General features: G+C 38.2%; 1 protein-coding gene across 1 annotated transcript; it reads left to right on the top strand.

The window, feature by feature from the left end:
- Positions 1-64,233: 64,233 nt before the first annotated feature.
- On the top strand, positions 64,234-131,055 carry LOC145979417 (mitochondrial potassium channel ATP-binding subunit-like). The gene is made up of 15 exons (XM_083112302.1): positions 64,234-64,395; positions 72,814-72,902; positions 90,135-90,486; positions 94,948-95,103; positions 97,150-97,295; positions 98,376-98,451; positions 100,182-100,322; positions 101,694-101,852; positions 104,079-104,282; positions 107,235-107,354; positions 107,792-107,895; positions 111,009-111,183; positions 115,441-115,619; positions 121,737-121,884; positions 129,599-131,055. The coding sequence occupies exons 2-15, from the start codon at positions 72,844-72,846 to the stop codon at positions 129,704-129,706; spliced, it is 2,127 nt and encodes a 708-aa protein (XP_082968428.1). The 5' UTR covers positions 64,234-64,395; positions 72,814-72,843; the 3' UTR covers positions 129,707-131,055.
- Positions 131,056-144,179: the final 13,124 nt, after the last annotated feature.

Raw genomic sequence — 144,179 nt, 5'->3', positions numbered from 1 at the left:
TTGGAGCAGGGCTATATCTGCCTGAGAGGGTGTTGATTGCTGTAAAATTTCAAGTTTTGTTTGGATATCATCTATCAAGTGATGAAAATGAGATAGTTCAGATTCAGTGTTGAGGTTTTCAAGCTTTGTGATTTGTTGCTGGACACTGACAAGAGTATCTACAATCCCAGGCAATCTGGATTCAAGTACATTTGCCAAATCACTTTGCACTGCTGCTATTGTACCCTCAAGATGGGTTATGGAACTTTGAATTTTTCCAAAATCTTCATATGTTTCAAGTTGCAGCTTAATATTTGCTACACTCCGAGTTATTGCATTCAAAGCATCAGAAGATGGCAAGTTGTTCATAAAATTTTCAAGTGTCTCAATTTTTTCTTTAACCTCGGCTATGGCATTGTTCAGAGGGTCCAGATTAGGTATTTGGAGTGACTGAATCTGTTCTTTTAGAGTGGAAATCATTAGATCAAAATCTTCTTGTGATTTTATGCTTTTGACAATTGTTTGGAGCTGTGTCTGGACATTATTTATCTGCTCTTCCAATTGTTGTTTCAATTGCTCAGAGTTGTTAGCTTGGGTCTTAAATTTGGCTTGAAGAGCTGCAACAGCTTCTTCTAAACTTTGAAAATTATCCAATGTCGCCAGGTCAGTATATTTCTGAAGCAATAATTTGAGTTCAGAATCAATTTTAAGAAGAGGGTCCATGCATTGTGATTGTAAATTTGTAATTTCTAATTGAAGACTGGCATTGAGTGTAGTTTGTAAAGCTTGTAAATCACTTCTTAATTTCTTGACTCTGACATCAAGCATCAGAATCTCATCACTGTGATCTTCATGTCTTGTATGGCCAAAAATATCATTAGGCATTTTGTTTAGTAGTTATTTATTATTGAGTATCTGATTCTTAATTCTATAAAAAAGGGTATAAGCTTGTCATAGGATCCAGGGACCTCAATATATAAGCAGTCACCAGCAGAAACAGTATAAACAGTGCCAGGAACCATGTTTGAGTGCTTAATTCTGTAAATATTTCTCCCTACTGAAATTTTAACATCACCCTCAGGAGTTGTAATAAATTGCAATTGCCCACCTACAGGTAATTGGTAATAATTTAAATTATTGTTAAATATGTACAATGTTTTACCTGTTTCATCATCAATATCTGTAAGTATGCTGTTCAGATGAATAATTAACAAGCCACTCAGTTTAGACAGCATATCAGGAGAGGGTTGTGGTGTTGGCAGGTCCATAACAGTCCGTTTTTTGAACCCAAATAAGTTCATAGGCATGTTTATTTATTTCAAATCATGCTCTGTAATTGGGCATTGATTCCCATTTTTCAAATCACAATGACCCCATGGTAAAGTATGTATGCCACATGATAAAATGCATCTCTTATCATCATGTGGGTCCAGAGCCACTTTTCTTACAACATTTGAAGTCAATAAGTGATCCACACTCTGGATTCTGGATTCTGATGTTTTGATTAAACTCTGGGATTTGATGCAATTTTTATAATCTTCAAATTGGAGCTCTTTTTCCACAGTTACTCTGCCAATGCCCTTGGCCTTTTTGACAACAGCACTACATGTTTTAAAACTGTACATCTTGGCACTTAACCCAGCAAATTCCACAATAACATCACCAAGTGTCTCATCTTTTAACTTGCCGGGCACTTTTTTGTTGTGGTGGTGTTGAATCTCTTTATGTTCACTGGTATCAAAGTATTGAAACAATTCAGGCTGGGAAATATCTTGATAAACATCTTCTGTTTTAATATCAAGAATAAAACTATCCGTGTCCATGTACATCAATTTTACATTATCACCATAAAAAGGTTTCAGCACATCATAATACAATGTTAACATATGTAATTTGGACAATTCCAATATCGCAGCCCCTACATAAATAGGTTTATCAAACTTAATTTTTGTTTTTTTCATGTTGAAAAGTGCCATATGCTCATCATAAATTCTTCTGTAATTGAAGTTGGGCTTTGCAACCAATTTTTTGCTCAGGCTGGGGTCAGTAATTATTTTAACATCGGTATGTTTTCTGACATTTTCAATTGTTTTGCCATATACAGAATTTACCATCAATTTAAACAAGGTCTTATCAAATTCGCTCTTTGCAGATGTTCGAAGCTCCGTGTTTGTATTAATGTATGGTTTCAACCATTCTGAGTGCCTGAACCTCAAAACTTTTCTAAGTTTGGTCACTTGAACACCATGTTTCATCAGGAACTGGAGGTTCTTGTAATATATGACATAACCCTGTTTTGGATCCAGTGTCATCATGAGCTTCTTCTGTTTAGAGCCAGGTGAGCACTGAACCTCAGGAATTGGGGGCAGATCAGAAAATTTATTGTGCAAATCATCAGGAATTGTCAAATCAACCTCTAAGAATAAGCCATAATTACTGTCATCAAAGTCCTGAAGATCCTCAATATTAAAATCTTCGACCCATTCAAGCCCTGCATATGGCAATTTTTGCATCATTGCGTGACCATAGAGGCTGTTTGCATCCACATACAATATATAATTTGATGGCCGTGCTGGATCATAACCAGGAATATATTTGTTATTTGCTCTGGCATATCTCTGAGAGCATTGCACCATCCCCCCCTCTTATACCTTGCTCCATAAACAGATACATGTCTTGATCTTGGATCAGATCCAATTGCTTTTTGGTGTTTAAAAACATTGCAGCCCATGCTAGGCCCGGGGCACTGTAAAAATACACTGGGTCCAGTCCATAATTTTGCATGGAAGATTTTCTGAATGCTTGAAGTATATCAGCTAAGAGGGTCACATCAAGTTTCAAATATGCCATGTGATAATCACCAAATGTCCGGCATTTTAAATTGTTCCACATCAATTGGGCATGGTGATAATCTTCATCTGTGATTCCAGAACCTCTGATTTTGCTGTAAAACTCATGTTGTGGAGGCAGGGAACATTCATCAAATTTAGAAAAATCTGTAACATAGTCATATGGATATACCCCCTTCCGCCTAATTAATTTCAGATCCAGATTTGGAAACAATGCACGTGTGATTTTGAATCGATCATCAGGTAATTGAGAGGTCAGTGTAGCCAGGCTAGCAGATAAAAATCTGTAAGAATCAAGAAATCTCATGTGAATAGGAACATCATTAACTTTAATTGTTTTGCTAATAGATATATATTTTTCATCATTTTCAGCTAAAATATTTAAATTCTGCTTCTCAAACCCCTCGTACCTGATCAAATGATGGAAATCATAATTGGATGCTCCATGGCAAAATATGGGGACAAATCTTGGACTCTTGATCTTAATATTACAGCTATTACACAGGGCTATTAAGAATTTACCATCTGTATGAGAATGGTGTTTCACCTTGATTTTTGTATCTGAAAATTCAGAACTACATACCGGGCATTTTTCTGCATTGTTGAAATCTTCAATCTGTTTCTCTGTTAAAGGCAACATGGGTTTTGATTTTAATAAGATGTTGGATGCTATGTCACGGCACTCATTTTCTATTCTATGTGCAAATATTTTGATGGCATCTGGCCCCAAGTATGAATCTATTTTGGTAACAACACCATCCTGTATAACCACATAACAAAAGCTGGAAGGTTCATGTAGCTGGTATGGTGTAATAGAAGATTCTTCAGGATCTGGGCTACAAAATACAAGAGATTTGAGATTCGATTCAAAATCACAGACAATATATGTTGGGTGTTCCAACAAGGCTTCAAACTTTTTGAATTTGCAATTTTCACTTGGATTGGGCATCACCATATGAACGGGTTTATGCTTCCCACAGTATTTCAGATGCTCAATTAACTTGTTTTTGGCAATTTCTGCATTCTCTTCCCGAACCCCCTTCACCGTTTTTCTACCATCAAATACAGTTAAACATCTTCTGCACAACTTGAATATTGTATTAGTTTTGTCTAGTTGTGTTCTGACTAAAGCTTCAAGACTGTGTATCAGAGTGTAATGGTGTGTATCATCCCCTTCAATTAAGAGCAAATTAATTGGAACAGCAAAATCATCATCAATTGTACTGATTCTGAGAGGTTCTATCAAGCAATTGCCACGGCCAGTAGAACAAATATATACATTAATAGATAATTGTTCACCATTGATATCTCGGGCCTTTTTTTCAAATTTATCAATATTCTGAACAGACATTGGATATTCCAAACCCTCCATTGCATCGTCAAAATCATGTTCATGTTGTTTGTAATAACTTATTCTCTGAGAATTTCTTGAAACTGGATACAAAGCAGCTAAAATACACCACAAAAAGCATTTCTCATCATTATTTTCAATATTAACCACGGCTTGTTTGTTTTTAATATTGGCAGGTAATGGCAGATATGTAGATCCTTGTAATGGGCTGAATTCAGAAATATTAACATATAACTTGTGTGGAGAGCCGCATAGGCTCCATCCAGACTCTTTTGCAGCAAATTCAGAGTGTTTAATGTTTAATTGTTCTATTAAACTGCTTATTATTGTGTCTGAATTTGCATTTGAATATACAGGTACAGTTTCTGTCATGTGGGGCTGTGTAAATTTTGTGCCGTTTGGTTTCTTATATTGAGTATACAATTTGAGGGAGAGCTTATAAGAGCCATTTTGTGCATTTAGAATTGCCTAGACATCAGGATTTATATTGTTCAAAAAATTCTCAATACCACATCTTGGCTCTGATACAAACCGATAATCCCTAAGTTGGGCATTAAAACTGCTATGGATAGGTGCAAAGCATGGCTGTTTTGCTACTCTGGCATTAAGAGGTACTTCATGCTTCCTTTTCAGACCAGATGTGGATGGTTGTAGGGGCAATGTTGATGACTGTGCGGAACAAGTATCTTTATGTGTATATGTGAAGTATTGCATGCTGTATTTTCTATGGCATTTGGGGCATATTTTTGTGGGGGTTCTGTATTTGTCTGGGTCACAAATCTTTTGGTGCTTGGCCCAATTGGGGCTGGATATATTCTTATTGCATTGATTACAATATTTTTGATTCGGCATTTTTCTTATTGTTTATTATATACAATTTCCTGGGATTCAAATCAAAAATCTATACTGGATAAAAATATCAGTTGGGTTCAGCACTGTGTTTTATATACCTAGTGTGTATACCTAGTGCATGTGTGTGTGTATGGCTATGGAATTTTTGTTGTTGTTTATTATATACAATTTCTTGGGATTCAATTCAAAACTCTATACTGGATCAGTTGGGTTCAGCACTGTGCTGTGTGTGTGTGTGTGTGTGTGTGTGTGTGTGTGTGTGTGTGTGTGTGTGTGTGTGTGTGTGTGTGTGTGTGTGTGTGTGTGTGTGTGTGTGTGTTAATATTTTTGGCTTTGGTATTTATATAAAATTTCTTGGGGTTCAAATCAAATCTCTATACTGGATCAGTTGGGTTCAGCAGTATGATTTGTAATTCAATTTATACAAATCTGCAATTAAAAAATATAAGCAGGACTGGAACAATACAACCTTACTCTTCAACAGCTCTTACAATACTGGCTGATATGCAATGCAAAATCTCTTTATATACCCTAAGCACGGACCGCATTGAAACAATAAGCCAATCAGAATATAACACATCATCACATTACGTCATAAGCAACCAATCAGAAAACGACACATCTGAAACAATAAGCCAATCAGAATATAACACATAATCACATTACGTCATAAGCAACCAATCAGAAAACAACACGTATCTAATAATTTATTGGATGTTGCACAGCATGATGCAATACAGAAATAGGCCACAAGTAGACCAGAAGTAAATATGTGTGGGTTGGTGTGGGTGTGTGTGGGTGTGTATGTAGGTGGGTGTGGTCAAGGTCAAGGTCAGGGTCAAGGTCAAGGTCAAGGTCAAGGTCAGGGTCAAGGTCAAGGTCAAGGTCAAGGTCAGGGTCAAGGTCAAGGTCAAGGTCGGGGTCAAGGTCAATGCGGGTGGGTGTGGGTGTGTGTGTATGTGAGTGTGTGTGTATGTGGGTGGGTGTGGGTGGGTGTGGGTGGGTGTGGGTGGGTGTGGGTGTGTATGTGTGTCGTGGCCTAGTTTTAAGTGTGGGCAAAAAAAATATCAAGAGGGGCATATTTTTAACAGGATTATGGACAACAATCTCACAGAAGTGCCTTTTGTAAGTATAGGCACATCAATCTGAGGGGGGTCATACTTTCTGATGGAGTCCATAAGGGCTTTTTTACAAAAATCTTGGATTAGAGGGGGTTCCACACTTGAGCAATAAGCTCGTATGGGCATGTTGAGCTTGTTTTAAGTGTAAGCAAATCTGCTGGAGGGGGGTTCATACTTTCCTGAGCTGGTAATACCACAAATACAACTACTAACGTGGATGTGAGGTTGACATTTGGATGTACTACGTGGAAGGTCACCCCTTACACCCCATATATACCTATAGCAATCACCGGGGAGACGAGGTTCGTGGGTAGTTATAAAAAAGGACTTCAACCATTGGCGATCTGACCAACCATTGGCGAAGTGAACAGACGTTACATTAACGTCTATACATAGTTTTACACACTATCTGTATTGAGAAAGAAATTATTCGTAACTGAATTAGACTCTTGTTTCATTATTGTTATTTAGCGTCGTTTTCTGCCATTCTTAATCGTGACGATGAGGATGAGTGATGATATGATGAAATTGATGGGACGCTCATACACAAAGAACACCAATGCCCAGTCCGGGATTCGAATCCAGGACCCCTGGAGTCGTAACGCGCTGTACTAACTACTCCGCCGTCACTGATTCTTGTTACTCCGCCGTCACTGATTCTTGTTACTTGCAAAGTTATTATATATATATATATATATATATATATATATGTGTGTGTGTGTGTGTGTGTGTGTGTGTGTGTGTGTGTGTGAGTGTACGTTGTTTTTATTTTTCTACGTGTTCATAGGAAAGTACATTGGACTAAAATGTAGTCTGCATCATGATCTAAAATACATGTTTTAATTAGAAAGTTACCATAAAAATTCCTGAAAGTGTGGCAAAGTTGTCTGGTAACTTCCCTTTTGCATTTCTTTCCACCTGTTAAGTTAGGAAACGATATGGTTAACTGCTAACATTCCACTTCTTCCACCGCTCATAGTAGTGCAGGTGCCCGGGTTCACGGACATCAAGTGAGGATCAAAAAAACCTCAAAAACTCACTTTCTCTCCACGTTCCGCGCCTCATTTATTGCGCTGACGATGTTTCACAGCGAAGAAAACAGCACCAAAACCTCAAAAACTCACTTTACTCATTTGAGGATCCCCAAAACCTCAAAAAAAAAAACTCACCTTCTCTCCACGTTCCGTGCCTCATTTATTGTGCTGACGATGTTTCACAGCGTAGAAAACAGCACCAAAAAACCTCAAAAACTCACTTTCTCTCCATGTTCCGCGCCTCATTTATTGCGCTGACACAGCGTGATGAGTAAATGCACTCTCTCATCCTTGAAGGATGAATGCACCTTATCGTAATTTTCCAACTCCGGCAATGTTTATATATCGTGACCTTTGTAAACCTCTCTCGGAACGATGTGTCACACACACATATGCGCGCGCCTATATTGTGACGCAAGCAAACAAACAAATATTTTTTTTTTATTTTTTTAAGATTCCTGGCCCCTAACCCCGCCAGGGTGCGTGGTGCCCAACCCAAAAAGGTTCTAACGGCCATGGCTATCAAAGCTATGCCTCTGTAGAATTTCACGTGTTTTTTTTTTCTCAAACTTTCATGAAACTCTACAGAGGACCTCCGTAATGCATGCAACGTGTACTAACGACTCTAGTGTTATTTTGATGTTGTAATTTTTTGGATATAGAGTTTTATTGTGAGATAGATAAAAAATTATGTTTATTATAATATTTTCTTGATGAAGATGGAGAATGTGTGTGTTATAAAAACTAAAGTTGCATGCTTTTTTTCCTAGTGTGTGTGTGTGTGTGCTTGATGTTCGACAGCACCTGAAATGAGAAAGCAAAAAAAATTCATTGTAACTGATTGTCTCATGCTATAGTGATGAAAAACAACAACATTGTAACTGATAGTGCAAAAAAAAAAAACAAAAAAAAACTGGTGAAATTGATATTGTAACTGATAACTGGTGAAATTGACATTGTAACTGATCTGAACTAGTGAAATTCGTATTATTATTATGCTAGCACAAAATTCTTATTGTAACTGATTGTGCAAGAAAAAATGTTAAACCTGTTAAAACTGCTCCGTGACCCTCTCGTTCTTCACGTCGTGGACGAAAGACTTCTCTGCGACCAGGATGACGCTGCATAGAGTATCCTCGGGCAAGGCATCGTGGAACTCGCACACGATCTTGATGTTGGTTCGATCGTTGACCACCACCTGCTTCCTCTTCGTCGTGTTGATGACGAACATCGGTCTGCGGATTTTGAATTCGCTGGGCGTGTAGTACATGTCCACGCTTCCCTCGGTCACGCGTTTGTAAGAGGTGTAAGCTTCGTAAAGTTTGAGGTAATCGTCTTTGGTCATGTCGAGGTTGAAATTTTCGCGCGGGAACACTTCGTTCCTACCGTTCTTGAGATAAACGTTCTTGATCTTGCAGTCGTCGAATTTGCTGGAATCTTTTTCCTGATTGTTATCGCGCCCGGTCTGAAAGAGCACTACGACGAAATCTGGCATGTCGAACTGTATGTTGTTGAACTGAGTCGTCACGTCGAATTCCATGTGACTTCCCGACGCCAACTTCTGCACGCACTGGTAACCGTGAAAGTGAATCGGCATCTGCGGACTTTTCAAGATCTCTGCTTTGTACTTGAGGGCGTAGTTTGTTTCGTATTCCACGATCGGCATTCTCAACTCCATGCTCCGGATGACGCACTTGGCTGCTTCGGGTAATGTGTTGGCTATCGGCGTGCCGTCTGCGTTCAAGTTGGTGTATCGCATCAGTGCGTCGTTGTCGTTGGCCGCTCTTCGAAACGTGATTCTCAGTCCTCCCTTCCACATGATCTCCTTGTAGTCCGAGAAGAATCCCGGCAGCAGACGCATGGGAAAGAGTACCGTGTGACTTCTCGTCGATATTTTGGTCCCCGCTTCGAATCCTCCCGCTTGATAGTATGCCGCGTCCGTTTTGGATAATTTCAATGTTCCCACTGCCGTGGACGTGATGCCTGAATAATCGATTCTATCGATGACGGTGTTGTGTTTCCTCACCTCCACCTGCGAGAACAGGTGAGGCACGAAGTTGTCCACGAGTTTCAAATTGGCATTGGGCGGGAACGCTTCTCCGCTTTCTTTCTTCACCACGTCGAATTGAAGGTAGAGGTCCGCTCTGTGAGGATGAACGAACCCGTCCCCTACGTCCACGTCGTATTCGATCTCCCGGTTCGCTTCGTTCAGATTGGCGAACGTGCGACGGTTGGGAGGGAAAGATTGCAATTCGTAACTTTCGATTTGTTCCATTTTCACTATGTGTTATTTATTATACGTTGATCTCCACGACGGCAGTGGTCGTTGCACCTGCGAAATCCACCACCTCTCCTTTCTCGTTCGTCACCACCAACTCTATGTCGTCTATGCGGTTGCGACATACTGGAAAATAGATCGGCGAAGAGGGTGTGTAGATGATCGGTTCCATGAATTCGGAACTGGGTTTGAACGTGGCTATGATTCCCGATTGCTTGTGACTTCCCAGCAACCCCCCGTCCGAGGATTTCGTGATCATGCCTTCCGCTACGTTGCAGTGTACGTTCAAAGTTTCGATGGCCAAGAATTTAGGAATGTTGGTTGCTACGTGCGTGATGCCAGCTTCGAGTTTTGTGTTGTTCTCGAAACCTAAAAGTTCTCCTATGGTGCCCAGGTCCACCGTCTCCGACGCCGACACGATTTCCAATCTGTGCGTGACCGAATTTTGAGAAAGGTACGTGCCTTTGGGTAACTGAGCTTGCAAAGTAGAAAGATTGTATTGGCCTGGCGTGACGACGATATGTTCGCTTCCGACGCTAATTTTGTTGTTGTGCTGCGTGACGTTAGGTATGAGGTACATGCTGTAGAATGCACGCAGAGCTACGGATTTAGGATAGACGATGTCGTCGTGCAGCGTGAGTTTCAAGATCGAAGATTCGCTCGTGAGATGGAACACGCCCATTGTGATGCTGTTTCAGGTTCCACAATGCTTTCTGGAAATCTTTGATCGTAGGGTTATTTATTTTAGAGAGAAACGCGAGCACGGAGAGGCAGAGATGACCGCAGTTCACGTCTCCGAAATTTTGAATGCGTTCGTCGTTGTAGTATATAGAGGTTTTGTTCGTTTTCAGATATTGAACTAAATTTGTAGGTGGAACACCTCCGAAAGAATCGAAAACGAATGCTTTGTTGTCGTTTTTGTGGTAACATATCCAATGCGTGCCTGGATTTTCTTGACTGTCCAAGTTGACTACTCCACATTATCTTCTTTTAACGGTTGAAGGTAACGAGTCGGACATGAAAACTCCTCTGAAGTGTTTGATTTGTAATGGTTCGATCAGAGATTCAATGTCTCGGTTGGTGAGTGCTGTTTCTTTTTTTTAAACTTCCTCATCACGCCCTTCCCTCCTTTCTTCTCCATGGCCAGGTTGTGACGTTTCTGTTCTTCCAATTCCGCCTTGTTCTTCTTCGAGTCGATTACGGTTTTCGCGATGGCGGCGCTACCCCCAGCCAAACTTCCCACGGCCCCCAATGCTGCCAGGATGGCCGGGATGCTGAATATGAAACCTCCGATCATTTGCTGTTTCCGCGAACGCTGCAACCTTCTCAATTGTGGAGTGCTGAGCAGCAATTTCATTCCGTGTCCTTTCGTCAAGCAAGAACGTTTCTTCTCGCGTTGTTTCTTGGTGAGTAACCCATCGAGGGTACCTAGATTTTTTAGATTCGAATATGGTATCTGGTACACGACACCCTTGGGCTTCATTTTTTTTTGATGCTATATGTTATCTGGGAAAGAGAACAACTTTTTTTTCCGTTAGGTTTACGATGTGTGTTATTTATATCGTCTCACTCAGAATAGGTGGCGATGTGTTATTTATATATATGTATTTTGGGAAAGAAAAAAAGTTTTTGCTTCGCCTAATGCTATCATGTGGTTTACAAGATCGACAGTTTCAATGTTCGACGCGTACCAGTCTTCGGTAAATCTTCTTCTCCCCTGCCTCCACTCGTGCAGCTCGTCTAACCTATCGTCAATTTTTTTGTTTGCGGCTCGAAAGAGAGTCTCTGGGGATCGGAACATTTTTTTCATTCCGCTTATTTCTCGGAGGTGATCCATTAAAATCATTTTGCACGGTGAACGAAATTCTGGCGTTACTTTACACAAGTCTATGAGTTTAGTTACAGCCCCGTCGAACGTGAACGTAAATATTTTGTGCAACACTTCGGGAGGAAGTTGAGTTATACAAGTTGACATATTTTTCATGGTATGTTATTTATATATATATTCCGGGGGTTGGGGTGTCTGTGATTAAACAAATTCTATTACGTGCTTCGTTTTCTTACCAAGAAGTTCCTTTGTCCCCTTGTACACGATTTGAGTTTTGTTCTTTATTAAAATAGCTAGCTTCTCGTCGGATAACATGATAGCGTATCGATCTGGTAAAAATAGACTGTATTGTCCGTTGAGCAACAGACGCACCTTGGGACCATACTGGGTAGAAACGATTGAACCGGAAGTTATCGTGTAAGGTTTGTCGACTTCCAATTCCTGAATTTTTACATACTCGACTGACAAATTTAGCATTTGTTTTAATGATTGGAGATCACTCATTTTTTCAGTCGTCATATCGAAGAGAAATTTCAGGGTGTGTGTGTTAGAGAATTTTTATTTTTCACAATGTGTTATTTATATATACCGAAGAATTTTTTTTTTGATCTCGTAGATTTTTTTCACGATGTGTGTTATTTATATATCAAGTTTTTTTACTTGTACATTTTTTTTGACAATTTTTTTTTCTGACGGTAATAATTTTTCCACGTCAACTTTTTTTGACGAGACAAATTTTTTTTGACGATAAAAAATTTTTACGATAAGGCAACTTTTTTCTGACGGTAATAATTTTTCCACGTCAACTTTTTTTGACGAGACAAATTTTTTTTGACGATAAAAATTTTTACGATAAGGCAACTTTTTTTCTGACTGTAATAATTTTTCCACGTCAACTTTTCTTGACGAGACAAATTTTTTTTGACGATAAAAAATTTTTACGATAAGGCAACTTTTTTTCTGACGGTAATAATTTTTCCACGTCAACTTTTTTGACGAGACAAATTTTCTTTTGACGATAAAAAAATTTTACGATAAGGCAACTTTTTTCTGACGGTAATAATTTTTCCACGTCAACTTTTTTTGACGAGATTTTTTTTGACGATAAAAATTTTTTACGATAAGGCAACTTTTTTTTTCTGACGATGTCCCCGTCAACTTTTTTTTTGACGAGACAATTTTTTTTTGACGAGACAAATTTTTTTTGACGATAAAAATTTTTTCCATGGCAATTTTTTTTTGGACGTACATTTTTTTGACGTATATTTTTTGTCTCATATTTTTTTTGACACGTACATTTTTTTTGACACGTATATTATTATTTTTTTTCACAGTGTGTGTAAGAGGAAGAAAGCTCGTGCTTCGGAAAACGAGATGATGTGCGTTATAATATCTGCCATCTTCTGTTCAGACTTGCACCAATCATCCGTGTCCATCCTTTCGTTTAATTTTTTCCCTGCAGCCGAAAGAAGAGTGTCGAGATCGCCGCACCTCAGGCCGCTGATCTCCCGAAGATGGTCCTTGAGAACCATTTCACAAGGGATGCGAAATTCCGGCGTCGTTCTTGCTATGATTACAAGTTTATGTACATCCTCACAATCTCCGTTTACTGCGTGTTTCAATATTTTACATAGTAGCTCGGGCGGCAAATCAGTTATACGAGACATGTTGTTATTATTTATTTATTTTTTACTCTATGTTATTTACTATACCCCACCCAAGTTTTTGTTTCGTGTTCATGGCGATGGTGGTGCCCAGTGCGGCGACCCGTTCACCCAGCGATGCGTCTCTGCTGACGAACCTTTTGAAAGCGGCATGTTCCAATTTCCTGTCTGCTTCGTGACGTGCATCCAGATCGGTGCGAGTGTTGTTGTAGGCGATGTCGTGATCTTTGCATGCGGCGTCCAACGGATTCACACCCTTGTCTCCTCTCTCCAATCTTTTCTCGAGTTTGGTACCCGGTCCGCAGTACTGGTAGCCAGGTAAATGCATCTCGAAAGGTAACTTGTTGATGATGTCGTTCACGAGTCCCTTTCCTTCGGCCACGTTCCAGAATCTCGGAGGCAGCGTGTTGATAATTTTAATGAGGTAACCTATACCCTTGTCGTCGTTCACGATGAAGTTGGAAAGTTTGATGCTGATCATGTCCACGATGCCAACCTTCTCGTTGTAGAAATTACGATTGCCTGCATTCTCTTCGCCGGCTATCACCAACAATCGGTCCACGAGCTTCCTCACGTCGTCCACCCAAACGAATTCTTTGGGTAACGTGTTGTAGCGTTTGACGCCGCTTCCGCTCTTCACCTCGTTCCAAATGGGTTTGATGAGATTCCTGTACTTCTCGCCGCTGCTCGATTTCACCCTATTCTGCGAGGCATCGTTGTTCTCGTACATGGCATCCGTCATGATTAGAATTTCCCTGTAACTCTGGTAATCTTCGTCGGTGTAATCTTTCGACTGCTTTTTGGCAACGAGTTCCCACAGTCCCACCGTACCCGGATACCTGTTCCAACTATTCTTATCGCCTAAATTAACTTTAATGTCGTTGCCTTCGAAGGTGACTTTCGATTTCCCAATCTTCCACACGACACCCTCGTTGGTTTCCATGCTCGGATACAATCCGAACACTTCATCCTTGTCGAATTTCCCCGTGCTCAGGTAGTCTCGTGCCAAAGGTCCCAACTCGATTTTATCCGAACACGACGTGCTGCCTATGGCTCGACGTCGTGGTACTTCCTTCAGTTCGAACGGCGTCGAAGGAATGCTCGAAATGGGCGTGGGCACAGTGTAACTTTTAGCTGCGAGTGGTACGAGTTCGTTGATCAAATTTTTATTTTGTTCCGTGACACCTTTAATTTCTTTACCTAGATCGCTGATGGCATCGATCACGGGTTGATCTTGACGTTTCTTCTCTTCGTAGAATCCGCGATTCTCGGATTTCCAACCTTTGAAGCGTTTCGCGAGGTAATCGCGAAGCTTAAGATTTTCGTCTTCGATTTTTCGTTTCGTCATAACGTTTATTTATACACGTCGTTTCTCACAACGTTGCAACGTTTAGAAAGTCGTTGATTTTGTTTCTGTATTTTCCGTCGTTGGGTTTTCTCGTCATGTCGATCGTCGCGAATCCGAAATCGTCACTGTTCCAGCAAGAAGAGCAGCAACGTTCCGAAAATTGATTGTAGTTCATGTCTCCGCCTACGTAGTCATCGTACGCGTGCTTGAGGTTGGTGTGATCTTGACGAAACAAACATATGAAATTAGCGTTGTCGCGTAGTAACTGTTTTGGAATTTTGGAAAACGTTTGAGCTAGGTAAAAGCAATCCATTCCTTTGTGACGACCTTGCGTGAAAAAGTTGCGAATTTCATTTTGATTTTCCAGGATCATGTCGTCGAACACCACAACGGAATTCTCGAGACAATCGTCCAGTGGAATGATTTCAAATGCGAAAGTTGCAATGTCCAGACCATCGTACAGTTTCATCAGTTGCTGGTATTTGGATTGCTCCAAACTTTTCGAGAACACGTACAGGTGCCTGTTCTTCCAATCTAACCAATTCGGTGCGAGGAGAAAATTGTCCACGAGCAGTGTCGTTCTCCCACACCCCGAAGGACCTACGATTAGACAGCGGATGCTGTCGGGAAGCAACTCGCCGTTCTTTTTTTTCGTTTGACTTTCCGAATCGGGTAGACGCTTCACCACGTTCCACGTACTCACAAGATTACCTCGTTCGCGTCGATCCAACTCTTTTCCGGAAGTCCCAGCCATTTGACAAACAGTTTGTCACCTTTCCTACGCAATACTTTCTCGATGAGGTACGTGTCGGGGTGTTTTGTTTTAGAGAGTTCCTCTTCGTAAAATCTTCCTTTCAAAATCTCACCGCTACTATCTTTTATTATATACGTGTGTCGGTTTCCGGGTAAAACTTGAACCACCGTAAAAAGTTCCGTGCTCCAATTTTTTGTGAATCCCTTCTCGAAGGTGCGTTTGAATTTGCTGATCCTCACCTGGTCTCCAATTTTCAATTTTGATTTCTTGGTAGTCGTGAGACTGTACTTTGGACAGTAAACTGTAGAAATTAAACGCTGCTCGTCAGATTTCGTAACGTCAGCTGGCTTCATGCCTATCGTTCTGTGCACCGTATCATTATAGGTGTCGACGAGTTCCGGCAGCATGTCGACCCATTTGTAATTTCCCCGAAGCGTAAATCGTTTCCACATGTGTGTTTTCAAGGTTCGATTAAATCTTTCCACGATGCTGGCTTTGATGTGACTGAAGGTCGAATAATGTCGAATGTCATGTTTCCGAATAAACTTTTGGAATACGGCGTTGTAAAATTCTTTACCGTTGTCCGTGTGCAAAAACCGTGGTCGTCTGTCGCTTTCGCGAAAAATTAATTTGAATGCTTCCGTGACGCATGTTCCAGTTTTGGCTTTCAACGGCAGAGCCCATGCGAATTTCGAAAATGTGTCTATGACGGTGAGGAGGTACTTGTTGCCCTTGTTCAATTTATGTACGTTTTTCAAATTGCTGCTGCTCATCTCCACGAGGTCACTTTCCCAGAGGTCGTCTATGCCCTTGGTTACCACCGCTAAACGTTCGTAGTTGCGGCGTGCAGGTTTATGCAATTCTTCGACGATGGCTTGCCTAGACATTTTTTAGAGATTACGTTTGAAGAGAAGCACGAACGTGAGTCTCCTGTAAATCGATTAAATCGCTCCTCAACTTTTTAAATCGAACGTCCAGCATGAGAATCTCTTCTGCGTGGTCTACACGCTTGGTGTGGCCGAAAATATCGTTAGGCATTTTTTTTTGTTAACGGTTATTTATTAAAGGATAGACGATTCGTAATTCTACGAAGAGAGGAATGAGTTTGTCGTAAAGATAATCTCCCAGGAGTTGAACGTAAAGATAATCGCCTGCAGACACATCGTACGCCATGTCAGAAAGCACCTTGTCGTGCTTCATTCGAAAAATGTTCTTGCCGGTAGAAATTTTGATTTTTCGCCCTTCGTTCTCCGGATTCACGGTGATCCGAAGTTTCCCATCGATCGGAATTTCGTAAAAATGTAAATTGTTGTTGAAGACATAAAATGTCTTGCCGATTTCATCGTCCAATTTTGTCCAAATGCTGTTAAGGTGAACGATCAGTAGACCGTTGAGTTTAGTTAACACGGAAGGGTAAGAGGTTATTGGAATTTGGTGGTGCAGTTTCCATGATGGTCTGCTTTCTGTATCCGAACAAGTTCATAGGTATGTTTATTTTTTTTATTTTTGTACGTGCAAGATTTTTTGTCATTTTCAAATTTTTGGTTTGATGTTAGGTTCACTTTTTTTTTCAAATTTTTGGTTTGATGTTTGGTTCACTTCTTTTTTTTGTCATTTTCAATGGTTTTTTTTTTGTTTGATGTTAGGTTCACTTTTTTTTTAAGGACATTTGTAACATTTTTTTCCATCTCTCAAACGATTGTGTCCCCATGGGAGTGTGTGGATTCCACATTTGAGAACGCACCTCTTGTCGTTGGGATCCAGGGCAATCTTCCTCACTTTGTTTGTGGTGATGATATGGTCGACGCTCTGGATTCTTTGTTCTGCTCTTAGAACCGACGACCTGGTCTTGAGGCAATCGACGAAGTCCTCGAATGTGAGATGCTCCCGAACCACCTGTCTGCCGACACCCTTGGCCTTCTTGGTAACGCTGCCCTCGGCTTTGATGGCATAGGCCTTGGCGCGAAGACCTGCAAACTCAAGAATCACGTCTCCGTCCTTCTCATCTTTGAGTTTGCCGGGCACCTTCTTGTTGCGGGCCAGGATACCGTACTTGTTCGGCTGGGGATAGCCCGAGGTGTCGAAGAGGTTAACCAAAGATGGAACTGTGGCTATATCCCTGTACGTATCGGCTGAACGTACGTGGTACACCAAGCTGTCCGTGTCCGTGTAGAGACGCGAGATGTTGTGGCCGTAGTGTGGACGTAATATGTCGTAGTACGTCTCGAACATGTGAAGCTTGCTCAGATCCAGAACCGTGGCTCCAACGTAGATGGGCTTGGTGAGCCTCACCTCACCTTGCTTCATGTGAATCAGAGCCAGCTGCTCGTTGTAGATTGTTCGAGACTTGAACAATGGACTCGCGACAAGCTGACGACATCGCTCTTTCCTCGTCACCAATTTTATGTCCACGCGATTCCGCACATTCTCCATGGTCTTGCCAAACACCGCATTATTCATGAGCTTGAAGAAATCCTTATCAAGCTCGGACGTGGCTGCGGTGCGGTGTTTGGTGTTGACTTCAATATATGGACGCAACCATGGAGAATGCTCGAACTTGAGGATGCGGTGAACTGCGTGGACCGTGACCCCTCGCTGCATCAACCACCGGAGATTCTGGTAGTGCAGGACGTAATTCGTCTTGGGTTCGAAATCCATGACGAGCTTCGTCTGGTTCGAATCGGGTGGACACTTGAACTCGGGTGCAGGGGGAAGATCGCAGAACAAATCCTGCAGCTTCTCGGAGAACTCAAGGTCCACCTCGGCGAAAAATCCGCATTCCACATCGTCGAAGCTTTCGATGTCGAAGTTGGAAGGGTCAGCCCACTCGAACCCTCTAAAGGGGAGTGGCTGCATCATGGAGTGCCCGTACAAGTTATTCACGTCCGTGTGCTTGATGTAGCTCGACGGTTGGGAGGAGTCGTAGCCAGTAGCCATGTGATGGTTGTTGGCGCGCGCGTGCCGTTGCGATACCTGGACCATGCCACCCCGGATAGCGCGTTCCACAAACAGCACCATGTCATAATCGGAAAGAAGCTCCAGCTCGATTTTCGTCACCAGAAACATGGCTGACCACGCCAGTCCGGGGAGACTATAGAAGTAGGCGGGATCCAGCTGGTAGATCTTCATTGCGGTCGCACGGAACGTCTGGAACACGTCGGCGAGGAGCGTCACATCAAGTTTGAGGTAGGCGTCGTGGTAGTCCCCGAGAGTTCGACAACCCAGCTCGCGCCACATGGACTGGGCATGGTGATATTCTTCGTCGGTGATGTTCGAGCCTCGTAGCTGACTGTAGAACTTCGCCTGGGGAGGTAGCGACTCTTCTTCGAACTTGGTAGGGTCTGTGACGTATTCGTAGGGGTAGACCCCCTTACGCCTGAAGAGACCGGCGTCCAAGTTCGGAAAGTTTGCAGAGGTGATGAGTATTTGCTCGTCGCTAAGCTTCCCCGCGAGAGCATCGAGGCTTGCCGGGAGGAACCTCAGGGAGTCGAGGAAGCGAAGCTCGACGGTAGAGCGTGATCCCGGGATCGACACTCGTTTGCTCACACTGATGTAACGCTCCTCGTTCTGGGCGAGAACGTTGATTCCCTCGTTGTCGTACCCAAGATGCTTGATCAGGCGGTGAAAGTCGTACCCCGAGCCGTTGTGGAAGAAGATCGGGATAAATCGCGGGTCCCGGGCCATGAGGTTGCATCCGTTGCACCAAGGACCAACGTACCTACCGTTAAAGTGATCGTGGTGTTGGACTTTACGGTTGTTGGCGGTGTACTCCTTGACGCAGACAGGGCAAGCGATGGCCTCGTCTTGTCTACGTTGATCGTCGGGGGACAGTGGGAGCATAGACTTGGGGGCCAACAGTACCTTCCCTATCTCGATGGCCTCGACAACCATCCTCTCGAGGAAGTGTTTGGCTGCGTCGGGACCACGGTACACGTAGGGCTCGGGGGCGATGTGCTGGTCTCGTCGCACCAAAACATATGCGAAACTGGATGCCTCGTGGAGTTGGTAAGGGGTAGTGGAGGAAACTTCGGGATCGGGATCGCAAGTGGACAGGGGTTTGAGGAAGGCCTCGAAATCCGGGATGATGATAGCGGGGTGCTCTACCATGGCACCGTGCATGTGGAAACGCTCCACGGTGCCAGGTTTGGGCAAGACTGCCACAGCCGGCTCGTTGGCATTGCAATAAAGTTTGTGGTTAGCGAGCTTCTCTACAGCGATGTTGGGACCTCTGATGCGCTGGTAATCCTGTTGTTCTCGATTATGAAATGTAGACAAGCACCTGCGACAAACTTCTATGTGGGTTTTGTCTTTGCTCCGTTGGCTCGAAACAAGCCGAGAGAGGGAACGGATGAGGGTGTAGTGGTGGTGAGTTTCATCCTTGATGAGCAGAAGGTGAATTTCCTGCGCACCATCGTCGTCTACGTCGCTCACCCGGATGGGGTACACCACAATTTTGTCAGTGAGGCCATAAACGTTGATGGTCAACCGAGGGTTGTGTGTACGGGCCTCGAACTTGCGAATGTCCGGGACCTCCACCGGGTAGTCAATCCCAGCCATCGCATCTTCCAGCTCTGGCTCGTAGGGTAGGTAGTGGGTAACGCGTTTTGGTTGGTTTTTCCAGTGAACAGGGTGCAACGCTGCCAGCACCGACCAGAGAAAGCACTTGGCGTCACTGTTCTGAATGTTCAGGACGGCCTTCTTTGCCGCAATGCTAGGTGGTAAGGGGACGTAGCTGGAGGCGGAGAGAGGCACAAACTTGCAAAGTTTGACGCACAGTTCGTGAGGCTCGCCACACAGCGAACCCCCCGAGCCCTTGGCTTGATGTTCCTCCTGCTTTGCCACCAGCTCCTCGGCAAACTTGTTGTAGATGACCTCGAGGTTGTCGACATCCGCCAGATGCAGCGTCTTCGCCTTGGTGTTGTGGCAGAAGCTGTAAATTTCATCAGACGGCTTCTTGTACTGGCAACGTAGCGATGCGTAGAATTTGGTGGAGTGCGTTGCAAGCGCATCGCCGAGGATGGAAATAATTTTGGCTTGCACGTTCTCCAAAAAGCTACGCACGTCGCATGAGCCCTCCGAAGTGAGGACAAAGTCCTCTAACAAACACTCGAAAGCAGACTGGTTCGCTTTCGCCACAGGCTTGACACGTTTGGCGGATGGTGGCGAGTCGGCTTCCGCTTTCCTCTTGGTCGAGCTGGTCGACGGTTGTGGAACAGGTGCTCCGACGACTTTGCATGATGTTATATGCCTTTTCAAATTATTAATGGTAATATGTTTGTCGCACCTGGGACATGATTTTTAGCGGTCACACGCTTACCAGGTACGCAGGTACGACAGTGCCTTTGGAAATTTTTAGCTGAAACACCAGTTTCACAAGTGGGACAAATTTGTACCGATTGCATCTTGTTGAAAAAAAATAATATTTGTGGGGTATGTTTAGTGGAGTGCCACAAAAATAAATGCTTTTACAATTAAAAAAAACCTTGGAAGGCTAATTCACTAAATGAAATATTTGTGGGGTATGTTATTTTATATATAGTAGAGTGCCACAAAATAAATGCTTTTGCAATTAAAAAAAACTTGGAAGACTAATTCGCTATAATGAAATATTTGTGGGGTATGTTATTTTATATATATATATATATATATATATATATATATATATATATATATATATATATAGTGGAGTGCCACAAAATAAATACTGTGCAATAATAATAAACAAAAACCTTGGAAGGCTAATTCACGATAATAAAATATTTGTGGGGTATGTTATTTTATATATATAGTAGAGTGCCACAAAATAAATGCTGTGCAATAATAATAAAAAAAACCTTGGAAGGCTAATTCACAATGGTGCTGATATTGTTGCTCCGTAATCAATCCTGTAAATAAATGGAAAAAAAACACAAAAAATATTATGTGTACATAATTCTATTTAAGTTGTTCTACCAAACAATCTCTTTCTAACTCTCAATCCTCTTGGCGTATGAAGTATAAATCATAATTTCAGAAAACAGAGTTATTTCCGATCGCCATTTTTTGAAATCAAACCATAAGCATTATTTAATTTTATAGTATTCGTCGAGCAATAGCAGATAGAGCAAAAATCGTTTTCCTACAACTCATAGTTTATAAATTACAAAACATTTTAGAAATTTCATCTTGAAATATTAATCTAAAATAACTCGGAAACAGCTAGCACTAGTCATCATCCCTCCAATAGGTTGTAGAGTCTTTCCAATTTTTTTATCGAATGCTATTAAAATTTTTGAATTAGGGTCAAAACTAAGCCAAGACATTTTACAAGACGTTGATTATCTCGGCTCCTATGGGACCTAGAACCTTGTAACTTTGGTCTATGTATATACTAGTGCTTTTCCAACATGTTCACAAAACCTTAGAACCTTCACAGACAAAAATATAAAATTTCCCCCTGTGTACATGTATAATTCGGATCCCACTGTAGGTCCAGTTTCGATTAACATTGCTGTGCATAAAGTAGACTTAAAACAAAACAAATCCAACCCAGAGTATCAAAAAATTCAAAAAGATAAAGTTTCCCACTGTGCACTTGTATAATTCAAAACACCAAGTTCGATACCCGGCGGAGGTGGTTCGGATCCCACTGTAGGTCCAGTTTCGATTAGCCTTACTGTGCATAAAGTAGACTTAAAACAACAAATCCAACCCAGAGTATCAAAAAATACAAAAAAAAAATAAAGTTTCCCACTGTGCACTTGTATAATTTAAAACACCAAGTTCGATACCCGGCGGATCCCACTGTAGGTCCAGTTTCGATTAGCCTTACTGTGCATAAAGCAGACTTAAAACAAAACAAATCCAACCCAGAGTACACGCGTCAATACCATCCACCATGAGTAAACTAACATGATCATAATCATCGTCCCTCCCCTCCCTCCGATTGTTACCTCGCTTTTATGTTATTCGCGATGAAGAATAGTTTTTTCAAGCGCACGTTATGTATGCTCATATTTTTTTGTTTAGCGTAAATTTCGATGTTTAATCAAAACAACACTTCCTGTTCACTAACACAACTCGCAATTATTATTATTAACACACACACACATGCAAGAGAAATAACAAGAAACAAAACTTACCTACAAAAAGCTGCTAGCAATTTAACACACACACAAAACGGTTGTATAATCGCGTACAGTTGCAAAAACGTTACTCTTCTGTACAGAAACTTTCACAGTACTGTGTTTGATCTGACCTACATCCACACCACAGAACGAAAGTCATCTCTCCCCCTCCCGTCGTCGCATCCGGTTGCGATGACAATATAAGCAAAAACTAGGTCGTGTCAGTATTGCCAACTCACTAGGCGTCTGAGTTTAGGGCGACCCGAATTGTGCGAGCGATGGGGGTGCAGCCGAACACTGTCGCCGCCCGCCATCAACTCGAACTGGACGGCATCGAAGTGGTGCGTTACCTTTTCGGGAACCTCTCCTCGTACACGCTGAAGTACGTTTCGTTGTACTTCAACCTGGGAGAGAAGATGATGCCCGAGGGCGAAACCGTGCAGACGCTCTACGAGAAAAAACAAGATAGACGATTTATTGCAGTACAACATCAAGGATTCGATGCTTGTGAGGGACACGTGTTGTTTCTGAAAAACGGACTCGTGCAAACGATCGTCTCAACGTGCTGCCAGAGCGTGCTGCGTGCGGACCAGGTTCGAGGGCACCAACTCAACTTGCATCTCTCGCATTATTATTTCAGCGAAGCGTTGCAGAACAAGCGATGTTTGTGTTTCCCCCGGCAGCATCTCGAGTACCACCACAAGCTTGGTCGGGGGCTGGGTGCACCGTAACCCCCCAACATGAACGTGGCGCTCAAGAACAGGACGGAGGGCGAGATTATTTTGGTGCTAGACTTTACGTCACTCTACCCGAGCGTCACATGGTTGCAGCTGGACTCTCCCCTTTCAACGTGAACTTTGGGAGTGGCGCGAATTCCACACCGGAACGTCCGTTCCGCCGGGTACGGAAGTCGATGTTTATCGCGGCAGTACGAATCCCCACCCGGCTGCACGGAAGCGGATCTCCACGTGTATTTCTCGCCCGACACGCTCAACGCCACGTGCATCCGCAAGATCATGACCTTGCGTAAAAAAATTAAGGAAGTCAAGAATTGCGAGAAGAAGACCTTGCCGCCGGGCAAACTGCTCGAAATGGACGCGAAACAGAATACGGCGAAGTTGATGATGAACAGCATGTACGGTCAGATGTACGAGCTGAAAGACATACCCGAAGAAATTCGATCTCAGGTGAACCAATTTTACGTTCGAAGGCCGTACGGGAAAACCTGGGGCTCGTTCGTTTCGATGAGAGAGTGCATTTACTCATCACGCTGTGTCAGCGCAATAAATGAGGCGCGGAACATGGAGAGAAAGTGAGTTTTTGAGGTTTTTTGGTGCTGTTTTCTACGCTGTGAAACATCCCGGGCACCTGCACTGCTCATGAGGCTTGTAATAATAAGTGCTTCTAACGTGTAAAATATTATATTTGATAAAAAATAATATCACAATTTCTTATCACGCTGGCTGTGAAACAAATTAGAAATTCGTCATTGCTTGTCGACGAAATATCGTTCCTCCAGTTTGGTTCACCACGAGCGGCCACTGCCTTCAGCACCTGATGCGTTGGAAGTCCAGATAAGAGTATTACGGGACATTTTCTGGTTGTGAGTATTCTCTCTTGACACTGAAATAATAACAATTGAATACAAATTAAATTATTTTCAGCGTGTGCTGTAGTGAGAAGTGCACACTAAAGAATTACCTTCTAATCACGAAATATGGTTCCACAGAGAACAATATCCAGAGGTATTACAATCGTGTTCCTCTACAGTCAGAAACTAATATACATGGGAGTGCAAAAGTACTAGTAGATTGCTCTATGTTACTTTGCTATGTGAGCTCTATTTGTAGTGATCGACACACGATCGTGCTACCGAAGATTCCGGATGAGAGTTTCGGCCTGGACAAAGGCACCACTGCATCACTCGCTCTCGTCTTGGCGATTTTCCTGAAAAGGTGCCAAACTGCTCATATCAAAATGCTCTCTTCATGGACTTATATCAAGAAATGTAACTGAATACCAACTTTTGAACCTCTTCTCCTTGAATACCCTTTGCAGTTGAGATCAAACCAGGTGACCATATGCTACTTACCTCGTCTCCAACAATAATATGATTAACATAGTTGTGAGGATGGGTGTTATATGTATTCCTACCAGGGTGAGTTGATTTAAATCAGGTTGATTTAAATCACGATTTAAATAATTTATAGAATAATGTACATAAGGATTTTGTACATATCAGAAACACTTTTGGTGAAAATATATTACCCTTGTAATCATTTAATGGTGATTATTAGGTTCATAGAGAGAAAAATAAAGGAAATAAAATATATGTACTGCTGGTGTGAAGCTCATACGAAAGGAAATGTAAACACAGGATTTATATTGATTTCAAATTCAATAATTTTATGGGCAAAAATAGCAAACATTTTGTATAGAAAAATATAGCCAAGAATAGTGTCAATATCATTAAACTGTACATAAACATGGTAGCTGATATTTTTCGAACCATCATTAAAAAATCTTCAAAATTCTGGTACAAAGGCTATAAAAATGTTTACAATTATAGAGTACATCCAGAATGATTTAGTTTCACTAGAAGAACAGTTACTGAAATTATTATTAGTTTCATTAACAGACTCAACATACATTTCCATAGTAGTTACAATATCAGAAACAGAAAAATGTATGTTTACGTATATTTTTTATTTGCTTTATTCAAACTGTTCAAATATTTCACAGGGCCATTTACTAGAAAAGACTTTCCATAAAGAAACATACACCTCGTGTATCTAGGTGCATGGTACCAAAAACCATACAAGCAATTTTAAGCATGTTTTTTAAGAAAATGAAAAAAATGCTATTTAAATAAGAAAATCCAATTTAAATGAAAAATTCCACAAAACAGATGTTTTAAATAAAAGAAAACAACATGATTTTTATCCACCCTGCATCTAATTGTGCCAAGTGAAGGTTTGAAAACTTGGTGAATATAGGATACTACATAGAAGAATGTTTTTCTTGTGTGTGATTTAATAGATTGTTGTAGCGAATGCCAATGTTACTTCAAAATAAAAATGAATCGAGAGAACGCAATGAGACTACTTCTATTTCTACGTGCTGTTTTACTTTTATTGAATTTACACTGGTTTTATATAACCATTCCATAAAACAACAAGACTTACCTGTACATGATGTTTTCATTGATCTTAACAGGCTCCAAATTGGACGCAGATCGCTGCCTAAGGTGGTTTTTATTTTGTTATTATTATTATTTTTTACTATGCTTCCGCGGACACTGGAGTACCACTCTCTAAGGGGCAGACTAACCACACCTCCCACCCTGAGCTCTGAGGGCTTCCTGGACCCTTTGAGATCCAATTCGGCCCTCTGGACACCTTGGGCTCTTTAAAAGATCCCCTGGGCCCCTTTGAGGACCCCGGGGAGCCCTTTGAGCCCTCCAATCTCCCCTAGGGGAAAACCAGCACTGCTGAGGAGATCCTGGACAATGGGGGAGCCCAGGTCAGAGGGGGACGTGGGGCACCTCCATGCCTTCCGCCCTCCTTCCCACCGAATCCCCCCTCCCCGTGGGAATGAGCCCCCCAGCGTTCCCGGACGCCGTAGTGATGGTGCAGCAGAAGAAGATCTAGGGATCAACCCTCCGTAGTAAGTGCCGAAAGGGACGAGAGAGGCCCACGCACGCACGCACGCACACACGCACACACACACACACACACACACACACACACACACACACACACACACACACATACAAACACAGCCACACACAAAAAAGAAATCCAAAAGCTATGAGCTAAATTAAAGATGGAATTGGGGATTAACTACAATGGCCCTAGTCTAATAGCTACTGTGACTCCGGCCGCCATACAGCAGCCGGAGATCACCCTTAATATCTATTGTGGTCTCTAGCCGCTCGAACGGCCGGAAACCACCCTTAACCACTACGGTGACACCAGCCGCCATACAGCAGCCGGATGTCACCCTTACTAACTATTGGGTCTCTAGCCGCTCGAACGGCCGGAGACCACCCTTAAAATCTTATACACCACCTCGGAAATAGCGGTAACATGGAAACCCTATTGTATGTGGAGATAGTTTTGCTGTAAGAGCATGTTTAAGCCCAGCCTCGTCGTCATTCCCCCTTGTCTCTTGTTGCCTCTTGAAAGTCAGATAATGGTGAATATGGGTGATTGTAGTGTCGACAGAATGGATGTCATGTTACAAACTACTTCAGTGATATCACAAATACTGTAAACTATCATTGTTTCTATCTTAAAACTTAACCTAAAGTAACTTATAATTTACCTAAGTTGAACCTAACTATGTGTTTTCCTTTATTTATTTCTATCAAATGTTAATATGATTTCCAGTCTGGACCCTCGTTTTCGCACTTATAAAAATAAATTCTAAACCTAACATTCTCAATAAATCCATGTAGATTTCCTAATCATTTTCGATGGCTGTCATACTATTGAGGTTCCTATAAAACTTAAATCTAAATTCTAAACCTAACATTCTCAATAAATTCATATAAATATCCTAATCATTTTCAATGGCCATCTTACTATTGAGTTTCCTATAAAACTTAAATCTAAATTCTAAACCTAACATTCTCAATAAATTCATATAAATATCCTAATCATTTTCAATGGCCATCTTACTATTGAGTTTCCTATACAACTTAAATGCAAATTCTAAACCTAACATTCTGAATAAATCCATGTAGATATCCTAATCATTTTCAATGGCCATCTTACTATTCAGTTTCCTATAAAACTTAAATCTAAATTCTAAACCTAACATTCTCAATAAATCCATGTAGATTTCTTAAACATTCTTGATGGCCATCTTATTATTGAGTTTCCTATAAAACCAAAATCTAACATTCTCAATAAATCCATGTAGATTGCCTAATCATTTTTGATGGCAGTCTTACTATTGAGTTTCCTATAAAACCTAAATCTAAATTCTAAACCTAGCATTCTCAATAAATCCATGTAGATATCCTAATCATTTTCAATGGCCATCGTGCTATTGAGTTTCCTATAAAACTTAAATCTAAATTCTAAACCTAACATTCTCAATAAATCCATGTAGATTTCCTAATCATTCTTGATGGCCATCTTACTATTGAGTTTCCTATAAAACCAAAATCTAACATTCTCAATAAATCCATGTAGATTACCTAATCATTTTTGATGGCAGTCTTACTATTGAGTTTCCTATAAAACCTAAATCTAAATTCTAAACCTAGCATTCTCAATAAATCCATGTAGATATCCTAATCATTTTCAATGGCCATCGTGCTATTGAGTTTCCTATAAAACTTAAATCTAAATTCTAAACCTAACATTCTCAATAAATCCATGTAGATTTCCTAATCATTCTTGATGGCCATCTTACTATTGAGTTTCCTATAAAACCAGAATCTAACATTCTCAATAAATCCATGTATATTTCCTAATCATTTTTGATGGCAGTCTTACTATTGAGTTTCCTATAAAACCTAAATCTAAATTCTAAACCTAACAGTCTGAACAAATCCATGTACGTAGATATTCGTATCTATTGAGTTTTGTATAAAACCCGATCATTTCCAACGTTTTGTCTTTGTGCACCGAGTGTACCACTTTCTAAATTAGTTTGCAGATAACTGGCTGAGGAGTGCCTGAAAGTCTCGTCCCAGACAAAAAGTACTGCAAATATCTGCTTCGAGTAGAACACTTTCCTTGTATGTTAAGACTAAGTGGGCTTTATTATGCTATCTTTTATTATTATTTTTTTAGTAAAATTGATAAGTATTCATCTTGCCCTAACTCTAACCCATACATTTTCACACGTGAAGATTAACTGTCCTCAGAAATCTTAATGTGTCTAAACTTTTCCATCTTAGATCCACAGAACCCTCTCTCTTAATAGCTTTATGATGTGACAAGCAGATCATCATTTTTCTATTTGCTCTTCAGCTTAATCTAAGTTGGTCTAGTTTTCAATTGTGTATTGCTTTATCTATTCATAGTACCATATCTATATTTTCTTCCGCTAGTAACTTGTATCTATGTTTATTCATATTCTATATATGTATGTACTAATCCTAGACCCTATCTACCGTTCACAAGAAATGCAGTTGTTGAGTATATGACCTAAAAGCATTTTGGAAGAGGTAACTGAAGATGCCTGCCAATTATATGACAGAGTCAAATTGGAAAGAAGTCAAGAAATAATCAATCAACAATGCTCAGGAGAATTGGAAATTTATTTTGGTGAGGATATTTCCACAGTTAGATATGACTTGAGTGTAAATAGAAGAAACATGAACGACCCAAAGATGGATAACGAAAAAGAGGCCAAAGAAAGCAAGGAAGGAACGTAGAAGCAGTCCGGTCTCCCCTTGAACGGGATTAAAACTGAAGGTAACGCCTGTCTCCTTGCAGTGGTTAGCGCTACGAAGTCAGAGGCCGTAGGTTCGAATCTTGGATAAAACATGGAAGTTTCATCAATTCATGATTAGGGACCTTGATTTTTCTCAAAAGCAATGTTACGTACCAAAAATGTTTAATTGTTGCCCAAATGTGTTTGTGCATATACAGTGACACGTTCTAAACACATGTTTCATATATCCAAATAGCAAAATAACACGAATTTGGCATAAAATGCAAATTGTGGCCTTTTCACGAATTTCAACACATTTCGGACTTAAAAAGACTAAAAATACCGCAAAAATAAACATTCTTGTGTTTTAGGCTCAAAAAATGAAACGTACGATATTTATGTAACGTGAATGTTTTCCAAAATTTGACACCCCCCCCAAACAAAAACTATGGTGCGTGTTATACATGGATTATTTATGAGAGGTACGCGAAAATATGTGTAAGTGCATGTTTTCCACGACTTTTCACCTTTTGTGCAAACGTCGTGAATCACCGAGCAAAGTCACTGGGCTCTGGTGGGAGCTCGAGTGTCACTGAACGTCACTCGGGAGTCCTAACACAGGTATTTGTCACGCGTGAAACCTTTTGCTTTGGCGGACATCGAGTGCGCACTTATCGTCACACGAGGGCCGTCACATCGGAATTTGTCGCACGAGAAACTTTTAACTTTACCGACCACAACGACGCGGTTCTGATGGAGATCGAGTGCGCACTTAGGGTCATACAAGAGTTGTAACATAGGTATTTGTCGCGCGAAAAATAATGGAAAATAACTTCCTCAAAATTGTTTCCAAACTGTCACGAACAGACGAAGGCCATATGACGTACAAATTGATATACTAGCTTAAAAGCACAATGAGGGTGCAATTCTATGTATATTTGGCAGAGAAGTGTGCTAAAATAGAAACGTGAATTTTGTGAAATGTAGCACCGAAAATTAAAGAAGTATCACGAATTTTGGAAAAATACAACACCGAAAAATCGAATATATTACCCATTATCTTCACGATGCTTCGTGAGCATCAACATTTTGGAACTCACATGATGCCCCGTACCGAAATCACGAGTGCTGGCTTGGCTGACTTTATGGTTACGTGGGTTCTCTGGTTCACATAAAAAAGTGATTGTAAATCTTATGTAAAAGACGCAGAGACATGAGTAAAGTAACGAAATGTCACGTCTCTCGCTGGGTGTTACGTAAGTAATGTACATCGGGTTCTTCAGTAGTACAGAATCTCTTTTGACATACTTTATTGTTAAAAAGACATTTCTTTCGTATCAAAGGCAGTTCATATTCGATTAACGTTGGAATAAGAATAATAATTAATAACGTTTTATTTGTCATGTTAACGCTGAGTGCATCTTGATTGTTGAAAACGCGAATTCTGAGGAAAATAACACGAAAAGCAAGAAAAACAATATCAATTTTTTCATATTTCAAACGCGAAAACTCAAGGTCCCTATTCATGATCCATCCTCTTCGTCGTCATTAAGCTAGAGAAGTTCAGAAGCGACGGAAAGTAAATAAAATAAAAATACAGAAAAGGTGGCATGTAGAGCCTGGGAAAGTGACAGGAAAAGACCAGGATGGTAGGAATTCAAATAAACCACTTAATTGTAAGCCTTGTCTACCAAGAAATAGTAAACTCTTCTTGCCCCCAGTTTTGGCTCCGAATCGCCGCTACTGGTAAGATGCCAAACAAGAAAATGGGCAAGAGGGTCACGGATGCAAGAATGATATGCTAATATATAAAGCTAAAGGAGAACTCCTAGTGGATAAAACTGCCAATGACATATGGTAAAGGGAACACAGACACACACACGCGAAGATCTTAGATCTCTAAGACGGTTTACTAAAAGGTCTACATTAACGAAATTGGTCTTTGTGATAAAGTAACAAGCGTGATGCGTTACCAAATCAGAACTACTTGGCTCGAACCTTAACGAAGGCATGGATACGTCTTATGTTGTCCAAGTAATTTATTCATCACTCATCATCTCGATTAGCATAGAAAGGCACGTGACGTAAAATAACCACAAAGTAAGATTATGAGCAAAGCCTGAACATAATATGATACACATATACATCTGGCAAATAGAACTATGTTAAAATGAACGAGGTAGAGCGAATGAAGAAAATAAAAAAGAAATAGAACTGACATTAGAGTTCGTGGTTCAGTGACTCATGTTCACATTCAGTATCCAATGGCTTTTGGATGCCTACGTCATTTGCCTACTCTAGGTGTGAATCCTGACTGAGACACGCATGTTGAGTTTGTGTTCCTATCTAATTCATAAATTCACTGTTCATCCTCATCGTCGCGATTACCTTGGAGAAGTACAAGGCAATGTAAAAATGAAGTAGTGATTTGATGGATTTAGAGGTTTCTAATGATATATTTATGCATTTAGAATGTTAACAGCAACATATGTGAAACTTTGGCATGTGGAAAATTAATAGAGGCATCAGTATATTGTACTGCAGAAGTAATAGGAGTCTGTTATGTGCTAAAATGGACCAGGAATTAAGAAGAGGCTTGTGTAGCGCTTTGCTTGGAGTGCATTCTATGGATCGAAATGTGGAAAATGAGAAAGAGAGATGGGGAAAGACTAGAAGCATTCGTGGCTTTGGCGGAGAATGGAAAGTGTCAAGTGGATACATAAGGTGTAAAATGAACAAGAAAAAGATTTTAAAAGTGGTAGAAGGAAAAGGAAATGGACAGGAGGCACTGTCTTGTGAGAGAGGGAAGGAATACTGAAAGTGCCAACAATGTGGAAAGAGACAGAAAGAGTAAGGAAGAGAATGGGTGAGGGGAAGGAAGAGTAGGGTTACCAGACGGTCCTCTTTTTGCAGGACATGTCCTACCATAAAAATTTTCTTCATTTTGAGCGTCACATACGTTGAATATAGGAAATACGTGCTTCAGTTGAATAAACAGAAATCATGCAAGTTACAACTGTGAATTGCACTCCAAGAAACTCAATAGCGAAACTTATTTCGATTCAGACATTGCAAAACATAGTGTGTTGTGCTAGAACAAGGACTGAAGATATTAATTAACATATTTTGGGGCCACATTGTATTGACGTCACTGTTCAATGCCTGAATGGTATTTCTGTACCTATGGAAGTACTCATGGATCCTACAAAATGTTTACATTGAAGTGAAACTTCTTGAACGATTTCAAGTTATGTTAAGGACATTATGTTTCATATTTCAACTTATGTTAATTGCTGAATATTTGTGCCATTTCAGGCTATAATACAAATGTTGAGAGAATGTTTTAATTAATGTTAGCACAATGAACTGACGAGGAAAACAAATTTCTCATAGATTCTGTAAAAGGATTGGTAAAATATATAATTTCAAAGAGTTTTACTGTTCAGAGTTGCATAAGTAAAACTGGAACTTCGAGAAAAAGTGATTCCTCATAGAAGTGCGACTGAATACACGCATAATGAGAAGTTTATTGTTTAGTACTGACTACAAATATGGGATTTTTGTGTTTAAGAAATTAAAATGTCATTAAAAAAGAGCAACTGAAAATGTGTCAACATGTTCTAGAAATGTAGTATTTACTACGAATGATTTGTGTCGTACATTTTGACTTATAGTCCTGAATTTTGGGACAGGGTGCCCTATTTTACTAACCTTAAGAAGGAAACACAGAACATTGAAGAAGACAGCTATGAACAGAAGCTGGAGACTGTCTGCGAACACATTTCGGTGACAGCACAAGAAATTAATATAGATGTAAGTGTAGTGAGAGAGCTCCTTATTATTAGCCTTAGTCGCGTGATGTTAGTAGCTATAAGGTCTGTAGTTAGTTGAGATGTTCAGAGAATATATAGAAAATAGAGAGCTAGAATAGATTTTGGTCTAGAATATGATTATTTGTATCTTGAACAAATATATGTAGAGTTTGTGTTTGTGCTTTCGAGAAGATTTTGATATCTAAACTGTTATAGACAAAGTGTAAATAGAGCTTTTACGAATACTGTCTGATATTCGAAAGAACGCACATGAATGCTATAGGATGTTCCCAAACAGCTGAAAACTCACAAAAATTTCGGACCTTTTCAGGTTTTGTAATAAATTCTATTTGAATTTAATTTCAAATAATGGGTGAAGCTAGACCAAGCTTTGAACAAAGGAAATTTATTCTAAAGTGCGACAGGAAATTTGTAAATTTAGTTTAAGTGCATGCACAATTTAGGAGAGAATTTCAAGCAGATCCACTTGCCATTACTTGAATTGAAGCAGATAAAACTGTTCAGAATGTCAACATGAAACGTTCCGGAAGACCGCGGACATCGACGAGCCCCACAAAGAAAGAAAGGCTGATGCTATCGTACAGGAAAACATGTGCGGCAAATTGGTCGTGAGATAGGGATTTAAAAATCAAGCGTCCATTGCATTTTAAGGCACTGGTATTGAAAGAGTTACACTCCAAGAAGAGTCCATGCTCTCAGTGCAGATGATTCTGACCGGACAATGTAGTTTTGTGAGTGGTGCTTGGCAAGATGCACCAAACAGATGAACTGGATGAAGAGTTTCAGAAGAATACCATTGGCGTTCACCAGACCTCACGCCACTAGACTTTTTGTTTGGGGATATATAAAGAATAAAGTTTATGGTACAAAATCGGAAAGTGTCGACGAACTGAAGGCAGCAATTGAACGAGAAAGCGCCTAAATACCGAAAAGAGTGATTCTTGATGTTCGAGATTCCATTACTTCGTATTGTTCCAGCAGGGCCTCGACCAGAACGGTCATCAGCTTGAACACAGGCCTTGACAAGGAAAAATTATTCATGTCTGTATGTTATTTTAAATTTCGAAAATGAATTGTATCTTAATAAACACTGACTTTGCAAACATTCAAGGTGGGTATGCATTTTATTGAGACACCCTGTATACGTGACAGATGTAACGTGTCAGTGATTAAGTAACTTCTTCTACCTTGTATATTATGTGGGTCACTAACTTTGATGATAGAGTGGTTAAGTTTAAAGTGCTTTGAAGTTAGACGTCCTAGGTTCGAATTCTGGATAAGGCATGAATGAGTCATTGTGTTTGTTCCTTCTGTTTTGTCATTCATTTTCGTTGTCGCTGTTGTTGAGTTGGTGTTTTAAGTCCACTTTATGCACAGTAAGGCTAATCGGGACTGTACCTACAGTTTAAAGTGGGATCCGAACCACTTGTGCCTCCACCAGGTATCTAACCCAGGATCCCTTGATTACAAGGCGGCGACGCTACCACTGCGCCATCGGGAGGCCCTATTTTCGTTATCGCGATTAGCCTGAGGAAGTAAGAAGGATGTTGAATAACCAAAATGCAATGAATGCCAAAGAATGCTGCCTACTTGAGCTGGCTATTCTGCTTGTGGACCATGAGTCACTGGAAGAATACTGGAAAAAATCTGGGAAAAAAATGGAAAGGAGATCGAACTGCTTCCAGGCGACAGAAGACCGAGAGGTGTGGAGTGTAGAAGAGCGAGTCGTGCGAGTTTCCATGCAACCACTACATCCCCTGCAACCCTTCCCCTACACGACTAAGGAGGGAAAAGGGACGGCCTCCCCCGCCTCTCACAAACACCGACAGAGGCGAGCATTCACCCACGCCTCCTGTACGCCATCACACCACCCCGATACCGAGACCATGATCCCCAAGGAGCCCATTCAGACAGGGCACGTCAAAGGGTGGAAGTATGGAGTTTTCACCAACGACTGCTTTTTCAGCAACCCGCTGGTGCCTACGTCCCTCCTGGCCCGGGTTACATCCCCCACGAACCATTCACCCCTCCGCAGTGTTAGTTCTCCCCCTCTGAAACCCTCCCCCTTCCCCTACCCGTGAATCAACCCTTAAGAAATGAACCCCAGTGTTTCCTCTAGCCCTGAAACTGGCCTTTTATCGAGGGAGGGATTTCTTAGGCAACGAACGATTTTTTTATATATTTTTTTTTGTGGAACCTGAAACAAAAAATAGCATGTATTTTAGTCGTTTGCGAGATGAAAAGCAATGTAAATTAGCTAGTTCTTTATTTTGTTAATAATAATCACTTCAGGAATTCAGTTCATTGGTTGCGTTGTTTGTCTTCCTGTTGACGCTACAGTTGTCACTTACGTACACTTCTTCATTGCACTTCGAGTGTAAACAGTTAACAAGTAACGTTTTTCATAAACATGTCTTACCTTGTATCCTCTGAAAATTCGCCACTAGAAGAAAGTTCCAGACAAACTTCCAGCAATATACCTAGGCAATTAATCTGCGTTGCGCATCCTTACTTAAGAAAACTGAACTTTCAAAACTCAATTGTTCAAGGGCATTTGAGGCTTTGTGAAAATCGTCGCTCCCACTCATACATAACATTTTCCGGTCATAACTGGAACGAGATGTTGATTTATGTTTTTCTACAGGAAGAAGTTCCTGGCGACTAGGTGGCGAGCGTGTTACGTGGCCTACTTTAGATCACACCACCGAAGTTCGCGGGTTCGAGTCCAGGTATGGGCATGGATGCAATTCTTCACCAATTTCATGCAATCATCACTTGCCTTCATCGCAACGATTAGCCAAAAGTGGCAGAAATGCGACGCTTAATAGCAAAAATGTAAATTCAGAGCAAAAAGTTCCCCAATATTTCTATCACATACAAGATATAAATGGAGTATCTTTCTCAAAATATGTACCGGTTCAATATCTCTACTTATATACAGTGGCACCTATAGTATTTATCATTCAGTACAGGTGTATCGGTTTTATGTGGGGCACCTTGTATTAGCTGCAACAAGCCTGGGCAACTCGCCGTATTTGTGGAAGAGCGTTCTCGTATGCACGCTTGGACTGCGGAGCGAGCGGCGGTCCTGTAGCGTTGTAAGAGGAGCGGGGAGAATTGAATGAGTGAGCAAGAGACTTCAACGACCATGTTCGTGCAGCTGTTATTCGATTCGTTAGTAACAGTGCTATTGTTCTTATGACAGAAGAAACAGGAGATGGTTTCTTGCGTTTTCTTCCACACTCATTTTTTCTCTCTCAATGAAAGGTGCTTCCCCACTCCTGCTCTGCAGCTTGCTGGCCTTGAGGTGCAGGCGTTAAGCTCGCACTGCACGGAGCGTTCATTGGCTCCACAAGGTCAAGCGAGTTGCTCAAGTCTCAGCTAAATCATTGCAAAGAGACAGCCAGTGGCGTTCGCAGAAATTTCGTAAGTTGGGGTGATGGCATGACCCTTTGGGAGATATGCTTCATTTAGCAGCCACTACTATATTTTACCACATTTCAATACTTGTTGCATGAAAGTTGGGTCAAAGGGAGATTATAACTCCAACACCCCTACCCCTCTGGTCACTACTCTGAAAATAATAATCTAACGTGTCCTTCCCGATAGCATAGTGGTAACGTTGTTGATTATAACGAAATGGTCCCGGGTTCGATACCCGCTGGAGGCACATAATAGTGGTTCGGATCCCACTTTAAACTGTAGGTCCAGTTTCGATTAGCCTATCTGTTCATAAAGTGAACTTTAAAGAAAAACTCAAACAAATTAAACAATAATCTAATATATCAAAATGTGAAATGGTTGACGCTTAATATTTTTAGCTAAGATAGCCCTGGATCTTTGGCCTGCGCTATGATATACGTCATGCTGAAAATAAATGCATCTATTCAGAATTCCTTCCAAAGCACTCAAACGAATATTTGTGTGTTTTCATTCCTCTGCTGTGAGTGATAGAAAATAAGCTTAAGGTGCCACGATATTATCGTACATATCTAGACAACTTCGAAAGCAAACCACACTATGATCCACTTCAATGCTCTGGACGAAATTCTAAACAGGTTTAATTTTTCAGAATTTAGTACAGCAAAGTGGTTTTTAGAAAGGAGAGGGATTTTCGAAAACTATTTAGCATGACTTATGCATTAAGTCAAACCCTGCCTTAACAAAATATGATCCAAGATATTAAATTAGGAATTATATACGTATTATCTTGGTATTAAAATGTTACGGCCATAAAACGTTTAAGATATAGCGAAGAAAATTATCTGCCAGTGGAAGAAATATTTTTTCTGTTGATGTTTCTAACATGGCTTCAGAAATACTGTATTTTACAAAGACATACGTAGAACATATTCACACTAAGCATGCTGTACAATCAACAATGTTTGTAATTATAACAGGGAGATAAAGAGAGATAAAGAGAACATGGAATATGGTACTTACCAACCCTGTCTGGCTTTTCTGCTCCCAGGATGCAGCACTTGGAGTCTGACTGTCGTCGTCGCCCCTCTGTCACTCTGTTGCCTCTGAAAGGGACAAAGTAAGACGTAAATCAACCAAGTGCTGCAACGTTATTTATTTCAGCTGAGGCCAAATGCAACCGCAAGTTATCAATAGCCCCGTCTGCTTCGCTACACTTTTGACACAAGGTGTATTGCACGTTCATTCCAGCGTCAGGCTGGTGCAAAGAAACTGTATTCAACGAAGTAGATGATAAGCGATGTTCAAGTGCAGACAGTGGCGTCGCTAGGCCATCTGCTTTGGGGGGGCTGCAACCAGATACATGACTTATTACTATTGTAAATATTTTTAATGTTTGAAAATAGCAAAGTGATTAATAAGACAATAATATATAACAAGCACAAGGAATTAAAACTAACATAGACTTACTGCATTAATTTTTATGAAAACAGATGGATATTCTTGTCCTGTTTTTCTAATGCTGGTGAACAATGTCTTTATGTATCAGCTATACTCTGCGGTTCGAATTTCTTGCAAAATTATCAATAACACAATCCACACACAATTCATGACACTCTTTATTTTCTATGGCCAGTATTGCAAGTGAGGAAAGTCTGTCTTGGCTCATACTATTACGCAAAAATGTCTTGATTCAAACAGCTAAAACTCCTCTCACACGATGCTGATGTCACAGGAATTGTCACTGCAATTTGCAACATTCTGCATAAGTTCGGAAACATGTCTTTTGGAATGGCGTTCATTAAATGTACTATGGATGTGATGGTGTATGTCAAGTTCTTTAGGTAATTTTTTGCAAACATGATTTCAGCGATCGGCACTTGTAATTTAATAGTCACAAAAACCACTCAAGAATTGAGGGTTCAAAAACAAGTCAAAATTTGTTGTAAGTAAAGAAAATTCCAGAAAATGGTTAGCAACACTGTCGGCTACCAGACTTAGTGACTGTGAGTCTACGCTCATGTTCACTTCTGTTTGCGTTTATCAGTATGCGTGTTGTTTATACTGTGTTGAGTTCGTGTGCTATTCAGTGCTAGTGCTTTATTGTGTGTTAATTGTTATTCATTCATTAGTTATGCCGCTAAACAAATATAGTCTTGAACAAAGAGTTTTTATGTACGATAATTACGTGAGAACGAATTCTTGCAGAAAAGTGGTCAGGCAATTACGAGAGACAATTACCTAAGAAACGTGTTGTATTGCAGTTGAAGGAGGTCATTTTCAACATCTCTTATAACACAGGAGGTTAGTGATCATCATTATTATTACTTTTAAATATCATTTTACGCTTTCGGTTTGCTTTATGCGCCGGTATGCTGTCTTCCCTTTCTGTCAACTGAGGATAAAGTAGAGATGTCTAATCTAAGATTAGATGTGAGAAATAAGGTGCCAGAAATATTTGTATTTGGGAGGACACCTTTTCCAGCATCCTTGCGACAAGGTACGTGTTTATTTCAATTGTAATTGTAACTGTAATTGTGAAAAGTGGAAACATTACAAAACAAGCTGTTTCTGTCACGGACTTCCTGAACGCAATTTGCCGGGACCTGTTGCATGAAGAAGCCGCCGAACGGCCGACACTCTGGCGGTAAACGACTGAAATAACCTCCCTGTAGAACAAATGACGGCTATCGTTTGCACTGTTGCCAGCTAAAGACATGACGTGTCAGATGTAAGATCGTGGTTTAAAAAAAAACTATGTCACAACGAAACGATTCTTTCCCAGAATATGTACCTAGAGGTATGTTCCTGCATTAACAATTGTTCAAATATATTTTCTCGAAATACTGTATGTAATAATAGCTAAAAATTGGGGGGGGCTTATCGAGGGATTGGGGGGGCTGAAGCCCCCCAAAAAGGGCCTAGCGACGCCACTGAGTGCAGAAGACTTAACAAATGCCGTTTTCGTCGTTCACTTGATTTGTTAGCATGCAGCACTTGACTTGCACCACACCGTGCACTGCCCCAGAACGTAGTGCAAACGGTGGAAACACCAGATACACTACGTGACACCAAATCAATGAAGTAGACGGTTCGGTGTTGCACTTTGTAACCAACTAGAAGTGTGAGTGCAAAGATAGCACTGGCCAACAAAGGTTTTGTCTCAGAGCTGAAATTAGCTTTGTTTTATATAATTTTGCATGCTGAATCCGAAATTTGCCCATCACCCAGATTCAGTATATATGTATATATTAAGACAACATGCAAATATAGGTTCGACTGTACTGTGAGGGGGATTTTTTAAAAATATATAACTGGCAAAAGTGTACGCAAACCATTCTTTGTGAAGTTCCTTATCGGTTACAGATTGTGTTTACGGATCATTGTTTGACCTGCAGTGCAGGATTGAAGCTCATTCGAACACACTATAACATACCCAAATGTACCGTCCGCCATGAGACCAGTGCCTCACAGTGAAGAATTGCCTTTGCCCAAACCCCCTAGTATATTCGTTGAATATAAAGATCGAAAAGAAAACATGTCTGTCATTTTTCAAGAATATGCAGAGATTTTTTGGGGAACCATAGGTCCGACAAGTTCCGCAAGGTTGTATCCGACCTATTAACTGAATTTCAGGCATTAGGGTCCAACACGGGCCTTAAAATGCAATTCTTGGACTCGCACATAGATTTCTACCCCCCAAACCTTGGAACTGTCAGTGACGAGCATGGCGAGAGATTCCATCAAGCTATTGCGGAAATGGAGAAACGTTACCATGGAAAACGGATCCCCTCCATGTTACTTGATTATACCTGGACTTTGAAGAGGAATGTTCCTGATGCCAAATACAGGCGACAATCATACACCACAACATTTTTAGGTGTAAGCTTCAAACATGTTTTTATTGCAACACCACCTTCTTGAATGCATAAATTATATAAACCGTACAACAAATTTGTTTCCTCTGTCTCATCAAAACTGTGGGTGACAGGAACTGAAATCAGCGCTGAAAATACTATTAGATTCACCTATTGAGTTCTTGAGACAAAAAAAAATATTTTTTTGTTGGCCAGTGTAGTCAGAAAGTGCAGCGAACTAGACGGGAATAATTAAGCCGGCAGTCTTAAGTATTCAGGCTGTTATGAAGTAAATAAACTTACTATCATCGACTAAAAAAATCACTTTATTTTGGACACAAGCAATCTGTATGTAATAATCCCTCCGGTATGTCTGAATAAGCTGAACGGTAAAACTGTCTAGTTTACTGATGTCTACAGCGAATAGAAAACCTCTTAATGGTAAGTCTTGATTTTACAGACACCAAACTCATTATCGGTCTCGTCTGGTTCCCGCCTAGGTGTCATCTTTCTCATCCAAAAACAATATGGGATTTATTTTCATTGCTAGACTACCATTTTTGCTGTCGGAACCATCTTGCATCTGAGGTTATGCAAGTAGGCATTCGCATCCAAACGTGAGTATATTTGATTGGGTTCGTTTGGTTTGGTTTGAGTTGGTGTTTTAAGTCCACTTTATGCACAGTAAGGCTAATCGGGACTGGACCTACAGTTTAAAGTGGGATCCGAACCACTTGTGCCTCCACCGGGTATCGAACCCGGGACCCCTCGATTACAAGGTAATGACGCTACCACTGCGCCATAGGGAGGCCCTGATTGGGTTCGTGTTTCAAGTCTACTTTATGCACAGTAAGGATAATCGGAACTGCACCTACAGATGAAAGTGAGATCCGAACCACTAGATGCCTCCAGCGGGTATCGAACCCGGGACCCCTTGATTATAAGGCGACGACGATACAACTACGCCATCGGGGAGGCCCTAAAAAGTGCATAGAGCAGTGGTTCTCAACCTTCGTGAGCCGACGGTCCGATTCTTTTTTTTCTATTTTTCTTTAAATATTCGATGCACCAATCCCAACAATTTTACTCGTGCTTTAACTTTGTACGTTAATTAATATGTGCCCTTAGAATTTAATATTCATAAATAAATTATGGCATAATCAAAGAGAGTATTAGTTCTGTTATGTCTAGGCTTAATGACAAATACAAAATTTGGTTTAAATTAGTTGACAAGGACTGGATCTAATGGAATATTTCGTTTCTCTGCCAAGTATCATTAAATGTATTTATTCCATTGGAATGTTTCATTTCCGACACCGAATTTCCAATTAACCCGAATAATTCCACTTCAATATATTTGTTAATGAAAATTGCGACCGAAACTAAATTTGGAGGCGGGAAGCTAGCCACCTTCTATGTAGATCGTTTGATCTTTCACCGCCACTGTCAGAAAAACATTTCCTATTATCGCAGTCGAACTCAAATCCCTTGTAGGTGGTTGGCATCTTGGGCTGCAAGTCACTTCACCCTTCTGGCTCTAACTCGAGAAAGGCCCAATCGTTAAAATTCAAATTGAGAGGCTGCACGGGTGACAGTCCCATCTCAGCGGCTTTGATTTCTCACCAGCGAGAAAGGATTTCCTCTTATCGCTGGTGACTCCAGAACGAAAGGTCATCTTTCCAGGTGGTTGCCAGCTTGGGCTGCAAGTCGCAAAGTTCAGGAGAAATTCTCGCGGCCCGGCGGTTGAGAAACATGGGCATAGAGACTTTACATTGACATAATGTATATCTTGAAAGTTTACCTGCTACTAACAGGCACTCCTCTTGACAGTGTTGTTCCTTGGATGTCTTCCTCCATGTCGTTGGCTTCTTTGACGTCATAGCCTGGTTAGGAAGTTGAAGATAGCTCCATCATCCAGAATGGCTCGTTGGAGGTGTCATAGCCTGAGAAATAAAATATAAGTTTGTGTAGAAATTAAATCATTCTATTTCTTTGCAATAATAATACCTAAAATGTACAAAATGTGTAATTTTAGTTTGACGATCTGCAGGAGAGATAAAAATGTATTTCTTTATGCTCAAATAGGTTAGTTGGAACTGTAAAGTAGGAATAGAATCCAGGGTTTCTTGATTACAAAGTGTACTTTACACCTGATGTTTTTGAAATATTTACACATAAAGAGATACGTAAACGAATATATGTTACTTTAAACATGCGTGAGAATTATAAAACCAAAATAAAAAGAGAGGCCAATAAAATATTTTGCAAGGAAACATGTTAAGAAGTGTTATTACACAATTTCGTTTTAATACGTACATTTAAATTAACGGACTATCATTTACAAGAAGATTTTTGTTGTGCAAATATTTTTAAAATGTCAATTAGGAGGAAGAAAACCTGTGAAATAGTAATATAAATTGCAGTACCCTTCCCAATTGTTTTAAGCACTGCAATGTGTACATTAATATAAAATTTGACTTGAAAGATGTTTATGTTGTCTTCATCTTTTGTGCCTTGTGGTTCTCTTTTTACTTTTTATTTGTTAATCATTATTATTTGTCTTGTCTTGTGGATTCGATTGTTCTGACAGAGGTATCCTCCTGCACAAGAGTTTTACACAAATTCGTGTTCTCTATTTATAGTTACTCATCTTTCTTTAATACCTTCGTATTTTATATTTTTCTCATTAACCTAACGGTCTAAAGTGGGCGGGACATCCAAAATCAAAACTCAAATCAAATGAAATCAATCAAAATCTTGCGGCATTCTTCTTATGTTTCTGATACTGAGCTGAGCAGAGTTGACGTTCTGAAGAATAAATATAATCCTTGATCATACGCAAAATAACAGTATGGAAATAACTTTAACTTGAACAAATTGGTTCTTTCAATAAGCATTATTAAGACAAAGTATTGAGGACACGTACAGTCACGGACACTGCCGGCTTGTACATTGATTTTTTTTAAAAAAATCCCAGTTGGGCGAGCTGACTCAATTTCCGTCTGTTTATATTTTAAAAGTGGGAAAACATTCCAGTAGACTCGTGTCCAATGTATTTTATATTACTTGGTGTTTATGTAAATACACTAACAACACTAAATATGCTGACTAAGGTAGGTTTTATTTACGTTTCGAGACTGCATGAGGGCCTTCTTTAGATAAAGAAAAAAATAAAACTTTAAAAAAGTATTAACTCTAATTTCAATTGCATTTCAGTAATTGTTACTCTCGTCGCTGAAGCAGTAAGAGACAAAAGACAAAACGCGTTCCATTTCGTGAAAATGTCCATTTCGGGGACATATGCAATCTATCACTTTTATGTAACATTACCACAGACATTACATTGACAAGGCTTAGGTGATAGAGCAGCATATAGGCTGAACCTCGCCCGCATAATAAAGAAATGGATTGTTATTATTTAATTATAATATAAACCATACTTACTTCCGTTTTCTTCTTTATTAAATCTTGGCTTTGAAGTTGTAAATGTGCGATAAATCTGTCATTTTCAATTCAGGCATAGAATCTTTTGACACTTTTTCTTAGACAATTTGTAAGATAAGCTAGGGAAACGATTATCACGTGAGCATTGTTGTACTGTTATATTGTCGTAAGCCATCAATGTAAATGTTGTGTGGACGAATGACGACACAATATTGCATTTTTGATTACCAAATAAGAAAGTAATGGAATGGTTGAGGTACACATACATTTAGAAGTTATATGCTCAGGTATCAGATTATAGTACCAAGAGAAACATTATCTTCATAATGTGAATTCGATGGGGTTCGTTTGATTGCTCACTTGGAGAGGTTAGGACTAACCACCTTCTAATTAATTGTGGAGCACAACATCAAACAATATCATATCAATTCTATTAGAGACACTCTTCGCTCGAGTGGGGCACAGGGAAGGCTAAGTATTTTCAAGCGAGCTCTTCTTCAGTGGTTATAGCTGACATGATGCTTTTTGTTCCTCTGTTTTCCCTCACATTCTCTCTTTCTTCCCCTGTTTATTTATCTCCTGCTGCCTTTTCTCTATCTTTCTTCATCTCCTGTTTTATGGCTTTCTTTCGCAGCCACGTAGCTAAATATTTTGGTACTCTAGGCAGGATTATGGCTTGGCTCTCCCAAGCACCGATATTTTATGTGTGTGCGTCCTTCGATTTTTTACTTCTATTTCACCTGCGGGGCAATATGCCGACCCAAGGTCCTTTGACCTGCACACCGAATGCCTTGAGAGGCCTGTTTCTGAAGTTCCTTGTCGGAAGGAAATATGGAAAACAATATCATTTTTTTTAATATTGCGTTTTACTGTACTCGGCGACAGTATTTATGTTTCAAACTTAGATATGAAATGAGAATCCTACAAAAATAAGTCATAAGGAACACACGAATACAACAAAAATTACACAAGGTTATTTCGCTTCTTAATCAGGAGTGTACTGTGTTTTCTTCCACGGCCTTCCCTCCCTGTGACGTCAAACTTTACAACTTCATCCATTTCCAAAAAGGAACTTCAGAAACAGGCCTCTCAAGGCAGTCGGTGTGCAGGTCAAAGGACCTTGGGTCGGCATATTGCCCCGCAGGTGAAATAGAAGTAAAAATTTGGAGATATGAGTACTTTATTTTTATTGCCTCTCAAACCCTCCAAGGGAAGGAACGTTTCCAGATTTTGCCAGATATTACAACCATGCTGAAGTGTCAAGTTGTCAACCTTTGTTGTCAACAAACTTCAAGTCATTCTTGTTTGACACAGTGGTGCGCGCCGGTGTGTAGAATCGTGATTATAGGAATGTCTAGGGAATGGGATAAATTTCGTAAATTTGAATCTCGATTCCAAAAGGCTGAAAAAAAAGAAAGAAAAGCACGCGTTTATAAAAAGTCAGAAGGGTGCCTGCGAGAAAATCTTGCTGCCTAAAAATACAGTTTTCATTTCAAATTTCGCCACGATAGACTGAATAATGTAGATACACTTGACGTCAAGTGTTTTAGTGTTAGTGGTGATGGTGATGATGGTGGTATTACGGGGCGTGTTCGCGATATAGTCCAAGTCGTATGCACCAGTGGCGGCGGTGACCTTAAATGTAGGTCGTCTGTGAACCAGGTGCCAAATGTAGGAACTAATTACGAGGAGGAGTATGTTTCATGTTAATCTTCTCAGTCTGGTGACAGATCTAGGTGAGTGGCTGAATTCGATTCAATCATTCAAAGGGCCCTATTCGCATCATAAATCATGATTGCCCAATTAATGGTGATAATTGACACTTTTCACCTGGACATTATAAGCGTGTTATGCAAAATGGGGAAACTGTCGACAGAATGTGGTTGGTGTACTCGAAGAGCAAAGATAAGATTTTCTGTTTTTGTTGTAAGCTGTTTGGGAAGAAGGGTGGGGGCATGCTGGCAAATGAAGGCTGCGATGATTGAAGGCATTTAAGCTGTCGACTACAAAACCATGAAATATCAGAAAGTCAAATTCAATGCCTTAAAAACTGGACCGAATGTGAATTTAGACTGCAGAAAAACGTAACTATTGATGAGCAACAGGGACAGTTGATTTCACAGGAATAGCAGCACTAGCGTGAGGTCTTCAAACGAATACTGTAAAATCTTGCATTACGGGGCATAGAATATTTGCGGTAAGTATAATTAATTTCTATCTTTTTTTTTCAATTGTTGTTCAATTTTTGTTCCTTACTCTGAAGTACAGGTGTCCTACAAAATCACAATATAAACACTATTACATTTTCATTTCGTTTTCATTCTGATGTACGTCGTTGCCTTATAATTAAGGGGTCCTGGGTTTGATAACAGGTGGAGGCAAATGGTATAGTGGTTCGGAATCGGATCCCACTTTAAACTGTAGGTCCAGTCCCGATTAGCCTATCTGGGCTTAAAGTGAACTTAAAGCAACAAATCGATCACTCGATCAATCTCATTTACCCCTAGTACATATTTAATTCCCTAACGGCGGCCCTGCTTATAGTTATATAAAATTAATAATAATAATAATAATAAAAAACTCAGTCACTGTGTATGATAGATAATTGCATAGCTAAATCGCGTTTTGTGCCATGATACACGCATCGCACTCCTCATAGTAAGCTCTGCATTCCCTAGATTCCACTTCTTGCCATCACTTATGGCTAGGGTTATCAAATCAGTATGAGCCAGAAGTAGAACACAGAGTTCCATAATGTAAGAATCTAAGTAACAACGTGTGAAGTCAATATGCCCTCTTCGTATGATGAGTGGAATAAAATGCAGCTAAAGGTTAAACTTAAAACACAAACTAATTCTACCTTATAATACAATACCTGTAAGAAATGCTCTTTAACTCACAGTTTCGCATGCTGTGATCTCATAGCAATTCTCTTCCCTTTCAACAAAGTCGAGAAAATGTTCAAACAAGAGTGTGGTTAAGCTGATTGTAGTAAACACAAGAAATATTTAATAATGGAGATAATACCCTTTTGCTTTATCGAATTATTTTAGGGGAGTAAATGGGACAATTTCGATTGAAGGGTTTAAGGTACTGTAACCCCCGTTACTCCTTGTAACGTAACAGCTTATATACAACTCGTTACGCAGTGGCACTCGTTGAGGAGTTTGTAGTTTTGCTACTTTTATTGTGATGATGATATCTGCGATGATTTTATTTATTTATTATGTGTCATGCCCTGAGATGCCTTGGTACTCGTTGGGGCGAGGTTCGTGTGGAGGACTATAAGTGGTACAGTGGGATCCATGAGTATTACCGTGCAAATTGTGCATTTCATTAATTTTCTCTTACATCCTAAAATGCATTTTTCTGCTACTTTTGGCTAATTTTTCATTATTTTATTGTTATGCCATATATTGTTGTAGTTAACGCCAACAATTACACATCCGCTAAAATTCTTTGAGCTGTTCTTTCGAATGATATCGGTATAAATTTCGTAATATACATAATTAAAATTTTGTGGTCGTTTATAAAAAATACACTTTCTGCACACTTTTGGAACACTTCCTAGAAACTACTTTTGATCACTTCTTGTACAATCAACAGCAAATGAATTCGGAGAAAAAAGATTTTCTCGACGAAAAATGAGTTGGCAATGCTGCGAACACCGAGGCAATCTTGATAAGACGCTTGAGGAGCGTCGAGCAAACTTTCCTGAAAAGCACAACTCAACTCCAGTATCGAAGGTCATGCTACACGTGGATTGGCAACTTTCGGTAGCATGCTGTCTGTCTACATAATTCTCCCCAAATGCCTGTTTGAAGATGAAACTTCTGCTCGCATTTTATTTTTCAAATGTAGTTCTGACGTTGTAGTCATTTTACAATTATTTGTATTTGTTCTTATTTTATGTCACCTTTACAATTAATCGAAAATATGAATATGGATGATAATGAGATTAAATTGATGAAGATACACTTAAAAAAGAGATTGCCAGACCAGGTCTCGAACCCGGAACCAAAAGCGGATAAGGTGGGGAGACGGTCAATAACTCCCGGCCATGAACTAGAGTATAAAATTTGTAATTGCTCAGGAGAATTTTTTTTTCTGTTCATGACTAATACCTGCTTTCGGACACTCAATTTATAAGTGACACACTTCGTTCGGTGGGAACAAGCCAAGTATTGTTTGAGAGGAGGGACAGATCTCGTTCATATACTAGATACAATCATGGACTATACTTGAAATGTGACGTGCTAAACAATACTTTCGGAGATCAGTTGGACATAGCAATTTTGATATACAAGTTGCATTTTCTCTACTTATTCATTATGCCTCATAGATAATCTCGCAACAACGCAAAATGTTTTAATTGACTCGAATTCACAACGACTAATATATACTGGACCTACATATTTTAAATGCAAAATCTAGGTGACGAAAATATGCCTCAACACGAAATGAAAATGCAATATTCATTCAATACACTAAAAAAGCTAACCAAAGCAGACTTTTAACAACATTACGCACGTAACGTTTCCATCCTCTAACAGGGTTTTTGTTGGAGTAAGATTCACATGGCGTAATAGGGTTATCATTCACTACAAAGCAATAGCTATAAACATGAGATAAACCTGAAATGAGGGGTTAGAATTCACCATAAGAGAAATACGGCAGGTAAAACAAAACACATATGTAAGGAAGAGGTGTGTAAGTGTAAGTTTCTAGGTGAAAATTGACTGAGTGGTAGCACTAGACGATTTTACGTCAGGGATCCTAGGTTCGAATACCGGTCTGGGCATTGGTGGTGTTTCTATATATTTTATCTTCACTCATCTTCGTCGTCGCGATTGCCCAAAAGTGGAAGAAAAGCGACGCTAAATAAAAATTAAAAATATATGTGAAAATTAGAAGGTTAATTAAGAGCTGACAGATAAAATATACTCTATGAGCGATGTTCAATAGAAGTTCTGTTAAGATGTCAAACCTGTAAGAAGCAAATGGCGAAGTTGTGTGAAGGATTGAAGATAAGCTTCGATAACATGGTCACCTGGATTGTCTTGAGCTGAACCAGTAAATGGGCGATGTTTAATCCCCAAGGCCATTCTGCAAAACGAATGCCAAAAGAGGTTCGTGTGTGGATTTGGTCAGCATGAAATTGTTGGGTGATGATAAGTGAATGGTATTTTTTCGGTTTTCGTTATTTTACGTTGCTTTTCTACCTCTGGATCTTGAATGACGAATAAATTAATTTGGTGAACTGATAAACACAAAAAAGCCAACCCCGTGGCTACTTGGTTAGCGCACGCGCTTCGAAATAAGGTGAGGACGTGTCATTGTCTGCATCCCACTTCCATCTATCACATCTTCAACCTTCATCATTGCGATTATCCGAGACTGGTAGAACAGTGACGTGAAATAACAAAAATATCACCCTCGGTGTCGATTTCAAAGTTTGAAGAATTGCTGTTTCTGCATTCAATAGCGGCTCTAGATTGTGACAGTGATGTGAAATGCGTCTGATTTTATAAGAAATAGTAAAACGAGAAGCGCGATAGATATTCCTCTATTTTTAATTTTCACTAAAACTATCTTCCCCGACTGTGGTGATAATTAATTCTATGTAGTATGAGAAATATACTGTAAAGTAATTTGCTTATGCAACTGATTAAGAGAGCCTCCACGATGGCGCAAGGAAATCGTCGCCGCACTGTAATCAAGGAGTTCTTGGTTCGATGCCCAGTGGAGGCACATAGTGATTCGGATTCTAGTTTAAACTGTAGATCTCGTCCCGGTTTGCCTATTTGTGCACAAAACTCAGACTCAGAATGATTAAAGACTTTTCGAAATATTCTGTCTGTATCGGAATGGCAAATTTCTTCAGAACGAAAATGAATTCGTAAAGCAATAATAATACGCACAGCACCTCTAATTACCCACTGCCATTCAACACGCTACTATTCGTAAATTCGGAATTATTATTTTAGGGTTCATATTCTGGCATCTGAAAAAGGGACACTTTTCCCCAAAAGTTTCAGGGTTGTTAACATTTAGGCTACTAGTTAAGGATATTTTTGTTAAGCTCCTGGGACCTGAGGAACAAAAATATAGATCTTTGAAAATGATTTCTCAAATTAAATGTAGAAATTATGCAGCACACTAGCCCAGGGACGCTATAGGCTTATTCATGTGATGGAAAAATTGTCATTTCCGACCTCCCCCCCCCCTCACCAAGCTGTATATTCCATTGACTTAGATTCGAGTGTTAATATTGGTTATGATTATTGGTAAGGTGATAAGGGGTTACATCATTCATTGAAACTTACGTAACTATGCTATTGGTTATACAGCATAAACAATAATAATGACAATTATCGTGCCTAGCACTCTGATTACTCTACTGGGAAGATAATTTACACCTGTAAGTTTTCCGAAACAAATACACATTTCACTTCGTATGACAAGAATCGGCGATGAAATTTCGTAAGTAGAAATTCAGTAGCATTATTTTACCTTAACTTTCGCAAGATATGAAGAATTCCGTTTTTGAATTGTTGGATCGTAATGTCGTGACCATCCCTGATATTTTCCTTGCATATCAACGATATTTTTTTTTGAAAATAGAGTTAGCAACCCTTAATTGAAGACCAAGTGAATGACTTGCGATGTGGTAGTCGGAAACCTGGCCAGGACGAGCAATTGTTCATTGGAGCTACAGAGTCAAGATGCCATACACGTCTGAAGCTACTCGTGGCCGTATACTTGGCATGTTCGAATGTGGCCGCACAATTTCCGATATCGCAATAGCCATGGAAGGCATGAAAATGTTGTTCGTCATTGGATAGAGCGTTTTCAACATGAAGGAGAAGAGGGCCTGAAAACAAGAAGGAAAACAGGGCGCCGCAGAGTGACATCGGGAGAGCAGGATGCTGCTATTGTGGAACACATTGCAAATCATCCATTTTCTCCTGCCAGTATTGTTGCCAGACATTTACAACTGCAGTGTTCAAGTGATACAATACGAAGGCGCACACAAGCTGCGGGGATACGGTACAGAACCAGCGAAGAAAGTGCAACTCACAGCGCAACACGTAAATGTTCGTCTTGGGTTCGCTTTACAATATCTACCCATGACAAATGACTTTTGGGAAACATTAATTTGGACTGACGAGAAAGTGTTTTGTTCGGATGAAGATGGCCAAATTAATTTTTGGCGACCGGACAGAACTCGTTATGATCCAAGATATGTTCGTAGCAATCGAAGAAGTGGAAGAATTTCATTGGCATTTTGGACGTGGATCAGTGCAGCTGATCCAGGAGATGTCGTAGAAATATCCTCGAGGATGGATTCCGAAGAATATATTAAAGTGCTTGAAGAACATATGCTACCGACAGTTCGCGTTATTTATCCTTGGGAGGAAATTCCCATCATCAACTTCGTTCATGATAATTGTAGTATCCATACGTCCAAAAGAACGAAGCAATGGCTTAAACATCACCCTGACATTCAGCCATTCGAATGGCCAGCAAAATAACCAGACCTCAATCCAATTGAAAACGTATGGTCCATTATGGTGAGAGAATGGGAACCTGGCTATGAAAGAACAAGAGGACAATTACGTGGCCATGTGTATGACGTATAGAGAACTATACAGAACAGGCCACGTATTTGTCGTAGACTTGTTGAATCTATGCCCAGAAGATTACGTGAAGTAATCGACAACAATGGCTGGTAGACTCATTACTGAACACACGTCAACATTATTTGAAACATTGAAAATAAAGTTTATTTTTTGTTTGTTTGAATGAGTGTGTCCTTTCTTTCTTTCTGTTTTCCCTAGAAACAATATATTTATTTTCTTTGAAACATTTTGAACTCTGATTTTTACAAGGCTGCATTAATTTAGCTAGGGTGACCAGATATTTCTTGACCAAAAAGAGTATAGTGTATAGGTTGAAGGTGCGCAATCACAAAACAAAAAGACAACGAAAATAAGGGTGGCTATTTGTTATTGCTTCCATTATAGCCCCTATAAAATAGTACTACACTTTACAGATTCAAATTACTTATGGGTCTAATTTAATTAAATTATGATTAAATCGTCCTTTATTGCCAGTCCAAACTCTTCACAGGTCATGTCCACACTGAATTTCACTTTCATTACTTGTTCCAGTGTTGATATCAGGAGTGTACTTTCTTCCTCTCGCCAGTAAGTTTTAATAACACTGAAGAGTCTTTCACAATCAACATTTGTACCAGGCAGAGTAAACAAGATTTTTATAAGAGGCACAATCACTTTTAAATTTGACCCAGCCTGTATTGACCTCCACTTACCCTCATTGTTTCTTTTCTTTCTGTGGATTTTAACGCATTTTTACGCGTTAAATAATGAATGAAATTAAATAGCAAGGAGAAGAGTATATTTGGGAATTTTTGCAAATTGAAAAGAGTATAGAGTATATGAACCTCTAAAAGAGTATAATACTCTTAAAAAGAGTATGTCTGGTCACCCTAATTTAGCATGTGACACAATGGTCTCAAAATATGGCATTTCAGTTTGAAACAGGCAAACTAAAGTCGAGTTTGCAAAAACAAATACATTTTGTTCGCCCTTGTAACTCATTGTTTCTTACAATTATCGAGTGCTTTCTTTGCTTTGCGTTGCTCTAGGTCACTCAGTCGCCATATTTGTTTGTGAGCCTATACTAAGTTGGATTGAAGCTTATCCTCTATCCGATCAAAATTTCCATCTCGATCATTGCATATCAAATGAGTGTGGGTCATTGTGAATCTTCCCTGTAATGCAGATCCATAATTTGCTCTAGAGCATGTGAGGATAACTGAAAGCAATACTTGTGTATATAATTTCAATTTTGAACTTTTTATTAATCTATTTACTTCTTTTATTGTGGGAGGGAGACTGGTAGCCGGGAGATAGGCCAAGGCCCTTCCAGGGGTGTATAGCCACGTTTTTTTTATTTACTTCTTTCGGTCCGGGGTTCCATACCCGGTGGAAGCACATAGTGGTTCGGATCTCACTTTACAACGTATGTCAAGCCCCGGTTAGCTTTTCTATGCAAAACGTGGATTGAAAAAATTACTTAGTCAAAATTTGTGACAGTTAGTTACTGATCGTAAGTTGCATTGTTGCAGAATATGCGGATACTGGACGTGTTGAAAGCAGAGGTGTTCATTTGGAATCAACCTCCCTCTACCTCAGAGATCGTAGTCACCCCAACCTCCACCGCCTCACAAGTCTTCCGGAGGGTGAGGGTGAGGTCTGCCCTCACGAGGGTGAACACATCTGGTTAAAGAATCACGACCATGAGGATGAGTCATGATATGATAAAAACACCCAAAAAACAATGCCCAGGCCGTTATTTTTTTTTTAAAAAAAGGAATGCAACTATTCGGTAGTATCCCCCGTCATTCACACATTTCTTAAACTTTCACTGTCAATTTTTACTCTAATTGTTTCTCGGATATGAACGAGATGTGCCTCCCCAAACGCCCCGTCAAACAAAAAGCGGATTCTCCCCGACGAACACATTTTGGATCTAATACCACTCATAAGTTAAGTGTCGAGAAACAGATATTAGGTATGAATATACGAGGAAATACCCCTTAGCAATTACAAATAATTATAAGCTAACTCGTGGCCGAGAGTTAGAACGATGTGGCTAAACTTCCCCGCTCTTGCTTCCGATTTCGAGGCCTGGTCTCAGCATGGAGTTCTATCTCTGCAGTGTTTCCTTATCAATTTAATGTAATTATCATCCATCCTCATAGTTGCGACAAATTATAAATGTGTCATGGTAAAAACAAAGCAAAATAAGAAAAAAATATTGTAACATTACTGCAATGTCAGAACTACGTTGGCAAAAAAAAGTGAACACCAGATCATTTTCAAACAGGCATTTGGGGAGAACTGTGTAGAGGTAGACAGACAACATGCTCCCGAAAGTTGCCAATCGAAATGACCTTCGGTACTGAGGTTGTGCGTTGAGAAAACTTTGCTTGAGGCTCCTCAAGCGTCTTATCACAAATGCCTCGGTGTGCGCAGCATTGCCAACTCATTTTTCGTCAAGAAAATATTTTTTCTCCTAATTCATTTGCTGTTGATTGTACACATTAAATGTGCACAAGAAGTGTACAGGAAGTGCTTCAATAGTGTACACGAAGTGCTAAAAAGTGTACAGGAAGTGTACAAAAAGTGCAGCAAAAGAAGTGTACAGGAAGTGTGCAAGAAGTACTTCCAATATAAAGGTATCCCAAAAGTGTGTAAGAAGTGTGCTGCAGAAACTACTTTTGATCACTTCTGGTACACTTTACACATTTGGAACACTTGTTGAACACATGAGATATATCGCAATTCAGTACTCATACTTAGTTTCTACAATAAAAATACAGTTGACTCCATTTAACTTGACAATTGAAGGAGGAAAAAGCAACAACTTTCAACTGTCAACCTTAAATTTTGTGAGATGCGTGTTTGTTTTTCTGGAACACACGTACCTTCTACTTATATAGTCCAGAATCAAAAAGGTTGCTCATGGGAGATTCACTTTTATTCACTGCAGTACATTTTCTTCTTTAATTTGTATCTTAGATGTTCACATATTTTTCGAAGAGTGTTAAAGCACAATTTTTCACTATGATTACAATCAAACGTATCATTATTTGTTGTACAAAAACTTATGTTTCTTGTACACATTTTGACAGAACCATCTAGCGGCCGGTGTAGGAACAACCAGACCCCCGAAGTTAACGATCTGTTTTGGTGTGCTTTAAAGATGAATAGTTCGATTTAAGAAAATCTATTAATTTCCTCGGAACATTCAACTTGCTCCTTCTTCAATTTTAATGAGATTTATCCAATTATCAAATTGGTACATTAAACAAAAAAGTATTGATAGTTTCATGATGCAATGCGATTTCCATGTGTTCCAGGAAAAAAATAGTTATATTTTGTTATTGTTTAATGTTGCTTGCTTTCAAGTGTGTTACTGCTTTTAATAATGAAATTGATTTATGTTCATAAGATATTCATTTGTCAAAAAAGTATAAAGTAACAATCGATATGACCAACAACACAAAATGAAATCATGTGCTACAAAAGTGTACAAGAAGTGTACAGACTTACTTTAAACAAAAGTGTACAGAAAGCGTTGAAGAAGTGCACACAACTTTGAATGTGTCCCCAAAGTGTGCAACAAGTGTACAAAATTTCGTCATTTCGGGTCGCACACATCTAGAACACTTTAAGTACACTTTTGCAACACCTTCAGTACACATCTTGTGCATATTATATGCAAGAAAGTGTACCAAAAGTGTACAAGAAGTGTATTTTTTTTTACAGTGTAATCACGGAATGTTTTTGTGGACACGCTCAAGAATTCTATCAGAATATTAAAATACATGTTATGTTATCACAAAATTCAGTTTTTACAGACAAAATTGGTGGAAAATAAAAAGAAACTTCGTATTTTACGTAACTTTCAGGATAATTAGTCTCCGCGAAAATGTCACGAGAGATTTTTGCGAAGCCCGTGAATGTCCAAAATGCCGGGAAAGTATCGGCTCAGCCAGCCATACTTGGTACCCATTTTCGGGTCCTGTCTGTGAAAAAATCACCCATGTATTGTATTGTTCTTCCAGAGAAGGGAGATTCGTTGAAAGGCTTGGAAGGATCCCGCTGCGTAACAGCACGGCAGGAAGAGTCAGGTCAGCGGGTTGTTGGTCTACCTGAAGTAACGGACGGACGGAATACCACGACACATGACGGTGAGTTCCTCTCGTTACTATAGACGGTGTTAAAGGCGGAGCTACTGCGGAGCATGCGCACTCGTCTGGTCCCCCTCGAACATCCGGTTACGCTTACGGTACTATGGACGTTAATATGAAAGGGCAAAGTGGAGATTGTTTTACAAGGAAATAGGGTGTCAGCTGTGTAGCATATGGTTGTACAGTTCGATTGGGAACAAATTTATTGAGTCAAGTATCACTTCGTAGGTTTCCGAAGGACGTAGAGACACGAAACGTGTTGATACAAGCAGAACGAAGAAAGGATTGGTACCCTGAAAGGATTTGTACGACTTGCATTTTGTTACAAACATGTTGATCGTTTATCCGCGTATCGTGTTGTGGTGAAAAGCACGCCTCTTAGTGAGGTTTCAAACCGAAGCGACACGCGACACAGATAAGCATTTACCGCTCATGGCAAAATCAAGTCTCAGGCGGCGCAATACAGGCCATTGGAAATCTGAGCGACACGTGCAGCTTGTCGTGTCACTTCGGTTCGAAAATTTCACTGATCGCTGAGGATTCACTTTTAAGTGGCACGGAGATGGCGACAAGTAACGGCCCCTTTACTCTAAAGGATACAATTCACCTTGCATACGAGTTCAACAGAACGAGGCGACACGATGCATGGTACTGAGAAAACAACAGTCCAGTCTAAGCGACACGTGCATTTTCTCGTGGTGAATTGGTTTTTAAAGGAAGCTTTCAGACTGCAGCGATATGTTTTTTCTTGGAAACCAACATTCAAAAATAAACAACACGTTCCGAATTAAATCGACGCGACAAATTGCAGGTGTCGCTTGTCGCTCGGAATGGGCCGTTTTATCAATACCGTGCATTGTGTTGCCCAGGCCTGTTATTTGCGCAAGCGTGACTGGTGAATGGTTTGCTTTAGATCAAATGCTTCTGTGCGAAATTCCGATATCGCTTGTCGCTTCAGCCTGAAAACTCCCTTGTTGTTTGAAGTAAATTCGTGCAAGTGAAAGTGGCATGCCATATCATAGGTTTTCCCTAAATCCCTCAGGCGGAAAGGCGACGTTGAAAGCACATATATTTACTAGCATTTGATATGTGTCATTTCATTACTTCTGCAGATTTGTTGGCAAAGACTCACTTAAGCATACTTTATAATTCTATAAAGTAATATAATAATATCACTAGCTTTATAGAATTCTCTTTCCCTCACTTTTCCATTTACAAAATAATTGAATATATATAAACTTTCGTACATTTTCAGTGTACATGAGATACTTGTATGTAGTATCACTATTCTATGGTAGTATGCTATACAACTGGCTGCCACAAAGACACGTCATATTTTAATAATCTGCTCTGCAGTTAATCATCCGACGGATTCTAGACATCCACTCCTTCATAGTAGAGGAAAGGAGAGATATATGGCATAGGGGTACTAATTTGGCATGGTGCATTATCTCTGCTGGTAACTACTACCCTGTGTTGGTGTTTCCTGGAACGAACCCTTGGAAGGTCTTTCCATTGTGAGTGTTATCGCGTTGAGCACCGCACGTGTATTGTGAGACAGGAGAACCTTGTTTGTTTTTCGAAGATTTCAGAAGTTTTAAGGTACGTTGTATGTCCATCGGCAGTTTATTTGGTTGCAACAAAGTGGCAATAACCGTGTGTGCACTTAAAAGGCTATTGTTTGAAGCACAAATAAGCAAAGTTGTTTTTTATGTGTGCTGCCAGGGTTCAGTAAAATTTCGATCAGGAAATCAAAGATGGCGAGGTTACAAATATGGCATAGTATGCCATATTTGTACCCACACCATGCTATATTTGTATTCTACTATTCAATGTTCATTTGTAGGAATACATTAATTATTTTCATGACAAACACTAAGAAAAGTGACAATAAGTATAAAATAATAATAAATAAATGTATCCATTAGTCTAGGTATGTGTGTGACTTTTGTCAATAGACTACGAATGAGTTTTATTAGGTCTATGGCAGAGACTATCACAACTTCAAAACAATGACATAGACCGTACTGTTTTCTAATATTATGTAACGCAGTGTGGTTATGTTTATCAGGTTCTAAAACTGTTTTGTTCACAGAAGTTACAAGTATGCCATATTCGTAACCATACTTGCCATGTCTAAAATTGTGCAGTGTTTGTATTTTTCGTATATCATGACTAATTGTGTTGTCCGATGTGACTACTATTATCAATAATTACACAACATTCAATACTATAACTATGTATGTACATTGCACACACTTGGAAATAAATCTGACTGACGTATGAACCAAAATGTAAATGGTATGCCATATTTGGCTCCTTTCCTCTAGAACTTTAACAAATACCTTTCTTGACTATCGTCGAACAACTGATGAAAACAAGCGCCCATTTCTTACTTCTCATGCCGGTGAATCTGCACTGGCAACAACGGGGACTGGCCTAAACCGGAAGTTCCGAGGGGACCGGGCAAGACCTCACCAATGTTTATGTTTACATTTTTAACACGGTCTATTGAGAAAGAAATGTCAGCTGACAAGAATTTTTATTAATGACACACGTCCTAAATCCATTATTGGTTCCAATCCAACTGTTGCGTGAACAAGTTCACATTGGGACAATATATGGATGAGCGTCACCAGAAATATTTGTAGGGGAAGGGGTTAGGTTCATGATAAACTTGATTACTAGAAATAGTAGCAATAATATGCACAGAATGCAGCTATTTACTGTACTTATATTTACTAACGTGAAAAATATTGCTAAAAGCCACCGCCGACATCTTCTATTAGAAGAATAATTGGCACACTTTTGATCCAGCGTATCCACACCCCCTTTAGTGCTATTATAAAACGCAATATTAAATAAATATGTAAATTAAATTAATTAGTATTGTTGTTATTACATAAATAGGTAAGAGATAGTAAAAGATTAGAGATATAACAGTACGTATTCATTATCTAGCTTACGTGTAGTTAAGATCGCCAAGATGTGCATAAAAACAACTGCCCTGGCAAGGAATTTAATGTCAAATAGACAAAAAAATTCAATATTTATTGAATAATAAACAAGGAGTTAGATCCAATTGACGAAAAGTAAAGTTCCTGATTAATATTTTATGGATATTAGCATTAGTTGTGTGCAAAAATCTTTGGAACCGTTCAAAGCCGTATGAGCCAATTCCTTGCCTTCCAAAAAGTTCAGCGGAAGTAATCATCGATTATCAAATGATAAACAATTATATTTTGATTATTTACTTTTACTACTTAGTAAGTCTCTCGAGGGGAGGTCCGAACCCCCTGGACCCCCTAAATACGTCCTTGATACCTAGGTGTAATGTGAAGCCATGGGAAATATTCTATTTTAGAACATCACACACGACTGTCCTGTTATTTAATGCAAAATTTTATTTAAAAAAAGAAGAAACTGAGTTGAGAAGGTTTCCGATCAACTCGTAAGAAAAGAAGTCTAACTTTGAAATATTTGTGAAACATTTGACGAAGCATTAGCTGTACCTAATGACACTCTTCAAGCACTGAAAGTACTATCATATACAAAACCGAAATCCTTCAGATGTCAGAGGAAACGAGGAAAGGTATACGCTCAAAAGTTTTTTTTTTTCCAATCTTTAGTGGACAATATGAAGAGCTGCCCAAGGTTTCTTTTCGTATGTAGTGATATTAAATGCAGATATATGCGTGTGTTTTAGGCTGACATGTCAATGTAAGCAAAAGCATGTGCGCGTCACAGTTAAACATTTTCGCATCTACAAAGAAAATCCAAAACACATTCCCACCTCGCCGGCCTCCGTAGCGGATGGGGCGCGCTTTGACGCCAGAGGTCCCAGGTTGAGCATGAGTGTTCATCAATTTCATCATATCATCACCCATCCATTCTCATCTTCGCGATTAGCCAAAAGTGGCAGAAATGCGAAGCATAAACCAAATAAATCAATCAAACATTCCCATCTCACTCCAAAGACCTTGTGAACCCAATCCAAAATCTACCAGAACCTGCAGTGAGTTTCATTTATCTCGTGCATTCATCTGACTAATGTAATTTTCTTACAGATTGACTTTAGGGTTTAACTTCAAATGGCGTTATGTTTGTGTTGCATTCGATACCAAAATTAGATTTTAAGCTATTACTGTCCAATTATAAGTATACCTAATACATAGGTAAAAATGATTCCCCCCCTCCTCTGATAATATCGCAAATTACACTCTGTTTAAATGTCTAGGAAATATTTCATTTCACCTAGGAATGATATCGCGATGCGATGAGTCGATAATTGTCACAGCCTCATCTCGTCTCCTGTGTGGCGAGGTCTTTCTCGTTCTTGTTTGTGCTTATTTTTGTTTCGGTTTCCGCTCGGAAGTCATTAAACTTATTCTAGATTCACTTCTCGCCCAGATAGGCTAATCGGGACTCTATTTTCAAAATCTCTTAATATATAGGTTTAAGTATAATAATATAGTAGTATAGTATATAGGTCTGTAGTGTCTCATCTCGTTCATCGCCGAGATGGCGCAGTGGTATCGTCTTCGCCTTGTAATCAAGGGGTCCCGGGTTCAATACCCGGCGGAGGCACAAGTGGTTCGGATCCCACTTTAAACTGTAGGTCCAGTCCAGATTAGCCTTACTGTGCATAAAGTGGACTTAAAACACACACAATCAACCATCTCGTTCATGTAAGTGTTTCGGAAAATTCCATTTTAAATATTTAAAAGAAAATGGGGTCAGTCATATACTCTTCTGATGATGATTTGTATCTTCGAATCGACGCGACCACTTCTTTAGAAAAGTGTAACCCCCCTTACGCAAAGGAGCATTCGTCTGCAGTGTGATTTTCTGAGAACAAATCTGATTCCATCGTTCCACTCACATTTTAAACAATTTTCATCTCCTTAAAGAGGTTTACAAGGACATAGGTCAATGAACTAACTAGTAGCAACCACAATGTGTTATAATAAGTTTAGATGGCTTTGAATTTCTGTGGTAAGGAAGATAACGTTTATAAGTTATAAACAATATATACTTTTTTTATTCGACGAACTGAAAATAGGTTATTTTAACAGTAGCACCTTGCGTCTGCTGTCTAATTACCAAGGGGGGGTACAGGGGGTACAACTAGATTTACGGATTTAGGGGGTAAAGTACCCCCTTCAAAAATTTGGGGGGTACAATGTACCCCTGTGCCCCCCCCCCTTTCCTGCGCTACTGATCAACTATCTACCAAATCAACAGATGAACCGACCGCTTCAATGTTTCTCCGAATTTTCAGAAAGTGGCCTTTCCCTCCTTGCAGGGCAGGTCATTAGCAGGAGGGTTGAGTGCATGTGAGAAGAACCGCTATGTCATTCATTCCCGCGCCGAAAAAGGGACAAACAATAGAATTATGTTCTTGGAATTTGAAACGCATGGGGATATGTTTTCTGAACCATAAAATAATTATCGCAGAAAGTTCTAGCCACCCGTAGCTAAATCTTCCTGTTTGTGTCATCCTTTCGGCGCCCATGCAGCCAGTGCAGGGCCAGATGAAGAGAAAGTGCGGGTTTTGAGGGGGATCCTGGATCTGGTGTGCAGCAGGGAGGAAAAGTGCATTTTCAATAGGTCTCCGACTTTGAAAGAAATGCCTTGCTTGGGTTCGTGCTACTGAAAATTGAAGAAGTGTTTCAAACTGTAAGCAAAATTTACTGAAGAATTATTTTGCAATATTTGTCATCAAAATAAGATTTCCAGCAAATACAGAACAGTTTCCCGGGGCCACGTGGACGTTTGCCGGGGCCAGTGCCCCCGCGTGCCCCCCCTAACGACGTCTCTGCTCTCAGAACAAAGTATACGACAATTTCTTTTTTTAAAAAAGGTCTCATTTTCGAAACTGGAATCTCTTTAACGTTGAGTCTGTCTTAAAATTTCCCTGAAAATTCGCTATTTTTAATCGAATTTCCCTTTTCACTTAAAATTAGCTCCAAATTTCCCTTCATGTGGCAACACTGAATGTGCTACAGTCATCTGGTGGGATGACAGAAATTATATTTTTTCTAATATTCTAGAACTGTTGGCAATTTGATCATGAAAGAGAAGTTATATTTGTGCAAAAATAGCAGTATAAAATAAACAGCACAATGTAATGGTAATACATAAAGGTTTTGTTTGCTTTTGTGAGTATCGAGCAGGGACGGCGACAGGGGTGGGCACGGGTGGGCAAGCGCCCTCCCAAAAATTCCTGTGCCCACCCGATTGCCCACCCAATCAAATTCACTAAGTACATATACTTAGAGATATGTGAATGTTGCAATAAATTAGTGTATTCTGGTGTTCGTTACAAGTATATTTTACTAATAATGAATATTATCTGTACTAGAAATGTTCTCATATCATCATTCCATAAAAAAGCTTATTTAAATTTGTCATTAGAAAGGAAATGGAATTACTAGAAATCTTGAAACAAGAAAACTGTGACCAATTGAATACTTCTGTGATTAGAAGAAGCTAGTGGGCTTAGAAGGCGCAAAATTATGCAGGGTATGGTCAAAATGAGATCAGGATTTATGGTGAGCTTGAGGGCTGCAGCTCCGGGTCTTCACTGGGGGAAAAAACTGCTTTGAAAAGTACCACATAAAGAAAAAAAATACGTACTTCGAATGTGATGAAAAAAGTAGAAATACGTCCCACCTCATGTTGCTTGGCGAAAAGTTATAACTGAAACTGTGGAGGGGATTGTAAGCTCCGGGTTTTCACATATATAACTCTCGGCCTGCGTATGATTAAAATAATATCTAAATAAACAAATAAAAACCTCAGCTTTGCTTCCTCCAGCAACACAATAAATTATTTCCACTTTTTAATTAGATCTAACTTACATTGAAACTACAGAAGTGTCTCTTTCTTTATTTCATTACAATTTTTATATTTATATTTAACATACCTGTTATTTTCAAATATCTACATGGTATACAAAATAACAACTTTGTATTTGTTGTACTAATAAATACTAATAAGAAGCAATCAAAATAACCACTACAATATCGATGTATATTAATTTTGATGTAACAGTTACGTGGGTTTGGAAACAGCAACAGAATTGTTGAATTGATAATGGGTGGCTAATTCTATTTAGAAATCCTAGTTCCACACATAAAGTTAGCCTATCAGTTACGTAATCATGCGATTTTTCTTGTGATTAACTAAGAATTACTCGTAAAAGAAGAAGGGGTTGGAAGGAAAGCTTTCTTTTGAGAGCGTCAGAGAACTAATCAATCACGATGAGATTGGTTTTAACTTTATAAGCACCAGAGGTTTAGCCGAAAAGGTCAACAGAATCTGTAGATGCAGATGAAGTAAAGAAGAAAAGGTATGTCACGAAGTATCCACAAGAAAATTTTGTTTATTTGTTTTTAAGTCGAATTTTATGCTCAGATAGGCTAATTGGGACTAAACCTACAGTTTAAAGTGGAGTCCGAACTAGTGTGCATTGTGCTTCTACCAGGGGAGATAGCAGTACCGAACCTCTTCATTATAAGGCGACAACGTTATGCCATTGGAGAAAAAAAAATACAGAAAGAACTCACAGGGGACGTGTTATATTATCACCATAAAAGATGCGTTCATTTGAGAGCGTATATTGCCAGAGATAAATATTTGAGACTTTCGGAAAACAACGTTATTGTTCACGGAGTTAGCTGTCTTGATCCAACAATGAAACACTGTGAAAGTAAAACTACCACCTCAACTTTCGAAGTGGTATGAACTAACGAAACTCCACTTTTGCAAGAGTAAGTTGTTGCTGATTCGACTGATTTCTTCTATGTGAAGTCACTTTTCTGCTAATTTTGGCTAATGGCGACAATGAGGTTCAATGGTGATTAGATGAAAGTGACGAAGGGGGTAAAACAATACACGCAGACATTGAATATACAACCCCCCACAAATTGTTATTTTGACTGTGGTTCCAGGTGCCAGAGACTCGTTCGCCTGCAAGATCAAAGTTTCCAGGGTATACTGCGCAGGATAGAGGTTGTTGACATTTGAGCGCTTTCGAAAAGGTTATTCCATACAACCCAAGTCGTCTGTGAAAAATATATGAATTATCGGGTATAGTGATCAATTTCGATGAATTCCTTGTGTCCTACAAAATGTAAACTATTTGTTACCTCAGTGCATGCATGTGTTTATCTAACCATAACCATACTTGTATCACTTCTCTCGCATGAGTAACGAAGACTTACTTCAGGAAACTAATAACAGCTTAGCTAACAGATTTTTCAATGTTACTTCATTATTCCTTTTGGGCGATATTTTGTCAAAATAGCCTTTCATAAACCTGGGGATACTTTATGCAGAATGAACAAAGAATTGGTTTTTCCGTAAGTGTGTGTTTACGTTCCTAATACGACATTAATGTTAATCCAAATATCCAGTGGCGGCGATTACGAGGAGCGAGGGAAGAAATTCCACCCGCCACATTTTGCCACTTGTTGCACCCGCACTATGGCCTCTACCAAAAAAGTAAACTGTCCTTGCCCCCAAGTTTTGGCCCCCGATAGCCGTTACTTCAAACTTTCAGATACATTTGTCAGTTGTAATAACCTTGTAAGCCAAGAAAAGTGATCATTCAGTCAAAAACCCATATGATGAAAATAATATGATCAGGAACATGCATTTAAATTACAAAAAAGTAATTCATCCTTCACCATTGTCTACCATCACAATTTCTATCACTGTCGCCTAATATATAAAGTGGTGCTTTGTATTTTTGCACTTGAAGGACAAAATGTGACGCAACCAATTCCCATTTATTTCCCTACATTGAAGGAAAGAATGTGATTAGAATGTATGGTTGCGCACACACAAACACTTCCTTGAAATAACTGTGTCCATCGGAGACAAAGAAGTGTAAAAAGATGCGAGAATAGATTACAAAAGAGAGAGGAAAGATCCCTAACACACAAACACATACATGTAAATGTGATGTGTGTGTGTGCATGATAGTTATAGAAACATTTGAAGAATGGAACAAGAGGAAGTGAAAGCGAGAATGAGGGAAATCGGGAGTGTAAGAGAAGAGAGAAGGGGATACATATGTATGTATGTCGTACATATATGTGTCTTGTACGTATGTATGTATAATATGGCCGGCCCACCCTAATCTATCAATTTACAGCTTCTGCCCACCCGGTCGAAAATTTCTGGCGCCGCCCCTCGAGAAAGTTTCTATTTATGTTTAAAAATAGTCGTTCGATGGCGCTAGTTGTCTCTACAATTATAAACATGAAACAGCGAAAAACCCTACATTGTGATCTGAATAGTATGTCTATAATCTGTGGTATATCCATGTGGACTTTGGAGTGAAGATGGATTTGTTAATTTGATCCATCCATGATGAAAAGTATTTGTAGTATTGAAATTTGCCAGCATCATCAAAGCAAATACTTTTGAAGGTTAATTAAAACAAATTCAGTACATCGTGTACACGAATGATATATAGTTTCCTTCTTACGTGAGTTTGCTTAATTTATCGATAATGCGGTGAAAATACATAATTGTTGTAACATTGTGATTAGGGTGATGGTAAAACTGTTAAAGCCGGGAATCGTCTGTAACTAGTTTATTCTGTAATTGTTTACATTCCTACTTACTTATTCTGCATTGGGAAAGATTGTTTAACAAGGAATTTATCTTTTTTTAAACGAAATTGGCGTAAATATGCGATAACGGCCGGACACCTTTAACTCATTTATTTCCTTAATTTTACCACTGGTACTTACCTTTTCTGCATTGCGGAACATTCTTTAAGGTAAAGTTATGCCTTTTTCCATAAAATAGTGTCAACTTTTCATATTACGAGTGATTATTTGTCTTCCTTGTTCTGCTTGGGTAACAGATAATATGGCATGCACTCGTCATGGATCATCGCACCGTTCTTGTGTTTTGAAGTGGGTATGCAGTGTTTCAACCTTCTTAACCGAAAAATACCTATTTTCGTGTCCATTATGTCATGACAAACCACTGAGGGATAGCCCCAAAAGACCATTCACGATAGTCCCACAAACAATTGGCGGATAGCCCCAAAAAACATTCACGATAGCCCCAAAAACCATTTCTGGCAAGGTTAGGTTAGGTAAGCATAGTTAAAAAAAAGAAAACAAATTTCTCATAAAAAGAAATCACGTTTGGAAACGCACACAAGACCGTGTGACTTTCGATGCTCTCGCCATCTGCACGCACACAATGGAAACAACGGCATAATATAGCAGGCAATGCAAGTTTCTTACGTAAAAAGTGATTAATTCTTGTTCGGCAGCATTCAAATACGAAGTTTTTAGTTTTCCCGTGAAAGAAAATACCTCCAAGAACGTCCAGAATGCTAAAGAAACTCATTTCAGTAAGTACTTTCTCCTATAAATTTGAAGAAATCCATCCGGGCGATATCGCATATTTACCAAAATTAGTATCTATTGTCAAAATATCGAGTAATTATTGTTCGTTCTTTTCTCGCTTCCTGAACACTCAAAATGGCGGGCAAATCTTGACTATCATTGTGTTTCAAACTGCAAGGCAGTGTTTCAACCTTTTTAACAGAAAAATTCCTGCATAGCCCCAAAAAGCATTTTGGATCCTATAACCATCAACGAATAGCCCCAAAAACCATTCACGATAGCCCCACGCACCATCATGGAAAGGTTAGGTTAGGTTGCTTTAGGTTGGGCAATATAGTGAAAAAACTGCGTGTTTGGAAACATTTACTGGGGATTACGTCATCAGATGCTCGGAACATTCGGTTCAAGTACATGGATGGAATAGCAAGCAACAGCTTTCGTGCATTGGACGGACATTATTATAGAAAAATACATGAATTAGCAGCCAAATACATTGAAAAATGCGAGAAAACACTTCTACGACCTTCTGAAATTACACAGAAACTCAATTCCGTAAGTACTTTCTCCTGTAAATTTGAAGAAATCCGATTCCCGGCTTTAACAGTTTTACCCAACTTATAAACCCACGTAGTCCATGCTTTTAAAATATTGGTATATATTAAGAATACCGGAAGTATCTCCGATTACTTTAAAATCTGGCATACCACTCGCTAATTTTGGCCCCGTAATCACGAATCTGCAGTTAAAGATTGGAGGTCACGTCTACAAATAAGCTTTTCAATTACTGCTATGATTCTCCATACAATAACATGGAAACTGTGTTTCTGATATGAAGACGTCTTCCTTTCCGCACAACGGTCTTGCTACTGTAGTGATAGCACAACGTTGCTCAAGCGTTGTGCAGTAAGCAAGACCAATTGCATGGAGCGTTCATTTGCATGTTGGAAAATGGCGGTAACGGTTCCGATTGTTGGTAAGACTCTAGTTTACGTCCTTTTCCTAAGGAATACTTGTCATATATCGTTGGAAAGCTTATTTTATAAGGAATTCAACAACGTAAATCCCAAAGCGAGGAAAAATTTCCTGGAGGAGTAAATCGAGAAAAACCAATGTTTTCTGGATATGCGGAATTGAACGTACTGCAGAATTTTTTCGATGAAGAAGCACATATTTAGGGGTGGAATGAGTGGTAATGGAACCTAACCTTGTAGGCATACCTCGTCCCCGTGAATGATTAGTGGGGCTATCGTGAACAGAAAGTGTAAAAAGAAAAAGGTACTTACCCGAAGAGATGCCTGCTGCGCACCGCAAACGCAAAGAAGCAATCACCATGCAGATAAGGACGTTAAGTAGAGTCTAGCCCGATTGTTTTATGATTTCTCCTAGCACAAATACTAATTATTGTGTAGAGTTTTGGAAATCATTGTCACATGAAATTTGAACCGTGTTTAAAGTAATGAGCACTGTTTGGACTCGAAAAAAAGTTATTTATAATGAAAAGAAAACAACTTGAAAATTACCTTACACACTTCTCATGGACAAGATATTCTCCGTCGACAAGCGACAGTAAATATCATAGAATCATGGGAATGAATGTAGAAGTAAATCGGAACCTTAGTAGAATGCATTTAGGGACTTTATGTTAATGCTAAGGGAACCAAACCTAACCTGCCTAACCTAACCACAAAAGCGTATATTGAACAAAATCTTAAGTAATCGCTAAAACTCCGCAGTATGTGTTAACAGACAGACATCGAAATCGAACCACGTAAAAATTGCATTTATAGCATGATGAAATCGCAATAAAACAAAAGGAACTTGGGCCGGCAAGTATATTAAAAATTAAGGGTGATCGTAAACATAGTTTTGAAATGCTAATCATTGCAAAAAAATAGTTGTTTTTCTTCATAAATCAACGGGTATGAGTTTACAATATCGGACCACGCATCTCTCTCCAATTTCTATGAAATTTCGCATTCTCACTAATTGAGACCTCCTAATCACGAATCTGCATCTAATAATTGGCGGTCAAGCATGGAAATTGTAAAATAACGTGTAGAAGTTGTAGAATAACCTTGTTAAATACCACGATGATTCTCCATACAAAGCAATTGACAACCATGTTTCTTTCGCATTTCTTGTCGCACAACAGTTTTCCTACCTTGTGTTCCGATGTCAGATGAGGAATGCCTACAAGGTTAGGTTAGGTTCCATTAACATAAATGCAACGAAAATTTATTATTTACACTAAGGGAACTAAACACACTAAAGTTGAAAAGCTTTCTGCCTTGACGTCAGAACACAAGGTTGGTCAAGTGTTGTGCGATAAGTGAGACCCAATTCGTTACGCTGTATCCATGGAAGAATGGCAGAAAATACGCACAACAGTTTTCCTACCTTGTGTTCGAGGAATGCCTAGGAGGGTAGATCAGGTTCCATTAGGATAAATACAATGAAAAATTATTATTTAGGAATGTGGATTCATTTGATTAGGTACGTTTGGCAACGGTGTATTGCATGCTGATTTTTTCATGTTGGGGAAAATGGCATCTTCCATGGACAAGCTGTTCTTATGGTACGGTTACGTTAGGAAAACATGGTTTATTTCATTTTTCTCTACATTTCCATACTTGACTGCCAATTATTACATGCAGATTCGTGATAGGAGGTCTCAATTAGTGAGTAGGCGAAATTTCATAGCAATTGGAGAGTGGTCCGGTATTGTAAACTCGTTCCAATCAATGGTTTTTACTACGATCACGGACCCACTTTTTTCAACTTATTTCACAATTTCTAGACGTGACCTCCAAATTTTAAGTGCAGATTCGTGATTACGAGGTCAAAATTAGTGAGTATGCCGAATTTTAAAGCAATTGAAGATACTTCCGGTATTCTGTATTTGCTTCAAAATATTTTATTCCCATTTCTATCAATCAAACACAGCTACTGTACTGATGAGGCTGCTAAATGTTTAAAATACTTGTGTAATAGGCTTCATTGAACTTTCAAATATTCCCCACTGTACTTATTATAAAAGCTGAGGCTCAGCTTCCGATTACTGTATGCGAATATCTTCGTTACACATGTGCCTGTTTTACATCATATGAACTCGCTGCATACAAAAATCCTCATGGGAGATGTAATGAATACTTATTCCGGCTTTTTTGTAGAACAATATACATGTTTTACACACAGCACCAATCTGTCACCTGTTCCTTAGTTAATGAACTGTGGTGCTGCCATCTTTAAAGTATTTAGTGATATGCCAGAGACAGTTTGTGGTTTATGCCAATTGCTTCATTTCTTTTATTCTAGCAGTAGAAATTTATATATGTACAGGCAGTTTGTTTTGTATTATGTGAAAAGGTTAAGATTAAGGTTGCTTTAGTAAAGTAGCAGTAGTCTGTGTGGAAAAGGGGTGTTTTTTTTTCTTCCTTGGGTGTGCTAATGAGGACTGACCTCCAGTTCAAAGTAGAATCCAAACCTCTGTGTAATGTACCTCCCGTGGGTATTGAATATGGAACACATGCTTGGTTGCCTTAGTATTTCTGCACTTCTCTCTTAGCACAGTGCACTACACCAAGGGTCCCAGGCTTGAATTTCTGCCCCATCCTTATCTTCACAATTAGCCAAAAGTGGCAGAAAAACAAAGTAAAATAAATCAAATTATTTAATCATTTTTCTTTGGGGTACACACAGGGAACTTCATAATGTTCTTTAAGGTTAGAATAATTTATTACAAGAAGATTACTGCCCTTAACACATTGAAACAGGAACTCTTAACAGTTTTTCGCTCGTGCCATAGTTCACATGCCCACCACTACGCTAGTTTTGCGTGTTGGAATTGTATGCAATGAAGTCTCAATCATCGTGCAATGTGCATTTCATTTGAAATTTGGTAAGGGGCCACCTTGCGACACTTGAGACAAGATGATAGATGTTCAGCATGGTATAAACAGTTTTGAGAAACAGCTTGCTTTAGGAAACTCAAACAACAGGTTGCCTGTCTACTACTTCAGAAGAAGATACGGAAATGCTTTGGCACAAGTTTTATGTGCAAACCAAAGAAATCAGTTGTACGTGCAGCTACAGAAACGGATATGTCAAAAACAACTGTGTGGAGGGTTCTTTGGGTAAATGTCTGTTATATCGGAGACACTTTTCTTCAAATTTACAGGAGAAACGACTTACGGTAATGAGTTTCTGTTGCATTTATCAAACTTCGTGGAGGTATTTTGTCACTATGGAATGCTGCACAACAGAAAATAAACACTTTTGATGTAATAAAGTAGTCTTTTGTGTGAAGCGACAACATTATGCTGTTGTTTCCATTATGAACCTGCAGATGGCGCGAGTGTCGAAAGTCACGCTTACCTATGCTTACCTAACCTAACCTAACCTTGCCGGAAATGGTTCGTGGGGCTAACGTGAATGGTTTTTGTGGCTATCCGTCTGGTTTTTGGGGCTATCGAGAATAGTTTTTGGGGCTATCGGGAATGGTTTTTGGAGCTATCCGTCAATGATTTGTGATGACATAATGAACACGAAAGTAGGTATTTTTTGGTTAAGAAGGTTGCAACACTGCATGCCCACTCCAAATCGACAAAACACAAGCACGACGTGTGATGATCCACAGCTGTGCGCGAAATATTCTATGTTCCGCAACGGAAGAAAGGACCCAAAGGAATTACTCGTAATGTGAAAAATCAAAGTTATTTTCGTGTAAAAAGCATAATTGCACCTTGAAATATATTCCGCAATACACAATTGGTAAGTACGAACCATTTGAAACTGAAAATATGCATTAGAAAAGTGTCTCCGATATAACAGACATTTACCATTCTTTGTAAATGAAATGCAAGTTGGGTGGCGAATGCCGACTTCGTTACATGGAATTCCAACATGCAAGACAATTTCCTGACATGTGTAGCAGCAATTTTACAAATGCACTAAACTAGCTCCGAATAGTGGCAGGCACGTGAACTACAGCATGACAGCACATAAAAAAAACAACTTTGAGTTCCTGTTTTGACTGATGCTGGTTTCGTTGCAGAAAGTGCACTACTGTTTTTGTAATAAATGATCTTAACACTGAAGAACATTATGAAATGCCCTGTGTATTCATACACAAAAACATACCCCTTCCCCCTCCCACATACACACACACAGAAAGGCAAATGTTGCCAGGGAACGTTGACTTCTGCAACCTGCTTTTCAGAACAAAACTGCTTCAAACTAACCTATACACATTCGAGTTGTAGAAAAGCCAACATTTGGGTGAGGGGAGAGGGAGGGTAAATAAAAAATGTTGGTTTGTTTTTGCCAATTGCAGCTAATCTATTTTAATTGTGAATGTAGAGGTTCGTAATGCAACTGTTTTTAGATAGTGTATCATCCAAGAGAGATAGATATATTGTTATTACTTGTAGTTATAATTTCATTTTTTCTTACATGCACGCATGCATGTATGTCTATGTGCTTACTCAGTGGAGACATATTGCATTGTGGTTCAAATTCCATTCTTAAACTTTAGATCCAGTCCAGATTAGTGTATCTCAGCATAAAGGAACTTAAAATTAACTTGCGTTGATTGGTCTCTTTAAAGACTGATGTCATAAAATATGAAACAAAGTACAAGGGTAGAGAAATACAGGCCTGCCTGGTCATCATAGTGGCTGAAAAATTTCATCTGCCACCTGAATTCAGTTCTAAATTATTATTATTATTTTTTTTAAATTTAAACCTAATCATATACTTGTCAGTTGCCTAGACATAATCAAATTATTACTCTTTATGAGTGTGCCAGAATTTAATTTCAGGGGTGCATGTTATTTAATGAATAACATTTAATATTATAATATAAATAATATTAAAAAAATTAGAAGGTACCTTAGAGTAAATTGATTGTGATCAGGGCATTAATGAATAAAAAATATTTTTATGAGGGTTGCTGGAAAAGTTTCTGCAAACTACCACTAACAGTGGTGCTAGTGTTCTGCTATTATGAAAATAGAGAATAGACCTTTTTTAAGTTTAAATTATCTTTGATTGTTTGTTTATTTTTCACAGCAGTTTGAAGTAGTTGTGTGAGAAATGGAAATTTCTCGTTAACACTTTCACAGCAGTTTGAAGAAGTAGTTGTGTGAGAAATGGAAATTTCTCGTTAACACTTTCGGGCATTGTTTTTTATGATTTCAAATGTAGTTTAACACTGAAACAATGCATCGAGCAACTTCATTTGGCTTTTGGGGATGAAGCACCATCTAATAGAACTGTGTACAATTGGTTTTCCAAATTCAAGCATGGTCGCACATCTCTCAGTGATGAATTTCGTGAAGATAGTCCATCCACGTCTGTTGTTGCCAGTAATGTTGAAGCTGTGCATGAAATGATTGAGAAAGATTGTCATGTGACGTACCGTGAGATTCAGGCATCCTTGAACATTGACATGAAAGCAATACATACGATTTTGCATGGTCATCTGAACGTACAGAAACTTTCAAGCCATTGGATCCCACATAACTTGACCGAAGCTCAAAAACAGGCTCGTGTAAATTGGTGTAAAGAAATGCTAAAGAAATTCAACTGAGGCAAGTCACATCGTTACAGGGGACAAAACTTGGATCTATTCATACGAACCCGAAACTAAACAGCAATCCACTGTTTGTTTATTTCGAAGTGAGCCGAAACCAACAAAAATTTTTCGTTCCGGGAGTGCTGCCAAGCAAATGATTGCTTGTTTCTTCGGTTATACCGGACATGTGGCAACAATAGCTTCAGAAGATCGAAGGACTGTAAATGCTGAGTGGTATACAACAATTTGTTTGCCAGAGGTCATCAATGAATTGCGTAAAACAAACCCAAATCGTCACATTATTCTTCACGACAACAATGCCAGTTCCCACTCAGCACACCAAACTGTTGATTTTTTCTTCAGTAAAAACGTCCCACACATGAAAAATAAGATCTGTGGTGAGCGATTTGTGTCGCCTGAAGCAGCTGTTGATGCATTGCGAACAGAGGTTTCTGAGTTATCAGCTTCAGAGTGGAAAAAATGCTTTCAAAATTGGTTTGAGCGTATGCAATTTAGTGTATTGATCTTAAGGGTGAATACTTTGAAAAAACAATAAAGGCATTCCCAGAATTTCACGTCTTTTTTCATATTGATTGCAGAAACTTTTCCATCAGCCCTCATATCAGGCTGCAGTCTAACAAAGGTGAGAACCACTGCACTAGGTGGTCAAAATACATTACGACTTGCTCTATGATCAAGTTTAGCTGTGATTATGTACACAAGTACATGTACATGATGCTCTTGAAAGTTTTACTGAACCCAAATGTAAAGAAACACTAGATTTTCAATTTTAGGTATAGTTCGAGAAAGAATAGTTGATTGAGTGTACACCTGATAATTGTGTTAATGATGTAGCAATATGTGTGTGCACACACATGCTTTCTGTAAGCTATATATATATATATATATATATATTGTGTGAACGTAGACTGTCATTAACTATTATTTTTTGTATATATTATAGGAGTTAGCTGACAAAAGCTTTTTAGTAATAATGGCTTCCATATGGATTGCATCAAGACATTTATGTTCAGGTTATGCTTTACAAAGCAGGTAAAAAAAATAATTCTCCTTCTTTTTTTATGTATTTCTTGTTTCATATCTCATCCAAAATTCATCATCACATCAGGCAAGTCATTCCACTAATGGCTCCTGATTTCATTGCCAGTAACATAAGTCAGTTTTTTTTCAACAAATGCAATATGTTTATTCATGATGGGACGTGGTCAACACTGTTTTAATATTGTGTGCGTGAAATTTCATGTTTCCACCTTGCAAATTGGATAGTTTTTTTTTCCACGATTAATTTCGAAGGTGAATGAATGAGGCTCAGTGAACAAAGGCAGTGTAGTGTGCCTTCGAAATTAATCGTGGAAAAAGCTATCCAATTCGCAAAGCGGAAACACAAAACTTCACATACACAATATTTTATATTGTTCTTCCTTTTTGGTATAAATATGTACCGAGTATGGAGTAATAGCAATTGTCCTTGTAAAACATTTTTTTAATACATTACAAATAATTTATATATATGAGGACATATAAAAATATATAGAATGTCTAAACTTATTTGTAGTTATTTGATAAGTTAATAAATTGACCAGAATCTTGATTATTAAAAAAAATAGTTTTTATTAAACTGTTGCTACAGAAGAAAGTAGTGGCTTTCTTTTACAGGATTTGCACTGATCCAGAAAACCTAGAAAAGTAAATTAATTTTAAAGTTACAAAAACTGGGAAAAGTCAGGGAAAATAATTTGTTTTCTGTACTTGCAGTATTTGAAAATAAAGTAAATTTCACTCCCCCCCCTTTGTAAGATATTCTACATATAAAAGCTCATAGTTTATTTTAAACTCATTTCCTTGAATAGTAGGTGCAGTTTAGCAATTAAAAACTTATTTATTAGCATGTTAAAATGCCACTTAACAGTCTGGAAATTAACTTTTAAGTTGGATTTTTTTTTTGTTAAAATGAATGAGAACTCTGCTTTCCTTGCTAACTCGTAAAGTTGTTCTTGTGTTTAGAATCCTGAGGATAACTGAAGATCTTTTTATTGTAATACCAGCATTCATGTTGCAACTGTAACTGTTGAGTGGGTCACTTTTAAGTGAATTAGCAAGAACATAATTTTGAGAAGTGAATATCTTTGGTAACTCTACAAATAGTGGTGTGATGAGGAACCCCTCTCCTTGCCTTTCATGATTCTAAGCTCAAGAACAATTTATCTTGCTAACCCTCCCTTTTCTAAAATACAGCAATCATGAATGCTGGTATTGATATAGGTTTAGATTTAGTCACCAATACCATCCAATGCTTTTCTTGAGTCCAAAAATCTCACAGGGTCTGCCAAAATTTTGCACAGCACTTTCACCGAGTCTAAATACCCTGGAAATTATGCAAGAATTTTTTCTGCCAATGGCATTTTGTGGACAGGGTGCAGTGGTGTGGCATGGGATTTTTAAAGTGTTACCGGTTATCAGTAGGACATTTAAGGGAGGAGACATTTAAGACCTCCCCACCTCATCCCCCCCCCCCAATGTCTTCCAAGTAGTTCATGTAATATTAATCTGGCACGTCTGCAATTCAATACTAGATTTTGGTAAAGTTATTAATCAGGGAAAAAATGTTGACATAAGGACTGAAGTGAAATCGTAAACATTGGTTGACACAATAATACGTAATTTGATACTCACAGACACATCAAAGGCTACTTATAGAGCAGATCAATCCGACGACTCTTCTTTGAAAATCGTTATATGATGCTGTGGTCCCAGGTTCGAATCCTTGCTTGGGCATGGACGTTTGTGATGTCTATTCATCAATTTAATCATATCACTCATCATCTTCGCAAATTAGCCAAAAGTGGCACAAGCGAAGCAAAATCAATGAAATCAAATCAAATCAAAAAAGTTCTATGATGCTGTCATAAAGTGAAGTTTTTCATTTGAATTTGAATTTTTGGGTGCGTCATGGTCATGGTCCATGTTATCCACACCTGAATTCTACACTTTTTTTTCACCCGAAAATAGAGTACATGGCTAACAAAAGAGTTTCGACAACTGCACACATCCACATAACCACGGATAGTCGTTATACCACGAAACATTGAAATGTCGGTCCTATCCAGCAGACGACTTGGTTTTTAAATCGTTCAAAATAGGCTTTGGCCTCCCTTTCGCCACAATTTCGCTTTTTTTCTGCAAAAGAACGAACCAAAAGATTGCTTCAAAATATCTTCTATCACACAATTACACACACTGTTCAGATAGGATGAACCCGCCACCTCGGAACTCGGAGCAAGCTCCATTCCACTTGTTAATTAATTGACAATGCCCGAAAACAACATAAAGACGAAATACACCACTCACAAAACTCGCACTGCACAGTCCCTCCCGCAAACCGTTGTTTACTTTTGTAACACGTGAAGCACTCTCCTTGCCCCCTCCCCTCTCAGCATCGGCGCTTCCCCAATATTTCCTTCGGAACCTGCAAGAAGTCCAGTTCTACTACTGTTGCAATCTTAGTTCTTTTGAAACCAGATTTGCCCAAATGGCGAAACTTTTCGTTTCAAATAAGACGTATGTAGAGTAAGATGTAGTCTTCAACTGTTTCCTAACTACTCCCACTCCCATGTTTCGCTAAATCCACTGAAATCTCATTTCTGACACCACTACTATTTCGTATATTTTACGTCCCTTGCTACCTTTAAGGCTTTCGCTTTATAGGATAATTGTGATGACGAGGATGCATGGTGAATTATTGAAATAAAATTATTAATTCTTTGTGTATGTAATTATTAATTTTTCTAATTATGTAAGTAAAATAATAACAACAAACATTGAAATAACCATTTCTTGCTGAGGATTTGAACCTGCGACACCTGACACTTCAGAGCGTGCTAACAATCAGGAAATTATGCTTGTATGTAATGTTTTCACCCAAAAACAGTTCTAGCACCTCAAAAACATTGCTTCAATCCGAAATTATCGTATTCCTGCGACAATGTATGTCAATCTCAATCGGCCCTTTCAACAATTATCACAAATTCCTGTAACTGAAATAATATTATATGTGTGAAATATAGAATTTTAGGTTGACATTTTTAGAAGGACAGCAGACTCCTTGACCATACCCATCCCTCTCCTCTCCTTCTCGCCCATGATGTCGAAGAAGGACAAAGAGGACTTTCATAATCTCTGATATTTAGAGTAAATACAAAATATCACTTGGTAGTTTGCTTTCCCCCCAGTGTGATTTGATTTTTTAAAATTTTTGATTTGGCAATTTAAGTCCACTCATGTTAATCGGGACAGTTTAAAGTGGGATCCGAACCACTTGTGCCTCCACCGGGTATCGAACCCGGGATCCCTTGATTACAAGGCGGCGACGCTACCACTGTGCCAGTGTGACTGGACACCTTCAGAGTAAGATAGACCCGATTAGGCAACTTAGCTCTTTTCTGTCAATTGAATATGGCAACACTGATCTGTATCCGGTAAGTATCACCGGCAACTGCAGCGGCTAAACAGTCATGCCAATAACCCGCCTCCTCCTCCTGCCGTAACAGTCTTTGCCGGGACGGAAAGTCTTCCTTGGGTGGGCTCAGGGCACTTTCCTCATGTTACCTGAGGAGGTACCTCGTCTTCGCTTTTGCCGGTGTCAGAAAAAATGTCAGTTTGCAATGTTTACTTTACGACAATGTTACCAGTTTATGTACGTAATAATATTTTAAGACAGGTTCTTCAATTCTTTATATTTTGGTGTTACCTGCGGTAACAGCGGCTACATGCACGCCACGCCTCTGACAGGGTGTCTACCTGTCAAGAAATCAACAAGTAGGTGAAGAGAGTCAAAGAAAAGTCAAGAAATTATGCTCGTGGTCAAGAATTTTTGCTATTTTTACAATATTGTGAATTTACATTGTTATATACCTGTACTGAGATTTGATAAAATTGAATATTTGGAAATATATGTATTGTTGAGTTGGGGTTAAGATTTTTTTCACTGTTGTTTCTTAAGAATTACATTCTTATATGCTTGAAGTTTCTTAAAAATATTAAAGTAATGTGGCTATTCCCCATCCAGGATGAAGTCTGAAGTGTGCATTTCTAAATCTCTTGTTATTCATCTTGTTATTTTCATCTTAACCAGCCTTGTGGTAGGGGTTTTTCATTCAATAGAAATATCTATTTTCTTAATTTCCAGCTATACCTAAGTAGGGGTCGATTAAATACATGTTAAGAAAAAGGGAAAGAAAGAGTCGTGAAAAAGTCAAGAATTTTAGATTTCTTATTTTGGTAGACACCCTGGTGGAGAAATGGTCTTCATCATTCTTTGCCATTTCCTGCCTCTGGCTGGGTCAATATACAAGTCAAGCCTCTCCATTTTTTTCTGATTCTCCACCACTCCCCTCTTTCGACTGTGTTCCAATCTTGTCCTCTTCTCCCAACACTCTCCACTATCTGCTCTTTCCACCGACATCTTGGTCTCCCCCTTGGCCTTATTCCCTCTTCTTGAGCATTGTAAGCTCTTACTGGCAGTCTTTCTGCATCCATCCTCTACATGTGTTCGAACCATCTCATCTGTGCCTGATCTATCCTGACCTGCTGCTTCACCGCCCCCACTGTCTTTGTTGGATATCCTCATTCCTTATTCTATCCCTTCTAGTCTTCCCCAATACACTCCTTAAAATTTCATTTCCACTGTCTGCATCTTTCTTTTGTCTCTCTCTGTCATTGTCCAAGTCTCTGTTCCATACGTGATTATTGGCACATAGTATGTGTTATTACCTTCTTGCATTTCATAGGTACATCCCTGTTCCATATTAATCTTCGAACACTTTGATATAGTCCACCACCCATTTGTCCTCTTCTGTTTACCTCCTCATCTATTCGTCCACTTCTCTCAATTATGCTTCCTAGATATTTGAAGCTCTCCACTACCCTCAACTGTTCTGTATCCACCTTTTTTCTTTGTTCATTTCTGGTTATGTTTCTTGTTGGTTTAGCACCTCACTCGTTTGAGAAATGGTATTGTGATTAAATAATTATTCATGTGTGGGGAATAGAAAATGGGGTTGTGTAATAAATAGACGTAAGTGAATTACTAACTTTTTCCACGAAACTTGCTTGCTCTATTCAGGTTCAGTGTGCAACAAGAACAAGTTCTCAAGCTGATGGTGGCCCCTGCAAGATCCTCTACAAGTAAATTTCAAGGGATAAGTTATTATTTCACTTATGTGTATTTATTAAATAATTATATTGTGAAATTTTAAAGCGAAATTCATTTGAATGCTACAGTTCTTATGAAAAACTATATGAAAATTTATAAATATTCTGAACTGCTTTAAATTGTTTGTTTCAAAATATATCTGCTGTGGTATTGGTGGCATTCGGTTAGAGTGTGGGCACTAGAATCAATGTCAGGTCAAAGTGGTATTAGCTGTGTCATTCCATGCCAAATCAACAAAGTCCACAACCCAACCATTTCAGAATTTTATGAAACTATTAAATGGTAGTCTTCATGAAGATATGAAATCCAGAGAAATTGTAGCTTCCTGTGTGACATAGTTATGGAGTTTTGGGGGCTTGAAAATACAGAAAATCGTCAATTTCTAGTCTGTGCCCGAGACTTTCATGGATAATTGCTCTTACCCTGATTGACGTACAGAGCTGGTTGTTTTTTTTTTGTTTGATATTGTTAACACAGGCTTACACTATAGCATAACTGCATTTGAAGTTGGGACGATTATGCTTCCTAGTAAGTATTTTTTTCAGCTGGTTATTTCTAGTGGGAGTTTGCAACACTGTTGTTATTTACATTTAAAAATAATATGATCATGTACAGTAGTGAAAAATGGACAAACCATAGTTCACAGATTGTTCTTCAGTAGCCATTCATTCTGTCCTTGCTTGGCAAGCTGGCTTTCGTTCCTTGTTATTTTCGGTACAAGAGTCTACTTTTGTAAGAACATTGCACTTTGGGACCCAACAAATGTCCAGTTTCTGTGGAAATAAAAATGATTCTGATAGGATGAAAATTGTTAATTTGTACATCACTCGTGTCTTCAGACACATTCTGAATACACCCTAGCCACCAGTTGTTATTATGTTACACCAGTAATATCTGTAAATTCTAAGCTATTTGAACATATTATGAAACTGTTCTGTAAATTCATCACATGCAGAATAACGTTTCATATGTAAGACAACTTTTGTGAAAGGAAGGAACCTTTGGGTTTCTGAAATGGAATAAACTTTAGAAAATTGGTCACACAACATTGATGCTTCAATTTCGTATTCTACATGTGTGAAATATGTAAAGTTTGTATTGTTGCTTGGCTATTATTCCAATGAAAACCTTGTGAGGCATCTTGCAACACAAAGGAGAAATTTTCTGCCAAATCACAAAGTACAATGTAATGCCTATAAAGAACTGTTTCTTTTAAATGCTTGAGAAATTAAGCTTGGTGGCTAGCAATGAAAGAATGTCCGAGCAGGTGAGCAAGTTTTTCGACTTGAATTTCTAGGAATTCTTCTGCAGGCTTCATTAATGTTTCAAGTGTTGATCTGTCTGTGGATATCCACTGTTTGTACGTGACTTGTTCAACAATGTGCTCATCAAATAGCAATTCAAAGAGTTCACATAAGTCTTCTGAACCAGGACATGCGAACATAACAGTTGGGCTGAAAAGTTCATAGGCTGACTCATAGATGGCGTTACTAGAATTAAATCCATGTGATTTTTACTTAGTACTAACCTTCAAAAGATACCTGTATAAATTTCACAGCTGCCGGATAATTAGTTCGTGAGATATAGCATTGTGAGTGAAGCAGCTTTTGTTATTGTTAAAAAATATATAAAAAATAATTTCGTGTGTTAATAAAGCATTGCTTTTTGGCGAAAAAAAATACTGTTGAAGCCAAGGCTTGGCTTGATAAACATTACTCGGACTCTGCACCAGGAAAATCAACCGTTGAGAAGTGGTTTGCTAAATTTAAACGAGGCGAAATGAGCATCGAAGACGATGCACGCAGTGGACGCCCCAAAGAGGCTGTTACCAACTAAAACATCAAAAAAGTCCACAAAATAATTTTAAATGATCGTAAAGTGAAGTTGATCGAGATAGCTGAGATTATTACATAGCTTTGTTGGAGCGTTTAAAGGATGAAATCACGAAAAAACGGCCCCATTTGAAGAAGAAAAAAGTGCTGTTTCATCAAGACAATGCACCGTGTCACAAATCAATGAAAACGATGGCAAAATTATATGAATTAGACTACGAATTGCTTCCCCATCCACCATATTCTCCAGATCTGGCCCCCAGTGACTTTTTCCTGTTTGCAGACCTTAAAAGAATGCTCGCTGGAAAGAAATTTAGCACTGATGAAGAGGTAATCGCCGAAACTGAGGCCTATTTGAGGCTAAAGAGAAATCGTACTATAAAAATGGCATCGAAAAATTGTATGACCACTATAATCGTTGTATCGCCCTCAAAGGCAACTATATTGATTAATAAAATAAAATTTTGTCAAAAAAATATTTTTTACTATGTTAGCCTACGAACTTTTCAGCCCAACTGTTATATATTCTTCATATGATTTTGTAATACCAGCTATCTTACAAGACTGTAACATCAATTTCACATTTTGGTGAATTGTACATACCCAAACTGTGCGAGTTCTACTACTTCCTGCCAGTACACAGTTCTTTGGGCGCAACTCGTCAAACTTGGAAAACCTCATGTGCACATGTAGATTCTCTTCCTTGAAATGGACATAAACTTTTTTAAGGTTGTTCAGGATCAGTCGTTGTACTCTATTTCCACAGAAAATCTTTTTACCCTGGCATCACACAACTAACCAAATCACTATTGTAGAAATTTTGGATCAGATCCACCGTTGTGTCATGTAAGGTCCTTCCAGGTTTTAGATGTGGTGTTGATAAAATACCTTTCTTCTTCACAAGTTCTTTTGATTGACGAGATGTATAGTTAGTACACTGGAATTCCTCTTCAACTCTTCTCACAATTCAACTCTTGGGAAGTACAGTTAATATTGTTACTTTCATACTTCTGTCAGCTGTTGATTGAAATTTCTCTTTTAATTGTGTTATGATTTAACTTTCTGCTGCAGTTTTCTGACTGTGTTGTGCAGGAATATTTAACACTTGTGTTCTGATAGCTGACTCTGTTTTACGCATTTTCTTTGTTGGGCTTGTACTTTCACTGACCTTTTTCAATTTAACTGGAGATTCTCCAATATTTTGTAAGCTTTTAAGAGATTTTGAAGCACTTTCTTTAGAGCACTGTTCAACATCACTTTTCACTGTTGTCAACATCAATACTGCTGCTGGTTACATTTTCTATTACAATAGGATTCTCACTTACTTGACTCACATCATATGTTGCTAATTTCTTGCAACAAGAATCACAAATTTTATAACCATTTCTCACATATGGGCATTTAGAAACCATCCATGGCAACACGTTTCTCAAATTGTGCTTCACGTTTCCATGTCCTTCCTCATTAACCTTTTCACTGCTACGGACTTTCTCAATTGTAATACGTCCTTGTAATTGTAATCAAGGGGTCCCAGGTTTGATACCCGGTGGAGGCACATAATGGTTCGGATCCCACTTTAAACTGTAGGTCCAGTCCCCATTAGCCTTACTGTGCATAAAGTGGACTTAAAACACCAAATCTATCAACCAAATCAATTGTAATACCATGCTGTGCTAAGTACTTTTTACATTTTAACATGTACCATTTTTCCCTTTCAATTTTAACGATTTTAGTGTGTTTCAACAAACAAAAACTGCAAGAAAGTTGTACATATTATTATTTATCACCAAAAAAATTACAAACATAATACATACAGGTAACTATATAAACGTGTATATATTTTTGTAAGAACTTTTTTGTATATGAAATCACTGTATTATTATAAATGTATGTACAAGAAACTGTATCATAAAAGGGAGCACTGCTAAAATTTGTTGTGAAACAAATTAACATTTATCTATCTAATATACACATAACAATACACACATAATGTTAGTAGTTTTCAAAGTGTATTTATCAAAGCACGGTACTGCAGAAAGTGCGACATTACATTTTTGGCACATATAATGAGACTCTTTTCTCTTCTTGGGTTCTATAGTCGAATTGGCACACACATGACATGTTCTCATTGATACTAATGTCAAAAAATGTCTTTCAGCAAGGCGAAGTGGGAATCATCAGAAAGCCTGCTCTGACCCTGTTTTCCCTTTTCATGATGGAATACTTCTACCATTTCCATTTGTAATAAATTCGTCAATTTCAACATCGGTAAGAGCACTCGTACTTGCACGACTGGAAGCCATTGCAATCAATAATAATGCGCAAAGTATACAAAACAGGTCGTTCTCGCTGTAGATGGCGGTAGTTATCAACAAGAAGTTTCACAAACTCACATGGCAATTCCACAACTCAAAGAACATAGGCTAATCTTTAGGACCAGTATACTTGCCCGTAACAGAGCTTAGAGGTTTCAGTATACATGAACATAGTTGCTTTGTACCTCGCAAGATGGCAGAAGCTATCAGTGATCAACAAATTTGAACCTGCATTGTGCTGATGCCAATCTAAAAATAGCGAACTAGTTGGGCAAGTATATTCGTCTGTAGCACATGAGTGTATTATTCCTTGGAGGAGTATACTCGCCGGTAGCAGTAAAAGGGTAAAATGGATTACAGCATACAGTCTTTTTAAATCTTGATGATGCCATGGTGCTGATGATCAAGCTATCTTACATAAATAGAAGTCAGTTCAACATTCTACCACACTTGTTTCAAATAAGACTCCTGCACACATTCTTCTTCACTTTCCAGTTGCAGAAGTATTGCACAATCAGTAAGTCTGGGATGCAAGAGTGCAGTGTTGCAAACTCCCACTAGAAAAGACCGGCTGAAAGATATACACTTAAACATTAAATTGTTTTTCTTTAATTATCCCATAATCGCCCCAACTTCAAATCAGTTATGCTATAGTGTAACCTTGTGTTAAGAATATATTTAAGTTCCAAGGAAATCGCAGATATGCATCTTCAAAAGGTCAAAGTGAAAAAAAATATTCTAAAGATAGTGATGTGCAGGGCTCGAAAAATCCCGGTCGCCATGGCGACTAAAAATTTCAGCCTGGCGACTGTAATCTTATGCTGTAATATGTACGAAATTTTGATGATTCTAAGCTCAAATTGCAGTACGTAAGTTAGCAAATTATTATTTTTTTAAATCAACGTTGTGAACATTCCAGAGAGTCAGTAATAATTTCATACTCTTTGTCCCCCAACACCCCATTTCCTGTTTTCTCGAATGATTTAGCGATGTTTTGAATACCATGATGCTCAGCTTCTTATACAGTGTGTTTCAAAAGTTGCACAACCCAAACTTTGAAAAAGTATATCATGAAATCCGTAAGAGATATTTACACCAGATTTTCTGCATTATAAAGTCTCATCCATTGAGATATTTTTCAATGCTTAAAATTATCAGTTTTCTCCATACAGAAAATTTAGATAAATTAATAACTGGCGGAAGGCATCGTTAAAATTTTTCCAGAAATGCACTTTTGAATGAGAAAAATACGTAAGAAATTATCGAACGGTCATAATTAGATGTCTGATGACATGTCAATCTGTCATTTGCGACCAATATTGGACATGTACAACATTTGATGGATTTTTTATTGGTGATTTTATGGGTTAAGTGAAAAAGTGTCATTTTTGGGACATATATGGCAATGCTAGCAGGTCGAAATATTTGATTGATTGATTGATTGATTTAGTTTATTTTACTTCGCATTTTGTGCCTCTTTGCTAATTTGCGAAGATGGGGATGAGTGATGAAATGATGAAATTGATGAATAGACATTCACAAACGACCATGCCCGAGCGGGATTCGCACCCGGGACCCCTGCCGTCGCAGCACGAAGTGCTAACCACTCAGCCACAGGGTCCGGCAGGTCAACAGACACACACCACATGTGCCTAAGTATTGGCTATACATTTACGTGAAAAATCATAAACCAAGATTTTGTGCCGAAATTGGACTCTTGAGAGAATCCTAGTCTGCCTCTGGTTACACTAAATTCTCTTTGCTCACTTTCGACGCAACTATGCCTGTTCTTTTAATTGATTCAGCATGGCGTATTCTTTGGAGCAGTGCGTGTGCATTGCTGAAGAGTATTTTACTACTCATTCTTACACACGTGTGCAAGAGGTTTTCTAAGAAAAATCCCCTGCTTCTGCTGTACCTAACAAAGCAACTGTTTTACGACTAGTCAAAAATCAACAAATGATCCCTCAAGTTGTTAAGAGTTGGTATTATTATTGAAGATTAGGCACACACAGGAGATGTACTATGTAGAAATTTTCAGCGAAAAATGCAGGCTCGACTAGGACTCGAACCTGGGTCTCTGGTATAGCGTACGATTTGTCTAACCACTGAGCTACTGAGTCGGTCTGGCCTCACCTGATTTCTCGCTGTCGCTGTTTTACCTGTGTGGAATCGTCTCTGCCAGTGCTACCGGAACGGGATCTGTTGCCTTTGAAACACAGTAGACTTCGACATTGCCTGGTTCCTCCCAGCATAGAGATGTTAATGCATTTTTCGCACGCACGCAATGGCACGGTATATCAGAGACCCGTGTTCAAGTCCTGGTCGAACCTGCATTTTTCGCTGAAAATTTCTACATTGGTATATATTGTTGAAAATCAATTTTCAGATGTTTTCAGCAAATTAACAATATATTTTTTAAAATAATGTAATTGCTTTTATTTCGATACATGCTAACATAAATTTATTAACTCAGTGATAGCGTACAAGATTAGTTTAGTGCAGAAAACCTGGTGTAAATACCTCTTACGGTTTTAATGATATACATTTTCAAAGTTTTGGTTGTGCAACTTTTGAAACACACTGTAGTAGGCACAATTACTAGTAGGTAGTTTACTGGCACCTGATTTTCAGAGCTGGCACCTAGCTTTGAAGAAAATTTTTCGAGCACTGGTGATGTGGTACACCGTTGGAAAGCTTATTTCATGTCCTTTCAAACAAAACAACAACCAGCTCTACGTCAATTAGGGTAAGAGCAATTATCCATGAAAGTCTAAGGTGCGGACTAAAATTCTACTAGATTTTGTATTTTTGAGCCTCCAAAACTCCATAACTACACCACACAGGAACATATAATTTCTCAGGATTTCCTATCTTCATGAAGACTACCAAATAGTAGAGTTTCAGAAAAATCTTTGGATCAGAAATTACACTTTCTTTTTTTTTTTTGACCCAGCTCCCTTTCAAGTTGGCTTGCAAAACCCATTTCTCAGCACCACTCATTCCTTGAAATGTGTGATTTACTGTAGTGATGTACGAGAAATTGCATCTGCTTATTTGCAATATATATTACATACAAGTTGATGGCTACCAGCAAAGCTAAAGCTTTTTGTGATTGTTGTATGAACTTCATGTAATATTTGTTTGTTTTTATCATTGGAGTTAAGTTATGGTATATGCAAGAGGCAAGTTAAGTTATGGTATATGCAAGAGGCATTCAAGTCAAACTTGATCTTTTAACTTTATGGAACTCATTTTGACATGTAGAAGATTGATTTATTTTTGATGTAATTTCCCTATGCACTAATGCTCCAGCATTTTCAGGGAGCATAGAATTTTTTTTATAGTGATGAGTGCACTGCCTGCTTCACTTTTTCATCACTTGAAATATCGACCACTCCTCTAAGGGTCCAAACAGGTTAAAATTGCTTGAAGCAAGGTCAAGACTATATAGGGGGTGTAGCAGTAACTCCCAGCCAAGTTCATGTGGCAGTATGCTGGCGTGCATTATCTCGTAGAAACAGAACTCCTTTTGGTGATAAAACCAGGATGTATTATCTTGATAACATTGTGCACATCTTCGAGAACCTTACAGTAGTAGTAAGCACTGCTAAAATCCACACAAATGATGCAAAAAAAATAAATAAAAAAATGCTGTCCATGCCTTTGCATGATGTAGTGAGCTCTGAACCTCCTTGGCTGGGATTGCATTACACTGATGTACAGTGACGTGCGATGACGTCGACACTTGGGATAGCAATCAGTGGTGTGCTCAAGAGTGGGTTTGTGTGGGTCGTACCCTTCCCCACTTTAGGGCCAAGTATTCCTGAAGAAATTGAACATCAATAACAGGAAAAGATTGCAAAATGATGAACGAGTACTAAACAAAAGTACACGTAACCCCACCCCCATTTGAAACAAAAAAAAGATTTGATTTGACTACTAAGCCAGAGATCCTGGGTTCGAATCTCGGCTTGGCTATGGGTATTCTTTGTGTGTGTCCCTTCATCAATTTTATCGTATCGTCTTCGTGATTAGCCAAAAGTGGCAGAAAAGCGAAGTAAAATAAAGCAAGCAATGAATTAATGATTTGATTTCAATTTTGTTAAGCTTTTTTGTCAGATTTGGTTACTTGCGAAGATGATACAATAAAATTAATGAAGGGACAAACACAAAGAACACCCATGCCCAGGTCGGGGTTCGAACCCGGAACTCCTTGTGTCGTAGCCTGCTGTGATAACCACTCCCCCACGGTTAGTTAATTTGGTGTTTTAAATCAACTTTATGCATAGAAACAAAATGGGTAACAAAACACACTTTTTTGTAGTTTCTTCAATAATATTAATTTGGCTTTTTGAGTTCTGAGAGAGTTCTGCAGAGTACAACACACAGGAACAGGTATGCATGGTCATCACGGGTTCGAATCCCAGTCTGGATTGTTCGAGGTCCCTTCATCAATTTCATCATATCATCACTCATCCTCATTTTCGGGATAACCAAATGTGGCAGAAAAGCAAAGTAAAATATACCAAACCAACAACAATATGAACGTGCATTCTCTTGCCCAAATAAATACATCTGTTAGAGGCTAAGAGATAAGTATATGTAAATAAAACACTACTAAAACGAGAGCGAGAGAGAGCCTGAGCAAATATTTGTAATTTAATCATTATATATTCCATATTTTTTTAAAAAAAAGAAAGAGAGAAAGCATAACATTATTCTTCTTTGTAGCTAATCAGTGGTGATTTATTCATTCTTGGTTTTGGACTTTTAACCACTGTGTTATTTTTTTAAAAAATTACCAACGTTTTGGAGGCCGAATCTGCCTCCGAAACGTTGGTAAGTTTTTTTAAAAATAACACAGTGGTTAAAAGTCCAAAACCAAGATTGCATAACATTATTGTCTGCACATAACACGTTCCCATTTCATAAATAATAAAACTACATCCCATATTATACATACATATTGTACAACATGTAAAAAGTTGTGGTGTAAATACAGAGAACATAAGTACTGCAGAAAATTTCCCCCTCAGTTCTTTAGAGGATTTACAAATAAATCGAAGGGAAACCAATCCTCTATCTGTCCTATAGGAGATAGACTGGGGGACCTGAAAGCATGGGCTTTCAACCATTGCAGCGGGGTGCGAGGGGGCAAGGGAGGTAGAGGCAGAAATCTTCCCTTTTCCTGTGGGTGGCTGTTTCTACCTGGAACTGGTGAGGCGGAGGAAGAGCGAGCTATTCCAGCTTTGCCCGCGGATCGCACCGATGGACGAGAAGCGCGTGAAAAGAAAGTGTTGCATATGAACTGTGGCTATAACAAGATATTAAATATTGTGATTTGAAAATAATTTGAGATGTGAGAATGATTGATCTATCTCTGCTAGACTAGCTACTCAGTCACTGCTGATTTACGACCATTCAAACCATGTCTTTACGCCATTTGCACCATTTAGATCGTATCCCATCATTATACTGTTTGAAGTCTTCTGTGAATTTCACTTGGTTTTATGGCTTCATTCACGTTAAATTTCCACGAAACACACTGTTTCGCGTATGCACTCACAAGCTTGTCTGCCATCTTGTTTGACAAGTGACTCATGTTGCCCGTGATGGTAGCACTCTATGCAGTGATTGAAGATACTTGTCTCTTATAGGTGAAGTATTTTATATGTATGTGGGTGTGTTCCATTATCCTTAAAAATCAAAGTTCCTTTAATGACTCTCAAAAAAAAAGAGTAGCACAATGTAACCTCCCTTCATTGTACTTTGCCATGGAGGTACATGGGGGGTGTTGGTGGGGATTGAGCTCCACATATCCGTGATCTCAACCGTAGTAGAGATGATGTGGTCAGGAAATTATTACAACTATCATTAATGTTTCCTACAATTTTAGGAGACCCAGAAAATTTTATCCCTACAAACCCACTAGTAACACCAGTACATATTCAACCAAAGTGATACTTCCTATTTGCGTATGAAATTCTATGATCAATTCCAAACAAGTTGGGAGGAGTATTAGCATTAGTAATATCTAGGGATGGTCGATATGATCGATATTTTTTTCGTATCGTGATATCTGTGATATATTGTCTCCATGATATATACAGGGTGTCCGGGCTTCAGGTAAACAAAAAGAACATGCTATAACTTTCGAACGAATTGATAGAAATGTGCAAGCAAATACTCATTCAATAGGAAATATATTCAAGATTTTGTAGCCAACATGACAACACTGCAACTGCCACGCTGCATGATGGGAAATCGCAAAATCGTTAGGTATACAAATGAAAAGAGCAGATTTCTTAAGCAGCCATGTTATGAATGAAATGATTTTCATGTTATAAGTTACAAATAATGAAAGGAAACTATGTATGAACTGTTCATAATCGTAGAAGAATAGCTGAAAGTGTTCATGTGTCAATAAATCTCAATATGAGCACCATTTGCAGCTCTACAGATATCAAAACGATAATCTACCTCTTGCCACACATTGAGAAGCATTTGGGGCATTGGCCCACTTCGTCCAATCCACTGTTCTGGAAATGTCCGATTGAGCAACGCTGTGACGTCTCTGTGATAGTGAGGAGGGGCCCCATCCTGCTGGAAAAGAAAATCAGGAGGTATCTGAGGAAGTACAAAGTTCTCCAACATGTCTAGGTAGACCTGTCCAGTCACTGTAGGCTCTATGAAAAAAAAAATCCTATCACGGCATTCTTATGCAGACCTAACCAGACATTAATTTTCGGTGTATCCCATTCATATTCCATAGCTGGTGAGGTTTCTCACTACACCACACACGACAATTATACCGATTTACCTTACCACAAACATGGAAGGTGGACTCATCACTAAGAAACACCGTATCAAGAAAATTTTCATCTTCAATCCGAGTCAGCATTGTCACAGCGAAGTCTCTTTTCTTCTGTGGATTGTCTGGCTTAAGGTGTTGTAGCAGTTGCACTTTGTATGCACGCAAACGTAGATGTTTGTGGACAATATCGTGTACTGTTGAACAAGGAATCCCTAGTTCTCTACTTGGCCTGTGTTACTGACTTCTGTGGACTCCTGCAGAACGAGTCCCACACACGTTCAACAGTCTCTTCAGTTACATGGTTCTTCGGATACTTCCCTGCCTGAGACAGGGAACTGCCGGTTTCCTTTAGAGTCTTGTCCCACTCGTAAATGGTTTTGCGTGTGGGAGGATCCACATTCCATTCCATTCTGACACACCACTGAACACGTGTAACGGATTTCAATTCAGCTAGCCAAAGCATGCACTGCACTTTCCGCTGTGGTGTCCGCATCATGAATAACAAAGCAAGCAAGCATGCTCTGATACCTAACGATTTTGTGGATTTCCCATCATGCAGCGTGCCAGTTGCAGTGTTGCCATGTTGGCTATAAAATCTTGAAGATATTTCCTATCGAATGAGTATTTGCTTGCACATTTCTATCAATTCGTTCGAAAGTTATAGCATGTTCTTTTTGTTTACCTGAAGCTCGGACACCCTGTATATCGACAAAATATCATGATGATATATTGCCAATACGATATATATCATAAAATATCATGGCAATATATCGCTGACATGATATATATCATAAAATGTTGTGACGTGATATTGCCGACATGATATATATCACCAAGATATCGTGATGATATATTGTCCCGACAATGTATCGCTCAACACTAATAATATCCATTAGAATTTTATTAATTATACCAATACACCCCAAAATAAATTTTCGAGGACCACAGTTCTACCTAATCAATCAAATATTATTCTGAGTAATGTTGGCAAGAGTCACAATACAGTATTTTCCCATGAGTTTTTGTGTCCTATGCATGTGTACATACATACAATTTAGTACCACTCTAATAGCAACTCGTGTCTTACAGGTACTTCATCAAAGGAAATAATTTTCAGTCCCTAAGGAATCACATATGGAAACCAAATTTTCTACTCAAAGGTGATAGTGGAGGTGGCCAAAGATGGCGCTGTCCAATGAAAAAGAATCCTCCCTGTGTACACAATAGGACTTCACTGTTAGTGAAATTGTGCCTTGGGATTGGGACAGGTAGTGGAGTGAAGTGGTGCACTAGAAGTCTGCTGGTGTCATGTGAAGATGCATCTAGGTCGAGACTTTCAGGAATGAAGTTCGATTCGGATAGACCAGCATCTTCATTTGATTGGAGGAAGTTTTTGGAAATGTTATGGCCACATATTTTGTACCTTCTGGTTGCCGTAGCGGTAAGTAGCATACAGAGTTTTACTTTGAGATTTTGTGAAGGGAGCTTTTAGACTGAAATGGGAAGCCACAGGTGGTAGTTTGAATTTTGCACCAAAGTGTCAATCGACATGGACTCCTCCACTCCAGCCTACCTTCGTGGTGGAGTGGTTAGCACATAATTCTACAATGCCATGGATACTGGGTTTGAATTCCAGCCTGTGCATAGATGTTCTTTGCAAGTGCGCCTTCATAAATTTCATCATATCATCACTCATCCTCATCACCGTGATTGGTTAAAAGTGGCACTAAATAATAAAAAAAAACTAAAAAAATCAAAAGACATGGACTCGTCTAGTCTGTAAATAAATAAATAAATTCACTGTTCACGCAATTGAGAAAATAATCCAGTCCAAGTGTCATGCAAGCAATAAGCTGCATGTGCAGCTTGTAGCATCACTTCTGTCTGAAAGTTCCCTTGTACTTACGGGAATATGGTAAAGTGTTTGTAGGGTAGAAAGGGAGTCTTTTTGAGTTCCCTTGTACATGGTCATGTACATAAGAATTAAGACATTATCATAATTTCTTATTTTGTTAGTTACATTGATACACAATATGTTCAGTATCTTGTTCATAACTTCATAAGTTAAAGTCGAACTCTGTTAATTTTAGAAAGAGTAAAAAATCAGCACCAAAAGGGGTTAAGGCTGTCTGGACTTAGAGTATGTTATGCTCTCTAATCTGCAGCCATCACCTCCAAGAGAAACTATTTGTCAGAAAGCGAAGATGTTAGCACTGGAGAAGTGAGTGAATATACTGTACATTTAGGAAATGCATTGTGATTTTCTAACACCACTAAGCCTTGTTTCCATGATATGAAAAACTCCATATGCTGACCAAGGCAGAAATTTATTTTATTTTAAAACATAAACTAAACGTAATGTTTCAACCTTCTAGCAAGGTCTTCTTCAGACTCTGTACCATGTACAAATGAAACAAGGTACAAGACAGGAAGATATATACTAATTTACACCCTCATCTGTCAAATCTGCGGCAACTTCTACCTAGGCGAAACCTCCACCCCCTTGAATCTAAGGATAAATAATCACCGTTCCTCCACCCAAAACTCCGATTTCACAGTTGCCATCCACACCAACAGCCATAACACCACCTTCAATAACTGCTTCCGTGTTGCCATCATCCACCTTTTACCCCCCCGCTCTGACACATCTTTCCGCAGGCGATGGGAAAGGGCCTATATAGCAGGCATGCACGCCACTATACCCCCCGGACTCAACCTAGCCAACCAGTAACTCTTTCCTCTCCTCCCCGAAACAACCCACCCACCTGACAGTAAACACTGGCTAAAGTATTTCGTGTTTCCTTTCAACTGTTTCTGGCAACACTGACCGTAGAGACGCTACGGTCAGTATTCTGTGCCTCTACTCAAAGTGTCGTCGATCTTTTATCTACCTTCTTGAAAATGCGACTCAGATCGCGAAATATTGAATTATTTCTATTCGTGTGGTAAGTGTTTACTGTCTCCTTCATTTTTTGTATATATATATATATATATATATATATATATATAGATAGATACATACATACAGGGTGACTGGTAATTAGATGTATTCCCTGAAAGGAGTTAAAGTAGAGACAATTTGCAATAAATTTGACCATATGATACCCCGTCCGAAAGTTAGTAGTTTTCGAGATAATCGAATTTCTTTTGTTTTTTTAAAAAATGACAATTTTCCACATAAAAACATGAATTGAGAAAAAACTGCTCATTGTATGGAACTTATTTCACCGTTTTCTGATAGCTAACGAATAAGTTGTTCGTTGAAAAAAAAAGTTTTTCCCAAATAACAGTCACATGTAAGTACCGGGTGGGTCTAAACTTACAAGTGATGATAAAAAAATTCACTCTTAGTTTACTTGGCAACGTATTAATAACAAAAATGGTATGACACGAAGCGTACAAATTACTTAAATTACTTCCTTGTGTCATCTGCTATCCAACAAGGTACAAATGTTGCTAACATTCACATTTGTGTACAAGAAATGATACTTCATTCATCTTCATGTGAATGGAATCAATGAACAATACAATTAAAGAACATGACACGTCTTGCTCAAAGCGGGCACCTCCGTTACGAATGCAGGCACACAGGTTTTTACGGACATTTGGTCTCTTAACTCTTGATGTGATGGTGTCCTTGATGTGTTAACCAGCTGTTAAGATCCTCACCCTGAGCTCTTCTTGCGAGTTTATCGGTGTCTTGTCATGTGGCTCCAAATGTAAAAGTCGCAAGGCGTCAAATCGATCGGGGGTTCCAGCTGGGCAGTCATCATGCTGATAAATCATGTCACGTCTTGTAGCTAGAGGCACATCCTCCAACAACATTGCCATCCCGTTCCTCAAAAAATGTTCATAAGTGATGCCATTTAAGATTTGGGGCAGGAAAAATGGCTCGATCAAATGATTGTTAATGACGCCCATCCATACTTCTGCCTGGGCGTGCGACAGTGGCTGGATGAAAATTACCCAAAGAAATGGATTGGCCGAGGCGGCCCGTTTCCCTGGCCGGCTCGATCCCCCGATTTGACGCTTTGCGACTTCTACATTTGGAGCCACATGACAAGACACCGGTAAAGTCGCAAGAAGAGCTCAGGGAGAGGATCTTAACAGCTGGTTAACACATCAAGGCCACCATCACATCACGAGTTAAGAGACCAAATGTCCGTAAAAACCTGCGTGCCTGCATTCGTAACGGAGGTGCCCACTTTGAGCAAGACGTGTAATGTTCTTTAATTGTATTGTTCATTGATTCCATTCACATGAAGATGAATGAAGTATTATTTCTTGTACACAAATGTGAATGTTAGCAACATTTGTACCTTGTTGGATAGCAGATGACATAAGGAAGTAATTTAAGTAATTTGTACGCTTCGTGTCATACCATTTTTGTTATTAATACGTTGCCAAGTAAACTAAGAGTGCATTTTTTTATCATCACTTGTAAGTTTAGACCCACCCGTTACTTACATGTGATTGTTATTTGGGAAAAACTTTTTTTTGAACGAACCACTTATACGTTAGCTATCAGAAAACGCTGAAATAAGTTTCATACAATGAGCAGTTTTTTCTCAATTCATGTTTTTATGTGGAAAATTGTCATTTTTTAAAAAAACAAAAGAAATTCGATTATCTCGAAAACTACTAATTTTCAGACGGGGTATCATATGGTCAAATTTATTGCAAATTGTCTCTACTTTAACCCCTTTCAGGGAATACATCTAATTACCAGTCACCCTGTATATATACACACACACACACACACAAATCTTTATATGTATCTTCCTGTTTTGTACCTTTGTTCAGAAGCAGAAATAAAGCACTATTTCATTGAAAATAAAGGGAGGAGGGGTGCTGCTGAATGTTTAGCATACTAGCTTTTTTGTATGAATAGTTGGCCAAGACTCTGATCCATAAAGTCAATAACTCTGCTGGGGGACCCTATGTGTGGACCACTGGACACCCAACAGGAAGCATATTACAGTAAGGAGTTCAGTTTTATAAGAAAATGGAACTTCTAAAACCACACGAACAAGATATTCTTGTATCTAACTTTTGAAAGTAAGAAATTGAGTATTGGAATCAGTTTAAGTATAAGGTTCTTACAGATCCAATATGCAAGTTTCAGCCACTTTTCAAATATTATAATTTTACTTTTTCATATCCCTATTTTAAGTGCCGTCGCAAATGTACCATATAGTAATAAGAGTTTTGCAGGTTCACATAGTTATGTGTATATCAGAACATTATCATGTATTTAATGATGGAATGCGATTGTGACATTGGCAACTTATTAATCAAATCCATTCATTTTACATAATCCCCATGATGTTTGGACTCTGCAAATGTGCGAGTCAGAATTTTGTGTACTGTGTGAGATATCAACACCTCATAAAAGTATCAACTGGCAGTATCAAATTAAATTCAGAGCAATACTTTGTGATGCTGATACCATTACATTTCTAAAGACTCAACTCCAAAGGTAATCCATGTGGGCAACACTTTTTTCTGACAAAGATTTTGCATAGAAATTTCAACAAAACATGAACCTGGGTCCCTGACATACCATATCATTGCTCTACCTACTGAGCCAGCCCTGGTTTTTCCTATTTTTTTTGCTCTTTTTCTTTTGCTTGTGTGAATTTTGATGTAACTAATTGGAATGCTATGATCTGATAAGTGTTTTGTCCTGGATCTTCGTTGTTTTTCTTAACCCACTGTCTATCAATGAATATTGCATTACATGCTTGTAACGTTGAGTACAATGTAGAGTAATATAGAGTAAAAATTACAGCTCTGGCATAGGTTCAATCCTCGCCACAAAAATAAGTTTGATGAAGACAGGAGAAGAGGTGCACTAGACAATGTATATGACATGCTAACGCACATTTGTTTATTTTTCCAGAGTGCATTTGCAGTTGCTCTCTTGAATATAAAGATTCCGCAGCTCCTTGGTAAGGTTGTAGATGTCCTTACGGTGCTAAGTGAGAAGAAGAGCTCATCCTTTTTGGAGGAGTTAAAGGACCCCGGCAAGCAACTACTATTCATGTATCTTGTACAGGTAGGTTGTCGACAATTGCAGGTGTAAATATATTGTAGTTCAGGCTTGACCATCTCACTTGCACTTATGAATGTTGCTAACTTTCAAATGCACACATTGAACAACCTGAACACATCACCACCACTGTAATTGAAGGGTCAGGGGGAAAAAAACAGGCAAGTCAATTTTCTGTTGTAAGCGAAGTAGTGGTGTAATTTCCTGCCATGTGAATGCTGTACTGGATTTTCCAACATGCTTTCTTCAGTTTCATACATTTAACACTTCCATTCATAAAAGCATATACCGTATTTACACGTGTATAATGCTCGTGCGTGTATAATGCGCACCCTGATTTTTGATAGGGAAAAGTGACATATATAATGCACAGTATAATTCAGGTGCAAGAAATGGCTTTCTTAGTTGTAGGAGGTGCATGTATGAATTCCGCCAAAACGGACCGCTTTAGTTGGTGTAGCAGAACATTACATTGAAAAATTGTGGGACATGGCCTTTAAACTTTTACATGCAGTTTTGCTCATTTCCTCTATACTTTTTTTTAAAAAAATTCAAAATATGTACTTTTTCCATGACTAACGTAACATTTATACAAGGCACATTCAGGACCTTCAAATTAGCAGTTATGAACATTTACACACTCCAAATATGTCACATTATTTAGCCAGTAATACATTTTAATTATTATTTTTTTTCTTATCTTTTCTTGCATCCAAAGTACCATAAAAATTAGAATGTTCCTTCATTTCGTGATGAGTTCATTTCAACCGCATTGCACATTAGTGTCATTATCGTGAATGGTATACTGTTGCCATATTCACAAACTACAGGATTTAAGCTTTAGAACAATATATAACATTATAGGGTTTCGTAAACACAAAAAATTAATGCAGGTGTCACAAAATCATGGAATGACCATGTACGTTTTCATGTTGGCTGTCCAAATTATTCTGTGCATAATACGCACTACAGTTTTGGGGGACAAATTTTTTTGGAAAAAAGTGTGCATTATACATGAATAAATACGGTATCTTTGTACCTTTTCATTTACATGTTCAGTAACGTTTTGAAATTAAAATGTAATTTCCTGCAGTTTGACTGAAGTTGACTTACCTGGTTTTCCCCCCACCTGACCCTTCAATTGCTTTTATCACATGTGCTATGCTTGCTGCAACTTACATCTGTTCAGAAACTACAGTTTGATTTTCTTACAATAATAGGCATTTTTGTAATAATTAATTCACTGATTCAACCTAGAAGTGACATTCCCTGTAGGTGCCCAGAGTTGAAGCTATACTTGCAGGTACTTTGATACTTAGGTAGAAGGAATGCCAGAGATATTTCTTATGATATATTGCCATGGTTTGCATTGTGCAAATTTATTAAGCATGTTTGGGTACACATAACATGAATCATCATCATCATCCTTCCCAGTTTCCTGCCTCTGGCTGGGTCTGCATTTCTTCTGGACTCTTTCCACGGTGTTCCATTCTTGTCCTCTTCTAACACACTCCAGTATCTGCTCTTTCCACCGACATCTTGGTCTCCCCTTTGACCTTATTCACACTTCTTGTGCATTGTATGCTTTTGCTGACAGTCTTTCTGCACCCATTCTTTTAATGTGTCCGAACCATCTCATCTGTGTGTGATCTATCCTGTCCTGAAGCTTCACCACCCCCCACTGTGTCAGATCTGCTCATTCCTTATTCTGTCCCTTCTAGTGTTCCCCAACATGCTCCTTAAAAATTTCGTCTCCATTGCCTGCATCTTTCTTTTGTCTCTCTCTGTCATTGTCCAAGTCTCTGCTCCATACATAATTATTGACACATAGTATGTGTTACATATTACCTTCTTGCATTTCATAGGGACATCCCTGTTCCATATTAATCTTCGAACATAACATGAATGTTAGAAACAAAAGTTTGAGACATTCATCATTTACTGATAGTTTCATGACGGTGAAGTTAAAATTGTAGATTGTTTGCAAACAAATACCATTTGGTGACCAGTTACTATTAATAGATATTTAGTTATGGCCTCTTCTATTTTCAGTCATTTTTTACCTTCACGTACATCTATCTCCTGTCCTGTGTTGGTGAAAGAGTTGCATCAGATATGAGAAAGCAGCTATTTGCATCTCTCATCAGACAAGATATTGAATTTTTTGATGGCCAGAAGACAGGCGAATTAGTGAATAGGTAAGTAGACAATTGCATTGGTGAATGGCATGTAAAGGGAATCCTTTCTGAAGACACCCAAGTGCCAACCTCTGTTCCACATAGTACACCCTATACTGCAGACTAAGGGCATAGTACACCCTATACTGCAGACTGAGGGGCCCCTGGCATTTGGACTCTCAGGCGGGCACTTGTGTTATGTCCTGTCCATGTGTGTTTGTGATTGTCCCATTCACAAATTATTATCACATCATCCTCATCATTTCAGTCAAAACTGACAGAAAAGTAAAGTAAATGGAAACATACATGGCAGAAAAATACAAATTATATGATCAATATATTGAATAATGCAGCAAAGTCAGTTAAATACACATTCATGCTTCAACCCCAAGTTAAATTTCCCAGTTTTATATTTTTTCTTTCATTCATTCATTGTTCTCTGCCCAATTAGTAGGTTTTCACTGCAAACTCCAGGCCTTATGCTTCTTGTCAACTTATGAGCCACTTAATTTGTTATCATCTATCAACTGATATCTTCTTCTTTCCTGGACATTTCCATTAACCATTCCCTCCAGGAATTATTTTAGGAGGCAGTTCCTTCTTAACCAGTGTCCTGGCCAATTTCTCTTTCTTTTATTGATTTTATTGGTGATAACTTCCATCCTTTCTCTCTTTCTGCTTTCCCACGGTTTCATTTCCTATTTTCCCTGTCCATTTCACATGCTCCATTCTTTGCCATAGCCATATTTCTAAGGCTTCCAGATGCATTTCTTCCCGTACCTATCCAGGTTTCACATAAAACACTTCCTTTTTTCTTTGTTGAAAGACCCACAAAAGCACTTCTTTACTATTGTATTTAAATAATAAAGAATAATTTGTGTCCACATCAAAGTGAAAATTGCTTTGAGGGGAAAGTGCTTTACATAAATTTTCTTAACTGAGGATACAGCACCCTCCTCCCACCCCAATGGCCCTCCCACTTGGATTAATAGTCCTCATGTAATTTGGCTGTATTAAGTATGTGTGTACCTTCAGATTGCATTTATTCGTAAACAAATGTTTATTATTATTATTATTATTATTATTATTATTATTTTGCAGGTTAACAACAGATATTCAAGATTTCAAGAGCTCGTTTAAGATGTTCATTTCTCAGGGATTCCGTTGCGTGACTCAGGTAAGGATTACATATATGTATTCAGTATTGTATTTTATGTGTGAAAGAGGCATAATGTTAGCTTCGAAACAAATAATATAGTATGGGATTTACAGAGATTAGTTTTTATGTGGTTAAGCTATGGATCTATCTGACGTAAATATAGTAGTTATGCAGGGTGGCTACTTACCGGGAATTCCTTGAATTCTGGGAATTATGCGTAAATTATTGGCTCCAGGAATTCTGAGTGATTTTTCTCCGTAGACGTGAATAAATAAATAAAACAGAATTCTCTCAATCCGTTTACTTTGTTAGTGTTCTTTGCAGAACAATCTATCTGACAGATGGAAGATTATTGCAAAATAAGATATCTTGAAGTCGATTAGGTAAATTTGAGTTTGAAATTCTTATACAATTAACAATTTTTCATAGATTAGTATATCTCGTAACATTTGTGACTTGTGTTTGTAGATGTATTTCGAGTGTGTGTCGTTATTGAGTCCTTTATTTTATCACTTTATAATTTTCCCACATCATTGCCATTAGTTTAGAGAGGTAAAAAACAGTGTAGAATAACTAGAACATGGAAATGTACTAGAATAGAAGTAAAGCGTTCTGATGCAATATTTGTAGTGAATGAAGGAGAGCAAGAGAGACAGGGTGGAGAAAAAATAACTTTGTCAAATGAGTGGTGGTAGATACCATGTAAACAAATAACTTTGGCTTATAAACATTAACTTGAAAACACTTGGTTTCACTGTTGTAAGAGCCTAAAATTTATCCTGTGTGTATGCAACCAAACACAACAAATGACGTTTGCTTGCTTGCATTTATTTTACGTAATTCTTTTCTGTGCCATTTTTGGCTAATTGCGAGAATGAGTGTGAGTGATGATATGGTGAAATTGATGAAGGGACACTCACAAAGAATACCCGTGCCCAGGCTGACATTCGAATTCGGGATCCCTGACAACAAGTGATGGCACCAATCTAACTTCCAGAGGTGCATGGCAGCATTGCTACTACCATCTGTTAACAGAGATTGTTTCTTAAAGAACAGCATGGGAATCTTGAAAAAGCAATGACCAAACAACTACATAATGATATTTCAGAAGTTCAAAGAAGATTGCATAGTTTGCCAAAGTTTGCTGGTGGCTATTCTGCCATGCACTCCTGGAAGTTTGCATAATGTTGGATATTACATGAAGATTTGACATGCATAGGTGTTTGTTAAAGTTGTTTTTGTTCATCGTGTGTGTGTGTTTGTGCCTGTCTCCTTAGCAGCTTGGTCAGCATAATGTGCTACGAACTCTGGCTTCTCCAATCACCATTTCATCAGTTCATCATTCATCCTCATCATCATGATTAACCCCAGAGGTAAAAAAATAACACCCCTAAATATATATATGAATGCCTGCAAGGGTTTTAATTTTTTTTTTCTATTTATCTTTTGGTCTCTTATTTTCCTGTTGTTTCTGTCCTGAAATTTTCTTTTCATTTCTGTGCTGTTATAATTAGTCTTTGATTGTATGGAATAACATAGACTTAAATCATGGCTAAGCAGTGAAAAAGGGAGAACAGTGTTTACCTTGCCATGGAAAACAAGATTCTTTTGTGGTTTGAGACTGAAAATTTGATATAATTTGAATCATTTTAAGCGGAACTTACTAAAATTCCTTTTCATATTACGACTATAATTCTAACAATGTAGCAGGAGGTATGTTGTACATTTTAATATATATTTTTTTGTAGATTGTTGGCTGTGCCATATCTCTGTACCTGATATCTCCTGAGATGACAAGATATATGTTGCTGGTGGTGCCTGCAGTTGTTGGCGTTGGAACACTGCTAGCATCCTTGCTGCGCTCGGTTTCTCGGGAAGCCCAGAAACAAGTGAGGATACTTTTTTCCCCCATTTTTTCTTTTGTATTTGTATTTAAATGGTTGTTATGTGAAGGGTAGGTGGCAGAGGAGCCTCAGGCTGAAACTTGCCCCCTCAGTAATGAAAAACTACTGCTGTTATTATTTAATGTTGATAGGCTGGAGGTTTAGGAAAACAGACTATGTATATATACAGCAAGTGTTAAATTAAAATGCCTTATACTGAATGGTAAATGTTTTTACTTTTAGGGAGAGCAGTCCTGGTTTATTTGAAAGAGAATCTGTGTTTTTTGTTATTCTCCAAAATTGTGAGGAGAACTGGGAAAAATTCCAATAATTTATTGCACAAAATCCATGAAAGATCTCAGAGCTTCTCTGCTGACGTAGTGGTTAATGCTGCCACCTTGTAATCATGGGGTCTTAGCTCGATCCTCAGTAGAGACACACATGATGAAGGAGACAGGAAACACTTACCACACGAAGAGAAATAATTCTATATTTCGCGATATATGTCGCATTTTCAAAGTAGAAGATAGATAGATCTATCTTCTCTTCGTGTGGTAAGTGTTTACTGTCTCCTTCATCATTTTTTTTTATCTGCCCTTCTGGCACCTTTTCTGATCCTATTCCTGTATATATATATAATTTAAGCCCTTTCCTAATGAGCCTATCTGAGCATAACATGTTGCAACAGCCCGTGGGGGTCAGGGGCTGCCTACTGACTGCCGACCTCGCTCCCATCCAACCAGTTTCTGGATGACATGTGGGCAACGCGACAAACCCCCAGTCGTTGTAGGTTTTCATGTCCGGGTTACGCTACTCAGCTCCCCAGTAGATACTACTTTGATGCTTTTGCCGATACTCACGCAGATTCCTGCCATTCAAAATAGTTCAGAATATTTCTAAATTTTAATGTAAGTATTCCATTGGATCTATAACATAGTAATCTATCAGGGTTTTGCTTTTAAATATTCAATATAAGATAATCACATATCCATTTATCCTCATAATGTTGTTGCAAAAATAATAAAAAATGTGTATTTTGCATAATAATTCAAGATATGTAGACTCCTTAAATATGTTGTTCAGCATATTTGCAGACTGTTTGAGGTAACTCTTCACTCAGATAAGAATCGCTGATAAAATTCCATGTATCTGTATTTCATCTGCCCCAATATATACTGTTGTTATGTCCTTTATGCCAAATGCATATGTTGGTGAGCTTTCAGCTTAAAAAAATCTTAGCTTTATCATATAATGTGACATTGTCTACTCAGCAAATCTTCAATTTAGTACGTCCATTGTGGCACTGCTATGGAAATTAAAGCAATGTTATTTAGTGAAATTTTGATGTTCACATGCTAGTTGTTCAACTATTAACAGGTCTCAAAATCAACATCAGTGGCTGGAGAAGCCTTCGGCAACATACGAACAGTGAGGGCTTTTGCAATGGAAGATATGGAAGAGAAGATGTACAGTGAAGAAGTGGAGAAGGCGAGAGCATTGAATGAAAATCTGGGATTTGGCATAGGTATATTTCAGGTTTGTTGCTCTCCAACTTTCAGTATTTCAATAAATTTGTGTCATCACAAAAAGGTTTAATTTGTCAATTTTTTGTCATTTTATGTCACTTTTGGCCTTTGCTGACAAGATCGAAACTTGACTAATGAACGTGCTCATCCATGAAGCAGAGAATTTTTTATAGATTCTGATTTTGACAATACAGTATTCATGTTACGGGACTTTTGACGTGTTAAGTTTTTAATATATGCACAAAATGTGGTTAAGTATCCACATACGTGTTTATTTCCTCGATTATTGTTCTCAGGTGGAATAATAACAGAGGTCACCGAAATTAATAGAGCAAAATAAACAGGTTTTAACCATGTTTTGAGTGTTTATTAATACAAGTTTTACTGTTAAAAGCTTTTTTATATAGCTTATTACAATGTTCAAGTATCAGCATTGGTCTCTGTATTTGCTCACCTCACCTTAAACTAGGAATGGGGTTAATTAATCACTACTCTATCAGTGTCGGCAGATATAGGCATATCAGTGTATTGATAAAATTACCAATCCGATAACAGTTGAATCTGAGTTATACGTATGTCAAGGTGAAGAGAAAATAATACTAGGGCCATTTTTTTTTCAACCTCCGTAAGAAAACACAAGTGTAAGTAACAAAATGAATTTATTATCAAAAGTTATGTACTTACCTGGTTACTTTTTGAAATAATCGCCGTGAAGATTCAGGGATTTGTCATATCGTGGGATGAGCTTTCCGATACCACATTTTGTGAGGCCGCGGTGGCTCAGTCGGTAATGCATCTGATTATCATGCTAAAGGTCCCGGGTTTGATCCCCAGCCGGTTCAAATCCGGGAACTTTTCTAATGTTGGAAGCGGCCCTGGCACCCACCCAGCGTCGAATAACATGGGTACCTGGGGGAAACCCTGGGGGGGGGGGTAAAGGTGGTCAGGGGTGTGATGCTGATCACATCACCCCCACTCATGACCAGATCAAGAAAGTGTGGGGTGTTACCCCCACACCCCCTATATTCCTTCATGGCATGGTGCTATGCACAGGGGAGCACTTTACTTTTTTTTATGTACATAACTTTTGGTAATAAATTAATTTTGTTACTTACACTTGTCTTTAATTTTGAGTCCATTCATTGGAGGTTGAAAAAAAATGGCCCTCGTACATGTAACTGAGAATTACTTACAATTTTACAAATGAGATCTTGTCTTATCATTATTAAAATTGTATCTATTTTAAGGAACAAAATATACATAATACAGGTTATTTCTGTCATAAAGTGATAAATTTACGAATCTAAAAGTTTGATGCTGAAATACTACATTAGACACTAGTTTTATAGTTTTAATACCCAATTTTTAAAAAAAGAATAATCTAAAATAGCATTTCTTTTACTAATGACTGTGCAAGGTGTGGTATAAGTGATGCTTAAGTCGGCATTTATTTCAGTTTTAGTTTTATGTGGATTAGCATCCACTTCCCATGTATATTTTACTTTGTGGTCAAGCGTGTAACTTTTCCTCTTTTTGTTCTCCATGGCCGACCAGTAGCAACTGAAAACTCACTTCTGTGACATTGTTGTAGCTTGGTTAGGTACAACTCAACTGTATTTTATGAAAATTATTACATATATGTGCATTACGTACAAATTAGGTTTAATTAACATGTTTTTAAATGATTTTTTGTTGGGACTTTCAGTAATTTACATATAAAACAGAATTATGCAGAACTGAGTTGCATATAAAGCAGTCTTAACTGTATGTCTATAAATATCTTATAATGTAGTGCAATATTCTACAATTTTGTTATACTTTTTATCGATATAAACATGTAATCTCAGTTCCTTCCTATTTTGAAAGTAACTGTCTAAAATACTTCCCACTTTTTTTCTCATACTGGTTTCTTGAGGGAATTCTACATAAAAGTCATTTAAAGTTTATTTTTGTTCATTCATTTTTCAATTATGTTGATTCTCTTGAATAACAGGTTCAGTTTAACACTTAAAACTTAATAATCAAAATATTGCAGTACCACAAATAGTCTGGAAATGCCTGGAAAAGTTACGGAACTTGTTTACTGAAGTGAGTATTAACCCTGATTAGTTTTCCAGTAGGCAAAATATAGGAGAGGTTGTTTGGGTTGCCTTATTATATTGTGTTGTATTATTTTGTGTCGATTACTTTGAAAGACCAGCTCTTCAATGCATTTTTTAAAATTCTGTCTTAATAGGGTGGATCAAATCTGTTCTTGAATGGAATTGTATTTGGAACCCTAGGAATGGGTGGCTACCTCTTATCACAGAATTCTATGTCAGCGGGTGACCTGATGTCCTTTCTGGTCGCAACACAAACCATCCAGCGGTCTCTGTCGCAGCTCTCCTTTCTGTTCGGCTATGTTGTTAGGGGGCTCGAAGCGGGAGCTCGAGTGTTTGAGGTAAGTCACTTGCGATTTTATTCATTCATACATAACACTAGATGGTAAAGCAAAGCTGAACATATTTCTTAAGGAGGAAATTTGTAGCAGGTCAAGTATCTGCATAAGTATGTTTTTTTTTTTTTAAAGGCATGCAAAACTGGGGGATACATTCACATTGGATTTTGACAGAGTGAGCAAGTATTGTGATGAGTAGGGTCCGGAACTTTGTCCTATAAAACTGCAAAATATATGTATGTAATTATGTCATAAAAATTAAAAATATATCAGAAAAATGCAGAAATATTTCAAGTAAAGCCAAAAATATGCACAACCAAGAAGGGGGAAGTAGGCAGAACGAAGCATTACACACTGCTACGAAGGCTGGTAACTGCAGTCGCTTCCCCCTTCACACAATCACATTCCCTCTCACGTGTTCATTGGTGGAGACGTCTCACTTCACTACTTGCATAGAGACTTCATTTCATTCGCTTACTCCAGAGATAGAAGAACAGAGTATACACACTAATACGTGTGTGGCTCAAACGACAAGTGATCTTGAAACTTCCGTACTTGCCGATAGAGCAGGGCCTGTAATGTATCGAATATTATTTTTACTTTTGACTGATCGTCGTGAGAAGCGAAGGAAAAGTAAAGAAATCAGAACAACTGAATCAGTTTATTTGTTTACGGTGGTTCTAGTTCTCCCACAACAATGACTGAGAACATTTTCCTCAATAATGTTAGAAAGGTGACTAACAATTGTCAGTGGGATAAATAGGGGGGGGGGGGGTTATTATTGTTCTGTACTAGTTGGTAAGAAAAGACATCATCTGCTTCTAATTTCTTCGTCCGTACTTTCCTGTTTCCTGTTAAGTTTTGTTACTCTTACTGTAATTATGTGAAAATATTTAAGACATTTTATAGCAAAAACTTCTATGTCAAGGGGTAGAGAATCACATGCTGTTTGTACTGCATTGCGTACAATATGAGCTGAACAACGAATTCCTAATATAGGCCTATCTAAATCACTTTAAACTTTTCTAAACTCATTTTCTTCCCCCTTTCTCTTCACGCCACCAAAATTACTGTTAGTTTTATAAGCAGTATAACAAACCAACTTTTCTTCAAGTTTGTATTTTTTCACACACTGCAAAAGGTACTGAGTCAAAATTTGAGCAGTTTCACCTGACACTTCATCGAAATGTAAAAGTTTAACTTGAATTCCCTCCTGTATGCTGAAATATCATACAACAATTGGAACAAGTTTTACTTCACTTTTGTTTAAACTATCCATCGATACTGCAACATAGTTAATGTTTTCTAAAGAATGCAACACATTATCAAAAATAAATGGCAAAATAATATTAACAATTATTGCCTCAGTTTTGGTTTTAGCAGATGAAAATTTTGGGTCATGTAACTTTTTAACCAGTTTAGAAGTGAAGTCTGATGTGTTGAAACTGAGTTTGTGTGTAGCAGTGTGGCATGAAAATGTAGCTTCTTTAGCAGCACACTCCAGATCACTGTTATTCCCATCTTTGGCTTTAAAAAAATCTCGTGTGTTTGCTGAAGCAGTAGCATTAATAGCACTCCTATGTTAACTGTTTTCACGTAGTCTTCAATATCACCTCTTCCTTTATGTGCACACATTCACTATCACTGTCGTTACATAGTTTCAATAATTTGTATTGTTGCTGCAGGTTAACGTTAAATACACACTTTCTTTTGCCCATTGCCAAATGCAAAGCCCTTGTAAATAGTTATAATTATCAAAAACATGTAGACGAGTTACTTCACACGCTTGCAAGACCACAAAGATGCTCATGGAAGTACGGAAACGGAAGTGCTCGGAAGTAGATGTCTCGAAGAAAGAAAAGATATAATCGATTGATCCTTGTCGGTCATAAATTCTGGTCATGAATATTCTATACCGGTAGCTATTTTCATGTTCAGATTCTCAAAACCCTGGACATTTTTCAATCCCGGACAGCACTAAAAAACCAGGACTGTGGGCTAATCCCGGACGTATGGTAAGCCTATTAAAGGAAATTGGTAATGGATGGAAAAGATTGGATTGATCTTGCCCAGGATAGGGACTGATGGAAAGCTTGTGTTGCTGCAGCCATAAACCTTTGGGTTTAAGAAGGCTAGAGAGTTAGTTAGTTATCTTGTAAGGTTCGGTAGCAGCCAAAGGTGATGAAATACTTCCCTGAATACATGACATGTCGGAATGGAGTGTTGTTGTTGGGATGTCACATTGCCAAACAACCACCAGTGTTGCCATGTTGCTGTATATACTGCATATATGAAATTAACAATACTCTGGAAACGCTGCACATGTGAATACAAACTGGCCAATGTTGGGATCTGAAACAGCAAAGGATGGCGTGATATACTGGAATACCATGTGCCAAACCATTTGCAGTGTGCCATATATACTAGAGTTAAGCTGGCTCACTTGAATGTGCCCCCTTTGCCCCGCCCCCCTCTGTTATGCCAAAACGAGAGCCATTTGAACTTTTTTAATGTCATTTCAGTGTTCAGTATCCTCAGATTAGTAAAGAATGGGTACTTTCATTTCTGTAACAAAATGTGTGTAGAACATTGTAATTAGAATTTGACAACTTCATTTTAAAAATAATGATAAATTGCTTGTTTCACAGTTGTAATCGTTATGTTCAACAAAAAATGTAATATTATTCACAAGATTCATTGTATAACTCCTTTATGCTTTTGTGAAATTATTTCCATTATTATTATAACTAACATTATGTGTTGTGTTCTCCCAAAACGTAATAGCAAAAATTGTGTTTATGTGCTTGTAAGAACTGTAAACTGGATGAAAAATAATTCTACATTGCAAGCAATAAGCATGTACAAGAAAGATAATTTTAAGTAGCAGTGTTTCATCCTTATACCTGTAAAAGTCACAAAATTCGCTAATTTGTGCATTTTTTTTCCATGTGCCAGTATATAAATAAGGAGCCAACAATTCCTTTGAAAGGTGGATCGAAGATTCCATACCATTCCCTGATGGGCAACATAAAATTTGAAAACATTACATTCTCATATCCATCAAGACCAAATCAGGTAAGACACACTATCTGCTCTCAACAAACCAAATGCTATAACATTTTCCCAGATTGTAGGTTCCTCATTAAATTAGTCACACACAGAAGATGCACTACGTAGAACTGTTAGCGAAAAATGCAGGTTCTAGCACTAAGCTATTACTAAAACAAAGCTCATTGCACACTCTTAGTTACATATATGTTATTGAAAAGATGATTTAACTGTTCAGGTTCTTCACAGAATGTTTTTCAGTTAATAGCAGATTGGTAAAATATCTGTCATTGATATTGGTGAATTTTACATAGGTGTTTGTTAAAATTTTATATTTATCCATTCTACTGGTGCACATGCACCTTCTTGCACCTCTTTAATTTTTCATACTCTCATCTTTTACTTCATTTGTATTATTGTATTTTAACATCTTGTGAGGAATGGAACTTTTTCCATATTTCCAGATAGTTTTGGAGGATTTCTCTCTACACATCCCGCCTGGACATGTAGTAGCCTTGGTGGGTTCGTCAGGTGGTGGAAAGTCGACAGTTGCCATGCTGCTTGAGAGGTATCATAGACATTTCTGTAGACTTGCTATGAGTGCAAATACAGTGTGATTCAAAAAGATTGACTCAATTTTGTATAGCTATATTTCCTTAACTATACATCATATGTGAATGATCTAGAAAAAAATTGAAAGTGGAGGTCCCTAAAGTTTCAAATACCACTGCTATAGTGTTCGTCTAGCACACAGCTGTGCAGTAGCATCAGTTGAGAGCTATGGCTACTGTGCAGCACAAGACATTTTGCATTTGTGAGTTTACTAAAACTGAGTCTGCGACTGGTGTAGCACAAGTTTTGTCTTCTTTTTAACATTGATCCTCTACCAACAACTTTAAACAACCTTAAAACAGTATCACAACTCTGGTGAACTCACTGACTCATGTCATTCTTCTTCGGGTGTGCAATGAATTGATCTACCATCTAGATGCTTACTGTGTAGATGTTACCCATGTTGCTGTAAGGGGGCACATTGAACATCTATAAACTTTACTGTGAGTATAATCAAATGTAATTTGAAACTTTGCGACCTCCTCTTTTAATGTTTTGTAGAAGTAGATCATTCACATATGATGGAAATATAGTCGTATGAAATTAAGTTCATCTTTTTGATTCACGCTGTATAATTTAAAGCATTTTGTCTTTCACTGATGATTCTTCCTATATCCAAGACTGTTTGATGGAAGCTTTATACTTGTTTGCATTCTGTGGAGGGCTAGTTGATCTACTAATATATAAAAAAATATTGACATCAATATATTGTAGTACATATATAAAATTTATCAATGCAATGATTACTAGGACTCTGAGTTCCATGACTAAAACTTTAGAAATATTCACATACACTGTGTCCACAAATTATTGGACAATTTTATAATACTACAGTTTCAGTAATTTTGAACAGACCAGGGTGTCTGTCTACCAGTCTAGATTGTCTACAAAAAATCTAAAGCAACTGATAGTCAAGAAAGTCAAGAAAAAGTCTAAATCAACTGATAGGTCAAGAAAGTCAAGAAATCAACTGGTAGGTCAAGAAAGTCAAGAAATCAACTGGTAGGTCAAGCAAGTCAAGATAAAGTCATTAAATTATTATTCTTGTGGTCAAGAATATTTGCTGTTTTTTTTTTTTTTTACAGTAAAGTGAGTTTTCGTTGTTATATACCTGTACTGGGATTTGATAAAATTGAATATTTGCAAATTTGAAATTGTATTGAGTTGTGGTTATTTGTTGACTTTGTTTCTTAAGAATTACATTCTTGTATGTGTGAAGTTTTGTAAAAATATTAAATAACGTAATGTGGCCGTTCTCCATCTAGGATGAAATATGGATCATTCATTTTTATATGCATTAATTATTATTAAAGCAAGTTGGGCTTTTCATTGAATAAAATATATATATATTCTTCTTAATTTCAATTCTGGCTAAGCAGGAGCCGATTAAATAATGTTAAGGAAAATAAATGAAAGGTCAAGAAAAAGTCTTGAAAAAATCAAGAATTTTGTATTTGTTATTTTGGTAGACACCCTGCAGACTGACGTGATATTACCACCATGTGAAAAAGGGATGTTTGAAGTTTTGTACTGGCCTGTGCTCCACTGTGCCCCACACGTGATGCAGCAGATATTCAAGCAGTACTCCCATTCTCCCCAAGCCCTCTCAAACATGTCTTTTGTGATGTTCCCGATGGTGGTGTTGATGCACCTTTGCAATTCTGTGGAAGTTGAGGAATGTAAACATTGTCTTTCATGAAACTCCACAGGAAGAAATTGCTCACTGTGAGGTCCAGTGACCGACGAAACTGTCATCGGAGACGTCATACACAACGTGCTTGAGAAGGTTTAGTGAGAATGGGAGTATTGCCTGCATATTTGCCCTGCCACATATTGGGAGCACATCAAATGCATTTAAGGTCTGTGTAAAACTTCAAATATTCCTGTTTCAAATGATGCTAACATCATATATTTATGTTCATTATTGGTGAAAATATAGTTTTACAAAATCGACCAGTGTGGTGTTTTTATGCCCTTAAAATTACTAGTGTCATCTGAAAACTGAATATAATATCTTAAAAATATTGCTGGAAATTATAGTAGTGCACCAACATGAAACTTGAACCAATAGCTACTGTGTTCAAGTCAGTTGTTCCTGGCCTTATATTGTGTTATACACTTGTGGCTACACTTTTTATCTTATGCATAATACTTTGATGAACTTCATATTTGTCTTTCTGAAGATACAAAAAATAAAGGATAAAGGTAGTCATTACTAGTACATTGGTTTTACTAATACAGGATATCTGCCAGGATAACTTGGAAATCCTGTAAAAGTCATGGAAATGATTAGGAAATTGACTCTTTTCCTCAAATAATCAAGTTTTGTGGTAGTATAGTAAACGTAGATTGAAAAACAAATTGGACAAGCAGGAAACTTGTTGTGGGTAAATGTTACTTCAGTTTGATGTACTGAGTATTGCAATTGTATATTAAATACTCTAGAAAGGGGGTCGGTCATATTTGGAACTGTCATGTAGAAATCTCGCTTTCTTGTTGCAATTTTTGAGGGTCTTTGGTAGAGTTACATAATTGTACTATAATTATGTATTATTTACACTATATTTGTTAAAAATTTGTTGGGAAAAAGAAGAATCCTTTATTAATCATTAGTAAATCAATTTCAAGTGTTACGTAGATGCTCAATCTTGATATGTACTTGTTTCCCTTCCCGTACCCAACAGTAATCTATTGTTCAGTTTCTCTTAACTTTGTCACCTTTACATGTGAAGTTAATTTTCTAATACTTGTTTAACTGGGGATATTGTTTAGTCATTTCTTCCAGAAACGTTCGTGTTCACTAATTACCCTAATGATTTGGTCATGAATTTTTTGTGTATTTGTCTGCTTGATTGATTGATTTGGTTTATGGTGATAAGATGAAGTGATGACTTTTTAGTGCCTTCTCCAAAGGTCACCCTTTACACCCCCTTTTCTTGGCCTGGAAAACCTGAAAAAGTCAAGGAATTTTGTTTTTACGAAATTGTAGATGCCCTGTAATCCTTTTAGTTGTAATGTAGATGCAACTACATGAAGAAAGTTACAATATATACAACAATTGCTTCCTAGATTTTACGAGGTGAAAAGTGGCAAGATCTCTGTTGATGGCGTGGACATCAGAGAGTTAGATCCTACATGGTTGCGAGGAAGGGCAATTGGGTTCATCAACCAGGAGCCTGTTCTCTTTGGAACAACCATCATGGAGAACATTCGCTATGGAAAGCCAGAAGCTACAGATGATGAGGTAATATCTTGTAATTAAAACTTGTTCATCTGTGTTACTTCTTGCATGTAAAAGAATGCAATTTAGATGCAGCCAGGTATACATCTAGAAATGCATTTCTGCGGGGGTCCAAGCCAAGTAAACCAGAAATAATAATAATAAAAAAGTTGAAATAAAAATAAATATAATTATTAGAGAGCCGCGGTGGTCTAGTTGGCAGGGCATTTGACTTCCAGGTGACACCTAAGGTTTAAGGTCGTAATTTTTCCAGCCTTGTCCCCACATAAAGTGGCAATGGGGCTCACCTAGCCTCAAATCAATGAGTACCTGTGGGATGAAGGCCTCCAGAACATGGTGCTGATCATCATGATCATCCTTTGCAGTTTCCTGCCCAAAATGGCTGAGATCAAGAATGTGTGGGGCCCTCCTCCCACATCCCATAAATATGCCTTCATGGCACGGTGCTATATGCACGGCGAACTTTACCTTACCTATATTATAATTAGACTAAATTAAAATAATATTAATTCAAATATGTAATTAATATTGTACTGTTATTATTACTTGAACAGGTAAAAAGACTAAATGAAAATAGAGATGTAACAGCATGTATTCATTATCCAGCTTATGTGTAGTTAAGATTGGCAAGTTCCTTGGAAAGGAAATTAATGTCAAATAGATATGCATTACATGCATAAAATATTAATCAGGAACTTTACTTTTCATCAACAGGATTTTTTGTTGTTCACTAAATATCATAAGTAGTAGTGTGCATAAATCTTTGGTACTGTTCTTCAAAGCCATATGATCGTATAATCTTTGCCTTCCAATAAATACATAGGAAATAAGTAACCATCAGTTATACAACAGAGGCTAAACAAGTGTATTTTCATTATTTAATTTATGTATTTTGTAAGTCTTTTGGGGGAGGTCCGGACCCCCTGGACTCTCCCCTAAATACATCCTTGGATGCAGATTAATATTATAGTAGATCTTATAGTAGAGCTCTCTGCCACACAAGTTTACACAGAATTTTGCCAATGAGTCAGATTGTACAAACTGACCACTTTCTTTACATGCAATTTACAAAAGAGGTCACACATTTCTTAATAGAGAAATAAATAGAAATAAAGGCCAGGTTGGATGAAGAATGTTCTTTTTTACGTACGTAGTACATGTATTCTGAGACAATTATTTAGAAAATCAATGTATGAATGAAAATGATAGGAAGTTTTTTCCACCATTGCAGCTTTTTATTTAAATAATCCATCGTTTTGGTTATCATAATTGTTGGGAGTAAGTTCCGGAAAAGTATCAGGTGGTTCATTCATTGTTTTTTCATTGTTTTCTGCCTAATTGGCAGGTTTTTCACTGCAATCTCCAGCTTTCCCTGTTCTCTGCCTTACGCTTCGTAATAGCATACGACCCAGTTAATTTAATATCATCCATAAGCTGATATCTCTTTCTTCCACGGACTTTTCTTCCTTCAACCATTCCCTCCAAGGCATCTCTTAGCAGGCAGTTTCTTCTTAGACAGTGTCCTAACCAGTTTCTTTTCCTCTTCTTGATGGTCTCCAGTATAGATCTTTTTTCACCAACTCTTTTCAGTACGGCTTCGTTTCTTACCTTGTCCGTCCATTTTACACGCTCCATTTTTCGCCATGTCCACATTTCAAAAGCTTCGAGTCGTTTCTCTTCATTTCTTCTCAACGTCCAGGTTTCTGCACCATATAGTGCTACACTCCACACAAAACATTTCACTAATCTCTTCCTTAGACCTATGTCCATGGGTCCACAAAAAACATTTTTTCTTCTATTGAAAGCTTCTTTTGCTATTGCGATTCTCATTTTCACTTCTTGGTTGCAGCTCATGTCACTGCTTATAGTGCATCCGAGGTACTTGAAGCTATCCACTTGCTCGATTCTTTCACTGTTTGCTTTCACATTAATATTCCTTGGTTTCCGTCCTATAACCATTGCCTTTGTCTTCTTTACATTAATCTTCATCCCATACTGCTCACAGCTGCTGTTTAACTCTTCTAACATACTATTTATGGTTATTTCATCCTCAGCGAATAATGCCATGTCATCAGCAAATCTTATGCAGTTTATTCTTCTTCCTCCTAATTTGACACCTCCTGTGCCCTGGAAACAAGTTTTCACTATATCTTCTAAATAAATATTAAACAAAGTAGGCGATAGGCAGCATCCTTGTCGTACTCCTCTTCCAATTTCACAGCCTTCTGTCATTTCGTCTCCTGTTCTCACTTTAACTCGTTGATTCATGTATAAGTTGCTTAGAAGTCTTCTCTCTTTCCAATCTACACCAATTTTCTTCAGAATTTCTAAAAGTTTAACCCAATTCACTCTATCAAAGGCTTTCTCCAGGTCTACAAATACTACAAACACCTCCTTTCCTTTCTCTAAATACCTTTCCCCAATGGTCCTCAGTAAACCAATTGCATCCCTTGTACCTCTTCCTTTCCTGAAACCAAACTGTTCTTCCTCTAACTCGCCATTGACCTTCGAGTATAGGCGTCTGTTCAGAATTCTTAGAAGAATTTTTGCCGAGTGAGATATCAAGCTGATTGTCCTGTACTCAGAACATTTTCTGGCATTGCTTTTCTTCTGCAGAGGTACCAAAACAGTCTCCGTGAAATCTTGTGGCCAATCCCCTTTCTCATAGATTTCATTGCATAAGTGTAGTATTTCTCTTTTTCCATCTCCCAGGCATTTGATAAGTTCAACAGGAATTTCATCAGTGCCCGTTGCTTTCCCATTCCTCATTTCTTTGAGTGCTTGCTCAAATTCTTCATTCAGGATATAGTATCCTTTCTCATCGTCAGGCACGTCGTCTTCATTTTCTACATTCAGACTGTCTGGGCGATTCTCTTTCTGGTAGAGCTCTTCAACGTACTTTCCCCACACATTTGATATTCCTTTTTTGTCTGTGATTTCACATCCTTCCTCGTCTTCTATCATCCACATTGTTTTCCATTTCTTCTTTTGGAAGCCCAAGCAGTTTACTTCACGATACATCAAGTCATACCTTCCTCTTTTTTCCAGTTCTTCAATTTCTTCACATTTTTGTTTCATCCATTGTTCTTTTGCCCTGTCAGTTTCTCTTCTTAGCTGGTTATTCAGTATCTTGTAATTATGTCTTCCCTCTTCTGTATTTACTTTCTTCCATTTTCTCCGTTCCTCCATTTTTTCCAGCATACTTTCAGTAATCCATGGTTTCTTTGCACTTTTCCTTTCCCTGTAGCCTATTGTTTCATCCACTGCCTTCTGTAAGCAGCTTTTTATTCCATCCCACATCTCATCCTTATTGTTACAACTAGCTTTAAACTTATTATAGTTTCCTTGGAAATGTTCTGCAAATTTTTGTCTTTCGTCTTCTTCCCTTAGCTTCTCTAAGTGGGGTTTCTTGCTCACCTGGTTTTGGGTTATCTTCTTCAATGTAAGATTGATTTCTCATTAGTGAATAAATCCCAACTCATACCACTGGTGTCAGCTGATACCAAGGAATTGTATCGATCAGTTCAACCCTGTTTGCATTTGATTGCAACATTTATGCTACAAATCTGCCTGAATATTAGACTAAAAAATTGTGAGATTCATGTGTGCAATTAATGAAACATTGTGTCAAAATGAGATCTTTCTGTATGCTCTTTTATGCACTAGCATTTTGGAATTTAGGATGTAGGTCATGTAGAAAAATTGTGATCTGTATCAGCTATTAATTTTAAACCTAAAAGTTCCAATAGCTACACCACTAATATACAGGGTGATTATATTACATAGTACCCCTAGACATGTATATAATTATTTATTTAATGTAAATGTATTTATTCATTTACATTATAACATACTTACAAACAACAAACTACATATATCCAGTAAATCTGTGTGTACACACACTAGCTGCTCCTCAACACTGTAACTGTGTCCACTCACATCAGCTCTGTTACAACAACTGACACAAATTTGGGCTAGCATTCCATTTGACCTAAGCAGGGATGCCAACCACAAGAATGAAATTATTATGAAGTAACAAAATACCAGCCAATTTTCAACCTGGTCGCAACAGGTTACATACAAGTAAGGGTATGGGTACTTCTCGGACACCCTGTAGGCAAATACTAAAATATAGGAAACATTTTTGAATCAATGTTTTCATTGTTGAAAGAAAGTCATAGACTAAAGCAATTTCAAATTTACTGTATACTATGTGTTAAAAAGAGTAGAATCTCATTTTTTTAAATCCTTAATCTAAAGGTTATTGCAGCAGCAAAGGTGGCAAATGCTGATGAATTCATTAGACAGTTTCCAGATGGCTACAACACCATTGTAGGCGAAAGGGGCATTACTGTATCAGGAGGCCAGAAGCAAAGGATTGCTATTGCAAGGGCATTGATTAAAAATCCCTCCATCCTAATCTTGGATGAAGCAACAAGGTAAGTATATCACGCACCCTGCTTGCTCTCAGTCAGGCAGTATCCTTGAGAGTTTTTGCGATGTATGTATGCTACTTATTGGACTCTTAAGGCACTTAAGGCATTTATTTCAATATAGTCTGAATGGCCACTGTTACTAAAAATAACCACGACTATACGAGAGTTTGAATTTATCCCCATGTTGCAAGTAATAGTGGTTGATTATTAAGCTAGACATCATGTTTGAAAAATATGACGAATAAGTATTTTCAAAATCGCCATGCATTCCTTATGGAGAGAAAAACTGCAACAACAACTTCAACCTTCACAGCTACAAAACAACCACATTGGCAAACCGGCCACCACCGATGCCAAAACTTACCACATCCATGTTGGTAGTCATTGGTTTCTGCATGTTACGTTCTTTCTATTTGTGCATCGGAGTTTTCTTGCTTGCTCTGCAGCAAAGCAGACAACATGAGTGCATCAATGTCTGTTAGCACTAAGTGGTGGAAAGTGAATAGAGTTACGCTGTATAAACAATGGTGCTGCACAGTAGTGATGCTCATCTTCATGCAAGACATACAGTTTCTAATCCGAAGTCTTCTATCTTTTTAACCATTTCTTAGTCTGGTTTTTCCCTGACTATGATTTATGGACACCCCTGAGTAAGGATCTGGCAACGGATCCAGAACATTGAATTTGTTAATAGAACTTACGAACCACGCGTACGCTTAAGTAGAAACTTATGCTTTTTAAATATTTGTAAACTGTGGTTATGTGAACCTTTAAGAAATTGTTATGCCAAGACAAAGCTATCAATATAGAATTTGTGTCACTGCAACTCTCGTTGCAGGATTTTTTGATGGTACCCAAGGCTCCCATCACATCCAGACTATAGTTAAAAAATCAGTAATGTTAACCATGGTGATAATGGTAGTTTGATATTACATTAATTTTCTATACAAACTTGAAAAAATCCGAACATCTAGTAATCAAATCTCATTACTGTCGACTGACAGAAGATGCAGGTGAAATAGTATTCAAAGATTTATCAGCATTTATATTGGTTTGGAGAATGAACTTCCCACATTATTTTTAAAATTTATTATAAAAATTAGTGTGCTAAAGTTTCAAACTTACAGTTCTTCATTTATGGTGCCTATTGCAATGCCAAGGGGGACTTTGATGTCACTTGGGGTTATAGCTCAGGGTGGTTCATGAATACTCAGTAATACATTTTCTAATGTTTATTATCTGTCTAATTTACACAAAGTTCAGTAGTTCAGATAGGGTCATTCCATGCCAAATGAACCAATTTTAAAATAATTTGGTTGCATGACCATTTTAGAAGAAAATCATTTTTAGTACATACGTTTGTAGATATGAAAACCAATGTTCAAAAAAAAAAAAAAAAAAAAAAAAAAATTGTCTTTAGTTCTACTGGGACAGCCATTTTTCCAACATGGTGCATGGCTTTCTTTGCTCATTTAGCACTTTTCAGAAACCTTAATATCTCAAAAACCATTAGACCTAGAGACTTGAAACAAAATTCATTTTGTAGCTAATGAAGTATACTTTCTATGATATTCAAGTATGTTTTGCTTAAAATTGCATCGGAAGTACGAAAATTATGGTGGAAATTGTGGTAACGATAGTTAAAAAAATTGGAATTTAAGCCCGATTTTTTCAATGAAGGGGTTTAGTCTAAGGCTTGATTTTTTTTTTCATGTGTAGACCTGCCTACAGGGTGTCTGTAAATGAAATATCAGTGCTCAGAAATTCAACCCTTTCTTACAGCATGGGCTCAAACATGGCCGTTCATTGAATTATGACAGTTTTCGGGGTTAAATATCAGATGGGTCCTCTTGAAAAATTCTGAAATTTGCCATAAAGGAAGCCCTGCATGAACCTAACTCACAGCAAAAATCTCAACTTTTAGATTCAACTCGTGTTGGTCAATATGAGGTAACGTATGTCACCTAATTTCTGACATTGCAAAGTAAGATTAAACTACATCCCATACTTTGAATAATGAAGTCTTTTCTTTCTCTTCTTTAAATTTGGGTTAAATAAAGCCTCAGAAAATATAGTAACATAAGGTTTTAATACTTGACTTACCAGAAATTGAAATTACAAGGTATGACAATTAAAAATCTGCGAAATCTCATTGCAAAAGTTCTGATTTATTAGGTACCAATGACCAGTTGGTATTGTCAGCTCCAAAACTGAGCTTCCCCCCCACATTTTTTAAATGTAGCAGTACATGCAGCTTAAGATAGGCTGTGGCATGCCCAGGAATTTAAAAAGGGAGGGGATGGGGGGTTACATATACTTTTTAAGAATAAAGACCTGTTTTTGCCACATTATCCTGCCTTTGACGTAATTGTTTATGGAATACTAGGCTAAAGGTATTGTGTTATGACCCCCAACCAACCCCTCCTTGGGCACTCCACTGAAAGTAGGCTATTTATTTTGAAGGGTCAATGCTGGTAGAATATATATGTATATATATATATATTTCCTCAAGAAAAGACATTCGTTGAAGTAGATGCGAGTCATGCATAGCAGAAGATTCAGAGACATGTTTTGATAGGATGTGAGGCAAGCCTGAAACTGATCTGTGCATGGACAATCTCTGCTGTCATTCTTCCTTCGCCTAATGTGCTGAGAGTAGTGACTTGTGAATGATCATTATCTGTGACTGGAAATGGAGTGTTCTGTAGAATTTTTAACTGGAGACGACTGTCACAAATACACTTTTGGTAAGGTTCCCAAAGACCTAATTAATCTTAACGAACTCAGTGAAAATGATAAAACACTTCGTAGGTCAAGACTACAGGTGGATGGCTTAGAGACAATATGCAAATACCATTGAAAATAGATTTTTATATGGTAAAGTATGTTGTGTCTACCACTTAAAGAAAAAGTTAAATAAGGGAATTTTTTAAATCAATTTGCATCATATGGTAAGGCAAAAAAGTGTCAGGTAAGCCTAATACCAGTTAAATCAATATGCCTGACATGTTGGAGTAAAATTTTCATATCTGGAGAAAGTGACTCACTTAAATGCCAGAATGGAAAGTCATTGTGCCAACACAAGAAAAACTAAAGGAAATGCATGAAGTCTGTTTTGTTTTTGATGCGTCTCCTGTTTCAAAACTGAGGATGCTATTTGCAAGAAAACAATAAAGTGTTCTTGCTCGAAAAACTATTCACATCATACAAGGAGTGCAAAGGAAACTGGAAAGTTGCTTTTCACAAAGTATTAGAACGGAAGAAAAGGAAAGCAAGTGTGATAATCCTGTGCATGACCAGTAAAATCATATAATTGAAATTATGAGAAGAAAAATGTAAAAATGTAAATTAGCGAAAACTAATGTTGAAAAGGTCAGAATCAGTTTGATTGCTACCACTTGGTCAAGAAAAAATGTATGTGATGAATTGAAAGTTTCTGATAATTTACTTAGGAACTTAGTGAAAGAACAAAGAATTCTGCCTGATTTAACAAAGAGAATGAATAGGAAACTGGAGCTGACAACACCACCTGACCATTGGTATCTAATACATCAAAACTTTTGCAATGAGATTTCGCAGATTTTCAATTGTCATACCTTGTAATTTCAATTTCTGGTTAAGTCAAGTATTAAAACCTTATGTTACTATATTTTCTGAGACATTATTTAACCCAAATTTAAAGAAGAGAAAGAAAATACTTCATTATTGTAAGTATGGAATGTAGTTTAATCTTACTTTGCAATGTCAGAAATAGGTGACATACGTTACCTCATATTGACCAAAACAAATTGAACCTAAAAGTTGAGATTTTTACTGTGAGTTAGATTCATCCAGGGCTTCCTTTGTGCCAAATTTCAGAATTTTTCAAGAGGACCCATATGAGATATTTAACCCCGAAAACTGTCAAAATTCAATGAACGGCCATGTTTGATTGAGCCCATGCTGTAAAGAAGGGTTGAATTTCTAAGCACTGATATTTCATTTACAGACACCCTGTCGGCAGGTCTACACATGGAAAAAAAATCAAGCCTTAGACTAAACCCCTTCATTGAAAAAATCGGGCTTAAAAATCCAATTTTTTAACTATCATTACCACAATTTCCACCATAATTTCCGTATTTCCGATGCAATTTTAAGCAAAACATACTTGAATATCATAGAAAGTATACTTCATTAGCTACAAAATGAATTTTGTTTCAAGTCTCCAGGTCTAATGGTTTTTGAGATATTAAGGTTTCTGAAAAGTGCTAATTGAGCAAAGAAAGCCATGCGCCATGTTGGAAATGTGGCTACTCCAGGAGAAATAAAGACAATTTTTTTTTGAACATTGGTTTTCATATCTAGAAACATGTACAAACGTATGTATTAAAAATGATTTTTTTCTAAAATGGTCATGCAACCACCATTGGATCGTTTGGCATGGAATGATCCTATATATAAGTTCATTAGTGCACATATAACATAATGTCCAACTCTTAAGATACTATGTTCTAAGTTACTAAGTCCTAAGTTCTAAACCTATAAGTAACTGGATGGAGATAATCTAAGGTGCCATACTATAGAAGAATATACAGTAGTAAAGTCATTTTTACCTAAGATTGGCAGAAGCGACACCATCAGCTTCGGGCAGCAATTCCTCTAGTACGGGATGCTGTTTCTTAAAAGGGAGGGTTTTTATACCATTTCAGTCAGCATGTCTTGATACTTGCCCTAACCTTCAAGCAACCTTCTCTATTCCAGTGGCCATTTTCGCATAGGTCCATTTCCTACTGTCTTGCCCTTCAGAGGACAAGCTATCAGGGCGATCACTATCTCATGCACATGGAGGGGTGGGGGGAACCACATGTGCATGTGAAGACCTTGGGTGAGGATGGTAGCGATTGCTATCTGACCTAGTCTCCTCTACAGATTAACTCATACTTGTGTTTGCTAGGCCACATCCTGTTATTCAACTGTGATGCTAAGTGATTTTTTCCTTTTGACTTTTCCTGGAGGAAGTATCAGACTTGCTATCTTGTGGCTTGTTTGGCAGAAAGCCTGCACAATAAGGATTTTACTTAATGTTGGAGACTGGTGTCAACTATTGCCAATACAATAAAGAATTTTGCCCGTTACACTATTTCTTTGCTTTCTTACATAAGAGTTACAATTTTTCTTGTGTGTACGTATTGCGTGAGTTGTAGAATTACTTTTCTTGTAGTTCACGGTTCTTACAAGCACAAACACAATTTTCAGTGGAATGTTTTGGGAGAAAAAACAAACAACCAAGAATAAATATCTGATAAAGGGAGTGTGTGTTCTCCCGAAACGTTACATTGAATATTGTGGTTATGTGTTTGTAAAAACCTTGAACTAGAAGAGAAATAATAAGAGTTGCAGTTTAACAGAAAATTTACAAAACATTTTACAAAAGACAAAAGTTATTTTACAGGTGAGTATTAATGTTTTTTTAATGTATTCTTTTGTGCAATGTAAGTTTATAAAGTACAACAATATCACATTAGTTTTTGAATGCATTGGAAATAGCTAAAAATATATATGTAGCATTTTTTTTGTATGTATGTACCAAATATCATCGAAAAAATAGGAAACACATGTTTCTTTGTCATTTCATTTTTGACTAAAAATTGGCTAACACTACATGCCAACGTAATATTGTCATAAGAGAAGCTCTCATTGTGGCACATCGTAAGGTTGTAATCCTATATTTCAACTTGGCTTCTTCAGGGCTAGATTTTAAGAACCAGAGCACTTACATGTTGGAGACTGCAGCATTAAAAGTATGAAAGTTGGTGTTCATAGGAAGGTAAAAATGGTTGTAGCACTACATGTAAAATGCGAAGGTTAAAATACGTTGTTCCTACTGGAGTGTAACCTTCCTATGGTTAATTACTTTATCGCTGAAGTCTTCAACGTGTAACAAATGCTTCTCTGTTTCAAAAATCATCCCTGAAGATGCCAAGTGAACTTGTAGAAATATGGGAAAACAACCTTACAAAGTCCCTTTTATAATAATATTCCATTTTTAGCCCTGTAAACTTGGAAATGTACTTGAATTTTATTTCGGTCTTAGAGTAGCCACCCCTGGTACAGTAATAAGTTGTTTCTGAACTGTTACAGTGCATTGGATGCTGAATCTGAGAAGATTGTACAGGATGCTTTGGATAAAGTGGTGAAGAACCACACAGTACTAATTATAGCCCACAGATTAAGTACAATCCAGAATGCAGACGTTATAGCTGTAATTCATAACGGAGTAATAGTGGAGGTAAGGCAATATTTTAGTGTTTTATTGCTTGTTGAATGTGGATATATATTTTTAATTACCAAATTTGAGGGAAAGCATTTTCTACAAAACAAAACATTAAGTTAACGGTGTGATGATAAATACTAGGGGATTACAGGACAGAACTTTTTTGATCGGGATGGACAAGTTCCGATGATCGGGATGGGAAAAGTTCATAATTTTCTGACCAAGTCTGGAATTTTTCGGGACAGGATATGTTCTAATTTTCCAGACACTGTCAAAATCTCAAATTCTATGCATCATTTCTCCCTAAGTGATTTTTTTCATTTCTAGGATGAGAACGGACAATTTCTGAGAAGTGTCAAGACACTTACAATGCAGTAAACATCAAGAATTAACCACTTTTAAAAATGACCATTTGGAATTTCCCGACTGCTTGGGATCCCAAAACGTTGGGAAATCATTTCCGAAAGTGTGGATCGAGATGGGATCCCCCCCCCCCCCCCATCCCGGTACTAACTTTTTGGGATCCCACACCCTCCTAATAAATACTGATACCGGCAGATATTTTCGGAGTCTGGGTTTTGCACAGGGGCTTCAAAAATGGTACGTGACATTTTTGAAGAGTTCAAATATTCTGATAGTTATGCAAAATTAATATTTATTTTTTGCAACAAGATTGAGTGAAGAAATGAATTTTGTGATTAATTGATTATCTTGTGTATATCGTGATAATCACATGTTAGATGAACACTTGATTACAAGGGTCACTATTTATATTTTGAGCCTAACAATGAAAAAATAGGAATTTGGCATTGAAAACTGCTTTATTGTTTTTCGAAGTATTCTCCTTTATGGTCAATACACTTTTGCATTCGTTCGAACCATTTGTCAAAGCAGTTTTTCCAATCTTCTTGAGACACCTCCATAATATGGTTTTTGAACGCATCAACGGCGTCTTCCGCCGACGAAAATCATTGTCCACGCAATTTATTCTTGACATTCGGGAACAAGAAGAAGTCATTGGGTGCCAAATCAGGACTGTACGGCGGATGACCCATCAATTCGATTTTTTGACTGTTCATAAAGTCGGTTGTTAGACGAGATGTGTGACAGCTGGCATTGTCTTGATGAAGAATGATCCGATGGCGTTTGTTTGTTTTCCGTATTTGACCGAAGACCTCTGGCAAACAAATTGTTGTGTACCATTCAGAGTTGACCGTTCTACGTTCCTCTAAAGGCACAGTTGCCACATGACCAGTTTTCCCAAAAAAACATGCGACCATTTGTTTCGATGTGCTTCGAGCACGAACAACTTTTGTTGGATTGGGTTCATCTTGAAACACCCATACAGCCGACTACTGTTTACGTTCCGGCTCATATGCATATATCCATGATTCGTCACCTGTTACAATCTTATATATGTCTTTTGATGCACCACGATTGTATTTATTGAGCATTTGTTTGCACCAATTGACGCGAGCATCTTTATGAGTTTTTGTCAAATTGTGTGGGATCCAACGAGAACATACCTTTTTCACAGCTAAATGATCATGTAATATTTTATATATGCTTTTGGAACTAATGCCTATGGTTGCCTCAGTCTCACAGTATGTCACATGACGATCTTGCAGTATTAGGTTTTCCACAGCATCAATGTTTTCTTGCAACAACTGATTTTGGACAACCTTCGCGAATCTCGTCGGTGAACGAATGACGGCCACGATTAAATTCATTATACCAGCATTTCACAGTGGCAAAGGATGGGGCTTCATTGCCAAATGTGGAAGTAAGTTGATCGATGCACTCTTGTCTTGATAATCCACTTCGAAAATCATAAAAAATCATCGCACGAAAATGTTCACGAGTTAATTCCATTTTATTGTTGTTGCGCAATCTCCAAGGCAACATAAACAACACAAATGAAGCTATTGACAAAACATTTGAAGTACGTTATGGTCAATAATGCCAGACGCTTCCGTGCAAACGTCAAATCGCGCCTAACTTCAATCAGTGTTGCCAAGGCTCAAAATATAAATAGTGGCCCTTGTATACTTAATATTCCTGAACTAGGAGTTTTGACGATAATGAGTTGATGAAACAATTGCGAAATAGGATCCTAAATGTGAATATGAACACAATTGCAAATTACACTGCACAACAAATTTGAAGACATTTTCTGTCCTTTACACCCAATTGTCAACCTCACTTCCACATAGTACACCCTGGACTGAATTTTGCAGACGAACGAGGCTCTGGCGGCTAGCCCGATGGCCAGTATAATTCTGTGTTTTGTCCTTGTGTGTGCTAAGTGCCACTTTACAGCCTCAGCTTTTAATGAAAGTCAGAATATTTTAATATTTTAGTAACACGACACTGTAATTATGCTATTTTAGTTATGGACCCCGTATAATGTGATGGGTGCAAAATAGCCTAAGTGCTGACCCACCCAAAATTTTAAATTCAAATTCAGCTTTTAACGAAAGTCAGAAAATTTTAATATTTTAGTAACATGACGTTGCAATTACGTTATTTTATTTATAAAAAGTCTAATCAACTAAAAGCTTCCTCACAGACCAACTAAAGCTAAAATCATTTGATAAAACAGGGATGAGAAACAGCTGGCAATATTAGAAGTCTGCCGGAGGAAAGCAAAATCGGCATATTCAACAAGAACATGCAGAATTATTAAAACGACATCACAAATACAGTACATGGAGGGTCCAACCCTTGCAGCAAGTGACCATGGGTTAGACAGCTTTGTCTAATACACAGTCGAATAAGAACTTCTTCTTGACTTGAGAGAAAGGGAGGAACACCATACAGCTATGGTAGGCTTAATCGCGTGAAGCTTCTTTCTCGTTGCATCCCACATTTTGGGGCTTGTCAATTGGATCTTGTGATATGTTCTTGATGCCTGTCGTGGCGGCCAGTGTTTATGGACATAATGATTATCTCTGTCCCGACTGTCTCACTCACAGAGGAAGCAACAGTATTTCACGTAACCTTCTTGCACGCATCTTATCTTGTCATACCAATGTATATTTTCGAGCATTTGTTCTTTGTAACACAGGAGAAACATTTTATTATTTTCCTGTAGTTTACGGTTATTACAAGCATAAGAAAACAGTTTTTCTTTGTGACGTTTCAGGAGAACACACGCTCCTTTCATCAGACATTTATTTTCATTTTATTTCAATCAAAATGAAAATAAATGCCTGATGAAAGGAGCGTGTGTTCTCCTGAAACGTCACAAAGAAAAACTGTTTTCTTATGCTTGTAATAACCGTAAACTACAGGAAAATAATTCTATAATGCAAGCAATGCGTACATACAAGAAAAACTATTACAGGAGAAACATACTTTCAGCTATTGTACAGTCACGGACACTGCCGGCTTGTAACAATTCCATTGAAAGTCAATGTGTTCATTATAAGCCGGCAGTGTCTTTTGTGTTTTTGGCTAAATGACACGGGATACACAGAAAAAAATTGCAGATTCGTTTTTGTCATGCACAAATATATTAGAATCACACATTTTCATCTAAAGGACAAATTTCGTGTTGTGCAGTGTTATCAGGATTGTTTCATTTTACAGCAATTTTCTTATGCTGAAAGTTATTTATGTGTGTCATCTATGTAATGCTGTTGTTCAGCTCAACTCCCCGTACCGATTAGGATTTCAATAATCGCAAGGACCCTACCACAGTGGTTACTATATAGTGTAGATAATGGTGAAAGTTAGGTCCTTTGCATGCATGTAGATGTTACCATCCATTTTTTTCTTTCTTCCCCAATCTCAGGATTTTACAATTTATTGTCTCTAAACACGACATAGGGAATGTTATCACAAGAGTGAATGGTGTTTCTTCCTTTCTTTTTTAATATATGAGGTACTTCCAAAGATGGGATGTAATACTACTTCAGTTTCTGCTAACTCATGTGAACAGCAATATGAACAACAATATTTTCACACTGTCATCACTAGAGACCTTAAGTGCTTAAAAAGAAAAAAAAAATAGGACTTACGAGGGTGTACCCAAAAGAAACCGGATTTTTTTTTTAAATTTAATACAAAACAACCTTATCACCTTCAAAGTACTCTCCATGACACTTAATACATTTGTCCAATCTGTGATTCCATTCTTGGAAACATTTTTTAAACTCATCTGTTGTGATGGCTGACAGCTCCTTCCTAGTTTTTTTTTTTTTCTTCACCTCTTCTACGTCATCAAATCACTGCCCCTTCATGTCCCTCTTCATTCGGGGTAACAAAAAAAAAAAAAAGGTCAAGTCACACCATGTCTCATCACCAGTAATGACCTTGGAAAATAAGTGTGGGTTGCCTCAGAGCTCTTCTTTCAAAGCACGGCATGTTTCCACTCGACACTCTTTTTGCTGGTCACTCAGATTCTGAGGCACAAATTTCGCAGCAACCCTTCTCATTCCCAAATCTTCCGTTAAAATTCGCTGAACCGAGCTCCAAGATAGTCCAGATAACTTCCCCAGGTCTTCAATGGTCCGTCGTCGGTCTTCGAGCACAAGTTCACGAATTTTATCGACATTTTCGTCCGTTCTTGAAGTTGACTGACGTCCAGAACGGGGTTTGTCATCAATCGACATGTCACCTTTCTTGAAGCGAGAAAAGCACTCTTACACTTGAGTTTTGCCCATAGCGCTGTCCTTGTAAGGTGTGTTCAACATCACAACCGTTTCTGTGGCATTTTTCCCGAGCAGGAAACAAAATTTCACAGCCGCACGCTGTTCTGTTACATCGGCCATCACAAAAAATGAGGTGCGAGCGAAACTGCTTTTACGAAAAAATCACCGTGACCAGAGACAACCTTCCCCGGCGAAGCCACTGCGTGCACTGAACTCGCAACGAGTTGCTCGATGCTTGTCTGGCGGGAAAAATTCATACTACGGAAGCTCTGCCCAGCGCAGCGTTATTCCATTTTTTTTCCATATAAACTCCATGTTAGGACTTTTAGGTGTTTATAATAAATTAATAATTATAAGTACAGTGGAACCCTGATTTGACGTTCCCGGATTTTACATTTTCCCGCATTATATATTCAATCTTGATGGCCCTAACATAGTAAAATGTTTATAAATTTTTCTTGGTTTTACATTTTCCTGCATTGTAAGTTTTTTCAGCTCGATCCTCTGAAAAATGTAAAACCGAGGTTCCATAGCATTAATTAATAATAATGTTCTTTTAGCATAACACTGTCAGGTCTCTGTTTCATTTTGCAGCCTGTGTATCACCAATGTTCTCAATGTTTTGCAAGAACACTTCAGTTTACAATACTTGATATCTTCACAGCACCCAGCATGTGCTACATACTTTCCACTCAGTAGTATTGTATACACTAACCGAAGCATGGTGCTGATCGCATCAACTTCACAATGACCGAGATCATACTATGTGGGACACCCTCCCCCATCTCCCCCTATGTGCCTTAATGGCATGATGCAATTTGCAGGTGAAGGCTTTACCATCTTTTTATTAACCTTTACACAGTTCTCGACTGCACAAATTCGCAACTTGAGATGATCTCACATTTATTTTATGTATTTTTCTTTCCAATCCCTTTGAAGAGCACTTGGAAATACTTTGCGAATCACAGTTTGGGAACCAGTGCTGTAGGCCATTTCCGTGAGACATCTCCAGCTGTTAGACATCTGGAATGGTTGTGTTGGGATGCTGTAAAAACTTGGTTCAGTATCACAATTTCTTTCAGATTTATTTCTGTGCAATCATGTGAATTTTTGGACAGTCCTTGTATGCAAGCGGTGTGCATTCTGGGTAGGCTAGGTTTGCTGCACCTACCTAGCTAAAATAATGATAAGTGGATGTGAAATCGTAACATGTGCGAGTGATGTAAATAAAACATTTCCATCATTGCATTTTTGTGTTCCGTAACAGCTCGCATGCCTCCGAAGTGTAGCACCGTGCATCGGGCTGGGGCCCCTACTGTGAATATAGGTTTATTTTTGCAGCACCTCCTGTCCCTGCAGTGAGAGTAAGAATTATTCATCTAGAAACATTGGTCAGCTGGCACATGTGTTTTGGCTCATGGTGCGTTGCCATTGAATGTGTTCAAGACACTGGTAAGTGTAGCATACTGGCCATAGGATAACATGATACTATGCCCTTTTTTAACCATTTTTCTCTGTATGCGTGTTTATAGTGAAATATATTATGCTGTCATGGTAGAAACTGCATGTGCAGTTGTGTTGAAGAAACCATTTGATTCTTGCACTTTAACCCTAGAACACTATCGTCTTCCAATATTACAGTGTAACTAGCGCTACGTAAATTTTACGTACATGAAGGAATCTATTTTTAACACAATCTCTACACCATGAAAACAAAATGATGATAGTTTGTGAACATTATTTTATTTATTTTCCTTATATTGGAATTTTATTCTTCATTTTAAAATGTAAAAACATGGTTTTATTTAACATGGAATATTTTAAGAGAATGCCAAGATTGACAAGCCCGTACATACATTAAGAATGAAGGCGAAAAGTTCGAATAATGAAAAACAAACAATAATAATATTCATAACACTGTAAATAAAGAACGGATGTAATTTTAAAGTCTTACAAAAAAATACTGCATGCTTCTAAACTTTTGTTTTCAAAATGTAACTATCCAAATCAAATTTACAAATGTCAAAATTACGTGAAAGATTTTTCTCGTTTTACTAGCGCTACGTGAAATTGACGTATAGTGCACAACATAACAAACGAAATCAAGACGATCAGCGCTTGCACCCTCTATACCACAGTGCTGCCTTATGGCTGACAGACTCCTCGAGGCACTGCTAGGTGGAGGGGTGAGTATGTGCGAGGTGGGAGGTAGGGAAGGGATTTGAGCACAAAGCATACGTAAATTTTATGAATGTAGGTAGTCCTGAGCCAGCACTTCCAAACTTGAAATTTTTATGTAAGTAAAAAGGAAAGGAATAGTTTTACAATTTTAATGTTCATAAATATGATAAGACTGACTGTTTGGCAGGTAGCTCTAAAGGTAGGAAATTATTTTGTTGGCCAAGCTTTTTATTTTCTAATGAATGGATAGTGTGGACAGTACACCCAACTGCCAACCTCACTTCCACATAGTATACCCACATAGTACACCCTGGACTGCATCTTGCAGACAAACGAGGCTCTGGCGACTGGCTCCACGGCCAGTATAATTCTGTGTGTTGTCCTGTTTTTTCTGTCCTTATGTGTGCTAAGTGCCCCTTCATACCCTCAGCTTTAAACCGAAGTCAGAATATTTTAATATTTTAGTTATGCAACGTTAGAGTTGTTATTTGTAACGGTAAGAGGCTGGACCCTGTATAATGTGACGGTGGAAAATAGCCTAAGTGCTGACGCACCCAAAATTTTAAAATAAATTCAAAATTCAAACAAAGAAGGTTACAACAAAGTAATAAATCTCACCAATGCTGTCACAAAACATGAACAATTTAGCTTGCCAGTATGACCTGTATACTTAATACTTTCTTTTGCGTGTAGTATCCAAGCAATTGTGCTTGATGTCAAAGCATGCTAAAATATCTTCATTATTGCAAGACCATTTTGAATTAGAAAAAGTGAAATTGAATTAACTTTTTAGAGCCTACCTCCACACCCCTGCTTTTATGTGACTGTACATGAACCATATTTTTCAATTTCACGTAACAAGCTGTATAGTGTATTTTTGTGTTTTATTTCAGATGGGAAAACATGAAGAGTTAAAGAAACTTAAAGGCTTCTATTGGAATTTAATGCAGCAACAACAGAAGCAGGAAAAAGAAGAGAAACAATCTCGTAAATTTGCATAGGTTGGATTTAGTTATATGTTGTTGTGTTCTTCGTGGACACTTACCCAATCGATTACATGATAATTGTTTAATCTGAATGTAGTGAGAAGACTTAGCAAGGTCTGTTGACTCCTACTTTCCGCCACTCTTGAAGATCTCATCATAACAGGTTTTTTTTTCATAGACCTTGTGTGAGGATGAATGATGATAAGATTAAATCGATGAAATGACACAAAATTTACGGTTGAATCTGAGAACTTCACTGGTGAGATCAAAAGTCAACCAATTAACATGCTCGGATGATTGCCTTCACTCACCTTCTAAACCATGCATTATATTTTTTTTTAAAAAAATATTGAATAACTGTAGTACAGTCACAGACACATCTGGATTGCAACAACTTCAATTACATTCAATAGGATCTTTGTGACCTAAAATGAAAAACTCAATATGCTGACCAAGGCAGTAATTTATTTTATTATAAAACATAAACTAAACGTAACGTTTCAACCTTCTAGCAAGGTCTTCTTCAGACTCTGCACCAAGTACAAATGTAACAAGATACAAAAACAGGACTATATATATACACAATCATTACTCCCCTCCAGACTATTAGAAAGTTGTTCTGGAACATTCTAGCAGGTGGCTTTCCCTTGTCAACTGTACTTGCACCTAAAAGGCTAAACATATTTACTTCCATATAGAATGTGGTTGGACTTTATCTCACGCTCTTTTTCCTTCATTCTTCTTCCTTCTCTCCTATTTCTCTCGTGTCCTTTCCACTCTTTCTAACACCTTCTTCCATTCTTTATTTAACTTCAGTCCCCCATTCCAGTTCATTGTGTCTTCTTCACCTTTCTTCTCTATTTCCTTGGCCTCTTTCCATTTTCTCACTAGTATTCTCTTCTCCCTTCCTATCTGCTTAGCCTCATCCCACTCTATGTCATGTCCTGTTTCTCTCATGTGTTTAAATATTGCATTTCTCTCTCTCTTAAGTTGTAATCATCCCTATGTTGTTTCAACCTGCCTTTCAGCCTCTTTTGCGTTTCTCCTATGTACACACACTGACATTCTTTACATTTAACTTCGTAGATAATCCCTTCCTCTTCTCTGTTTTCCATTTTCTTGTTTGCATTCTTTGCTATTCTTAAGATGCTTCTCCCTCCCTTCCTGTAAGTTTTAATGCCCGCTTTCCTAAGCACTTTGCATATCTTTTCTGTGGTCTTCCCCATACTCCTTATTCCAAACCTCCTCTCTTTTTCTTTCTCTTCCAATTCTCCCCTGCCACTTTTCTTCCTCCTTCTGTTTATGTCCAGTATATCCTCCTTCTCATATCTTGTTACATTTGTGCTTGGGCAGAGTCTGAAGAAGACCTTCTTAGAAGGTTGAAACGTTACGTTTAGTTTATGTTTTATAATAAAATAAATTACTGCCTTGGTCAGCATATTGAGTTCTTCATATCATGGAAACAAGGCTTAATGGTGTTATAATGACCTAAAAGTGTCCTGAATTTACAATGAGGTTAGTTTTGTACACTTCGAAAATGTATTCGATACACACAGAGTTTAGAAAACAATTGTATAGCACAAATATAGGGTCTGTAATAGTGAAAATTAGTTTTCTGTTTGCCACCTTGAAATGGGTCAATCTTGCTAAAATGCAATAGCATTCCTGAATTACAAGGTATGTATCTGCATACGTTTTCAACTTCTCATCAGGCAGAACAGAAATGCATGATAAATAGTATAAGAATTTTTCATCATCGTGACTCAGCGAGACATTATCATTTTTTTATTTCTTTTCATGTGATTAACACAGTAATATGTTAATCACATGAAAAGAAATAAAAAAAAAAACAAACAACAACATGAATACAATATCAAGAAAAGAACACAGAAATGCAGTTCACTTGTTAAAACAGGTGGATTGTGGTAGTTTCTGTGACAGTATTTCATCCCAATGGCGACATAATTTTACAACTGCCTCGACTGCCAAGAACCGGGCCTTATGAATAGACCTTCCAAAGCTGGCAGCAAGCAGGTCAACGGACCTTGGTACATTGCAATTCCAAATAGTTGTGTCAGATATCTTGTTATAATAAAATTGATATTGTTTGTTATGTTATAATATATATATGTATGATAAGTTTTAATTTTTCCCTTGCTAATGACACTTTTTCCATATGCTAACTTTAGTGCAACAATTGAAGATGAGCATGGCATAGATGATGTCATGTGCCAGCATTTATCAAAACTAAAATATTTGTTCTGAAGCCATCTTTTTCAAATGCATTCTTGATCTTACCAAAGTTGGGGATCATTTCCTTTGTTGCCTGTTCTTGCAGTGGCCTTGATTTGTGTAGTGTTTTAATTAGAAGGGCCTTCCCAATGGCTTAGTGGTAATGCCGTCACCTTGCAATCAAAAGGTTTCTGGTTCAATACCCGGTGGAGGCACAATTAGTTCAGATTCCACTTTAACAGATTCCATTTTAAACTAAAGGTTCACCAGTCCCGATTAGCATTCCTGTGCATAAAGTAGACTTAAAAGCAAAATTCATGTTTTAGTTAGAGATAGAACAGATGAATCAGTAGGCTCTATTGGTATTTGTAACATGGGCAATAATTATACTGATCCATTATTTATATAGTTAGCAATTTAGAGTATGATTATCCCATATTGTTTTTTTTAAACAAAGTTATAATTCAAGCACCCTAGTTTTGCAAAGTAAATGCATAAATATACAGCACTTTTCTAAGGTAAAAATCTTTGCAGTTACGTTGTTAAACCTTCCCTGGGGCGACGTTGAAGTGAAGTGCAACTGAAAAGAAATCATCTAAAGGGTGTTTCGTATAGGATGCTGAATTTGAATTGAGTGCTTTAGTTTTGTTTCGAGGTTGGCAGACCTGTTCTTACCAATGTTGGCATCTGTTGTTATGCTGATTAATGTAGCCTCAATTGTTTTGATTCGTTTGTTGTGGTTTCCTTCCAAAAATCCACGAATAATCCAGGAGCATGAAATCCATCCATCCGCTGAGAACGACTGCGTGGTGTGGATTTTGGCAGGTGAAGTGTGATCTTACACCCTGTGATTTCTTCTTACGGGGGTTTGTGAAATCACAGGTGTACGCCAACAAACCACAAACCCTTTTGGAACTGAAGGCGGGAATCATACGGGTGATTGGAGGCATTGGGACAAACATCTGTGAGAGGGTTATCAATAATTTTGTGGAGTGTATATATGCATGCAGACTCAGTAGGGGTGGACATATGCCTGACATTGTATTTCATATGTAAATGGGAGATGTTACTGCTTACATATATATGAAATATAACTATTTTCATGATATTTTCTCTTTTTTTATTTAATTTTCTAATTTGGCATTCTATACGGAACACCCTATACATATATATAGATGCAACAGCAAATTCGTTTCAGTAAATAATGCAAGAAACTAACTACGAAAAGACTTGCCACAAAATGAAGCTGAGGAAAACAATCTATATATATACTCTGCCGCAAATAAACATTCCATATTAGGTAAGGTGAGAGGTAAGGTTCACGCTGCATACAGCATCATGTCTTGATGGCACATCTAGGGTATGTGGGGGTAGGGCCCTACACCCCCACTACATATTCTCGAAATCTGCCATTTTGGAGGTGATGCAATCGGCACCATGCTCTAGCCACCTTCACCCTCCTGGGTTGACCCAAAGGAACCCATTGATTTGAGGGTGGGTGAGGCCAGAGCCATTTTATGCAGGAACTAGGCCGGTAAAATTCCAACCATACAACACCTACTCGAGGAATTGAACCCAGGTCTCCCGGATGGTAGTAAGACACCCAACCAACTAGCAGCTCTTAATTCCATATTGCAAAAAAATAAAAAAAATATATTTTTCAAGAACTGACAAAGCATCAACAATGGAATGCTTTATTGTCAATAGCCCACATAGTCTAATAATAGCATGAAAAAGTGGTGTCTATAAAAATGACTTGCCGCAATACAAGGACCGTTAATTTTGAAATACTGTCTATATATAGATGCTTCGCAAAAAAGGCCCAAATTTAGAGTGTCTATATACAGCATGTTTATAAATGAATGGTGCAGTTATAAAAATTAATAATAAATCTATTTATTACCTTACACGGGTAAAACCTACACTGTAAGCAGTGGCAACTGTCCAAGTTTTTGATGCGCTACCTGCTGTTTGCTTGTCATGCTTGCTGCAGGGCCGCATCGTCAATTCCGAGTCAGTCAGTTTCCGCAGCGAAACTGCACTTGCTCCCCATCGCATGGGTGTCTTAATATAATACAATAGATCAAGTAAACTTCAACCCTTATTGAAATGTCAGAAGTGACAAACATGAGGCACGTTAAAATTATATGACAATAATAATTTTAAAGCAAATGTGATATAATATAAAGAAAACATTAAAAATAAAATTGTTGATGCGCAACAAAGAAAAATTTGATAATATAAATTTATGAGTCATCAGAGAAGGAAAATAATATTTTGTCGTGACCTGTTTCATCTCTTTATTCGTAGATTAAGTTGACGTTTTTTCATAGAGTTGAGTATTCTTGTAATTCAAACTTTCTCAATCCAATGATGGCACACAGATGGTTGAGTTTTTCATGACGTTCGCTAGATTAGTCAGGGCTACTGTAGGACCATAATAAAATTCAAGTATAATTCCCGGTTTTCAAAGCGAACTTTACAAAAATTCAAGCAGATGTTTTCTCTATTTCAAACTAAGGTTTTACAGTCTCTCACCACCCACACACATACACACAACCAAATACTTATATTAACAATATATGGTTTGTGCGATTCCAATGAATCCAATAATTCTAATTCACTTGGACGGTACATATATATAATTTAAGGTGCGGAGTTTACATTTGTCATTTCACATAGCTACTCGGCAGTGGAGTGCCCAAGGGGGGGTTGGTAGGGGTTATACCCCCCCTTTGGCCCAATATTCCTAAAAAAAGAACGTCAATGGTAGGAAAATATGACAAAATGAGGGCGGACTACCGAGAAAAAGTATAGGTAACCCCTCCCTTACAAAAATCCTGGGCACGCCACTGCTACTCGGGACTATAAATACATCTACAAACACAAGTCACATATGTTACGGGAAATAGTAATCTACGAAAAATTGTTAATTCTATAAGAATTTTAAATTTACCTAATCAACTTCAAGATATTTTATCTTGCAATAATCTTCAGTCTATCAGATGGATTGTTCTTCAAAGAACACTAACAAAGCAAATGGATTGAGAGAATTCTGTTTTATTTTCCACGCAGCTTTATTTACCTTCCTCAATAAAAATAAAACCTAAACTGTGAAAAACTTGTTTCAGGTCATTAATAAATATGTATAAATTCAATGGAATTAGGATTTTAAAAAGTTGCAATTTTTCATGTCTACAGAGAAAATTTCAAGCAGAATTCACGCACAATTCCCGGAGCCAATAATTCACGCATAATTCCCGGAATTCAAGAAATTCCCGGTGAGTAGCCACCCTGTTAGTAGAAGTTGTTAATGTGACAAAACCCGACCTGTTCCAGACTCCCTTCTCAGGATTAAACAAGGACAACAATATAATTTGCCACTGGAAGCATATTGAGTTAATAATTTACAGAGTTGTTGTAACTCGTTTGAAAATGCTCTGTGTATGATTTCGTTTTAGTTTTTAATTCAGTTAGAATATGTGTTGGTTTGTTGTCATTTCTGCAAAGTTGAATGAACTAAAGGCATTCGTCCTCAGCCAGTCAATCATACAACACTCGCAACATTCGCTTCTTGTCCTGCCACTGCATGCCTTGAAACTTTGGTCTTGGGGTTGGTGGAACAGGTGGATGTGAGCTGTTCCCTCGGAAGCTATTTCCCAGCATTTAGCCAAGGCATTTAGCAGACGCTTAGACTGTAGAAGATTTTTCCAGTTCGTTATGAATGTCAGACACAAGTTCTCAACGAGATTAGGAAGTTATAGACTTTCTACACTCAAATGTATCACTTGTGATGCGATAAAACTTCAGCACATAGCAAAAACTGGATGAAAAGCGAATCCGCAATATCTCTCTGAGGGAACAGCTAGAGTGTTCAGCTTCCGTGGTGCCGTGGGGATCGTTTACCTTTGCGCGTGGTCGGAAATACTCTGCTTCAGACAGTAGAGGGCATGATACTAAGAGACCATGGTAGAGCATGGGGTGAGAACCATGATGCGTTGGGGGTAGATGACGTCAACAAACGTCCAGCCACGGTGAAAGATTTTCTTCAGTGTTACTTTTGGAAACGTTGATTTCGAGAGAAAAGTGTTCTTATTATGTTAATATAAATAATTTAAATAGCCCAAAAGCGCAGTTAGTAGGAGGGAACAGCCTATTCCCTCTGTTCCATGGAGGGACCGCCACTGAACTAGAGTCATTTTCACGTTCAGAAGACACAACGGCGCTTATGGAGAAACCATACAGTGTTGCCAATACAGCACTAGCTCATGTCGCCGGGAAATGATTAGCTTCCTTCACAATGAAGGTGTGATTAGCTTCCTTCACAATGAAGGTGTTACATATTTTATATAAAATGATAATTATATGTAATTATTAATATTAATATTATACTGTGAACATTACAGTTCATTAGCATGTCATTTTCCCATTAGATTTAATTTAATACACAGGCACATTTAATATTCATTCGCCTTTCTCTGTAATTATTTCATAGAATAACATTGAGATATGGTAATGTGTTACATATATATAAAAAAAAATCATTATTGTCTATGAATTTATGTGTACGTTGGAAACTGAAAGGTGATCTTCATTTCAGTATTAATGTCGACAGTAATGTAAACAAAAACAACATGTATTTGTGACAGCACTAATGTTGCTCACAACAGCAGCATTGGAAATAATTGTCAATTATTAAATTAAAGTAATTGCAATTCTATTATAACAAACTGAATGAAGTTAATATTTTTACTGAATGGAAATAAAATAACAACTCGAAAACTTGGTGGTGATTAGCCGGAATGCTGCGGTGAGTCGGCTCAAGATGGCCAGACAACGTCCCCTTGCTTCGCACGCGGTTCGGGTTAAAAAGAAACTCCAAATGCATGGAAGTAATATTTCTGGGAACCTTTGAGTGGTTATAAAAAATAATTTCATTATTTTCTTCTCAACTTTGTCGTTGGAAGTTTTTACTTGGAATTACAGAACAAAAAATGGCCAGCGACGACATTTTCTACTGCGCGAATATAAAAAATCTCCACATACTTTATTTGAATATTTTTTAATGCAAATATGCTTTAAAGTATTGATAAATTCTGAGCACCACCATCACCTATGACAATTAGAAAACAGTGTTAATTTTTTTCATAATGAATGCTTCAATTTTACGGCATGTTTCAACGTTAGGAATGAAAACAATGTAAAAATTTTGTTTTCACAGAAAATTTGCGTTTTTAATTTATCTAAAAATATGTAAACAAGTTACCACTTTTTTGTGCTCACCATCGTATTCGCTACAAAATTTCCTGCAAAACTGCAGGTACTGATTTTACATAAGCTAAATTTGTAAATCGAAAAATTTCACAACAGCGTGCTCGTATTTCCCATAAGAAAAGCATTGTCCATAAGAGGCCATTGTGTCTTCTGAACGTGAAAACGACTATAGACCTATAGTTCAAGTGGAATCTGAAGACTCTGCAATGCAGAAATTTCAGTGAAAAATGCAAGCTCGAACCTGTGTCTATCTAGGGCACATTGCTCTACCAACTGACCAACCAAACCAGGACTGGCTCGGGTGGGGCCTGCATATTTTGCTAATATTTGTACATAGTACGTCTCATGTGTGCGAAATCGTAAAGAAGAAAACTGAGTAATGTGTCTCCACCTGGATTGAACCTGGCACCCCTTGACAGCATTACCACCATGGCATCAGGAAAGCCTTAATGTGTTTGTTCACTGTGTTCGTCCCATTGTCCATTTCACAATTCATTCTCATCATCATAATTAAACCAATAAAAAGAAAAGTGAGGTAAAATTGGAAGAAAACACCCAAGTTGTATACAAATGTACTTCTGATAATGCATTCACCAGGTTTTTTGACTGACACATGGAAGATCCAAGTTTGATTCCCAGGGAAGATGATCTCCAGCAGTAATATATCTGTTGGTATTCATTTCAGCTTCTCTTCAGTAGCCATCTGCAATGTGGTTTGAAAATTTCGGTCTTTTGTCTCTGCATACTTGGTTATTTGTTACCCCATGCGAGAGTACACCATACCAGTTTGAAATGAAAGTAAATACTGCATACTATCATATTGATGCATATCTCAAATTTAACAAACCTAAATCCATCTTCAATGTAGCTTTCATATTCACTGTTTCATATTCACCATTAGAAAACAGTGTTCTCTGAGAGAATGTCTACAAACTTAGGAGTAGAGTGAAATGTCAATGAGAGGAGGTGTCCAGCGAACGTTTCAGGATGAGAACACTGATTGCAACAATGAGAGAGACAAAGATTCACAATATTTTTCAAGGTATTTGCACGAAAAAGGCGACGACTCATGCCGAGGTGTATCGCTCCATTGGAAGCAAAGAAGAGAATGTGAGAAAATGAGTGAGGCCATGGCGTGCCAGTTAGCAAGACTGTAGAGTCCAGCACCAACAAATAACGTGCTCTGCCAGGTGATGTGTTATTTTCTTCAGATACCAGGAATCAAGAAATGTTGGAATGAAGAGCTGTGTTATGGAGTCATCTGGTAGGGGCAGCACCATTGTTGAACCAGCAAAGGTAAAGCTCCGAGGCATTGCTGATTTCGAGGAAGTAGAAGAATGAGAAAGATTGCAGAGGACGACATCACCTTTGGAACAGCAATAGGTCAATGTAATGATCTTAAATTAGGCAAAACGTTAACCAACAAAACAACATTTATTTAACTTATAACTTCATGTTATAAAAACTACATGAAAGACATTCAACAAAGACAAAAGACAATCTCTCTCCAACTAGACTTGTTCACAGTATATCTTCTAAAATCTCTTATATTTTTCTTAACTTCTATCAATTCTCCCCCTCTAACAAAAAAAAATCATTCATAGGTCTTGTTACCAAAGGTAAGTTGTAGTCTATCTGGCTCCTTCTTGGATCTAGAAGATCTTCGAAATTCTCTGTTTTATATGTTCCCCGCTTCTGTAGGTACAGCTGCATCTGGTTCCCCATGTCCTGGTGCTGCCTCTGTATACCTTAGAAACGTCTAAAAATCATCCAACTCCTCTTCTTTCTTCTCAACCTTCAATCTCTGACCTTTATACTTGTTCTTAAGCTTTCCCACTTGATGTCTGTGCACTCTTTTTGTAAATCCATTTCTAAGTTTCACTTCTAAAAGCCTTGCTCCTACTCTCTTAATCACCTGAGCTTTTATACATTTAGGCATTTAGGATGGAAAATTTTTTATCCAAACTATTTCACCTGATTTGGGCATCCAAGTTTCAGCCTCATATTTATTATTGTCTATCTTTTCATCTATTTGGCAACTTAGTAAGTTGAATATACTTCTTGGCTGATAACTCATAACTCTTTCTGCTGGAGACATTCCTAATCGTTGCCACTTCGAAAATCTTAGATAGTATAAAATACTATCTATAATTTTTTCCCAGTCAATTCTACGTCCCTCATTTCTACTTTGATAATATTTCTTTCTTAATAAGCCTTTAACAGTCTGCACCCACCTTTCCGCTAAACCACTACTTTCCGGATTCCAAGGTGGTGAATGTACCAATCTTATTCCATGGTTTTCACAAAATTTCTCAAATTGAATACTCCTGAAAGGCGGTCCATTATCTGACACAATAACAGAAGGATAACCAAATATCTGGAAATTTCTGTTTAAACATTCTATAGTTTCTTCTCCATTTGTCGATTGCACCTGCGATATGTCTGTCCATCTAGAGCAACTATCAATGAATAGTAAAAATTTCCTTCTTCCGTATTAAAAAAAATCAACATGTATTCTCTAAAAAGGAATCTCTGTTTGTTTCCATCCGATATATTTGTTTCTGGATGTACTTCTTTGAAAACTATTGCATTCTATACCAGTAGCGTAGCATCCTAATACGCCCATACGCCCGGCGTTCCCTGATTTAACATTTTATAAATGCGTAAATGCTGTAAATATAAAGTAAAACGTGACTAATTATATACATGTTTGAGCATTATGGCATTAGAAAAGCTATTTCTTGCGATCCGTCTACAACGCTCCACCAACAGCTCTCCTTGTAGCATTTCTCTAATGTCTTTGCTTGCCGGACGCCGACTAGGTTTGGCGTACAGGACCATGCCTGCCTGTAGGCAGAGAGGAGGAGGGAAAGCTTGTGGCTTGGATCTCTACAGCACGGGCGAAATGCTCTCGCCATACGCGGGCGTACGGAGCACCTGATTGGTTCTAGGGGCCATGTGACCTTTCCTGCCTTCCGATTCAAGGTGCTGTACTTCCGATGCAGACCACAGAAGTAGAATTCCTACCCGGTTTTTGGCGCTCGTGCCTCTGCTCGTGCTGTGTGATGCTACAATACGCAATATTGACTGACGTATCTTTAATGACCACTGCATTGTGTAATTTATCGCAAGAACAGTGAAGTGCATTGAAAACTAAAAGAACAAAAAAGTTTTTGCCAAACAAGTTGATAAAGTCCTCGTGGTAGAAGTTCAGCCTGTGGCTGCTCTACCACCTAACCCACAAAACTATTTATTTAAAAAAATATTTTTTTCGTTAGTACAAGTATCTAACTGCCTAATATTGTGCCAGTGGAAATGTTTAGCATTCGTTTCAAACCTCTTAACATCGTATGATCTCTTGACAAAATTATTTTAAAATGTTTATCAGCATTCTCAAGATACAATAAACAGTGGTCTGAAACTCTTAATTACTACTAATAGGCACTGTTACGTCAGTAGAGTGTACGATTGTTGGATCATCCACCCACCTTCGTGTCAGTGTGTTTTGCACAGTGCGCTAAGACGCCAGAGGTTTCCGGTTCGAATCCCGGCCTACGCATGTTCGTTCTTTGTGAGTGTCTCTTCATCAACTTCATCAATATCATCACTCATATTCATATTTGCGATTAGCCAAAAGTGGTAGAAAGCAAAGTAAAATAAACCAAATCAATCAATAGTTGTATCATCCACAACAATGAAGTCTAGTGTTGTTCTAGAGGCGCTTGTGATTCAGGTAGTTTTATTTAATTACTTGCGTCATGCCGAAAGGTGTCCTTGATTATAAAATACTGTTTTGCTACACATGTGTTACGTGTGGAGAAAAATACTCCGAATGGTGTGCGGTGTTTCTGACTTGAGCAATCTAATTAAAAATGGTATAAAACACCAGTGCTCCAAGCATTTATTGCATCTTATTTTCTACATAAAACAAGCATGGATCATGTTTTATCGGAACACGGCTGACTTAATGTAATAAACACAATGAGATTGTGATTTTAAATAGACAATACATATGTCGGCTAATTCCATAAGTAAACTCTTAAGCAAAAAAAAAAAAAGGCCTACCCTTCCTTCTAACTTGGCGTTCCCATCCGAAATGCTCATGCTACGCCACTGTTCTATACATTGATTTCCCAATCTGTCAAGATCCTTGTCTATTAAAGGCCACCAGTAGAATTCTCTAGCCATCATCTTCATATTAGGTGTACCTACAAGTTCTGCATGTAACAGCTTCAACACTGTTTCCCTGCATTCTTTCGGAATTATTATACGTCTTCCCCACATAAGGCATCCTCTATTCATTGTTATTTCATTCTTCTTTCTATAATAATGTAAGATAACAGTATTTTGAAACTCTTTTGGAAGTGAATTAGGCCACCCTACATTAACCCATTGTACAACTTTTTGTAAAATGTCATCTTCTTTTGTTTTCTTTACTATGTTATCTAACAATAGAGGTTCAATTTCAAAGGTGTCAATATAATTTAAAGATTCCTCAGCATCCCCTGTGTCTTCCTCTATTGGCAATCTAGATAAAAAATCTGCTACATCTACACGTTTGTGTAAACAATTGTGTATGAGTATTGTGATAATAACAAGGCCCATCTCTGTAAACGTGAACATGCTAAGGATGGAATTGCTGCTTCCTCGCCAAAAATATATTTTACAGGTAAAGAATCACTATAGACTATGAAATGCTTTCCATAAAGATACTTATGAAATTTCTTTATGCCCGTCACTAAAGTTAACGCTTCCCTTTCAAATTGGCTGTAATTTCTCTGTGAAGGTGCTAGTGTCGCCGAAGTGCAGGCAATTGTTTTCAATTCACCCTCAATCTTATTACACAAGTGAGCCTCAACTCCTACACCACTTCCATCTAGAATCAATACAATATCTTGATCTGGATTGTATGGAGTTAATATCTCAGCTTTTCATAATGCTTCTTTGGATTCAAGAAATTCAGCTTTATGTCAATCTGTCCACGACAACGATGCTTCTTTCCTTAGCAATTCATAAAGATGTGTTATATTCATAGCGAACTTTGGCATGCTTCTACAGTGCTCAAGTTTTGCATATTATGATTGCATGCAGTTTGAGTTGCGATATCCCCAAAAGGTATACAATGTTCATTATGTGAGCAATGTCCGAGACAGAAACAGACATAATGCTCCAAGTGAGTTTGATATTCAGCAGATAGAGGGCAGTATTTGCCACATAATCCCTGATCAGATTTGAAGGCAGCCTGATGGGAGGTATTGTCCGTGTCTTATCCGCACTTGCGAGTTGGAAACTGCACAGAGAGCAGGTGGAAAATGAAGGGCAACATGCCTCGAGCAACCGTTTCTGCTACGAACCAGATTCGAATTGTAACGCTGCTGCAAGAGGGATATCGCCAAGTAGACGTCGCTGCCCATGTTGGAGTGAGCCAAGGTGATGTCTCTCGAGTGTGGAAAAAGTTCAGGGAGACACAATCAGTTGCTGATAGACCAAGGACAGGGCGGCCATGCAAAACAACACACAGGGAAGATCGGTACGTGGTGATTTCGGCACGTCGTAAACCCACTGCAACTGCTACCAGTTTTTTTTGCCAAGATCTGCGGAGTGCCTCAGGAGCGAATGTTTCCAATCAGACAGTGCGGAATCGACTTCATGAGGAAGGATTGACGTCAAGAAGACCCATACCCAAGGTTCCTCTGAAACCACACCATAAGAGAAACTGTGTAAGGTGGGCAACAATGCACAGCGAATGGAGTCAGGAACAGTGGGAGCACACGCTCTTTACAGACGAGGTCACCATCAATTTGCACCCGTTTAGCAAAAGCGAAAGGGTTTGGAGACGATCAGATGAGAGATTGAACGAGCCCTTCGTCTAGGAACGTCACCAGCAGCAAGGGGCTCCATCATGTTTTAGGGTGGAATCATGTTTGGTCGATTATCGCCCCTAATTCCTCACCAGTGTCACATGACTGGTCTGATGTACAGAAACGCTATTCTCGAACCCGTGGTAGCAGGTTTCTCTACAACTGTGGGGGATGGCTTCACGCTGGTGGATGATAACGCTCAACCACATCGAGCCAGAGTGGTTCAAGAGTTCCTTGATGTGCATGGCATTCGACGCATGATGTGGCCAGCGTATTCACCAGACATGAACTGTGTGGAACATGCATGGGGAGACCTGAAGCGAGCAATTGTCAGCCCCCAAAATCCTCCTGTGAACAAGGGGCAATTGCGGGAGGCTGCCTTTCAAGATTGGGACAGTCTTCCTCAGGAGAAGTTGAATGCTCTTATCCTTAGCATACCCTGTCGTGTTCAAGCATGCCTTCGGGGTCGAGGTGGCTAAACACGGTACTGAACTCCCATCTGTTGATCCCAAGCATGCCTGCGAGCCGTAGGTACACGGTACTGCACTGCCTTTCTTTTGTGTTTCGCATCCCACATTTTCAATCTTGTGCTTGTGGTGTGATTCTGGTATAATTTTGTTTCTTCTGCATGGCTGCACTGTTTTCTTTCTGTTTGTATGTCTCCCCTGTACTCTTAAATATGATTCCATGTATCTAGTACAATAAAATGATCACAAACCCTGAATATGCAAAACTTTTTTTGAGCACTGTATGATAAAATGAAATCATTCCTAAATATGACTTCAACTCTTTAACGTTTGTTGGCTCTGGACAATTCAATATTGCTGTCTTATTCTTGATTAAAGGTTGAAAACCATTACTAGATATCCTGTAACCTAAATAGTCTACCTCTTTTTTGAAGAACTGACATTTATCGAGATTAACTTTTATATTATAATATGTCAATCTATCCAAAACTAGTTTTGTGTTATTGAAACATTCTTCTCCACGGCCTGTTATAATCAAATCATCAAAGTAGCATTTGGCAAATGTATAATCTAACAGTACTTGATCCATTGTTCTTTGGAAAATCTGTGCACTGCAGCTTAAACCCATTGGTAACCTGTTATAAGGAAACAATC

Source organism: Lepisma saccharinum, chromosome 26 (genome assembly GCF_977018435.1).
Source record: "Lepisma saccharinum chromosome 26, izLepSacc3.1, whole genome shotgun sequence".
Lineage (NCBI taxonomy): Eukaryota > Metazoa > Arthropoda > Insecta > Zygentoma > Lepismatidae > Lepisma > Lepisma saccharinum.
Note: the sequence above shows the minus strand (reverse complement) of the source record. Positions and strands in the feature narration are given on the sequence as shown.

Excerpts from the sequence above, each read along its gene's own strand:
- LOC145979417 (XM_083112302.1), top strand. The coding sequence starts at position 72,844 with ATGGCTTCCATATGGATTGCATCAAGACATTTATGTTCAGGTTATGCT. Across the intron at positions 101,853-104,078 it reads TTGGCATAGGTATATTTCAG|GGTGGATCAAATCTGTTCTT; the intron begins GTTTGTTGCTCT and ends CTGTCTTAATAG. Across the intron at positions 107,896-111,008 it reads GTTGCCATGCTGCTTGAGAG|ATTTTACGAGGTGAAAAGTG; the intron begins GTATCATAGACA and ends ATTGCTTCCTAG.